The 144,179-nt window shown below is 40.0% G+C and overlaps 7 protein-coding genes, 2 long non-coding RNA genes and 1 gene segment (V, D, J or C); 2 read left to right on the plus strand and 8 right to left on the minus strand.

The window, feature by feature from the left end:
• Positions 1-2,124: 2,124 nt before the first annotated feature.
• Positions 2,125-5,742, minus strand: LOC143125803 (uncharacterized). Of its 2 annotated transcripts, none has more exons than XM_076287551.1 (5): positions 5,668-5,742; positions 5,221-5,571; positions 4,806-5,066; positions 4,154-4,270; positions 2,125-3,617 (listed from the first exon to the last, which is right to left on the minus strand). In XM_076287551.1, exons 1-5 carry the CDS (start codon positions 5,729-5,731, stop codon positions 3,460-3,462), a joined length of 951 nt encoding a protein of 316 aa, XP_076143666.1. In that variant the 5' UTR covers positions 5,732-5,742; the 3' UTR covers positions 2,125-3,459. The 2 variants fall into 2 exon arrangements, with proteins under 2 accessions (XP_076143666.1, XP_076143665.1); XM_076287550.1 differs by having other exon boundaries at positions 4,806-5,135.
• A 10,883-nt stretch (positions 5,743-16,625) lies between these two features.
• LOC143125804 (Ig kappa chain V region K-25-like) lies at positions 16,626-18,634 on the minus strand. The segment is given in 6 exon segments: positions 16,626-16,718; positions 16,858-16,910; positions 17,031-17,055; positions 17,817-17,915; positions 18,010-18,363; positions 18,509-18,634. Coding segments are annotated over 6 exon segments (594 nt in total).
• Positions 18,635-23,551: 4,917 nt separating this feature from the next.
• On the minus strand, positions 23,552-25,635 carry LOC143125808 (uncharacterized). The gene is made up of 6 exons (XR_012987321.1): positions 25,545-25,635; positions 25,004-25,357; positions 24,810-24,909; positions 24,320-24,436; positions 24,161-24,204; positions 23,552-24,052 (listed from the first exon to the last, which is right to left on the minus strand). It is a non-coding gene; the product is annotated as an uncharacterized LOC143125808 (long non-coding RNA).
• Positions 25,636-37,034: 11,399 nt separating this feature from the next.
• Positions 37,035-39,217, minus strand: LOC143125806 (uncharacterized). The gene is made up of 6 exons (XM_076287552.1): positions 39,107-39,217; positions 38,566-38,919; positions 38,372-38,470; positions 38,178-38,288; positions 37,968-38,017; positions 37,035-37,828 (listed from the first exon to the last, which is right to left on the minus strand). Exons 1-6 carry the CDS (start codon positions 39,141-39,143, stop codon positions 37,769-37,771), a joined length of 711 nt encoding a protein of 236 aa, XP_076143667.1. The 5' UTR covers positions 39,144-39,217; the 3' UTR covers positions 37,035-37,768.
• Positions 39,218-39,442: 225 nt separating this feature from the next.
• LOC143125807 (uncharacterized) lies at positions 39,443-50,701 on the plus strand. The gene is made up of 5 exons (XM_076287553.1): positions 39,443-39,514; positions 48,932-49,279; positions 49,492-49,605; positions 49,710-49,759; positions 49,947-50,701. Exons 1-5 carry the CDS (start codon positions 39,478-39,480, stop codon positions 50,073-50,075), a joined length of 678 nt encoding a protein of 225 aa, XP_076143668.1. The 5' UTR covers positions 39,443-39,477; the 3' UTR covers positions 50,076-50,701.
• Positions 50,702-55,216: 4,515 nt separating this feature from the next.
• LOC143125274 (M1-specific T cell receptor beta chain-like) lies at positions 55,217-57,598 on the plus strand. The gene is made up of 5 exons (XM_076286611.1): positions 55,217-55,365; positions 55,581-55,925; positions 56,274-56,892; positions 56,995-57,044; positions 57,399-57,598. The coding sequence occupies exons 1-3, from the start codon at positions 55,317-55,319 to the stop codon at positions 56,615-56,617; spliced, it is 738 nt and encodes a 245-aa protein (XP_076142726.1). The 5' UTR covers positions 55,217-55,316; the 3' UTR covers positions 56,618-56,892; positions 56,995-57,044; positions 57,399-57,598.
• A 26,782-nt stretch (positions 57,599-84,380) lies between these two features.
• LOC143125812 (uncharacterized) lies at positions 84,381-89,153 on the minus strand. 3 transcript variants are annotated; one of them, XM_076287559.1, is made up of 7 exons: positions 87,312-87,370; positions 86,533-87,064; positions 85,991-86,347; positions 85,517-85,852; positions 85,013-85,129; positions 84,861-84,919; positions 84,381-84,752 (listed from the first exon to the last, which is right to left on the minus strand). In XM_076287559.1, exons 2-7 carry the CDS (start codon positions 86,732-86,734, stop codon positions 84,741-84,743), a joined length of 1,083 nt encoding a protein of 360 aa, XP_076143674.1. In that variant the 5' UTR covers positions 86,735-87,064; positions 87,312-87,370; the 3' UTR covers positions 84,381-84,740. The 3 variants fall into 3 exon arrangements, 2 of the variants coding, with proteins under 2 accessions (XP_076143674.1, XP_076143673.1); XM_076287558.1 differs by having other exon boundaries at positions 84,381-84,756; XR_012987322.1 differs by lacking the exons at positions 84,381-84,752; positions 84,861-84,919; positions 85,013-85,129; positions 85,517-85,852; positions 85,991-86,347 and adding exons at positions 87,453-87,565; positions 87,907-88,230; positions 88,366-88,707; positions 88,994-89,153 and having other exon boundaries at positions 86,645-87,064; positions 87,312-87,367.
• Positions 89,154-94,218: 5,065 nt separating this feature from the next.
• Positions 94,219-99,616, minus strand: LOC143125813 (uncharacterized). Of its 2 annotated transcripts, none has more exons than XM_076287560.1 (6): positions 99,511-99,616; positions 99,068-99,415; positions 98,187-98,516; positions 96,289-96,384; positions 96,146-96,201; positions 94,219-96,015 (listed from the first exon to the last, which is right to left on the minus strand). In XM_076287560.1, exons 1-6 carry the CDS (start codon positions 99,578-99,580, stop codon positions 95,896-95,898), a joined length of 1,020 nt encoding a protein of 339 aa, XP_076143675.1. In that variant the 5' UTR covers positions 99,581-99,616; the 3' UTR covers positions 94,219-95,895. The 2 variants fall into 2 exon arrangements, with proteins under 2 accessions (XP_076143675.1, XP_076143677.1); XM_076287562.1 differs by lacking the exon at positions 99,511-99,616 and having other exon boundaries at positions 99,068-99,166; positions 99,274-99,391.
• Positions 99,617-108,314: 8,698 nt separating this feature from the next.
• Positions 108,315-110,620, minus strand: LOC143125814 (uncharacterized). The gene is made up of 3 exons (XR_012987323.1): positions 110,530-110,620; positions 110,387-110,442; positions 108,315-110,241 (listed from the first exon to the last, which is right to left on the minus strand). It is a non-coding gene; the product is annotated as an uncharacterized LOC143125814 (long non-coding RNA).
• Positions 110,621-133,620: 23,000 nt separating this feature from the next.
• Positions 133,621-138,629, minus strand: LOC143125809 (uncharacterized). 3 transcript variants are annotated; one of them, XM_076287556.1, is made up of 7 exons: positions 138,155-138,629; positions 136,868-136,931; positions 136,148-136,489; positions 136,005-136,070; positions 135,539-135,652; positions 135,393-135,445; positions 133,621-135,088 (listed from the first exon to the last, which is right to left on the minus strand). In XM_076287556.1, exons 2-7 carry the CDS (start codon positions 136,914-136,916, stop codon positions 134,903-134,905), a joined length of 810 nt encoding a protein of 269 aa, XP_076143671.1. In that variant the 5' UTR covers positions 136,917-136,931; positions 138,155-138,629; the 3' UTR covers positions 133,621-134,902. The 3 variants fall into 3 exon arrangements, with proteins under 3 accessions (XP_076143671.1, XP_076143669.1, XP_076143670.1); XM_076287554.1 differs by having other exon boundaries at positions 133,622-135,088; positions 135,539-135,655; positions 138,155-138,628; XM_076287555.1 differs by lacking the exon at positions 138,155-138,629 and having other exon boundaries at positions 133,622-135,088; positions 135,539-135,655; positions 136,868-138,139.
• Positions 138,630-144,179: the final 5,550 nt, after the last annotated feature.

Here is a 144,179-nt window from a genome sequence, read left to right on the forward strand (position 1 = left end):
CTTACGAATGGTCCAGACCAACCTTACGAAAGTGTGACTTACAGAAGACATACTTAGCGTACGAACGTGTCGGGAATCGTGCCATAACGTTAAGAGAGAGGTTAAGGAATAGGTTAAGGTTAACTACTTAGCGATAATAACGTTTTGGGGAACCGGCCCCTGGGTTCTATCTAACTTTCTCTCTCAATTTATTTTGTACATGGCATATTCTCTGAGAGGTTGGTTATTAGAAACATACTGAATTATTGTTTTTATTCCAGCTATCTAAAGTGGCAAGTAACATAGACGCCCAGCAAAGGACTCAACCTTCACAGCCACAACCAATGTACATGTATCAGTAGTCAGCCAATAAGGATAATGTATAAATGCAGATTATTTACCTGTAAAGAAGATGATGCCAAAGATGAAGCACAAACATCGCTTTAGGAAAACAAAATGTGAAGAGTTAGAAGATTTCAAATTTCAAAAACGAGTTACAGTATAGCCGAACACATGCAGCTCTTTTAAATTTGCATTGTAGGCTAATGTTATCATTGCCTGTCCATTCCACGGACACCAACCGAGTCAGATACTGACTCAAATAGCTCAATTGGGTTTTAGTCAGTGGAGGTTCAGGTACTGGTAACAATGCGGCCAATCTACTCAACCACATGTCTATATAAAATTCATCTTTGCTCATACGTGCTGGAACTACACCATGTTTCACAGCAGTGCGCTGCAGTTAAAAACAAAGGATCAGCCGCTTGGAGGTATTGCACACTTGCTATGCCAACAAGTTCTATGGCAATTTACCTTCATTATCAGAATATGTATTAAAAGACTATCTTAGATCTGTTACAGAGAGAACAAACTGAAATCAGAGTTCCAACATAAACAACAACAACAAATATAGCTGCAAGCTGCGACCATGCTAATTGTGCAATAACCTATATTTGTATGCCGTGTCAGTAGACATGGCTCGATCGAAGATGATCTTTGTCGGTTTGTAGACAAATCCACTTGTACCATATCAAGGGGGAAGGATGCAAGCCATGAGTGGTATTTACAGAAGTTGTGTAAAATACAACATTACTCCGCAACTGAAGGGGGAGCTCCTAAAAAATGCTGAACCTGCATTGGATTGCTTGAAAATGTTGCATGAATACTGATTTTGGGCCTCACTTGATTCGTCTGTCTTGTATGTCTTTTATGTCTTAGTGTCACAGGTACACTGGCGGCTACACCACTCTGTCTGGCATCATTTGTATTGTGTGTCAATGTAGCCTATGTGTGTTGCACTCTGTGCATGAAAAATGCGCTATATAAATAAATACTTACTTAATGATATTGAGATGAGCACCAAAAGTGCTAAATTGAATATAACAAGGCCACCTATACAGCCAATACCAGTAGGTTTTGGGGCCTGAGGAGTGTGGTTACATGAGTGGTATGTGATTGGTGATTAACAGGGTAAAAAGCAGTATTGCAGCAGTTTATATACACTGCCGTGTATTGACTTATTGAATTTGTTTGGCTGTTTGTGGCTATTTTGAACATTTTAGGACATGTTTTCAAATGAGGCTAAAAATATGTGTACCAAATTTCAGATTTTTATATTGAGAGGTTCTTAAGATATGGACATGTGGCACTTTTAATGGCGACCATGGATGGAACTTCACAAAACTTGGTGTCCATCAAAAGAATGTTGTGGTGATTGTATGTGCAAAAGACTTCAGAGATTAGGAAGATTTTGGAGTTTTGGAGATATCTGCGGAAATGTAAACTTGAGTTTTACAGCACCAACTTTGAGGCCAGTGTATGTCATTTCATGAGCCTGAGTAGCTGGTGAAGTTTCCAACATTCTTGCCAATTTCAGTGGTTTGTTGGCCTGAATCACTTGTAGCCATTTCTATCAATTGACAGGAACAAAAACAATATAGTCTCAGCAACTTCTCTGCTTGGACCCTTAAAAAAGGCAATGGAAATCTAAAATGAGTCAAAGTAGTGTTGATGAAGTGGGTCAGAATCAGGTGGCAGTGTTGTTCAAACAGGCTACTCATAGTTCAGTGTTATATCTCAATATGATGCTTATTAACAGGGACACATAATCAATGGTATCAATTCAAGAGATTATGCAAAAAGTCATATTTTCAAATGTGTCTTTTTATTTGCACAGAAATAAAAGACATGACAAAAAATGCCCTGGACTCCTAATGATATTAACCATGCAGATTCACTTGATTCACATTCATATGTAAGGGATAATGGACGACACGGTGGTCTGTTCACAGAAGTTAATGCACGGTTGAGGTTGTAAAACGGCCCCGACGCAAAGCGGAGGGCCGTTTAAACCTCGTAAGTGCATTAATTTCTGTGAACAGACCACCGTGGAGTCCATTATCCCGCTTATTCCACTGTTGCCACTTGCGTCATTTCCTGTTACAATTTTTACGTTTTAATCGCTAAAACTGTCTTGTTTGCAGAATTAATTTCTTCCGACACATATCAACTAATTTCTCAACTTGGAGGACAAACTGCCATTACTAGTTCTAAATGGATGGTTGCTACGGCCAAAGGCCAGTCGTTAGTTCTATCTCTCCCGTTTGTCAAGCGGGCGTATCCCAAGATTCTGATGAACTTTAGTTTTGAAACATCGCTATTTTACTTAGCCTGCTGTCATCCATCTAGCTAAAAGCCACCTCCATCATATGCTACAATGTTGCCATGTTCTGAACGTCGGCATTTTACAGCTTGGATGCAACGTGACAGTTCATTTAAACTTAACGAGTTCGGCGAATTAATATACAAGTGTGATACGGCCAAAAAAATGGATCTACTTCATAGGTGTGCAAATAACATACGGTTAATGGTCGTTCTAAATTACATAGGACAATGGGAAATTCAACCAAGCAGTGGAATAATTCAATGTAATTTGATATTGATATTTCTTCCTACCCTTTCATACATGTACAATAACACAAGTACAATAGTCATTGAAACCATATCAATCTTGATAAGATCTTTGTTGTACAACACATATAACAAAAGTGATATTAAGTTATTTCCTTTCATACATAAAACAATTTACTCAATCTAGCCTGGTTAGCATGCAGACCTCAATTAGAGTTGTGAGTGGGTGTGGAAAAGGTTAATTGACTTACGACTTCCAGCAGGGGTGTAACTAGCAGTGAAATTAAACTCTTACCAAATCATTTCAGAAGTGCAGGAATCTTGTAAACAAAGGTTTTAAATGCAGTTGTTTACTCAATTCCAAAGAAATACACGTCTATACCGGATTAGCGATTGTATTTGCATGCCTGGGTTTTAGGGAAATTATAAATGGGCTGCAACGGCCTCTTGACCAGACAGACCTTTAGAGCAAATCCCATATTTGCCTAAGGTTCGTATAGGTATTCCCAGGCTATACTCAATCATACGTGTACAAGGAAAACACACATTATCAAATGTGCTGCCCCAAGGTCATGACCTGACGGAATAATTAACTCCAGTGTACACAGTGTCCTGTTGCAGATCTCTCTTCTTCCTCCCTCTTGTCCTTGTATCAGAGAAATTCAGTGCTGCATAATTCATCATGTCCACATTTATATTCTGGTCTCCACAAGGCTCAGAAGGAGCTCCTGTTGATTAACAAAGAGGGAAATTGAACACATTTAGAAATTAATAAATTAATGAAGAAACAGTATATAATTAAACTAAGAACAATATGTTTTTTGTCTATTGTTTTTTTGTTATTTGATTGATTGGTTAATTGATTGATTTTATTAAGAGGATAAAATTAAGATCCATTGAAAAACATTCAGAAGAGCATTTGTTTCTAACATGATCCCTGATGGCAGCTAAACAGAACCAACATTTACAAAGACACAGAATCCTCTAATGGCAGGAGCAACCTTACCATAGCAAACAAGCATGTAAGTGTGTGTGTGTGTGTGTCTGTCTGTCTCTCTCTCTCTCTCTCTCTCTCTCTCTCTCTCTCTGTGTGTGTGTGTGTGTGTGTTTAATATACAAAGACAGGACACCTCTCTGTCATTTGTTAACTAGTCATCTTACCTCATAGCCCCAACCTGATACGAAGTGAATGGCTGTTCCATAATAGGTCTATTGATGCCATTTTAGTATCTATTCTTTTCTTGCCAGATGTATAGCAACTTACCTTTAGAGTGATGACATATAGTTTTCTTGCAATTGATGTAGATTAGTATACCGATTACAATTACACACAGCCCCACTGCAACACTCAGACCATACACAAGGGGATCCACTGGCTCCCCTACAACACAAGAGGAAGAACCTCTTCACTTAGATATTTAAGATATATATATATATATATATATATATATATATATATATATATATATAAAAGAATAACTGATTGACAGTTCAGTGCAGTTGAGTTCTTGATCTTCCCAGCTTAAGTACAGTAAAGTGACTCTGAAACCTTTAGTTTATAGTGAGGAATTAAATATAACATATTAGCAACTTATAATCAATATAATAATATGCATATGGTTTTGATGTGCACTCAGACTTTGCTGAGAGAATGTCAGAATGAATGTATGTCATCAATTGATAATGAAGTCTGATTTTTAAGACTCTTACGTTTCCAAACAGTATCTAGTATATAATGACAAATTAAGATCTAGGTCTAGATCACATAATATACTATTTAAACTGGTCATGTTGAGGCCATATGACTGGTCATGATGAGGCCATACAGCAGCATACTTGAAACATGCAGCTATGGTATTTGATGGTTAATGAAGGCAACATGCAGCTATGGTACTAAATGGATAATGAAGTCTTACTGATGTTCAGGACTGTTCCGTTTCCAAACAGTATCTTGCCGCATGCAGAAACAGCACAGTAGTATGTTCCAGTGTCTGTGAGGCTGAGGTTGGTCCTGGCTAGTGTGTAGCTACAGCCCCTCTCACAGTGACTGCTCCTGTTCATGTCGGTGTAAATCACTCCTGGATGGAACTCATCTTTAGCTGCTCTGAACCAGAACACTCTGAGATCCTCTGTTTTCATCTCACTGAGTATTGTGCAGTCAATTGCCACTGAGTCTCCTTGGTAAAGTATTTTCAGTACAGGGGATTGAATTATTTTTGTTGAGTTGGAACCCTGTTGAATTTGTCCTACGTAGAGTGAAATTCTATCTTAATAGGCAATTAGCCATTAAACTCAAATCAATGTTGAATACTGAGAAGAAAAACACCTTACCTTGCACTGCCAGAAATGTTCCACTTACAAAATGCAACTCAAACGCATCATTTACTCCACATAGGTACAAGGCTTCATCAGATGTTGTTGTGTTGGATATGATCAAATGAAGTCCAAAATTCTCCATTGTTACATTGAAACGGGAATCTTTAAACTCATCGTAAAATTTGGGCTTTGCATGGTTTTGCCACATTGCCACAGGAGAGGGTTTACGACCAGCTATTTGTTTATACCAGTATAAGATATCGTTTTTATGTTTCTCTGCGAAGAAGCACTTCAAGGTAATATGTTTTCCGGCAATTGCAGTGGTAACTTGAGTGATCTTATGTAAATCTGCAATTTCTCCCATACCTGAGGAATTTGAGATTAAATTTAAATGTCAAATACTCATTATACAGTATAACATGCCATACTAGATGCATAGTAAAACACAAAAGGTTTACTTACATGCTTTCTCACAAAGGTTAACAATTACAAATAAAGTGATAATCCTTATACACAGGACCGCCATGCTCAGCTGAATGTGTATTGAACAAATGAGAGCTACAATTAAAGCACAAAGTATACTAGACAGGAAAAGCTCTTCTAACGATGGGTGTGTTTTAAATTGCATGGGCCAATGCAGTGCATCAGGGCGCTCAGAAACCCAACCCTTTCTTTAGAATTTTCCACTCTCTAGCTAACAGTGAACTCTTTAAAATGTGTGTGAGAAGAAGTATATGTATAGCGGCCAACCAGAAACTTAAAGAAGACAATCCAAATACATTATCCAATTTAGGAGCACGCTAGACCTCCTGTTTATTGTTAGCGATTATGTTTAGTAAACATTGTTTACAGCAATGAACAGCACAGTAAAGGAAAGAAATCAGACCCAAGCTCTGGTGTTAGTGGTCAGAAAAGAAACTGTCAAACTTCCTCTAGAAGTTTCCACTTGACACATGTGCGTATGGGTCAATGTGTTATTGTTATGAGGCCCCTCACCATTAAACCTGTCTAATTGGGAGCAGAAAGCACATTAGATGTTTACAAAAAATACTTTGGTCATGTGAAGACATATTGGTGTACACTTGGAGTTTTCAAAATAACATCAACAAAATAGAATATAAGTATACTCTTTTGATCCCGTGAGGGAAATTTGGTCTCTGCAGTTATCCCAATTAGTGAAACACACAGCACACAGTGAACACACAGTGAGGTGCACACACTAACCCGGAGCAGTGCCTGCTACAGCGGCGCTCGGGGAGCAGTGAGGGGTTAGGTGCCTTGTTCAAGGGCACTTCAGCCGTGGATGTGGACAAAGGAGAGCAGTGCTCAACCACTTTCCCCGCCAACATTTTTCCTACTGGTCGGGGATCGAACGGGCAAGTCTTCAGTTGCAAGCCTGAAGCCCTAACCAGTAGGCCATGGCTGCCCCCTATATTATAATTAATATATAAGGCAAAATTACATCTTTGTTGCTTAAATGTTAAAAAACAAAACAATAGAATGCCATAGTTTGCTTTACGCACAGTATAATACCTTTTCCTCTCAGTTCTCTTCTCAGTTTTGTAAAGTTTCCTCTATAAGTGTGGTTAACAGTATTGTGTGTCTTCCTCATTTCCCTCAAAGGACAATTGCCTGGCAGTCTGTGAGAAGTATTAGAGGTTATGTAAAACATGGTAATGAATCAAGAATAAAAACTGAATGGCTTTCAGCCTGAATGGCTTTCAACCTGTCAAATGGAAAGCAGGGATTTGAGCTAAAATGGAGTTTGTTAGCACCCTGGATAGCTCCAGCATTTCAGCACCCTGGCCAGACCCACATCGAGTCCTCCTCTCCCTGCCTATAAACAGGCACACGTTTTCCTAACTATCAGACACTTCTACATGGCCACATGATACAGGTATGGGTTCATGTTTGGGGTTGTGCTGTGTTTTGCATAATGTTGTAATGCACTAATACGTTCATAGGGTCTTAAAATGGAACCTTTTCATGGGTTGTCATACATTGTAGGGTGAGTTTGATTTACTAGACTTATCAGGCTTGTTATGAATTGTGTACATATGACCATTTTTATTTAAAGGGCACAAACACACACACACACACACACACACACACACACATATCCATAACAAAATGTGCCACACTTCTAAGAAGTCAATCAACATCCCTTCACGTCTCCTGCATGACTCCTGCCTGTCCAGTCGACCCCTTGCACAAGCAGGAAGCACTCTCAGATCATGGGTAGAAACCTCAACAAACTCACACACTGTCTAATAGCAAATTTGGAATGAAGACTTGTGACTATTTGACTTGACTAGACTATTTTTTGGGGAAATTATTATCTATTCTGAGTCTACTAATTACGACGCTGTGTGTTTTTAAATTACACTAGTGCAGTGCCCGTTCAAACAACTGTAGCCCAATGATGATAGGATGATAGGGAAAAACATAATTCCAGGTAAGCATTCAATAATGAATACAGATAATATAATAAATGTGAAGTGAGCAGAATTTAAGCATGGCTGCATGTGACATTTTTTACAAATCAAAATGGCATAATCCTAACAGCTGTTTTGAGTCAAGGCTATATGCTTAGCCTATTGAATAACTTGATGATAGAGAAAACAAACCATTTTGTCGAATGATGCATCATCATATGAAATTTGCAACGGTGTGACTCAAAAACAGTCTATGTTGGCCTATAAGTGACATCACACTCTGCCAGTCGTTGCTTGTGGCTGGTTATGCTTTGCATGTGTGGCATTCTGAGACGACCCTGAGACGTTCTTTAATTCGGGACCATTATCGCTCGTTTCAATTTAGGACCCTACAGTTGGAATTGTCGTTTGCTTATTCAAAGTCTAAAGACAGTCCAAAGTAGGCCTAGCCTGGGCTATTCGAAGTGTCCGTTTATTGCACATCATTTTTACGTCATTTTGAAGAGCCACTGCATAGGCTACCTGTGTGTGTTGGCGTGTTGTTGCAAAATCCGCGGAGTCATTTTATGCAAGCAAACCGCATACAGGGGGTCTTTATTGTTGAGGTCAGACATGTTAACATGTTATCTTTTACCGGTGTAACCTACACTGATCCAGTTTTGCCAAAGCCCTGCTTCTATCCTCACTGGTAGCTTAGTCCTACAGTGCTGTGTGTGAGGGGGAGTGGCTAGCCAATGTGTGCTTCTTTTACCGATATAGGCTATTTAACAATATATTTTGCATTTCTTATTCAAACAACGTCAAATTTGGCACTGCACTTACTCATGCCCGTAGCAAGACACCTGTTTGAAATCAGTCTGACAAACGGTCAGCGAGATATGCGTGCCACAGACACACAAACAGACATACAGACACACACTTGCTTTATAGATAGATGATATTGTGCTTATACCCACCTTTTCTCTTCTACCATACCATTTGGCTTATGACACAAACACACCACAATTCTCCTCTGCCTGTCCTTCTGCCAGGGACTCCTATCCAGGCCCCCAGGCCTGCTCAGACATTGGCTGAATATGCTTTATGTTCTCATATGTTGATCATCCTGCAGATTTGGAGCCTGAATTTGTTCAATGCGAATCATTTATAATTATATTTTTTAAACAAAGTTCGGGAGGAGGCCAAAGGGATTAATGACAGCCATCACTAAGGGATTCTAAGGGATTTAAACTCTCCTTACTTGTCTCCTGCCATTTCAGCCATGTGTGCTGTCAATACTACAGGACCACGGCCAGCTACCAAGCCAGACATGCTTATTATGACCGCCGCGCAGCGAAGCGGCGGTCATATAGGTTTAGTCAGATTTTTTTTTTCTTTTTCGCATGTCCAAATTTCCGTCAAGGATTCCCGGGACACTGGAAGACCGGGGTACACGAAACTTGGTGGGCATGTAACCCCACATGGATAGCATGGAACCTCCTTTTTTCGTTTTGATCTGTAGCCCCCCCGCTAGACTGGACCCCCCGAAAGGAGGGTAGGGCAGACACAGTTTTCTGGGAAAATCTCGAGAACCGTAGGGTTTATTTTTTTTTGATCTCAAAGGGCCATGTCAACCCATTCCATAACCACTCATTTCATGTATAGCGCCACCTAGTTAAACACAAAAAAGCAAAAATGAGGTGTTGTAATCGCAGGTATCTGTGACCTAACATAGTCAAAACTGCACGAAATTGGAAGTGTAGGATCATTATGACACCCTCTGAATGCACGCCAAGTTTCGTGGAATTCCGTTCATGGGGGCCACACAATAAATGAATTTATGTTACTATACACCAACTGGCCTGTAGGTGGCCGGAGACAGTTTTCTGTGAATATCTCGAGAACCGTAGGGCCTAGGAGGTCCACCTTTTTTTTGTATGTTGGTCTTAAGGGGGCATGTCAACCTATCCCATTACCACTTATTTCATGTATAGCGCCACCTAGTTAAAAATTAAAAAGCAAAACAATAGGTGTTTTCATCACAATATCTCTGGCTGACATGGTCAAAACTGCACGAAATTGAAAGTGTAGGATCATTATATGACACCCTCCGAATGCATGCCAAGTTTCGTGGACTTTCGTTCATGGGGGGCCTTACAATAAAATCATTTATGTGTACATTTAGTGACCGTACACCAACAAGGATTCCCGGGACACTGAAAGACCGGGGTACACGAAACTTGGTGGGCATGTAACCCCACATGGATAGCATGGAACCATCGCTTTTCGTTTTGATCTGTTGCCCCCCCGCTGGACTGGACCCCCCGAAAGGAGGGTAGGGCAGACACAGTTTTCTGTGAATATCTTGAGAACCGTAGGGCCTAGGATGACCAATTTTTTGCGTATGTTTGCCTCCAGGGATCATGTAAACCCATTCCATATGCACACATGTGCACAAACAGATACACACACACACACACATACATTCACAGTAATCATACGTATGACACATACTCACACACAGTGTTGTGCCTGAACGCGTTCATTGAACGAAAGTTCATGAACTCGTTCATATTTTGAGCGAACGTGAACTGAACGTACTGTATTACTGCCTGATGAACGTTACTGTGAACTCGTTCATTCTGGTGTCTGTGAACGGCACGCTCTTTCAGTTTAACTTCGTTCAATAGGGTGTCAGATTTCTACACAGCCTTCCACGCGAAAACCCGGCTAAAACACACCGTAAAAAGACCTTAATATGGCAGCATGCAGGTCACCATTTCTCAAACTATGGGCCGCGGTCCGCAACGTGGACAATGCTGGTCTGCAGAGTGAAATTATTCCCGGGGCATCGTCTGATAATTTGCTGCGCAAATTTCTGCAATTAGTAGGAAATACTTGTTAATTTGGTGTCATCAAACATAGAGGCATAGAATTAAGTCGTGGTATGAGAGTTTATTCAATGCATGCGTGTGCACCTTGGTAGCAAAGCTAAGCTTCAACCTATTGGAAGGCTATTTAATTATAAAACGACATTTAATAGAACGATGTGGATTTACGCAACTTCCATAAAAAACAGAGCACAGACTATATAAAACACTGTCTAGCATTAAGTATTTGCCAAAGTCAGCCAAAAGCTATTAATTAGTCTTAGTTAAAGATAGTTAAAGATCTCCAGATCAGTGATTTACGCATGATCTGATCCGCCATTTACCATTCACAAAAGCTGGTATTGTGTTTCCTGAATCCTTACATTCAGGCATTCAAATGAAATGTAATTAAATAGCATATAAATATTCTATCAGTGTATGATGCTTGCATGAGGGAAACATCCCAAAACAACGGCAGTGGCACTCATATAATTGCTGTTGTTTTGAGAAGTATTTATCATGCAAGCATCATGCAACAATGCAAAAACAATGAAACTATTGTAGGTAATTATATTTTACATTAGTAAAGCAGTAGCCTACTCTGATGTGCATGTTTTCACAAACTTTTGTGAACAATCTTAGCACTTTAAACATTGACTGTTTTGAAGTGCATGTATAGCAATATAGTATATAAATAATAATAATTGTGATATCATTATGATAATTTGATGGGGGGTGGGAGGAGGGGGTGGGTTCATGTAGGTGGGCCCTATGACCCCAAAGTATGCCTTGACTGGGCTTCAGGTCAAAGAAGTTTGAGAAAGGCTGATGTAGACGACAAAGCAGCAAGGAGGCGTCGTACGATCATTTAAACAAGTTTTATGACAAGGTCGTGAGGATGGGAAAAATCGTACATTTCTGTGCAAACTTCGCACTTCAGTCACATCCACAGCAAACCTGAAACGGCACATTGAACTTAAGCTGGCTAGCCTTTCAAGGTATGTGCAAGCCAATACAAAATCAAAAGACTGTCAAGACAGATCCTCAACCCAAATGAGCTGCATTCTACTGTATATGGGCTGTGGCAATAATTTTGAAAAATAATAGCTCGCAGCAACATATGGAAAAAAAAAACTATGAACTAGTTCATTTTTGGAAAGTGTGAACTTAGTTCAAAATTTTGAATTATGAACTATGAACTGAACTAGTTCATTTTAAAATTTGTGAACTGAACCTTGAACTAGTTCACATAGAAAGTGAACTTTCCCAACACTGCTCACACAGTAGACATATGTACGCTTGCATGCACAGGCACATACACAGGCACACACACAAGCACGAATTGAGTGTGGATAATGCAATTTAGTGAGACAGTTAGAATCATATATAGGCCTTTCAGCGTGATTTCTTTTTGTGGAAAAAATGTGCTGGACTGGGCGGCGGTCATATTTTGTACCGCTCTGCGGTACATCTAGTCAATGTGGTTGTTGTGTGTTCATATATATTAGCCTTTTTCGCATTATTTTTGCAGTAGGCCTATCACCTGAACCACACTCACTCACCTGTTGATTATCCCAACTGTTTCTCCCCATGGTGAATGTAGCTTGGTGGGAGACTCCTATCTTCTTCACTTTGCTCATATGGAGCAGCAATAACAATGTTTGCCTTGTTAGTCTACTGACTGACATATAGGGTGTGTTCCAAACGGGTAAAGTTGCTGCCTTTTAAGATATCTAACTGGGGAGCAAGGCAGCAAGTGCGGTTCGAAACCGAAAAAACAAATTCTGCTGCCTTTTAAGATATCTTAGAATTCCCAAATAACGGTCATTTTTGAAGGCAGCATCGATGCACACTTCATGCTCCCTCCTACCCATAATCCCTTGCGGCAACGTCTGAAACAGCTGTGAAAGGTAAACAAACATGGCGGATGACATCGGTAATGGCTGCTGAATCTGTTTAAAATGTAATTTGTGTGACCTTATTTTGCTTAGATTTGTAGATAAGAGATGAAAAATAAACAACTTACTATCTGATTATGCCATTGTTGTAACCATTAATAGCGTCTGGTCTGATATATCTGCCGGCCGTAAAACTAATTTATACCGTTTGCCTGCTAGCTTACGTAAGCTAATTTAGTTTAACGTCAGGCCTTTGCTAACGTCATACCGTAGTGTTAACCAAAGATTCTAGAGTGCTACGCTCATTTTTAAAAGATGCATTTAATCCAAAGTCATGTCTAGTGAGACAGCTCTCTATGTAGGGAGGGAGGCAGTAAGCAGCTGTCTCCCGTTTCGAACACACCCATAGACAATGTAAATGAGATAGTTCTGGGCAATTTGCTTACAATACATAACGCAGCATTTTAATCCACTTCAAAACACACTCTTTTCAACCTGTCAAACGCACCAAATGGATATAAAGCACTGAAGACTTGAGAACAATGAATGTGACGCTTCCGCCACATTAGAGAACACACGGAACATGACTCTTCCACCACATTAGAGAACACACAGAACATAACGCTTCCATCACGTTAGAGAACACAAAGAACATGACGCTTCTGCCACATAAGAGAACACACAGAACATGATGCTTCTGCCACATTAGAGAAAACACAGAATATGACGCTTCCACCACATTAACAAGGGCATTATCTGATTTCAAAGACTCCTGGAGGTTTTATTTTAGATGTCATGTTCACAGTAATGAACTGCATAGTAAATTACAAAAATTCAAAAACCCACGCTAAGGCTTTAGAGTAGCAGCACCGTACCACATTTAGGTCTCAGTGCTCATGGGGACCCAATTTAGATTTCAGCCTGCGGTTGTGTCCCGTTCCTGCCCAATATCTCTCTCCCATTTGCTTCCTGTCTCTCTACACTGTCCTATGGATTTAAGGGCAAAATGCCCAAAACATATACTTTAAAATAAATAATAATAATAAAAAAACATCTATGTCCTATGAGAAGTATTAGCTATAGTATAACAAATATGGATAAAGTCTAGACTAATCTTGTCAGACAATGAGAAGCAGGGATCTTAGAGACAGCACTTGATGGTGGGATTTGATATATTTGAGTCTGTTAGCACCCTAGATAGTTCAGCACTCTAGTGAGTTACACTGGCTCCTCCCTCCCTGCAATCAACAGGCAAATGTTTCCTACACAACCTCATGGTACGATTATGGGCTCATGTTTGGGGTTGGGTGTGTTGCTGTTCTACTCATGTGCTTTATGGAGGAGACACACATATATATATATGACATTTACCTGTCATGTGTTGTCATGCATTGGGTATAGTTGGATTTACAAGACCATTTGTAGAGGTTTGTTATAGATGCTTTACATACTACCATTTTGAATAAGGTGACAATAAATATGACCTTTACATACAAATACAAAATGACCACAGAAAATATGCAGAAGTTTAAGTAAAAACCAGAAGATGTATTTGGGCGATAATAGCAGTAATAGCAGAACAATATGTGCATGATTATGTGATGAAGTATGAGGTGGGTATGTTAGGGTTGTTAAATAAGTGCATGTTTAGTGTGGGTTGGGTATGTTAGGGTTGTGAAATAAGTGCATAATAAGTGTGAGGTGGGTATGTTAGGGTTGTGAAATAAGTGCATTGTAAGTGTGGGTTGGGTTAGGGTTGTTAGAGGTGTTAGAAGAGGAGGTAGCCTAATGTTTCAGTGATATATGGCTGACCTAGCCTAGAAATCTGGCTGCACCCTAGCGGCGGCAAATTAATTTGCTCAGCCAGTACGTCTAGTACCAAACCATAGGGATTTCTATTGGCTGACGCCGTGGACGTCATCCAATCAACAGCAAGGAAGGTGGCTATGGCGAACGAAGATCGGTTGTTTGAATCGGCGTTGGCGTCAACTTTGGAGGAGTTGGACAGAGAAATAGATAGATAGAGATCCCAAACATGAAATGAAGTGTTTGCACTTTCTGTGTATATTTTGTGGTATGTATTCATGCCAACAATGTTAATAAAATGACCAAATGCATTCAGTGACATTCATCTCATAAACTCATAATTCTCTTATTTTCACCAGAAAAAATTTGGCTAATAGAAATTCTGATTGGCTAGTAACTTTAGAAAGTTACCAGCCACATTGGCTGGTGATCAAAAAAGTTAATTTAGAACCCTGCATGGCAGAAGGCATACAAACCCAAGTGAACACCTTTGACTATCAGAGGCCACATAGACAGGAAGGGGAAGTGGTCAGGCTAGTCTCAGAATTAAGACACTTTATCCCCGAAAGAGCTCTGCTGCTAACACTTCAAAGGATCGACAACTAAATAAAAGAGACCTAGAAATCCAATTTCATATGGTTAATTTGACTGCTTGTTTTGCCCCTGATATGCTGTACACTATATGAAACAAATAAAGGAAAATAAAGGAAAACATTTTTGAAAGTAAGTGGCTAAGCGGTGGGCTGTTTCTTTATAACTCACCAGTGAACTGCCTGAAAACTGATGAGCAAGAGACCAGCAGAAAGCCAAATGAATGCCAGCAGTAGGTTACAATGTTCCACTGGGCTTTTGTTATGTGGAACCTGTTGCGTGGTCTTCAGGGCATGTCAAATACAGTAAGTGTGCACGCAATCCTTTCTTGGGTGTAGGTGATTAATTTCCTCGCTAAACATTTCGTACACACACAATAGTTTTGTCATGTGAAAAATAAGCTTTCTTGTGCCCACAGGATAGTTTCTGCTATGCACAAAAATTTATTTATTCCTTGTTACCCCCTTTATATCCCCTTATAGGGTGATGGTGCTGCAGGAGTAAGCAATGTACAAGGAAACAATCTCTCACACCAGGGCTACACCAGGTCCGCATCTGAAGCGCTCTGTTTGCGGAGTGTAGAAATAGTTCTGAAGATTGATCTAATTTTTTCGAATGTATGCACCGCTATCAGGTCTGGTGTAGCCTATGGAGTCAGATAGCTGCCTTTATTATGCAAGCGTATAAATGATGAAAATGAGCGCAGATTCAGGAATCGAGAGAGTTAATGCAGAAATTGAGGGGTGAAACAATCTCGTGGTGAATAAAAGTTTTATCACAACTGTAACAATTATGATTGAGAGCACAGAAATGACATTCACATCGGGCCGCTCACTGGCTGTCTTCTGTTCGCGCTCGTTTTCAAAACTTCTACACTCTTGGGGTAATTTTTCTAACCAGAATTTTTCCAATCATCTGATCGAGCCTTAATCCATGACGTGTTTCAGGTTGGAAAAATTACACCGAGAGCGTAGAAGTTTTGAAAGCGAGAGCGAGCAGAAGACAGAGCCGGTGAGTGGCCCGATGCGAAAGTCATTTTTGTGCTCTCAATCATAATTGTTACAGTTGTGTTTTATTAACAGATTTATTCACCAGAAGATCATGTTTCACCCCTCAGTTTCTATATTTACGCTCTCGATTCCTGAATCTGTGCTCATTTTCATCCTTTATGCACTCGCATAATAAAGGCAGCTATCTGACTCCATATTAGAATGGAAGCTAATTGTTGCAGCAGAGGCTACACGAACGGAATGCTTCAATTACGTGTCCAGTGTAGCCTCCCTGTTAGAGGTTGTCATCTTCAGCTTAGGCAGAAAATTTGACTTGGTTGGTTGTAAATGATGAGCCAGATAAAACAGAAATGTCAAAGTGTAAAATGATTTAATAAAAGCTCGGATCCTGTGATATGTATTGGAATGGATATTTCCTAAAGTTTTCTTTCTAGATAAGCTACAGCAGGCACAACAGCAAACTGAAGATAATCTTATTCAGTAATACAATACAGTATGTTATTATGACAACATGCACGCCCTTAGAGATATCGGTTACACTTTACTTGACAGTATCGACATAAGAGTGACATGACACTGTCATGAATGTGTCATAAACAAGTCATAAACGTTTATGACAACATTTCTGTTATTAAGTGACATTCGGTTTTTGTCAGGGTTAGGGTTAGGATTAGGGTTAGAGTTAGGATTAGGGTTCATGTGTCATGACAGTGTCATATGTTCATGACAGTGTCATGTCGATACTGTCAAGTAAAGTGTTACCGAGATATCTACAGTGAAATCTGACCCAGAGCTTATTATGCATTCTTAATGTCTGACATCAGAGTATACACTTTCCCGTGGCGGATCCCTCTTCTGCTTTCCTTTTTTCATCTTCTTATCAGAGAAGTGCAGGGCAGCATAATTAATCAGTTTGTCAGCATCCTGTGGAAACAGCTGCTAATTGTTAGCCCTTTATGCGCATGTACTGTACAAGGTTTTCATTTTGACTTGAAAATAAAACAAAATGAACATACTCATAACATATAATGTACATGAGTTTTGTATAGATTTGGTTTTGTACCTGGCCTGATGGGTCTCTGGAGGACCTGGCTGTGTGTCCCTGCTGAAATTCCACTAGATAGACAATAAACAAACAGGTACACAGGAGTTATTGGATCCTTTCAATAAAAAAAATAAAATTAAAATATGATACAAAATAGTTCATAGGTCAATTAGATTTTTCAGATCACATACCTTTGCCATGTTTGTGTTTGCTGTACTGGTAAATTAAATAGACCAAATAAGATATGAGCACAAAACAAAGCCCCAAGACAACAACCAGACCAAAAACAACAGTCCATAAAAAATCCATAGATTTCTCTGAAAAGAAAAACACACACTGTGAGCTAAATCCGCATTTCTTTGACATATCCCAAAACAACATTTATTTGTTAGTAGGTTAGTCAACTGTTACAGGGAGGCTACACCGGCCATGCAACTGAAGCACTCTTGTTTGCATAGCGTAAAAATAGTTTTAGAAGACTGGTCTGTTTTCGAACGTACTGACAGTCACTATCACAGTTCCATTGATTATAGTGAAAGCTAATGGACCTTATGCACGAAAGGCTTTTTAAGTAGCTCATTTGTTATCAGTGGAGCCAGGTGTGTTTGAACCTGCTGCTATTGTTAATGTAATTTGTGTCTACACGGACCCGGTTGGTTGTCGCGCCTAGTAAATCATCACGTTACGATGTAAAAGGATTTATGCGAGTGTTAAAATTATTATTATAATATTTTCATTGAACCTGTAAAGAGCAGAATATAACAGGAGATAATAGCAGCCGTTATAACAGCCGTTATAACACAGCTAACGCTCCACTGGAATCAAATGAGCTACCTGAAGAGCCTTTCGTGCATAAGGTCCATTGTTGCAGCAGACGGTAGGCAAACGAAACACTTCAATTACATGCCTGGTGTAGCTTCCGATATTGTTCCTCATCTGCAATAATCATGTTTTGGAGAAAAAAGAACAAAAAAGACCTGTGTTCGAATCAGTCTGGCTTCGGCTGTTTATTTGTCCACAGTTAGCCACTGCATGGAAGAATGCTGTATCATCATTAAAACTGCAGTTATACTGTCCTGTAAAGTAAGGTTCATAAAATTAAAGTGAGTGAAATGTCTCATATATTCTGAATACTAAATTGTTGGAGTGTATAGTCATAACATGTCTTACCTGTGAGTGCCAAGAATGTTCCATTTCCAAATTTAATGTCACCATACATTGACGCACCGCAGTAATATGTTGCTACATCAGATGATGTAATGTTTCTGATGGTCAGATTAAACGTCCCTTTAGAACTCTCTATTGTAATACGTCCACTTTGAGAATCATTTAGAAATGGAGTGTTCCATGCCATGGTGTCCCTCAACACTTTAACCATTAGATGAGGCTTTTGTCCCAGTTCTTGCCTGTACCAGTTCAGTGGTTCATGTTCGAAGGCCACAGGGAAAAAGCAATCTAAAGTCACTGTGACTCCAGCAGAAGCGTTTGTTACTCCATTTAATTGAATGACTTCATGAGATTCATCTAGAAAAATATGATGGTACATGTCATAGTGAAGTACAACCTTAAGCAACCGCAAAAAATTATATAAAAAAAATATAAATTATATATAATATATAATATATATAACCGCAAAAAAAATAAATATATATATTGTTATTTCACTTACACATGTTCAGAAGAAGGACTGCAAATATGCAAAGCATTATTCCCATGGTGTACATTTCTTGCAAAGTCCAAATATGCAGCTAAAGACAACATACTCACACAGACACACACACATCAATGGTTTTGTTTCAAGTGGAGTCAGTCAAATGAAAGACTTGAAATGTTGGGCTACAAACAAATATGACTTCCTGTTGAATTTTCCATCCAATGACTTGAGGAACAGACACATGATGTCATTGGGGCCTAGGTTCAACCTCCAACTCGTAGCCAGCTCAACTCAATGTCTGCCAATCAGATGAGCAATCCTGATTTGAAGTGATTTCATGACAGCTGTGATCACAAAATTCCTGATTCTGTGTGTTGCTGTCACTATTTACAAGCAATGTGATGGAAGGTGCAACATTACAGTAATGGAAGTAGCTTTGGACACCTTGTTAGGCATCGGAAAAAACAGTAGGAGAGATTGTTTAAGGCAATTTTGTTCCTATACTGTATTTTTTTAATTTTCTTGCAGTGAATATTATGTCAACTCCTCAAAGACAACATACACACACACACAGAGACACACATGAATGGCTTTGTTTCAAGTGGAGTCAAAGTGAAATGAAAGACTTGAAATGTTGGGCTACAAACAAATATGACTTCCTGTTGAATTTTCCATCCAATGACTTGAGGAACAAACACATGATGTCATTGTGGCCTAGGTTCAATCTCCAACACATAGCCATGTGAGTGGGCATCTAGTTTCTGGTGAAGAATGTCGCTCATTAAATTAGATGAGCAATCCGGATTTGGAGTGATTTGATGACAGCTGTCATCACAGAATTCCTGAGTCTGTGTGTGCTGCTGCTGTCACTCTATGCACAAGCAATGTGATGGAAGGTGCAACACCACTAGCCTGGCGAGCCAGACCCACATTAATTAAAATGTAGGGTCTGGGCACTCACCGTTCGCAGTGCTCAGTCCGAGGGGCGGGATAATCAGTTGTCTTTCAAATTCCCTCTGCACGCAATAGGACAGCGGCAGCGATATGAGTCCCATGCGTTTCCCACCAGCGGAGCTAGTTGGCTAGTTCAAACATTTGCCAACTTAATAAAATCTTAACTCATATCACACTGTTCGCCAGCAGCAACATCCATCTTATTTGTTTTCAAGTAGCAGGGAATTCAAGCCAAACCGTTGCAACTCTGCCATCAATCATTATGTTAAGCCCACCTAACGACTCTATACACAATTTCATTGGCCTGATTAAGTTTCGATTTCTGGAGCTCACAAGCCAACGGAGAGTTGCTAGACTAGCCCTGGCAGCAAATGTAATTTGCTGCCGCTAGGGGCGCGTCTAGATTTCTAGGCTACAACACCACAGTAATGGAGGTAGCTTTGGACACCTTGTTAGGCATCGAAAAAAAACAGTAGGAGAGGAGAGGAGGAGACTGTCTAAGGCAATTTTGTTCCTATACTTTACTTGGCAACATTTCCAGGACCTTTCACTTTCACTTTACTGCTTTTAGATACAGTTCTAAAAAATAATCTTTTCAATGAGACCTATTGAACAAACTCCTATTGAGTTGTCAATGAGACCTATTGAACCAACAGTTGACCTACATGTGAAATTCAATTTGTAAAAACACAGTTCCACAGATCTTGACAAAGCCATATTCTGTGTCGGTACACTGATTTGGTGTGAAACACAAATTCTTGTCCACATTTTGAGGACCCCAATCCAGGGAAAGGGTTAAAAGAAATGGGTGTTAGATAGCGTTAGAAGATCAGAGAGGACTCCTCTGGTGTATTCCCAGTTCATCTGTCCAAACTCAGAGAACTTCAGATTGCTTTCAGCTTTACAAATTTGACTATAATGTGAGCCTTTCCGAAATCCTGGAGGTCTTCTGGATTTCTTTCATGATATGAATTTAACGGATTATTAATGATCAAGTTTCCCTTTGACACAGTTAGGGGTCATCATTCATCATTATTCATCAGTGGCAGGCTCAGACTTCTTGAAGGGGAGGGGTAAAAAAACAAAAATGGCTACTATGTATCAAGCATGGACAGATTATGAGCCACTGGGCCCCTGGGCACCGATATGAATAGGGTTCACCTCATAAAGTTTGAAAAATAACCCCTTAAATTATGACTTCTGGCGAATTTTGTGGAAAGAAATGGACAGATTGAGATAAACAATATGACACAACCATCAACAGATTTAAGGTATCTTGCTGTAATGATACCAATTATAAAGCATGATTATCACATACAGCATGACCTGTGTTATTTGACTGAGGGGCCCCATTGAGATATCAGGGGTGAATAACATAACCCATGGTATATGATTGAGGGGCCCAATTATCGCACCCATGTTATTTGATTTAGAAACTCTATTCAGATATGAGGGGTGGAGAACAAGGTAGTGACTTCAAACCGAGACTTGGGCTTCAGTTCACTCTGAGCACTTGTGCCCCTGGACCTGGGCCTGGTAAGCCCATTCAGTAATCCATCCCTGACTGTAGGGTACTACATCTCCTTTTACTGGGATTTGTTCCTAGCACTTCATATTGACGCTGTGCTATCTGAGAAGGCACTTCATTATTATGTTTTCTTAAATCAGAAAGGCACCTGTATTTATTTATCACGTTTTCCACTGCACTGGCATCCATTAGGAAACTTCCCTAAATTGATGCAAGTGTATGTGTGTGTGTGTGGGCCATTGGGACATTGAGAGCCACGAGGTCATGTAGCAGTGTAGTAGTAAATAGAGTTTGCTTCGCTCAATGGACTCACTCACAGATAAAAAAACCCCAAAAACAATGATACTTCTAAAGTAACCCAGTTGGCTGAGAACACCACAACCCTGATAACATCTCTAGCAGTGATGTAGCTTCTCTAAAAACACCAACCACTAAAAACAACGGTCACATTTGGTAAGTATACCACAATACCACAACCTTAATATAGGCTAGCATGGCTGACACCAGCTTCTAAAGTGTAAATTGAGATTGAATGGGTCTGTGAGTGTGTGTGTGTGTGTGTGTGTTTCTTCACATGCACACAGGTAGTGTCCGTGTGCAGTTGTAACAGTAACCAGTCAGTGCAGTAAGTGGATCCCCTCGTGCTGGAGACAGACACTAACACCCACAGGTTTAATCAGAGGGGCAGCCTTGGTCTACTGATTAGTGCTTCGGACTTGTGACCGGAGGGTTGCTGGTTCGAACCCCGACCAGTAGAAAGCGGCTGAAGTGCCCTTGAGCAAGACACCTAACCCCTCACTGCTCCCCGAGCGCCGCTGTTGTTGCAGGCAGCTCACTGCGCCGGGATTAGTGTGTGCTTCACCTCACTGTGTGCTAATTGTGTTTCACTAATTCACGGATTGGGATAAATGCAGAGACCAAATTTCTCTCACGGATTCAAATGAGTATATATGCTTTATACTATACTTTATACTTTGACACGCCTGCCCCACAGTCTGAGTTCCTGCAAGTTTGCTCGACTAGGCCAGTGCATGACTGAATTTTGTTATCAACTCGATGTAATGTGTGTGTGTGTGTGTGTGTGAGTGAGTGAGTATAGTACTGTATATATACTCCTTTGATCCCTGAGGGAAATTTGGTCTCTGCATTTATCCCAATCTGCGAATTAGTGAACACACACAGCACACAGTGAACACACAGTGAGGTAAAGCACACACTAATCCGGAGCAGTGAGCAGTGAGCTGCCTGCTACAGCGGCAGTGAGGGGTTAGGTGCCTTGCTCAAGGGCACTTCAGCCATGGATGTGGGCAACCACTTCCCCCACCCACATTTTTCCTACTGGTCGGGGATAGATCCGGCAGCCCTTCGGTTACAAGCCTGAAGCCCGAACCAGTAGGCCATGGGCCATGGCTGCCCCTGTGTGTGTGTGTTTGTATGTGTGTAAGTAGGGATGTAACGGTATGAAAATTTAACCTCACGGTTATAGTGGCCAAAATTATCACGGTTTTCTGTATTATCACGGTATTTCTAAAAGTGTGTTCAATATGTTCAGAAAGCACTGATAGACCTACACAAGCTGAAATAGTTTCAAAAAGTGTCCCGTTCACTTTTTTCTTCATGTTTAATTGGCTATGTGCTTATAGCTTAACTTACCCTACCATAACTTGGCGTTTGCTAATTCTGTTATTTGGATGCAATGAGTGAGACCAAAGTAAGCGTTCAAAATAAAACTTTAGGCTACTGTATTCTCCTGATAACGTGAGTGGAATGGATTTAATGTGGACGCGAACATAAAAAGAAGCAGAGTGGCTACAGTACATGATACAGTGCACATTTTGTGGTGAAAAAGTTTCGCCTTTTAAAATCAGGTGTAGCCTAATCCGAATTGTAGTTAAAACCATCAATTAAACAACAGAATCAGTAGGGTACCTGTTTTGTTTCATTGTACCAGGCCTACTGTATGTCAAATGCAGTCTCGGATGAAGCTGGGAAGGATTAAAAACACGGTTTCCACACTGCGGTAATCAACAGTGATAATCATGATATTTGAAATGAAAACGGTAATTATTATCGTCAACATTTTTATCGCGGTTTACCATTATATCGGTAATCGTTACATCCCTATGTGTAAGTGTGTGTGTGTGTGTGTGTGTGTGTGCGCGCGCGTGTGCGTGTTAATCAACCATCAGACTTTTATATGCTGTGTTGGTCATCAAGATGTTGTTGTCAGATGACTGATAGTCGTTATCAGTCAAGATTGTAAATGTGCAATTTGTCATCAGATCTATGTCTGTGTTGTCTTCGCATATCTCTCAAACTGTTTATCATCTAAGTGAATTCACACATGACGGGGCTATTGGTGAAAAGTGAGTGCAGCGTTGAGTGAGGTTTGGATGTGAAATTCAAAACAATTTGTAAAAAAAAAAAAAAAAAACTTTTAGAGGATCTTGATGTTAACCATATGGGTAATTAAATAATATGGTATAAATATAACAGGAATAAATCTGATGAAACTGCATGACTGTAACAATTTCCTCTCATGATTGTGAAGGCCAAGTATTTGACTTTGACTTTATTGAGACACTACAGTTGATGGCAAACAGATTTTCATGTGATTTACACTAGACAAAGGGAATATCAATTTAACATATGCAATATACATCGATACAAACGAATAATTTACATATGAAGTAAAATAATGTAAATGAAAAAAATAAATAAAAAATAGTCACAAAGTTTGGTTGTGTGCACATCCCACCCTTCTTTAGTGCTGGACAAAGTATATGAGTGTATAAAAGAGGGAATGTCTGCACATTGGAGTTTAGCTCCCAGATTTTTAATTAAAACTGAAACGTTGCTGGTTTTAATTAAATTTGGAGGCTAAACTCCGGTGTGTGTGTTTTGTTTAATAATTTTTGTTTAGAAAATACACCATACAAATAATATGAAATATAATTTTCTTAATGTCTGACATCAGAGTATACGCTCTCACGGGGCGGCTCTCTCTTCTGCTTTCCTCTTTTCATCTTCTTATCAGAGAAGTGCAGGGCAGCATAATTAATCAGTTCTTCAGCGTCCTGGGCAACCAATAATTAAATATTAGCTGTACACAAGTAACTGGTAATGAAGACAATTATGCATACTCTGTAACATATGACTATCATTGTGGAGGTCATGTACAGTACCTGAGTAGTTTGTGGCTCTGAATGGACTGGATGAGAACTTATGTCTTAATCAAACAAAGCAAACAAAAAACAAGCAAACATACAGATACATTAATACATACTTTAAGTATTAAAACTTGTCAAAAAAAACAAGCAACAGAATGTAGTTTATAAATGTACCTCTGTTATGTTTGTGTTTCCTGTACTGATAAATTAAATGGACCAGAAAACATATGAGCAGAAAACACAGCCCCAAAACAGCAATCAGCCCATAAACAACAGGACTCAATGATTTCTCTGAAAAACAAAGAAATCAAAGACATATATATATATTTCTTAGTCTTACAGTCTAGTCTTACAGTTCTGATGTAAAAGTGATATGTACATGACAAAATATGTATTTATGTCAGTGTGGAATAATCTTTGATAAACCATAATTGGTTTAACATTAATAATATTTAGAATACCTAATGGAATAATCATTTGTGATGAGAAAAATATGCTCTATGGTGTTTTAAGCCCCCACCGTCAACTTCAAGGCAGCGCTGCGACTGTCGACTTCAAGGCACCTAACCTTAACCCTAACCCTTTCCTAACCCCAGTGCCTTCCATGCAGTGCTGCCTGGAAGACAACGTTGGGGGCTTAAAACACCAAAAGGCGAAAAAATACCTTTATTCAAATCAGACGTGTTTCCATTGCTTATGCTCATATGACTGCATGCTGCATGCTGCATGCTGCAATGCTGCATGCTCATATGACTTTCTGGGTCCTATGAATCAGGGGAGGTCATTATTTCAAGGTGAAATGTACTCTTCACATAAGCTGAGGGGTCAGGATGTATCTCTGTAGCCCACATGCCTTACCTGTGATTGCCAAGAATGTTCCATTTCCAAATTTAATTTCCTCAAAAACTGTGTATGTGCAGTAATATGTTGCTTCATCAGATGATGTGATGTTTCTGATGGTCAGATTAAATTATCCCTCAGATTGCTGTGTTGTCATACGTCCTCTTTTAAAGTCTTCAGTAAACGGATGATTCCATGCCTCATTGCCTCTCCGATGTCTAACCATTGCATGAGGCTTTAGTCCTAGTATTTGCCGGTACCAGTGCTTTGTTTCTTCATTGTATTTCGAAGAGTAAAAACATGCCAAAGTCACTGTATCTCCAGCATCAGCTTCTATAAGTTCACTTAATTGGACAACTTCAGATGTTGCGTCTAGAGAAGTGAAAAGTATACACAGTAATGTGATGGTTAAAAGTGCACATATACATTTTCCATATACACTATTCCATTAAAACCAAAAATAAATTACAAATAATATGAACAATAATAAAAAGCCTGTCAATTTGAAATGAATACAAATACAGATAGTAAAACAAAATAGATAGTAATTTGAACTTACACATTTTTAGATGAGCGAATACAAAAATCCAAAACATGTCCCTTACGATAAATGTTGAAGATCACGAGACCAGTTATATTTAATGTTAACTTACACAGCCACTCTCAGTTTCAAATGGCCTCAGACTCAAGGAAAGACTTAAATAGTTGAGCAAAAAAGAAATATCACTTCCTGTTGAATTTTCCAACCAATCAGTGAAGGGACAAACGTGTGATGTCAGTGATAAAGCAGTAGATCCAGCCTCCCAGTCATACACATACAGTCACAAAAGATGTCTTGTACCCAGTGACATGCTGCTGTTAACAACTCCTGCTTCCTGACTTCATTTGCAAACATATTAGGTGATGGCTTCTGTAACTATAACAGAGGATTGACCTTTAATGAAGTGTAACTCTGTGTATAGCAGACACAAATCCACATCGATGCATTCACAGCCTCGGGGGTGAAAAAAAAGGATGAGTTCAAAATAAACCAAAACAACTCTTCTTGGAAATCTTCAAGGTGTCAATCAAAACCTCTAGTTTATTCTATGACTTCTGTGCTGTATCGAAGCGATTATGAGCTATTTGTCATAAATCTTATTAAATATCTTCGCAAAATGTCTGTGTCTGGTGAATGGAGTGAGTGTGGGAAAATGAAAAGAAGGAAAAAAAGTATTGTTTCTCCTTAGGAGGAGGGACTTAGGGAGTGTTGACAATACCCACTTTAATAATACTAGTGTAGCTAAAGTGAGGGACTATTCACTTTAAGTAGGTGAAGGTAATGAGGGTTACAGAAGGATTCACTTTTTACTAACCATGACAGTCTCCCAAAAATAACTGCTGGGATTCCCATGTGCTCAAATAGTGCTGCTGAATGACAATGCATTTAGTTTTAAATGTAAGTAGGATAACATGACACAAGAGTCTTATGTGAATGTGTCCATTGCCCCTTTCCATTCCTACTGTTCACTAAAATGAGTGCATTTCTTATAACTAGCACACAATTTAGTAAAACAAACACAATATACTTAATTGGGCACACAATGCAGTAAAATGGGAGCCCAATAGTAAAACAGGCTAAACGAGTGCATGTTCTCTTGGTATACAAAAAAATCACACCTCCCAGGCTCTGTAATTTTCAAGGTTTATAACATGGTGCACCAGAGAAAGCAAATACAAAAAGAAACCAAGAAAAGAGGATTTCTCGCTCTGGTGGTGGGCAATAGTAACAAATAGGGGACTGGCCTCCTACATGACAACTGTAGAGACTCCAACTTGGTGGTGTAGTACCCAGACTGTCCTCAAAGGAGGCGGGGGCGGGCAAAACAATTACCTTCACACTGTGGGGATCTACCCCTAAAACAACAATATACCCCTAAAACAACAAATCAGTGTCCAATTGATATTCTATTGCGGAGGGTAAAAAGTGATTGTGCTACGCCAGTGTATGGGTTTGCAGAGAGAAGCACACTTCAGGTTCAGGTTCACCAACTCTGCTGCTGACACATGCTACTGGCACAAACCCTTTCTGAAGCAGTAACTCATGCATACACACACACACACACACACACACACACACACATTAGAAACAGTGAGCGCACACAGACACCAATTAGTATTGGGTTGCCATTGATGCGGCGCTCGCAGGGCAGTTAGTAAGGTGCCTTGCTCAAAGGTGCAAGAGAGCTCTATTCTATCACTCCCCCCACCTTTTCCCCATCTTTTTCCTACCAGTCAGGGATGACCACATCTACCTTGCTCTACAAATCCTGAGATGTCCGAGAAGGGTTGATTCCAATCGCTGGGCAAAAAATCTTAATTTTATTCTTATTTTTTTATTTTAACTTTAATTTTCATTTAATTCTTCATTAAAAAAAAACAAGGGGAAACCTACGGAGCCCTCCAGGTGACATGGGAAAAAAAAACATGGGTTAAAAAAAAAAAAAAAAAAAGTAATGGGGAAAAAAAACATGAAGAAGAAAAAAAAAACGATGCACTTTTGCGAGATCTCGCAAATTTTTTTTTCTACTTTTGGAACTTGCTGGGCTTCCTACTTGAGCCCAATAGGCCCACAAACCACTACCGCCAGATGGCAATCGTATCATGATACTATGATTGCTCTATCACTGTTGCGTGTTGTGGGTTTTCTGGACACATTACATAGGCCTATGACACGGGAGGGAGAGGGAGACACCTGCGTGCAGACACGCACACACACCAGGCGCGTAGCAAGCGTGGGGGATGTGGGTGTTATAACGTAGGCTACACAGTTTTGCTGGAACACGATTCTATCCCCCACACTTTTTATCAGATTAAATTGAAAGTAAAATATGGAAATAAACGCTCCCGTAAAGAGTTGGAACCGTATCTATAACGCACACACAGAGACACAAATAAGTCTGTTGATTTGATTGAACGGTCATCCAGCCAATCACATCAAGTTAGGTGAAGAACCAGAGCCGCTCTGATCAAATTCAAAGTGTACGTCTTTCAAGGCTATGCTGCTGCTTGGGTCTGCATTGTAACGTCTGCAGTGAGCAGATTTCAGATAGAATTGAAATGATAATTGTTACCGCATTATGCTAATTTAGTAAACCAAAATTCACTGTCTGACTGACAGTTTTTGTCACAATGCAGGGAGTCAAAGTGAAAGCGGGGTGCGTGCACCAAGGCACCTGTTTCTGCAGGAAAACCTTTGGCTACTGTTCTCAGAGCATTATGCTTTCTCTGCCTATGATCTGCAGCTTTTCTCAAACTATGGGCCTCCTCAACAATTAACCTACTGCTCCACGTAGCCACGAAATTAAGTTATGCCCGGTGCTTCACACGTCTGCTCATTTGCAGCATACTTATTCATTTGGTGTCATCAACTATATAGACATAGTCCAGTCAGCACACATACAGTAAGTCTCCAAGACGCTTGGAAAGGAACAGCTTAATTACATCGCGTTCCATTTAGAACGTCTTATTTGATCTGATCTTACAAACGGCGGCGTCAAGACACATTTGAGTTCTACATCGGAGATAAAACGCTTATGATCGCTCATGCAATGTGTGCGTCCCTGCAGCAAGTGAAACTGGAGGTAACGTGGGCTAGAAGCAACAATAGTTTAAACAACAACGTGGCTTCCTGTAACTATCAATGGAAAAATGCATAGAAACTGCTAATCATAATCTTTAAATTGACATTAATTAAGCTGGCTATATGCAACACAATTTATATATATTCCCTTTGCATATGTTTGGGTAGACTTCAAACGTTTTTGAATTTGAGCTTACAGTTCTGTGTCCTTTACATTTATTTAATAGGTATTAGTGATACCTCGAAATTAGGCTGCTGTCTGTTAGGTAATTTATTGTAGCCTGCTGTGTGTGCGTGTCTGCATGCAGGTGTCTCCCTCTCCCTCCCGTGTCATAGGCCTATGTAATGTGTCCAGAAAACCCACAACACGCAACAGTGATAGAGCAATCATAGTATCATGATACGATTGCCATCTGGCGGTAGTGGTTTGTGGGCCTATTGGGGTCAAGTAGGAAGCCCAGCAAGTTCCAAAAGTAGAAAAAAAAGTTTTGCGAGATCTCGCAAAAACTTTGCGAGATCCCGCAATGAAATCCCGCAAAAGTGCATCGTTTTTTTTTCTTCTTCATGTTTTTTTTTCCCATGACTTTTTTTTTTTTTTTTTTAACCCATGTTTTTTTTTTCCCCATGTCACCCGGAGGGCTCCGTAGAAACCAGAGGATATTTGGTTTGAATGGAATCCTATAGGAGAAGTAGCCAGTACCCTGTGTAAACTATTTTGAGAAAATAAATCAGAAGATCTAAAATTAAAGAATGATATGACAGAAAGCTCTACCTTATTTATATAAACGAGAATCCTTAATATTGATCAAATTTTCCAAGAATGTAAGGTGACACAGGAGAACTTGTTTTCTGAATGATGTAAATTATGTGAATGACATATGAAGATATTGGTCTATGGGAAGTAACAGAGAGCTAATTAACTTTAGATTTTTCTTTACCACATACTGTCTTACTATGTCTTACTGCCATACTATGGTGGCTGACAAGGGCAAATGCGCTGCAACTTAAAGGTGCAGTCAGGGATTTTGCAGGAAGTAATCGGCAGAAATTCTGTTATCAGAACAATAATAATATTTAATTAGTTTCACTTATCGGCAAATAATATATCGGCCGACGATATATTATGCATCCCTAATGTCACCTCATGTTTAGCTCCTCATGTTTAGATGCTTCTTTGAAACTTCTGATGTGTGAAAAAGATTGGGACAATAAAGAACCTAACCTAACCATGATAATTCTGCAAACATGTAGGTACAGTGGCCTACAAACACCCATTAAACAACTCTGAATGGGTGCTGTGTGCTGCCCGCATCCTCAATTTAGTGGGGACTAACACAGTTAACTGCTGCCTTGATGCTGAGGATTTTTTTTATTTCATGCAGACACTTTTTAATTAGGGCTGTCAATCGATTAAAAAAAATAATCTAATTAATTACATACTCTGTGATTAATTAATCTAAATTAATCACATATGTAATTTTTGCTGTGAAAGTATTTTAAATAATTAAATTAAAATGAATCATTGATTAATCAGCATTAGTGACATTAAAGTTCAAAAACTCTTTTATTATTATTTTCACTTGTCAAATAATTGCCATAATAATCTATGATATGACCAAATATGCTGAGGAAATAAATTCAAAAGTGCTTCAGGTATAAGTTTTTTTTTTCTTCACATACAAGGCATTTCAGGCCTCAGATATAACCTACTGTAGGGGATACAATGAAAATAAATTAACACTCCCCTCAATGTCAACACTTATTTCTTTGCATTGATGTGCGACTATAGAGTTGATGAACTCCGGTGATATGCAAATTCCTTGCTGCAGACATTGCAGAGGACTTTATTTTCAACACTTTATTTTTTATCAACACCATCAGGCCGTTTTTTAAAAGTAAATGTTCCAATCAATGATCCAGGCAGCACGTTTTCTTCTCTCTCCTTCATTTTACAGTCTAATTTTTACTGACTAGAAGAATCGATTAATCTGCACTAATTTTTTTAATCAGTTATTTTTTCTCAAATTAATTAATCGAAATTAATCAATTATTTTGACAGCCCTATTTTTAATTTTTCTTCCAAATAACCCTCTTGGGGCAGACAATGACAGACAATTACAGCGGGTTTTGAGTCTAATGGGAATCACATATAAGAGTCTTTGAAAATCGTGTATGATCGTATCTCTCCAATACGAAATAGTCAGCACATGGGTTAGCAATGAAAGCACTGCACCAAAACTATGCAAATATTCAATATTTCACATAGATCTCTGTTTCTTAAAGTCACCTAGTACTGTCGGTATGAAAACAATTGGTACTACCTAGCTCAAGTTCAAAAGGGCCTTGTTATGTCACGCTGAGGGGAAACGCACATCGGACACTGCCAAGATACGCATTGCTCCGCTGCTCAGCACAAGCCATGCAATCCAGCTATGCTGTTACCATTGCTCCTGCTCCGTGAGAGACTCAGAGAAGGCTGAATGTTAGGATAGGTTAGGTCACATGGTAGGGAGAGCACTGACTGACAGACGGGGCTTCAGTGATGTCATTACCTGTGGCTGATTGGTAAAGGCACACCTGCGCTAGGAGGCTGGGTGACCTATAGTAAAGTTGCCATAGCGCCATTTGGAAAGCTGCAATTTTGGAGAATTCAGACAACTTTACAATCTGTTTGGGCTGGTGAGGGCAGCTCATTAAGTTCAGTAGGCAGTGGGCTTATTATGACCACCGCGCAGCGAAGCGGCGGTCATATAGGTTTAGTCAAATTTTTTTTTTTTCTTTTTCGCATGTCCAAATTTCCGTCAAGGATTCCCGGGACACTGAAAGACCGGGGTACACGAAACTTGGTGGGCATGTAACCCCACATGGATAGCATGGAACCATCATTTTTTGTTTTGATCTCTAGCCCCCCCCCCCCCCGCTGGACTGGACCCCCCGAAAGGAGGGTAGGGCAGACACAGTTTTCTGTGAATATCTCGAGAACCGTAGGGTTTAGGAGGACCATTTTTTTTTGTATGTTGATCTCAAGGGGCCATGTCAACCCATTCCATAACCACTCATTTCATGTATAGCGCCACCTAGTTAAACAAAAAAAAGTAAAAATGAGGTATTGTAATCGCAGGTATCTGTGACCTAACATAGTCAAAACTGCACGAAATTGGAAGTGTAAGATCATTATGACACCCTCTGAATGCACGCCAAGTTTCGTGGAATTCCGTTCATGGGGGGCCACACAATAAATTAATTTATGTTACTATACACCAACTGGCCTGTAGGTGGCCGGAGACAGTTTTCTGTGAATATCTCGAGAACCGTAGGGCCTAGGAGGTCCACCTTTTTTTTGTATGTTGGTCTTAAGGGGGCATGTCAACCCATCCCATTACCACTTATTTCATGTATAGCGCCACCTAGTTAAAAATTAAAAAGCAAAAAATGAGGTTTTCATCACAATATCTCTGTCTGACATGGTCAAAACTGCACGAAATTGAAAGTGTAGGATCATTATGACACCCTCCGAATGCATGCCAAGTTTTGTGAACTTCCGTTCATGGGGGGCCTTACAATAAAATAATTTATGTTTACATTTAGTGACCGTACACCAACAAGGATTCCCGGGACACTGAAAGACCGGGGTACACGAAACTTGGTGGGCATGTAACCTCACATGGATAGCATAGAACCATCGTTTTTTCCCCCCGCTGGACTGAACCCCCCGAAAGGAGGGTAGGGCAGACACAGTTTTCTGTGAATATCTTGAGAACCGTAGGGCCTAGGATGACCAATTTTTTCCGTATGTTTGCCTCCAGGGGTCATGTTAACCCATTCCATGTGCACACATGTGCATAAACAGATACACACGCACATACATACATTCACAGTAATCATACGTATAACACATACTCACACAGTAGACATATGTACGCATGCATGCACATGCACAAACACACATATGCAGGCAAACACACAAGCACGCACACACACACACACACACACACACACACATAACCATAAATGTGTACACGCACACAATTCAAGAATTTCTCAGAATTATGAACAGGCAAGATGGGGGTGGGGTTGTATAAAATGAATTTTACATGTGAAATCTATGAACTAATCATGTTTTGGTACTTGTTGTCTAGCAGATACCAGTGAGAATTGAGTGTGGATAATGCAATTTAGTGAGACAGTTAGAATCATATAGGCCTTTCAGCGTGATTTATTTTTGCGGAAAAAATGTGCTGGACTGGGCGGCGGTCATATTTTGTACCGCTCTGCGGTACATCTTTGTAGTGACTTCTGATGTGCTCAGAGGAATAGGTAGCTATTCTATTGAGTTTTGTATTTGACTGGTCTGCTTATTGTAGCTTTGTAGTTGGCCTTTTGTTTCTTCTTGAGTGATCATGGTGGGCTTCAGTGAGGTGGGGTTACTTGGGGGGTGTACCTTATCTCTTTTGCCATATACTAGAGCAGTATCCGTTAAACCTGATGACGTCCTGGATCCTGGTGGTCAGGAGGCCAGATGTGTTGAGGAAGAAGAGGTGAGTCTGACTGGCGGTTTCCTGCCTGTGTTCGCTCAAGATGTTTCCTTGAAGGAGGTTGGTTCTGTTTCTGCCGAAAAACAGACCACAGATAACTTTGGCCTCATGTGCTGAGGTAAACCTGGCTGACAGTTTTCTGGCTGTCATGTTTGATCAATTAGACCAAGAGATGGTTCTGCTCTCAGGGTTTGAGGATGACATTGGTGCTGAAGATTTTCAGGCTATCAGCTTGTTGAAAAATAATTTCTGTTTTGAGGATCCCATAGCATCTGGACCCATAGATGGTGGGGAAACACCTGGTGCTCTTTTTTTAAGTATATTTTTTGGGCTTTTATGCCTTTATTGCGGATAGGATAGTGGAGAATGACAGGAAGTGAATGGGAGAGAGAGTCAGGGTGGGATCTGGAAAGGACCACGGGGCGGGAATTGAACCCGGGTCGTCGGCGTACGGTGCAGGAGCCCCATCCAGTTGCGCCACAGCCAGGGCCACACCTGGTGCTCTTTTAAATATTTGTACCTCAGTCATGCCAGTTGCTGCCATCTATAGGGTTGAGGATCACGACACCCCAGGCTTAATGCAGTGTGTTTGTTGAGGCAGTTCTAGGGAACTTAAAATTAAGGGGGTATTGTGATGAGCAAGCAGAGGGTAGGTTGAATAAGGAACCATTTGTTACAGTGTGTCAGAGGAAATCTGTCAATTATGGTGCATGTTTGGGCCCTGACGTGTGGTTATGAGGGGTGGCCACAGAGGTGTTGCTAAATACCCTTTCTACACACTCTATAGTGACCGGTGTCAGATTCCTACAAAAACTAACCAGGTCTGGGTGTGTTTGGTCTCAGACCCTTTTGGTACTTTGGGATTTTGGGGGACTTGCTGTAACTATGGTTGTGTATACGGGTGGTATCCATCAACCTGTCGGTGTTTCCGATGGAGTTTTGTTTTGCAGCCACTTCTGTTGGATAATGGCCCACTGGGCATCTTGATTATTTGCACCTGCCTTGATTGTCTGCACATCCATTGGTTTCTCCAGTTGGGTGTTCTGCAGCCACCTTTCAGTAGTAAATGGCAGGTCCCCAATAAAGCGCACCAGACGGGAACTGTGTTTTGGAATTTTGCGGTTACTTGAAGCGTTGCATTGTGGTGTTGACTCATTACAAAGATGACTTTCCTAAAGGTTTCCCACGTTTTATTTTAGTTCTCGTTTTAGGGAACATTTTATGTGTAAAGAAAATCAGAAAAAGGAAAAAAAAACCACAAAAGATTTATGAAAAGAGAGTAAAAAACGGTATAAAATGAGAAAATGATTGGTGTTTTTTTTGAAAGGGGGAAGAATGTTAAGATATGTTAGGTCACATGGTAGCGAGAGCACTGACTGACAGGCGGGGTTTCAGTGATATCATTACCTGTGGCTGCGCTGGGAGGCTGGATGATTTGGTTTTTGGGTAGGCCTGTCTTTGTTTGCCTTAGGAGCTAAAGGCAAACTGGAGTCCCCTCACTTTGGTTAACAATTTTGGATTGTCACCAAAAAGAAAACAAAGAACCTGATGCTTGTGCTGGCCGTAGCACATGTTTGGTCATAGATCCACCGGGCTGTTAGCCTAGAAATCTAGACGCACCCTAGCGGCAGCAAATTACATTTGCTTCCAGGGCTAGTCTAGCAACTCTCCGTTGGCTTGTGAGCTCGAAAAATTAAACTTCTATCAGGCCAATCAAATCGTGTATAGAGTCGTTAGGCGGGCTTAACATAATGATTGATGGCTGCAACGGGTTGGCTTGAATTCCCTGCTGGAATGGATGTTCCTGTTGGCCAACAGTGTGACACGAGTTAAGCTTGTTTTAAGTTGGCAAAAGTTTGAACTAGCCAACTAGCTCCGCTGGTGGGAAAACGCATGGGACTCAGCGCTGTCCTATTGTGTGCAGAGGGAATTTGAAAGACAACCGATTATCCCGCTCCTCGGACTGAGCACTGCGAATGGTGAGTGCCCAGACCCTACATTTTAATTAATGTGGGTCTGGCTCGTCAGGCTACCGGGCTGTGGGAGCCACAGGTAAGTGCCTCTCACTGGGCTCTGCCAAGCTGACACGCACACACGCATCCACACGCTAGATCGAACTTCCACGCATTTCCATCACATAGGGCTAGTGGATAGGATTAGCCGTTGTGGGGTTTCAGTTACTCTCTTACGTTGTGAATTGCAGGAGGCTTTTAGTGCTTATAGTAATATACCCTAGACAATGAAGAGCTGGCCTCACCACCTCGTAACACTGATATTGCCTAGGCCTGCATATGAGACCTTGTGTTTGGACTTGTGTTTAGCCTTGTGTTTAGCAGACTTATAGGAACGCCACCTATTACCGCCCGTTCCCTATTTCTGCTCTCTTACGAGTATGTGTCACTTAATATTAATTTATATACAAACCAAGATGGCGGATTCCTAAAGAAACGCAAGCACCCACACCATACGTGTATCTAAATTAGCTACAGTATGTACCAAAAATTACATTTTTACCTTGACTCAAAGAGCTGTAAACAGTGTAATAAAGGTTGCGTGTACAATCCGGAACTCCAGTGGAATTTTGATTTGCAACGAGAATTCTCAGTCTAACCATTCATGTGTCGTGTGATAGGGCGGAAATAGGCACCCACCAGCCCAGCACTAAACTCTGAGCGGATATTTCAGGCAGTAAAAGCCCTGGTAAGAACCAAACTAGATTTGGTTCAAATCTACACACCTGGATACTGAAAAATTTAAGATTAATTTTTCAAATGTTATTTTGAAGTATTAAAAAATTTCAAATGAAAGGGGCGGTAGTTGGTGCTTTTACGATAGTTATCATTCATTCTTATATTTGCTGTTATTCTATTTTTTGTAAATAAATACCTTAAATTTATAGCCTAGAAATCTAGACGCACCCTAGCGGCGGCAAATTAATTTGCTCAGCCTGTACGTCTAGTATCAAACCATAGGAATTTCTATTGGCTGAGGCCGTGGACCTCATCCAATCACAGCGCTCTATTTTGTTAGAGAGTCTTAAGGCGGGCTTAACAGGATAACGACAGTCCTGCGACGGTGAACAACAAGGAAGGTGGCTATGGCGAACTAAGAGCGGTTGTTTGAATCGGCGTTGGCGTCAACTTTGGAGGAGTTGGACTTGTGCTTTTCTTTGAAAGTAGAGCAACACAATGCACTTAAGTAATTCCTTTCGAAGAAGGATGTATTTGCCGTTTTGCCGACCGGATACGGATATGGTCGTAGCGCTGGCCTATTGCATGCCTAGGCAGTTTGAAAGACAATTCTCTGCCCGCCCCTTGGATTAAGCGAGGTGAATGGTTCGATTCCAGACTATACATTTCAATGATATAGGATGGCCCGCCAGGCTATTAAATTTACCCTTCATGTTTCATAACCCTAGAAGACATGACTATGGTGAAAGTAAATAACTAAGTGTAAGATTTTGTTTTTTCGTTGCCTTCGAGTGCAGGCTATGCGTGTAGGCTATACTGTTTGTAACACACACACGTTTTAGCAAAGTAGGCTTTAGTGGAATCCTGCTGTTGCTTACACAATCTCACGGGCAAGCAGATTCCTTCTGCAAAGATGCATTCACTCATCGTCAAAATACCAACACACTGTTTGATTTTGTGCTCCTTGCTCTTAAAGGGAATGGCAGATGTCACTCTCATTTGTTTACTGGATGTTATGCCCAAAACACACCCTTGACTATTAAATTGAATAGTTCAAAAGGGTTGTAATTTCTTAGACACCCCTTAAACGATCATGCACAAGACACTTCAGACTTTGCATTAGACTGTTAAAATAGGCCCCTTGGTCTTTAAGTTCAATGAAACCATGAAACGTATCAGTTTTTTCCACTTTAATGGTTGAATATAGTATACACTACATAAACAAACTAAAAATCCAAAAAGGAACCAAAGAAAAAAAACTGGACAATTCATAATTGCTAAACAGTTGCAAACTCATGTAATTTGATTCTGACCCATCAGTCAAGGTATTAAATAATCTATCATTTCACAATTACAAACCCTTGAGCTCTATATTAAACAGCAGCTATAGGCATCAATGCTAAATACAGCTCTATATTAAACAGCAGATATACATCAATGCTGAATACAGCTCTATGTTAAACAGCAGCTAGGCATCAATGCTGAATACAGCTCTATATTAAACAACAGCTATAGGCATCAATGCTGAACACAGCTCTATATTAAACATAGGCATCAATGCTGAACACAGCTCTATATTAAACATAGGCATCAATGCTGAATACAGCTCTATATTAAACAGCAGCTATAGGCATCAATGCTGAATGCAGCTCTATATTAAACAGCAGCTATAGGCATCAATGCTGAATACAGTAGAGGACAGACAGAAGCAGGAGCCTGCCTGTTAGTCTAGCTAATTATTACACATGCTTTACAGGAAGCAGACTAATGCTGAAAGTCTGTGTCTTGAAATTAGAAATAAGAAATGCAAAATGAAGCATGTAAGGAGATATGTTGATCCATTTGAGGATACCGTCTATTCCGACTGGCTCATTGAATCCTGGATCACAAGGACAAGTCATGGAAGAACTGCATGGCACTACCTCCGTGTTCTTCATTACTTAAAGGTCTTGATGTTGTAAACCACCGTTGTGGTGATCCAGTCATCCATATGCATCTAAATATGTATATATGTAAAGATAGGTATAAAGTGGACAGCTTTACCATATATCAGTATTCACTATGTATATCTGCATCATATTACATGTTAAAATTAAAGAAAGGCATGTTTTAATGGACAGTTTAGGCATAACTAACTGAGTTGACAATTCTGTCATCGAAGATGTCTGTCCCAGAGAAAGCCACCCTGTTGAAACAACAATATCAAACTTATGTCCGAAACTCCCAAATCATCATTTTCCGTAGTTTACACATTGTTTTGTGTAATCTACTGGATTACATTTGGCAGAGGAAACATGAGTGTAAGACTCTGCCGTACAGGAACTACTGATGTAAAATGCTGTTACCATCACCAGTGCTGTGCTCCTTGGAATGTAAATACAACAAGTAAAATATAAGCAATACACTTAGTCCCAGTGCAACAGCCAATCCATACACAACAGGATCAACGGTTTTCTCTGTTGAAAAAAAAAACAAAACATGTATGTAAATACACATTTTTGAGATGTCATCTGTTAATCATATTTGATGAGAAAAATACCTTTATTCAAATCAGATGTGTTTCCATTGCTTATTTGTCCACACCAACTGTTGGTGACCGCACAAAAGAATGCTGCATGCTCATATGACTTTCTGGGTCCTATGAATTCAGGGGAGGTCATTATTTCAAGGTGAAATGTACTCTTCACATAAGCTGAGGGGTCAGGATGTATCTCTGTAGCCCACATGCCTTACCTGTGATTGCCAAGAATGTTCCATTTCCAAATTTAATTTCCTCAAAAACTGTGTATGTGCAGTAATATGTTGCTTCATCAGATGATGTAATGTTTCTGATGGTCAGATTAAATGATCCCTCAGATTGCTGTGTTGTCATACGTCCTCTTTTAAAGTCTTCAGTAAACGGATGATTCCATGCCTCATTGCCTCTCCGATGTCTAACCATTGCATGAGGCTTTAGTCCTAGTATTTGCCGGTACCAGTGCTTTGTTTCTTCATTGTATTTCGAAGAGTAAAAACATGCCAAAGTCACTGTATCTCCAGCATCAGCTTCTATAAGTTCACTTAATTGGACAACTTCAGATGTTGCGTCTAGAGAAGTGAAAAGTATACACAGTAATGTGATGGTTAAAAGTGCACATATACATTTTCCATATACACTATTCCATTAAAACCAAAAATAAATTACAAATAATATGAACAATAATAAAAAGCCTGTCAATTTGAAATGAATACAAATACAGATAGTAAAACAAAATAGATAGTAATTTGAACTTACACATTTTTAGATGAGCGAATACAAAAATCCAAAACATGTCCCTTTCAATAAATATTGAAGATCACAAGACCAGTTATATTTAATGTTAACATCCACAGCCAGACTCTCAGTTTCAAATGACCCCAGACTTGAGGAAAGACTTAAATAGTTGAGCAAAAAAAGAAATATTACTTCCTGTTAAATTTTCCAACCAATCAGTGAAGGGACAAACGTGTGATGTCAGTGATTAAGCAGTAGATCCAGCCTCCCAGTCATACACATACAGAGTCACAAAAGATGACTTGTACCCAGTGACATGCTGCTGTTAACAGCTCCTGCTTCCTGACTTCATTTCACACACTTCACTTCACACTTCAAATCCACATTGATGCATGCACGGCACTCGGGGGTGGACAAAAAACAGGCAGGGTAAGTTCAAAATAAACCGAAACAGCTCTTCTTGGAAATTTTCAAGGTGTCAATCACAACTTGTAGTTTATTCTATGAGTTCTGTGTTTAATCTACTGTAAGTGACTATTTGACATGAATCTTATCAAATATTTTTGGGAAATCGTTGTATCTGGTGGATGGTGTGGGTGTGGGAAAGTGAAAAGAAGGGAAAAAAGTATTGTTTCTCCTTAGGAGGAGGGACTTACTGTTGGGAGTGTCTGACAATACCCACACTACTAATACTAGTGTAGCTAAAGTGAGGGACTATTCACTTTAAGCGGGTGAAATTAATAGATAGATAGATAGGTAGATACTTTATTGATCCCCAGGGGAAATTCAAGGTCTCAGCAGCATACATACAACACAACCACATTCTTTAACATCAGAAAGAGTAATAAAGTATATAATATAAAAACACAACTAAGCAATAAGGACAGTAGAAGATAAAGAATGCTAAATATACTAAAATACAAATTATATAACTAACACTTAATGCAATATATAAAAATATACTAAAATACAAATTACAAAAATACAAATTATACTAACTAACACTTAATCTAAGTCATTCTAGAAACAGTATCCACATAGTGGTGATTAATCAATCAGAGGCGCTTGCAATGACTGAGGCAGGGACTGAGCCTGTGATTCTCTGTGCATAGTTAAGATATGGTAAGGTGCTCTAAGGTGCTCTGTGCGAATGAGTGTCATGGTGGTAGTGCAATGGTGATAGTGGTAGTGGTCATGGTCATGGTCATGGTCATGGTCAATGAGGGTTACAGAAGGATTCACTTTTTACCATGACAGTATCCCAAAAATAACTGCTGGGATTCCCATGTGCAGAAACAGTGCTGCTGAATGACAAGGCATTTAGTTTTAAATGTAAATGTCTTATTTATGTGAATGTAACCATTGTCCCACTCCTACTCTAAAATGAGTGCAGTATTTACTAGAAATGTACTATTAAAACTAGCGGACAATTTAGTAAAACAAACACAATATACTTAATTGGGCACACAATGCAGTAAAATCGGAGCCCAATATAGTAAAACAACATGGTACAATATAGTATAACAAAAAGGGGACTGGCCTCCTACATGACAACTGTAGAGACCAACCACAACTTGGTGGTGTAGTACCCAGACTGTCCTCAAAGGAGGCGGGGGCGGGCAAAACAATTACTTTTACACACACTGTGGGGATCTACTAGCCTAGAAATCTAGACGCACCCTAGCGGCGGCAAATTAATTTGCTCAGCCTGTACGTCTAGTATCAAACCATAGGGATTTCTATTGGCTGACGCCGTGGACGTCATCCAATCACAGCGCTCTATTTTGTTAGAGTCTTAAGGCGGGCTTAACAGGATAATGACAGTCCTGCGACGGTGAACAACAAGGAAGGTGGCTATGGCGAACGAAGAGCGGTTGTTTGAATCGGCGTTGGCGTCAACTTTGGAGGAGTTGGACTTGTGCTTTTCTTTGAAAGTTGAGCAACACAATGCACTTAAGTCATTCCTTTCGAAGAAGGATGTATTTGCCGTTTTGCCGACCGGATACGGATATGGTCGTAGCGCTGGCCTATTGCATGCCTAGGCAGTTTGAAAGACAATTCTCTGCCCGCCCCTTGGATTAAGCGAGGTGAATGGTTCGATTCCAGACTATACATTTCAATGATATAGGATGGCCCGCCAGGCTAGGGATCTACCCCTAAAACAACAATATACCCCTAAAACAACAAATCAGTGTCCAATTGATATTCTATTGCGGAGGGTAAAAAGTGATTGTGCTACGCCAGTGTATGGGTGTGCAGAGAGAAACACACTTCAGGTTCAGGTTCACCAACTCTGCTGCTGACACATGCTACTGACACAAACCCTTTCTGAAGCAGTAACATGCGCGCACGCGCGCGCACACACACACACACACACACACACACACACACACACACACACACACTAACTAGGAGCAGTGAGCACAGCACACACAGACACCAAACGATCTTAAATTAAAGAATGATACAATAGAAAGCTCTATCTTATTTTCATAAATAAGGCCTGCTCTGTAATTCCCCTACAGCTTTCGGGTGCATATTTCACAACTGTCTCTTTGGTCTTTTCACTGGCTCTGCCATGATGAACATCTAAAGAATGAAGCCATCGCTGCTTGTTCTTATAACTAGCCAGCATGGCTAACCTCTTCAAAGTCAAAGTCAAAGTCTGCTTTATTGTCAATTTCTTCACATGTCAAGACATACAAAGAGATCGAAATTACGTTTCCCACTATCCCACGGTGGAGACAAGACATTTTACCAATTTGGTCCACAGACAAACATAACATTCAATTAAACAATATAAAAAGTAAATAAGAAGGCACATACAATGAAGAAATAAGAGCAGCAAAAAATGGGTTGAAATTGTGCAATTGTGCATACAGTAGACAGTCAATATAATAGTGCAAAAGTCAGGCCAATAAATGGCTGAGGTAGTTCTGTTTGACCTAAGTATGCAAGTGGCATAGTGGTGCAAGTTATGTAAGAGCAGCAGAAGTGTGTTCAGAAGTGTTTTCAGGACACAGGACAAGTTGCAAAGTGTGCAAGTGTACAAGTGGAGTAGTGCAAGTGGAGTAGTGCAAGGCAGCCATTGTGGGTCCAAAAGTCCAGGATGTTATGTGGCTGAGGGTGGAGGGGGGAGAGGGTGGAGAGAGTTCAGCATCCTAACAGCCTGGTGTATGAAGCTGTTGGTGAGTCTGGTGGTGCGGGACGGCTTCTTGAGGGGGACGTGTGTATGTCCAGAATATTTCAAGCATTTTGTGTTTCTTGCTAATTCTCGCTTCTCACAACTAAGGATGGGTATCGACGACCGGGATTATATTATTACCGGTTTGCGATTGGTCGGTACGGGAATATCATTATGTTTTTGGGCAAACAGTGCTGCTATTGGTATTTATATAAAGTTTATTTATTTCATTTAATTTCATTAATTTCTAAAGCATGAGTTTGACTTCCGTATGGAATTTAGGCTACAGGAAGTGATAGATGTATGCATGTGTCAGCCTTGTCAATTCAGACACTCCTTCTCATAAATGTTCACCGATGGCCAAGACACAGAACCTCACAACAGATCTAGGGCTGTATTTTGGGCTCCAGCGCATGGCGTAAAGCTCGTTATTCACCCGCGCAAAGCTTAATTCGGTATTTTGCACGTTTATTTTTTAAACATTGCGACCAGGGGTGTGGCAATTAACAACCTAGGGAGGGGCCTGGCGCCTTGTCTAAAAATCGCTATCATACACCACCTAAACCTGGTCAGAAGTCACTGGCGAGTTGTTCATATACTATTTTAAGAGCGCATGTCAACAGTCATATTGGCAGGTGCACGCACCATCCTTCTATCATTCATGAACGCACACCAGCGCACGTTCATGCAAAGCATTACAAATTGCACGATTACAATGGGAAACATAATTAGAATAAAGATATTACGAAATACTGTACATCTCATGATGAGTAGTTATTCACCATCATTTGCAAATTGGTAATGACGGTTAAAAGTGATTAGGGGAGAGGCGAGAGACACTATGGAGCACAACTGAAGACGCACTGTCATGAGATATAAGCAACTCCTCTGCAGGATAAATGTTGTTTTATTCAGTCATTTGAGCAACATTAGGGTAAGTGTTGCTTTTTCCAGCCTATGTTTTCGGTGGTAACCCATTGTCAGTCAATAGTGAAAGTAACTGCATATAACTGTCTTGTCGTTGACTGACTCCTTGGTGAAGTTAGTTTCACTTTGCCAATGAGTTCAAATAATAAACGAGTGCAAATGCGTGAAGGCTATGCTAGGTTTTAGTAAAGCATGGTTTAAGAATGACTATTCCATACGGTCTCGCAAACAGCCTCCTTCAAATGCGCCGTTGAATGCCAAAATACCGATGCATTTATTTGACATAACGCGCGTTGCGCCGTTAAAGGGAATGACAGATGTCATTCTCATTGGTTTAAAATGATGTTACGCCCCAAACACACCCATATGACTGATTACAAAACCTAGGAACACCTTGTTGCGCCATGCGCTCCACTTTTGATAACGAAACCCCTCCCAGTGTGAACTGGACATCCTACTAAATTTGAATAGACTTTTGACAAATGACGATGCACTTTAGAATGTCATGATAGGGCCCCTAGTGTTAAAAAGTACAACAGTTCTCAAAATTCAATCCGAGGTGATCTGTTTTGTGGTAGGGAAGAACAAGTAGTCTGTAGCTCCAATTTAAACTTCCTGGTAAGGAAACAGATGGTGTGACATCATTGGCCGCGCCTCCGTGTGACAATAGGGAATTCCCTGGAATTCCCAGTGACGCAGTCGTAAGCAACCCAGAACCGGCAGCCAGTGCACCTCAGACAGCAAAAGGCAAGGGGTCAGGGTCGCGGGTAATTCAAACAATTAACACGTTTTGGGCATAGAATGTCAATGGCCAGTAGGTCCTCCTCTGGCCTCTGTCCATGCTAGGCTGGCCAGGGACCTGACCTGGAGGTATTTGCTGTTCTGCTGGTGCTCTTGAGGGAATTTCACAGGCCTCAAGTTATTGCTGTGTGCTTTTCTGGTGGGGCCTACTCTCTTCTCCAGCCTAATGATGTACACAGGTAGAGAGAGTAGAGTAGAGTATCATTTATTAATCCCGAGGGAAATTAAGGTGTCCAGTAGCATACATACATACAGAATAAACAAACACACAGACATTACACACATCATTGCACATATATTCACCATACAGCACACACTTACATACATCTAGCCAAAGTTAGATCTCTCACACACACACACACACAGCACACACACACACACAGCTGTGGTTGTGATGAGAAGAAAAAAGTGGTTCATCACATGTGCCACAGCTCAGTGGTACATAGCAAAGAGCAGCTAAAAAGAGTCTGGAAAAAGTGGAAAAAGTGTTCAAAGTGTCCAGGTGTCTCAAAGTGTCACTATGCATAGTCCAGGAAGAAATCGGGGTGAACACACACACTCCCACACACGCACACACACACACACACACACACACACACACACACACACACACACACACAGTGGGGGTGGAGTTGGTGTATCAGCAGCAGGAAAAAAAAGTGCAGATGAGCGTGCAGGTGTGGGAAGGTTGATTATGCAGTCCAGTCACCTATGATGATCTCTTTCTGGGTGTCCTTCTGTGTGGTGTTGAACAACTGGATGGCCCTGGGGACAAAGGACCTCCGTAGCCTGTCTGTCTTGCATGGGATGGCACGGAATCTGTAGCTGAATACGCTTCTCTGGTTGTCAAAGACTGGGTTCAGGGGGTGATTGTAATTGTCCATTATAGAGTCAAGTCTGCTCAGTGTCCTCTTCTCAGCAGTGGTAGTGAGAGCCTCCAGTTCTGTGCCAACAACAGACCCAGCTTTCCTCACCAGCCTGTCAAGGCGTCCAGCATCTCTCTTCCTGATGCTGCCTCCCCAGCATGCCACAGCATAGGAAAGCACACTGGCCATGACAGACTGGTAGAACATCTGCAGGAGTCTGTTGCATACATTGAAGGATCTCAGCTTCCTCAGAAAGTAAAGCCTGCTCTGACCCTTCTTGTAGAGTGCTTGTGAGTTAGCAGACCAGTCAAGTTTATTGTCCAGATGTACCCCCAGGTACTTGTAAGTGCAGACTGTTTCCACTGTCAGGGTGTACCCTTTCTACCACAGAGAAGGGTGTGGGGAGAAAACAGGAACCCAGCTTGCCTTGGGCCCACCACGGGAAGTGTTTCAGCAACACACGCTCGCCTGGAAGAAGATCTGGTGCTCAGGTCCTTCGGTCATAGAGCGCCTTGTCCCATCCTTGTTTGTGTGCCCAGCTTTCTTCCGCCTCACGTTGAACCACCTTTTCTCTGTCTAGTCAACATACAATCACCACCTGCTCGCCGAGCAACCTGGACAGAATATCAGCATTTTTGGTTAACTCTCCCAGGCTCCCATCTTATGGTATAATTGTAATCGGCCAACTGAGACACCCATCGTTGCTCTACAGCCCTGAGCCATGCTGACTGCAATTGGACCAGATAGTTATTGTCCGTATATGCATCGATAGTGGCCCACCACATCATTTTTCTCTGTAGGGTGCAAGCATTGGCTAGCAAACGCAATTACCCTTTCTTGACCTTCCTGCACCTGTGACAAGACAGTGCCTAGACCATCCAAGCTAGCATCCATGTACATTTTGCGAATGGGGAGGGATTTTGCGAATGGGGAAGGCAAAATCTGCATATGCTGGAATTGGGGCACCAGTCACCAGGACACTCTTCAACTGGCAGAAAATCTGTTCACAGTCTGCACTCCACACTACTGGGGTATCCTTCCCTACATTAGTGGTGCTAGGATCTTTGTGAAGTCTTGGACAAACCGGCAGTAATACCCAATAAAGTCAAGGAAGGAGTGTAATGGATGGTGCTGGGGGCTTTCCACTGCTCCACCACTGCAGGCTTTGCTGGGTCCATTGCTACCCCCTCCTGGCTGACCATGTTGCCATTGGAATAAATAGCATTTCTTAGGTTGTTACTTCAGCCCCATCTCCATGCAGCAGACACTGGAACACATCCTTTACGTCCCGCAGGTGGCTGTCATCTAAATAAATATGTAACAATTCATTGATCCCCAGGCAATGCTGCATTAGCCACTGGAAGGTAGAGGGGCATTACATAACCCATAGGGCATACGATCAAACTCATACAATCCCATAGGGGTCGTAAAACAGTCTTCTCTCTGTCCCTTGGGTCAACTTCAACCTGCCAGTAGCCACTGAATAAGTGTGGCTATGTGTGGAATACCGTGCAGCCTTCTGCAAAAAAGTCAGTGATCCTTCACAGCATTGAGTTTTTGGTAATCCACACAAAGCGCCAGTAACCATCTTTTTTCTTCACCAGCACAATGGGCTGGCACTCACCCTGTTTACCCCACTCTCCAACATGTTCTTCAATAGACTGCGAAGTTAAGGGTAAAGGCTGGGTGGTACCGGCTGATACTGTTCCCGGCTGGGAGATGCTGTGCCAGTTGGGATTTGGTGTTGAATGACCCCTGTCCGCCCAAAATATTCCTTGTGCCTAGCAAATACCACTCCCCACCAGGTAGCACTCCCTTAAAGGTCTTGATGTTGTAAACCACCTCTGTGGTGATCCAGTCATCCATTCCATATGCATCTCAATATGTACAAATAGTTATAAAGTTGACAGCTGCTTTACAACGATATTAGTATTCACAACAAATAGCCTATTTGAGGCACAGTTTTACTCAGTTTTACGTGATTATTTTTGTCATATAGCTGACAATTCTGCCATCGAACATTTCTCTTGCATGAAAAATGATCTATTTTGACTCACAGTTGCAATGTGAATCAAACCACACATCTAATGGAGGCAGTGTGAATACTCTAACCTGTTCTCTTTTAGTCAAATGCACTTGACATTAACCAACGGGAACCTGTCTTTGGTGATGTCATCGTCCAAAAATTAAAATGGACTGGCATATGCACATGCCCCACATACAGTGTGTGGGTTCTGATATTTCTGTTTGGCTGTGGTTACAGAGGTGTAACTTCCTTTTGTGGCCAGCACATGAATCGGGCGGCGAATCAAGGACTTCCCACTGCTCCGGGTGTGTATGTGTGCTCCTAGTGTGGGTGTGCTCGTAGTGAGCTCACTGCTCTGAGTGTGTGTGCCCCCGGATGGGTTAAATGCAGAGAAGAAATTTCTAGTAGGAAACTTCCTACATGACCATACAGTACAACTTAACTTAAAAACAAAATTAGTTTCTGCTGCAGTGATGATTTGAAAGCATTCATTATCAGAACTAAATGCCTCGCCTTACTTTAATCAAGATGAATGAAATTTCATCCACTATACAACAAAAACGGCATAAGTGAAGAATACTTTCATAATGTTTATTTATTAGAACATCCTTCATCATGCAACAGAGCATAATACATTAACACATACAATAAAAAAAAAAACATCAAGGTTAAACTTTCTAACATGCAATTCACAGAGCCTTGTGCACGCTTTTTGTAGGTAGACATTGGTCTGTGTCCACCATACATCGAACCCTGGTCTCCCACGTCAGAGAGTGCATTGCTACTTGTTGAGCTACACTACTGTTCCTAATTCTCTGATGAAAATGTTCATTTTGATTCTATATTCCGATGTTCTATATCATACTAGCTATGCTTTTTACAAATATGTTTCTGATGGAAAAGATGAAAAGATGAAAAAGAGATCAACGTGAACGTGAGTCAGTTACTGTAAGAACCGTAGCGTGGTTTCAGCTAGTAGCCTATGTGATAGCGATCAAGTGTAGCCTAGGCCTATGGTTGATATAGACCTACATATTCTATACGATTTACACATTCAAAAAGCATGGATAAGCTGAAAGAAACTAATAAATGTATAGCTAGTGAAATCATTTCACTATCCTAGTCGCTAAGATAGAAATTATTAGGACACATACTTTAGGCTATTCAGAAATTATTTACGAGATCATTGCAGCCTGATTATTAGCCTATTTAAAGCTTATACCATGGTCTAGGTTGAAAAGGGTGTCATTTAAAAAGTGATATACTACACCTATACAATTATTATGACGTTGCTTACAACACCTGAGTAAGTCCACTCAGCTGTGACTTATCAACATTCCACAGCATTGCAAAAACAGCTGAAAAAACGAACAATTTTAACTCTAAAACTCATTTAGTATTAATAATTGATTTCATATTTATTTATTTCGTAGGCCTAAGTGACCATGGTATAAACGGGATAATGCCCTTCGATGCGTCCATTATCAGAAATAAATGGACTTCGCAGAAGCAACCGTCCTCCGCTTCGCGTCGGACAGTTCACGCCTCCGCGTCGTTCATTTATTTCTGATAATGGACATCTCGTCGGGCATTATCCATCTCTGGTGTGGTTTTGTCGATCAGAAAAGTAATTTTCCTTAGCTATATTGAAATAGGCTAATGATGTCAAGTGCACTTCTGTGGGGTTAGGGTGGGCGCAGTGGACTCGGAGTGCTGTCGCTGAACATTGGAATTTGTGGCTGCCCAGGACTTTTCTAAAACGTCTCGCTATCACCCGCACACCGCAATAAAATGACGTAGGCTATTTAGCAGTCAAAATCCGAAATGTCAGGGGGGGGGGGGGGTTGGGAATCGTCGGACATCCATTATTTTTGTTATTCAGCACCCCTGGTCAAAAATAGGTTCCCGCGCGCCTGGCTTGGTGTTGATCATCTGCTGTTGAACATCCCCTACCTCTAGCACAAGAAATGTCTATTTTAATCTAAGTTGTTTAATGTGAATCAGTTTTCAACAAGGATGTAACAATTTACAAATGACTGCAGATCACAGAAATCACAGACTGGACTTTACAGCAGAGATCCAAACCTCAGTACCAGAACCAGTTCAGCCAGAAGACCGAATGACCCTGGAGTGCACTGTACTTACTGAGACCAGAACCGAAGAGCTGAGTGTGTTCTGGTTCAGACTCGCTTCAGCAGTTTCCCGTCCTGTGAGTATTTACATCCAGAAGAACTGCAGCAGTGAGTCTGAGTCTGGTTCTCACACTCAGAGATGTGTCTACAGACTTCCTGTGGGTCACACATCTGATTCTGGAACATTCTACTGCGCTGTGGCCTCATATGGTAAATTACTGTTTGGGAACAGAGTAACGCTGGATAAAAAACAAACAGGTACTGTATGTCTTTATCGTAAATTATATCAACACTTTATTATTTCACTGTATTACTTCATTTCACTGAATTACTTCATTTCAGTTATATGCATTGTATACTGCTTTACTCTAATATAAACTGCTCAATGAAATTGTCATTTATATGTATATATATACTGACTTACAAGTGTAGGCCAAAAGCCATACATGTTAACAAGCTCTCCCTCTTAGACTCAGTGGATCCTGTGATAGTTGGTTTGACGGCAGCATTGGCCCTGTCTATTGTAGTAATAATCGTCCTGGCCAGTTTAAGATGCAGAAGGACAACATGTAAAGACTGCGAAGGTAATAAGATTTATACTACATAAAAATAATTAAGTAATAAACAATTAGAGTTACAGAGTTCCTTTCACTGACCAGTTTGCATGTTTTTTTTAATATTTTACCAGTGCACCACCATTCAGGACACAACCCTCTCAGAGTGCAATCAGCGGGTCAGGTAAAGAAAAATATGTATAGTTGCTTTTGTTCATGTTGAGCATTTGTAAACATATTCTCTTTTATTCTCATTTATGTTGCTTGCGGTGCTTCTCAAACCCCAGTCACTGCGCTGATTAACTGGTGGAATATGTTTTTCAGAAAGATGACATTCTCACTCTGTTTTGTTGTCCACTTGTGTCCTTCAGGGCCATGAAGCAGAGGGCCTTAACTACGCAGCCCTACAATTCACAAAGGGGAAAAGTAACAGTGGCATAGAGAGGAAACGACCACCTCAGGAGAGCACCTACTCTGGTGTTAGGTCCTCTAGGCCCTAAATATCGTGTAAGGCTTCAGAAGAGCACTTGTGGCCCTAAATACTGTACGTCACTTTTCATAAATGATTGTGAGATGATAATTGTATGTTACCATTAATAAATCATGTGCTGTCATTATAATCTAGGACCTGTCTTGATGTAAAATATTAACACATAATCTAACCATAAACTCGCATAGCCCTGTGAATTTGTATTGGTGGGAGTGAATTCATGACTGCTATGCACTGGGAATCATATGTAGTAACATACACATATATTCACACAGTGCTTATTCAATAAATCTTACATGGCTCAACTTTGTGGCAACACAATTCTTCATTGTGTGTCAGTAAAGTAACCTTTCTAAATCTACACTCTTACCACAACATTTAACAGACAGCCTGTGTAACCAATTGGACATGGAAACTGTGGTCTAACAACTACAGTCAGTTCGACAGGCTGTGAAATGACATTAAGGTCACACAAACATGCACAGCACAATGGATGTTTCATGTGCACTGACTAGCATAGTAAATACCCACCAGGGAGTAGTTGGCTGTGGCACATCACAGGGAGTCTACTTCATCCCAAGCTGCCTAACTGAACATTGTTTCAGTTTTTAATTGTTTTGTATTTGTATGAGTATTTTGAATAAAGTGTGTTTGCTAAAAAAAAAGACTCAAACTCCTTTTATGCAGGGAGCAGCACCAGTGGGGTTGCCTGGCAGTACTGTTGTAATCTCATTTGACTATTTTTTTCTGCTTAAAGTGATTTTCTTGCCAATGCTATGGATTTAGTCTAACTGCTTAATCTTTCACTAATGAAGTTCAGCCTGACACTAACCACTTAGTGCCTTACATCACATCTTCATCTCTCACACATTTTGGTAACAATTTACTTGACAGTATCGACATAAGAGTTACATGACACTGTCATGAACATATGACACTGACATGACACATAAACCCTAATCCTAACCTCTAACCCTAACCCTTGTTAAGACAAAAACCGAATGTCACAGAAGCGTTATGTCATAAACGTTTATGACTTGTTTATGACACATTCATGACAATGTCATGTCACTCTTATGTCGATACTGTCAAGTAAAGTATAACAAACATTTTTTATGCCACAGTATACACTGTGCTTCTCGCCAGCCACTTTTGCTCTCACACTAGTGCCCGAATCCATATTACCGGTATTCACTGTATATTATCATATTAACAAAGTAGTCAGGTAGAACCCCAGGATAGGTGTGACATAAGGTACGGATGCAATGTTTTTGCATAAATTGATAGTTTAGGGGGTGAAGACTCAGAATCTGATGCACCCTTGAGCATTTTTTTTTATTACATAATCTGCCACGCCCCCTTTTTTGACCATAAAAAATAACTAGATGCACATTACTGTATAAACCCATCATGTATGGTATCAAATGAAAACTCTTCTCAAACAGAAATCAACGATGTCAATACAAAATGCTAAATATGATTTCAAGTCCCTCCAGAGAACACAATATCTGTAAAGTTCGGTAAGGTCACACTGCTGAAATGGTAGAATGAGCAACAAATTGTCTCAACAATTAATCAAATAGACAAAGTTATAGGGAACAAAGTAGTACTTTCTCACAAATTCTGAAAGCAACTATATACAGAACATGTTGCCAGGCTGGCACATGTGGCCAGGCTTGTACACATCACAAACATCAAATGTCCCCTCCAAAAAACATTCACTCAATCAGACATTTCTCCCTCGCTGTCATCAGTATCCTCCACTGAGAGTGTAGCCATCTTCAAATTTTTATTTGCACCAACTTCATCACCACTACTGCAATGGCAGTAGGTGGTGCATGGTAGTCCATCTGGCTGACAGCAGCAAGGGGCCCTGGAGCATGCTGGCACTGCCTTGCATCCACAAGCAACAAGCTGTAGACCTGTTTTGGGTGCAATGTCATTGTTGCCATAAACAGGCACAGGTCTCCTAATTTTGCAGCCATAGCATTAATGTCAATTACTTTGGGCATCCATGACCTATTGATTAGGGAATCGGACTTGTAGGAAAAATGTGGGTGGGGGGAGTGACTTAACAGCGCACTTAACTCCCACATCCATATCCACAGAGAAGGTGCCCTTGAGCCTTGCTCCCCGGGCGCCGGATCAAGGGTTGCCCACTGCTCCGGGTGTGTACTGTATGTGTACTCCTAGTATGCTCACTGTTCTAGGTTGTGTGTGTGTTTGAATGGGTGTACACTGTTTGTGTGGGTGTGTTGTACACTACCCCCAAATGGGAAAATGCAGAGCACAAATTCCTTGAATCGGTGGGGTCAGCCCTATGTTCCCACATTTCTAGGGTTAGGGTTAGGCCTGAGGTGTGGGTTAGGGTTAGGGGACATAGGGTTGTGGGAACATAGGCATGCTCCCGTACTGGTATATGTAAGTATACTTGGCCGTGGCCTACTGGTTAGGGCTTCGGGCTTGAAATCAAAGGGTTGCTGGTTCGATCCCCAACCAGTAGGAGAAATGTTGGGGGGGAGTGGTTGAAGAGCACTGCTCTCCTATGCCCACAACCACTGTTGAAGTGCCCTTGAGCAAGGCACCTGACCCCTCACTGCTCCCCGAGCGCCACTGTAGCAAGTCAAGTCACTGCTCCGGGTTAGTGTGTGCTTCACCTCATGTGTGCTCGTTGTGTGCTTCATCTCACTGTGTGTTCACTAATTCATGGATGGGATAAATGCAGACCAAATTCCTTGTATATGCAAGTATACTTGGGCTATAAACCTGATTTACATTTGTTGTTATAATTCCAAATGATACGTGTCATTCCTTGCAATACTGGAAGAAATAATTTTCTTGATTCTGTCCTCTTCTCCTGTAATCAACTTTGCAGTTTTCTCTGTAATTAAAGGGGCAAATTCAAGGACTATTATAGTTAATGTGCTGACTAACTGTAGCCTGACGTAGCCATACTCAATTCTAGTCAGAATATTATGAGTCTGATACTGCTCCATTGGGACGTAATTATGGGGCGTGTTTCAACCGATACGGGGGGGGGGGGGTTGACTCTGCACTCAATTGGATAGACCTAACCAATCAGAGCAACAAAATAGCTTACTGTGAGGTGTAGGAAGAACACACAAACCATCCTTCTTCTCCACAAATGCCTTAACATTGTTTTCTGGGAAAGGCTGTCGCAAATCCCTCGAACAGGTGGTCAATCAGAGATTTCAAACGAAACGAGGGATCAACATGTCACAATGCAACATGCTGTTTTCCCTTGATGAAAGTGAAACCATTAGTTTGAGAAACCCACATCTCAACTTTGGCCAAAGTTTTCAGAAATAATCGTTTTCAGTGATAACATATATTATTTAAATAATATGCATTTTCCATATGGGGTTTTAAAAGCCATGTCTCCTTCTAGCCTCAGCATTTTTGTTGCAAACATAATATAAGCGTGCTCAGATGACGTGATAGACAAGGCGCTGTTGCTCACCTGTCCATCATCGAAAAGCCTGATTTGATTTGATTTCATATTAATCCATGATGTGTTTCTGGTTGGAAAAATTACACGGAGAGCGTACAAAAGTTAATGAGATGCATGAACGGGAGAATGATATGACAGTTGTCCTGTAAAAATGGCAGAAATTAGCTGTGTAAAATGCTAGTTAATGTCTGCAGACTAGTGCTAGCTGACTAGTTTCGTTTACTCATGGCAACAGTTGATAAGGAGGGAAAATGCATGGTTTAAGCCTTCTCCCCTCTCAACGGTAAAGTGACACGCCCACTTTGGTATGCAGGAAAAAACAACTATTTTCTTGTTCAAGCTCCGAACCAAAGTGCCACGTTCTGAACCGTGTTTAGTTTGGTCGAAAATGCTCCAACCGGTTCAAATGTTGGTTCGCTAATGGGAACGGAGCTGTTTTTCTTTTGGTGGAAAGTACCTATATGAGAGCTGTCTTAGCTGATCCAATCACTGACAATACTGTCTGATTTGAGGTTCAGTTGATACATATCTGGCCCAATGTGAATCATATGGGTCAGATCAAGAACGTAACAAAATTTATTGAAAATGGGATGCTATATCACTATCGGAGTCCTCGGAGTGATTAGACCTTTGTTTATGTGTGTGTGTGTGTGTGTGTGTGTGTGTGTCTGTCATAGGTGGACATCCCGGTTCCAGAAAGTAAAAGCCATATATTCATGTGATATCACTAATTATCTGATCTACCTGGCTGCTAATTAGCATGAGCTGGTTTACTAAATGGTTGGATCAAATACTTGGCAGGACTTTTACTTTTTGAACCCGGGATGTCCACCTCTGGTGTCTGTGTGTGTGTTCTACAGGCATAATTTTGTCAGTGAATACTGAGAGGCACATGTCTCAGTTTGGCATGTGGAAATGCTAGAATTAACCTCCAATATGAAAAGAGTCTTATGAGATCTTTTGAAAATGGGTTTACCTTATTGGCTATGTTTGTTTAATTGTGCAGAGTTCGGTTGTCCACTCAATCAATGTTTGAGTTGTCAGTACTCTCTTTGCAGTGCTGAGCATATGACTAAAGAGACCAATACACTCCCTCTGATACCATTTCACCAGAGGGGGCACTATTACTGTACATGGATGAAAAACCTTGAGGGACAGTGATTTTGGACAAGGTCTACACATTTACAACATTAATCTGGGAGCAAATTCAGTGTGGTGTGCATTTGCCTCTTACATTCGCATTTTAATTATTTCCATGATGGCTATGGTAAAAAGTGTTTTGCAATAAGACAGGTTCACTGCACTTGATGGTATGCCATTTTTTATTTGACTTCATAAAGGCCAAATGCCACAAGACTGCAGTCTGCTACACAATTACATCACCATAATTCACCATAACATGTTGACCATAACTCTCCACTGGTACCATAACAAAGGAACATTTACCCATTTTACAGCATAAAAACATTGTGTCAATGTGACATTGTATTTTGAATAATTTCACAGCATTACATTTATATTGTTTATTCAATTTTGCACCATTCATTGTATTATATATATATATATATCATAAATATGTTTTCCTTATTATATTTAATTTATTGTATTGTTTCTTTTCTTTTTTATGATTTTAAACAACCTGTGATGTAATGGAAAAATGTTTGTCAGGTTATGGAACATTTAACAGGAAGTAAAAAAGTGATCACTTCAGTGTACACATCAGCACATTACATTCAGCATCTTGCTTCACACAGAGGAAGAGTCTCACACAACTCAGACATGTGCTTCAAGACCATACTTTGGTCTGTCATGCTGTTCAGGACAATATGTTAGTACTTGGAATCATTTCACATGCAATGTAACAGTATGGATATTCTGTATAAGTTATTTCATTGTATTGATTATTTCAGTTCACATCACAAGGAAAGGAGTCCTCCATATATGAGGCTATACATTTGGATTGTTACATTTTGAACTTGTTTCCTTATACAACATAATCTCGTTCAAAAGGAATTATAACGACTAATATTTCACATATTTTAGATGCTGCTGAAGAACTAACGATCCATCAGCCTGACTCAGTGATCACAGCTCAGCTTGGGGAGTCGGTGACTCTTCAGTGCAACTTTACCCAAGGGAGTCAGTACATGTTCTGGTACAAGCAAAAGCCAGGGGAGAGGCCACAAGTGATGGTTCGAGCACACGTTTTATCAGACAGTGAGTTTCAGGTTGGGTTTAGTGAACTTGATTACAGCATGCAGAGGGGGGATAGTGTCTTCCACCTGACTATAAAAAACACTACTGCATCGGATGAGGCATCCTATTTCTGTGCAACTAGAGATTCATATGATACCATATTCGGAAATGGAACGTTTCTGGTATTGAGAGGTAAGCCAGGTATTTTTTTTTTCAATTCAGTTTCCTCTGTGTTATCCATCCTCATTTCTTCTGTTGTAAATGTATATTAGTTGCAAATGCACTGCATTTCATTAGAGCAAAATAATCTGTCTAAAAGTCGATAGTCCATTAAATTGTTTTGTTATGTGTTTCAGAGACATGCTTAATTACACGTACAAAATCAACCAAACAATTGTGTCTATGTAGAAAGTAGACTTAAACTTCTTCTTAAACTTCTTCTTAACGTTCTTGCAATTATTTAACATTTAACAGGTACAGTAACATGGAAATATGACTCAGTCCCAATATTTGTTTGTCGTGGCTTATAAATGATTGCAGATAACAGAAACCACAGATTGGATTTAACAGCAGTGATCCAAACTCCAGTACCAGTCCCAATTCACTCCAGTGACCCTAAGACCCTGTTGTGCACAGTATTTACCGAAACCAGAACCAAAGAGCTCAGTGTGTTCTGGTTCAGACCTGCTTCAGGGAGATCCCATCCCATGAGCATTTACATAGAGAAGAACTGCAGCAATTCTCAGAGTTGTGTCTACAGACTGCCTAGGGGACAAACACCAGATTCTGGAACCTTCTATTGTGCTGTTGTCTCTTATGGTCAACTACTATTTGGGAACGGAACAAAACTGGATAAAAAACAAACTGGTATGTCTTCAACATGAATACTTTCCTTGTAGACTACTTTCTTTATTCTTTTACATTCTTTGAATTGAACAATACATTATTGAAATGTCAACTTCTCAATATTCAGTAACGTTGTCACATCATGACATACTGTATTCATGGGGGGTACTTTATCTCTTAAATCTAAACTCTCTTTCAGAGCCAATGGACCCTGTAATTGTTAGTTTGGGAGCTGCATTGGCCCTGTGTATTGCAGCACTAATCCTCCTGGCCTATGTAAGATATAAAAGGACTACATGTAAAGACTGCAAAGGTAAGAACATGCTAATTACACATAAGCGATGAAAACAATAGTGGTTTATGTGTGCGGGAGCTCAGTTTACTGACCAGTTTGTGTTTATTGATATTTTACCAGTGAACACCACACAGGGCCACAAGCCTTTGAGGGCACAGTCAACGGGTCAGGTAAAGAAAATATTATAATTTAATTAGGTTAAATTTATCATCTAATTTTTGCTCATATAGTTCATTTTCTTATTCTTTATTCTTGTTATATTCTTATTAATGTAATCATTTAGAAGTAAAACCTGTCCTGAGATGCGTATAAATTCACAAACATAGCTGAACATTCGTGAACGTTTGCAAACAGCTGTTTGTCTTGAATTTTCCGCAAGGTTTGCGATCACTCAAACAGTTTGATGACAGTTCACCGCAAACATGCTGGGAGCTGGACGAAGGGTTACCATTGAGATGGAATGTTTGCCCCAAATAGTTTAAATCTATCTGCTCAGATGACTCAGGTAACTATGTGTTTCCTAGGACTGTGATGCAGAGATGCTCAACTACGCAGCCCTGCAGTTCACTGAGGGGAGGAGCAAGACTGGCAGAAAGAAGAGACCGCCACCGCAGGAAAGCACCTACTCTGATATCAGATCAACTAGGTCCTAAATTCACTCCCCTTTTCAGATTATTTTCTCAGATTACCAACAGATTATGCTGATGTTCTAGAATGCAATAACAATAACTTAGATTGTTTTTATGTACAGTGTTTAGTCAGGTCATTGATGGGGTATCTGAGAACATTAAGCTCTCTGACTTGCAAGTTCAAATGTATTGCCATATCCATGACAATAACAGTCAGTGGGTTGCAGCAGCAACAGGGCAGTACTTCAGACCACTCCACAACTGGCCCTGAGATCTAGGTCATCATGAGTAGTCTTCATTTCTAATCATAGGCTTGAATTTGTACATACTTTGTAGCTGAACTGAAAGAGCATGATGCTAACAGCTAGAGTCCAATCAAGTCTTTTTTCCAGCTCCAAACACCCTATTTTAGAGTGCCTCTCAGTATTCACTGTTGCCAGGTTAGCAAAGCTTTCTGCAACCACTTCCATTATGCTCACACTGTTGACATTGTACTGTATTTCCTATCTCTCCTCCATTTTGGTTGGCCAGTAAGTTAGTGTTTGCAAAAGATGAACAGGTAGGGAAGAAACATGTTATTGTTTCTGTCTGCACTGAGCTACCTAAATGTACTAGAAATAGGGGTAACACTCCATAATAAGGTGCCATAATAAATAGCAAACTAGTAATTACCTAACCCTTTGTTAATATTTGTTAATTGTTAATATCTATTTGGCACAAGTTAATAGTTTTTTCATCATTAATTAAATATTAGTTGTTTGCATAAAATCTGTATGTTAATGTTTTAACAAATCTATTAACTAATATTGTATTAATATATGTTAGTTAACTAAATATATTTTTGGCACTAATTAACAGTTATTTCTTACATCATTTAAATGTTAAATGTTTATTTACAAACTATATGCTAATATAAAAGTTAATGACACATTATTATTTATCTAGCTTTTTAGCTTTGTGGATAATCTATGAAATGTATGGCTTTAATGGCTTTATGGTCTTGTGGGGTGTATAAGGCACCCTACTGCCAGTGGTTGGTTGTGTGAGAGTGTGCGCTCCTCTTCTTCCACTTCATCCTTATTGGATACCTCTGTGGTTGGCTGTCCTGTAATTGGTGACTCTCTGTCTAGTCTTTGAAAGTAGTGTACTCTTTGCCTTTGGAAGTACTATTTGGTTGCTGCTTGAATTTGGTGAAATTCAGGGGAGGGGGGTGTAACAGAGTTAGAAATGTAGTTTAGTGTTTGTATGTGATTGTCGCCGTAATTAAGCAGCTTTATTGAGATTGGTGTTTTGGAGCCCCCTTTGGAGAAACGCTATACTGCAGCTCTGCTGCGTTTTGTCCTTGTATTGTTGCCATAGCTCAGGGGTCGGCAAATAGTGGCCCGCGGGCCAATTTTGGCCCGCCATCTATTCTATCTGGCCCGCGAGATGACGTTAATTTGCTGTTGAATGAATTTTTTTTTTAACCCCATGTTTTTAAAAAGAAAAAAAGGCCTACAGCAATCCCATCAATTTCAAAACATTTATTGAGGTATAGATGATAGTCCTACTAAAGTGACAAAACAGGTGGAACATCCTTGCAGTTATCCATGACGCACAGGTCGGAACGGTATTGGCACGCGAGTGCGCGTAATCTTGTGCAAAAAAACAACAACAGTGTCCTGTCTCCCTCTTCCAGTGGGCAAGGTCAAAAATAGCCTATGTTTCGTTAAATTAATAGGCTTGGCATTAAGAAATGCAGGCAGGCTCAACACATACCTCTGCTTCCATTCTTCTTTGTAGGTCCTGCATTCTGAATCAATTTTTCTTTTCAAGGCTTTTGACAACGACATTTTGCATCGATAACTAGCATATAGCAATGTTCAGCTAATCATTTACACGTCATCCAAAAGAATAATATTTGTAGCCTACACATTAGTTACGGCAAGTTGCTAGGCAAGTCGCCTGTTTCATGAGAGACGACAGGAGATGCAGCAGGCGGCATAAAAACAGCGCACATAAGCAAATAAACGTTTTTAATGGAATTAAATTAAATGCATTTTAAAAGTTAGATGATGTTTATTTTAATATAATATAATAATTAATAATTTAAATAGTAGGCCTATAACCCCCCCCCCCCCCCCCCCCATTACAAAAGCTATGGCCCGCGATGCCATTGTCTGAAAAAAAATTGGCCCGGGTCCAAACGTAATTGCCGACCCCTGCCATAGCTGATCAGAAGCGGTATGCTTTGCATTGCATAGGTTGAATGTGTAAAGCTCTCCCCACTTTGTTTTAATTTTGTAACTGTAAAATGTTGTTTAAGTTGAACACTTTGATATACCACCGGTATTATGTTACTTTACATGTATTGTTAAGATTTGGGTGCAATTCTAGCAACTTAGAGAACGTTTATTAATGTTTTCATTGTGACCACGAGTTCATAGACACTGAGTCTAACGTGACTAGCTGTAAACTCCCCTAGCAACTTTCCATGCATTCAGTGTAGTTTAGCTTAGTGTGCATGGAAAGTGCAATTCAGTCTAGCAGGAAATGAATGTACATTTTGTTTAGCATTATGTTTATGCATTACCTATGGTCTATGTCTGTGAGTGTTTAGTGAGTCTCAGAATATTAATAAACTGTCATTCTGTGCACCTTAACATTCCATGTCGCATGTCTCCCTTAGTAGGGCTGACAGTGATGGTGTAGGAATGATGCATGTAATATAGCCCATTCAACTACTTGTTGTTTTGTTTTAACTTTTCCTAAAGGAAAAATATGATAAGCCAGTTTTGGTCTCAGTCCCTTCACTGTCTGACTAGTTATATATTACTAATATATTAATAAAGCTTAACCAACTTTATTATAAGGGTCCCCCATACTGATAGTTATATATTACTGATATATTAATTAAGCTTAACCAACTTTATTATAAGGTGCTCCACACTGATAGCTATATACTACTAATATATTAATTAAGCTTAACCAACTTTATTATAAGGGTCCCCCATACTGATAGTTATATATTACTAATATATTAATTACAGTGGGTCCCTGTTAAGTTTGGACGGGTTCCTTCAGGAATCACGATCCCCATTTTCTCGGCAGAAATGGCACAAACTGCAGTTGACACAAACAACCACAAGGTGTCACTTGGGTGCCACTACTATTTTTGATGCGACTGACTTACTGCTTCCATGACACAGCGGGGGCACGGGAACACTTGACAAAACATTCTAATATGAAAATGTAGATGCAATTGTTGTAAAATGGTGCAGCTCCTTTAAGAAAGCACCGTGTGCAGGGATGGAGAGAGAGAAAGCGAGAGGGGATATGTGTGTTAGAACTTAGCGTGTGGAAAAAGTACGTGCTGTTGAGACTGGAGCGAGTCATATTCAAAATAATGCAAACAAAAGCAATTATCCTCATTCATTGCAACCAAAGCATGCCTGCTTGCCGACGTTCAAACGAAAAATATATCAAAGCACCTTTTGCGTTTGAATATAGCACGAAAAAATGTTTAAACAGCTGGACAAATGATTTAGCTAATTGATTATATAACCTGTACACCAGCAATTGTTGAACATTTACCTGTACAAGTACATTGACAGTAGCCCAGCCTAACAGCATGTTGTAGGCCTACTGTAGAAATTTACTTAAATTGCAACCGCAACATGCCTGCTTGCCAACGTTCAAACGACAACGAAAAAGATAATAAAACAACAAGAGGGTTGAGTCTGAATGACACTGAGTTTTTGTAGTTAAGAAATATTTTCGAATAAAAAAATGGTCATTCTTCAATCTCCTTCACTGACGCCTATGGAAAAGGCTTAACGTCCCAAAACAACGATCAATGATCATCAAATTTCTCTCTCATATTGCTCCTCAACCATCTATAAAAAAGTGTTTTTTCTTTTCTTTTTGAGCACATCCGAATCCCAGGACATAACGCACTGGACCTTATAATAGGCTCGAGATATAATTCCAAAGGGGGCAGATAGGGGCCACTGCACTTAAAACTTAAAAAGATGAAGCTTTCCGAACTTTGAAATTGCGATCAGTGACTGGCATCGGGTGAACGAAGCTTTTCGGAGTTGAACAGGCTATTAAAAACTATTTGCGCACCTCCATGTCACAGGAGAGACTCTCCCTTCTATGAAAAAGACGTTAGGCTACCTGCAAACTGGTCTATGATTTCATTGCTGAGTTTGCGGCAAAGCAAGAAAATGTGTTTTTTTCCTGAGTCAGGATATGGCGAGTCAGTGTAATTTATTTGTCCAATGTTAGCCTATAGATACAGACCAGTACATCTTATCAATAGTTTGAATGTCGTGTGTGTTTCTGCTCATTGACAAATACCGTTCAGCACAATGATTCATGCCCAATTAATTCCCCCTGTTAAAGTGTTCGCCTTTGTTAAGCGTTCATCTTCCGATAGACGCTTCACTCTCCGTGCTCTAACATTTTCAAATGTACTCTGAACCCCCATTTATTTGCGAGTGTCTGCGCTGTAGCCTTGGCCTGGTCAAAGGCACGCAGGTAGTCAGAAAGGACCGGTATAGAATTTTCCAGCAATTGCATTGCGGGGGTAGCGACGGAGGTCACAGGCCCTGGTGCGACTGCACTTGCTGCACCAACTATATTTACGCCACTGCGTGGAGCGCTAAAGTGTCTACTGTAAATCATTCATGTGTGAAAGTCATTAGGCTGGAAGCGCTAATGTGTCTAAGCTCATTAGTCTACTTTCAATAGGCCTAGGCCTACTGTACAGCCTGAGAGGGGGAACATAGCCTACTGTAGAGTAAACAATCAGTTTACTTAGTTACATTTGTTTAGTTAAATCCAGTTTTCTACTCTATCTCCATGATATGTTATAGAAAGACGAAGTCGGGAAAGTGCTTCAGAGAAAACGTATTTATTGAAATAATGAACAGTCTACATTCAACATTCTACAGTCTAAATTTAAAGTTGAATCCCTGGGAAGATCTGCGTGTTGTGCGGAGGAATTCGTTGATCTTATTGATGCAGTCCTTCAGTTCACTCCTCCCCATAGCAGGGAACTTTCGTTGTAGTGTTGAGACCACAAAGTGTTTCACATTCTGCGGCAGTGCTCGCTTGCCCTTCGCTCCATCCCAGTTGGTGGTTTTGCTCCAGGCTTTATAGTGTTCCTCTGTGACGATGGACCTGAAGAGCAGACATCCGTATCTGCCCACTTGGCCGTAGCTCTGTTGGTGAATCTTAGCGTGGTCTTCGGGACCAACATCACGCAAGGTCACGTCTGCGTGTTGACTAGGAACTTGGATGCTGTCGTTGAGTGTGACGGAGAGGGCCAATGGAGACATCTGCAAGGAGGACGTTTCTGGAGCTGGTGTCGAGGTGCACCTGGGGATTGGTCTCTCAGGCGTCGAATAACTTCTCTGCTCACGTAGCGTCGCCTGAAGTTCTCCGATTCCAGCTCTCATCTCCTGTAAAATGTCTCTGTGGCTCTCCAAGTGGCTGGTCTCTCGGAGTTGTTGAAGCTCTCGTTTGAGGTTGTTGACCTCCGCTTTCAACCGATCATTCTCGGCGTCTCTCTCGGCTACTCGAGCTTTCTCCCCTCCCCCACCCCCTTCTTTCACAAGCAGTGCAGCTTTCTGAAGTGGTGCCTTTTGAAGCTAATGTAACAAATACCACCAATATTGTTGTGTGGCAATAAAAGTATCCAAGGTTTGCGCAAGTAGCCTAAATATATAAATAAATTAAGGACATACAATCCTTAACGTGAAAAAGCTTAACGTAGCGTAATGTCCCAAAACAACAAGTCGTTTTATGCGCTCATTATAAAGAAAGTTTAACGTGTCCCAAAACAGCTGTCAATTAATCACCAAACGTCAAGAGGGTTGAGTCTGAATGACACCGAGTTTTAGACACTGAGTTTTTGAAGTTAAGAAATATTTTCGTAATAAAAATGTTCATTTAACCAATAAAGGCTGAAAACATGTAGCCTACAGTACATGCAACCCAGCAGAAGACTATTATAGGCTATTGGCAAATCATTGAGCATCATTCACACATTGTATTCTGCACAGTTTCTACACGTGGAGCGCTAATGTGTCTAGGCATACTGTAAATCATTCAAAATGTGTGAAAGTCATTAGGCTGGAAGAGTGTCTACTGTCAGTGACTAATGCGAGAAGCGGGTTCTGTGTTGTAGACTATGCATTTTTCCGACACTTGGCTGCAAGCTCCCCTCCCCCACCCCCTTCTTTCACAAGCAGTGCAGCTTTCTGAAGCGGTGCCTTTTGAAGCTAATGTAACAAATACCACCAATATTGTTGTGTGGCAATAAAAGTCTATCCAGGGTTTGCGCAAGTAGCCTAGCCTAAATAGGCCTATATAAATAAATTAAGGACATACAATCTTAAAGCTTAATGTAGCCTAGATTAATGTCCCAAAACAAGTCGTTTTATGCGCTCATTATACATGGATTTCTATGAAACGTCACGAAAACATGCATGCGCAACCAAGAGGCAGAAAGCACCATAGAACAGCATAGAGCAATGCAAAAGAGCAAAAGAATAAAATGAGTTTTTGTGCTGACAACTGCACCAATTCGAAATCACGATGGTTAGAGAATGTTAAATATGTTCAATATCCCTAACGGAATGCATGTCTTCGCCAAAAATGACAAAATACGATGTTATGTTAATAATGCAAATGAACGGCACACTTTGAAATATAGTCGGAAATGAGATGTTATTATCATTGAGACAACAGGGGTATACAATAAAATCCGATTGTAGCTTACAGCAGCCGACTATTTAGGTTAAGTTTATAACGTTGTGGACGGCCACCAAGCGTCTTCTGCCCCACGGCTGCGGCACAGTCTTGAGTGACCGGATTCGTTTTCCTTTGTCATATGAATGCTGTCATTTTGTTAACATTACTGTTAAGGAGATGCTGTAGGCAAAGGCTATATTTCAACCTCGTTAGTGTCAGAACTATTCACAAGGTTTCTGGGCAGTATTTTTATGTTCTGTTAGCAAGCGAACTTCTCATGACTACCGACAAAGTAGCCTACTGCCAGCTGACGAAGCTCTCATTTTAAAACATTACTGAGAGACAGACACTGTACAATCAAGAAATCTTGCCACTGAATCCAAAACTATGTTTAACATTATGTACAAGGCTACAGTGGACTAGCATGTTGCAGGGGCTGCTAAAAACACAGAGAAACGCACTGAAAACTCGGCCAATCACAGCCCTTGCTGTCGAATGTGCCGTCTGGTTCGACCGTGAACCGATACAGCGGACTATGCTGCCCCCAAGCGGCTGCAGTTGTACTTACATTTCACCATTCACCATGATCGTGAATGAAGTGTCAATTTTTAACGGGGACCCACTGTAAGCTTACCAACTTTATTATAAGGGGCCCCACGCTTATAGCTATATACTACTAATATATTAATTAAGCTTAACCAACTTCATTGCAAGCGGTTCCGGCGCCGACAACAGTGGCAGCATGTCAAGGTAGCTGTGTTTTTTTCTTGAATTTCCCCTTGGGGATCAATAAAGTATCTATCTATCTATCTATCTATCTATCTATTGTAAGGGTCATATGGAGAGCGGTTCATATTGGGATAGGCAGAAGCACAGTTTAATAACAATTGGTTAAATAATAATAAGTCATTAACTTTTCTATTAACATATAGTTTGCAAATAAACATTTAACATTTAAATGATGCAAGAAATAACTGTTAAGTGCCAAAAAGACATTTAGTTAACTATTAACACATATTAATACAATATTAGTTAATAGATGTGCTAAAACATTAACATACAGATTTTATGCAAACAACTAATATTTAATTAATGATTCAAAAAATTATTAACTTGTGCCAAATAGATATGTTAGTAACAATTAACAAATATTAACAAAGGGTTAGGTAATTACTAGTTTGCTATTTATTATGGCACCTTATTATGGAGTGTTACCAGTTTTGGCCAAAATCCTACATACGGTTCCTTTAATGTTTTAGCAAATCTATTAACTAATATTGTATTAATATGTGTTAATAGTTAACTAAATGTCTTTTTGGCACTAATTAACAGTTATTTCTTGCATCATTTAAATGTTAAATGTTTATTTGCAAACTATATGTTAATAGAAAAGTTAATGACTTATTATTATTTAACTAATTGTTATTAAACTGTGCTTCTGCCTATCCCAATATGAACCGCTCTCCATCAGGCGCGCGGGAACCTATTTTTGACCAGGGGTGCTGAATAACAAAAATAATGGATGTCCGACGATTCCCAAGCCCCCCCCCACCCCCCGGACATGTTTCGGATTTTGACTGCTAAATAGCCTACGTCATTTTATTGCAGTGTGCGGGTGATAGCGAGAAATTCCAATGTTCCGCGACAGCACTCCGAGTCCACTGCGCCCACCCTAACCCCACAGAAGTGCACTTGACATCATTAGCCTATTTTAATATAGCTAAGGAAAATTACTTTTCTGATCGTCAAAACCACACCAGAGATGGATAATGCCCGACGAGATGTCCATTATCAGAAATAAATGAACGACGCGGAGGCGTGAACTGTCCGACGCGAAGCGGAGGACGGTTGCTTCTGCGAAGTCCATTTATTTCTGATAATGGACGCATCGAAGGGCATTATCCCGTTTATACCATGGTCACTTAGGCCTACGAAATAAATAAATATGAAATCAATTATTAATACTAAATGAGTTTTAGAGTTAAAATCGTTCGTTTTTTCAGCTGTTTTTGCAATGCTGTGGAATGTTGATAAGTCACAGCTGAGTGGACTAACTCAGGTGTTGTAAGCAACGTCATAATAATTGTATAGGTGTAGTATATCACTTTTTAAATGACACCCTTTTCAACCTAGACCATGGTATAAGCTTTAAATAGGCTAATAATCAGGCTGCAATGATCTCGCAAATAATTTCTGAATAGCCTAAAGTGTGTCGTCTTCACAGCAAGTATGTGTCCTAATAATTTCTATCTTAGCGACTAGGATAGTGAAATGATTTCACTAGCTATACATTTATTAGTTTCTTTCAGCTTATCCATGCTTTTTTTGAATGTGTAAATCGCATAGAATATGTAGGTCTATATCAACCGTAGTTCTAGGCTACACACTTGATCGCTATCACATAGCTGAAACCACGCTACGGTTCTTACAGTAACTGACTCACATTCACGTTGATCTCTGTTAATTTTTAGTAGCCTATATTTGAACCTATCCATAACCCTTTTTTGCTATTTGACTCATCATTTCACATACAAAAATATAAATAATGTCAGACAGCGAATTAGTAATTATTTATAAATAAAAATCTCTCCTGCCAGCAGGGGGTGCTGCAGCACCCTCCTTCCCACGCCCTTGCTCTCCATAGGACCCTTACTGTATTGATGAGACACACACACACACACCGAGTACTGCTCAGTCAGAACGTTTACTGAAGACTGCATCGTAGTACATAACTTCTTACCAGGTTAGGCCTTAACGTCACTACTGCCAACTAGTGGTGAAACACATTACACATCACATATCAATACACCAAAACTGGCTTATCACATTTATTCCTTTAGGAAAAGTTAAAACAAAACAACAAGTAGTTGAATGGGCTATATTACATGCATCATTCCTATACCATCACTGTCAGCCCTACTAGCAAGGGAGACATGCGACATGGAATGTTCAGGTGCACAGAACGACAGTTTATTAATATTCTGAGACTCACTAAACACTCACAGACGTAGACCATAGGTAATGCATAAACATAATGCTAAACTAAATGTACATTCATTTCCTGCTAGACTGAATTGCACTTTCCATGCACACTATGCTAAACTACACTGAATGCATGGAAAGTTGCTAGCGGAGTTTACAGCTAGTCACGTTAGACTCAGTGTGTATGAACTCGTGGTCATAATAAAACCATTAATAAACGTTCTCTAAGTTGCTAGAATTACACCCAAATCTTAACAATACATGTAAAGTAACATAATACAGGTGGTATATCAAAGTGTTCAACTTAAACAACATTTTACAGTTACAAAATTAAAACAAAGTGGGGAGAGCTTTATACAGTCAACCTACGCAATGCAAAGCATACCGCTTCTGATCAGCTATGGCAACAATACAAGGACAAAACGCAGCAGAGCTGCAGTATAGCGTTTCTCCAAAGGGGGCTCCAAAACACCAATCTCAAACAAAGCTGCTTAATTATGGCGAAAATCACATACAAACACTAAACTACATTTCTAACTCTGTTACACACCCCTCCCATGAATTTCACCAAATTCAAGCAGCAACCAAATAGTACTTCCAAAGGCAAAGAGTACACTACTTTCAAAGACTAGACAGAGAGTCACCAATTACAGGACAGCCAACCACAAAGGTATCCAATAAGGATGAAGTAGAATAGAAGAGGAGGAGCGCAAACTCTCACACAACCAACCACTGGCAGTAGGGTGCCTTATACACCCCACAAGACTATAAATCCATAAATTATCCACAAAGCTAATCAGAAAAGCTAGATAAATAATATGTCATTAACCTTTATATTGGCATATAGTTTGTAAATAAACATTTAACATTTAAATGATGTAAGAAATAACTGTTAATTAGTGCCAAAAATATATTTAGTTAACTATTAACATATATTAATACAATATTAGTTAATAGATTTGTTAAAACATTAACATACAGATTTTATGCAAACAACTAATATTTAATTAATGATGAAAAAACTATTGACTTGTGCCAAATAGATATTTTAGTAACAATTAACAAATATTAACAGAGGGTTAGGTAATTACTAGTTTGCTATTTATTATGGCACCTTATTATGGAGTGTTACCCAGACGCTTAATCTTTCTAGATTACCAGGGTCTGGATTTTCCAGGCTACATTTCATCTGGTCTGATATAGGAACCAGAATTCTAATCGAGCATACAGTATTGACAGCTATCTAGCTTTTGACAACTAGTTAAGATTGACATCTAGAAGTTTTAAAAAACTGCTATTTTGCGAACGTTAACAGCAAATCATTATTAGGCCTACTAAAGGTAGGCTAGCGATGACTTCTAATGTCAAGCAACAACCATTTAGGATATATTGTAAAATTTAAGTTGTGGGACGTTTACATAGCTTAAACTGTATGTTTATTTTGTCCCCCATGCCTGTTACATTCATCCCGACCAGGAGGGACAAATTAATCGTCAGCCGTGGCCCACTGGTTAGCACTCTGGACTTGTAACCGGAGAGTTGTCGGTTCGAGCCCCGACCAGTGGGCCGCGGCTGAACCTTGAGCAAGGCACCTAACCCCTCCTAACCCCTCACTGCTCCCCGAGCGCCGCTGTTGTAGCAGGCAGCTCACTGCGCCGGGATTAGTGTGTGCTTCACCTCATTGTGTGTTCACTGTGTGCTGTTTGTGTTTCACTAATTCACCGATTGGGTTAAATGCAGAGACCAAATTTCCCTCACGGGATCAAAAAAGTATATAAACTTAATCATTACACTTTTGCTGAAATAATTCGTGAAAGGTTTTGTTCAGAGCTGAAAATGCTGATAGAAGACAGATAGGTTGCTAGTAACAAAACATTAGCTTTCAGTGTGGTTTGATCTCTTTGAAACATGTTTGAATTAAACATAACTTACAATCATCCCAGCTCTCCCATATAGTAGGCTAGTGGTGTCTCATTTCCAAGGGGAATATTTTCTCCCTACCTATTTACGCCTATGTCTTGCCACTGTGTTTCAAGGGAGAAGGGGAAGGGGTAAGACAGAGAAATGGGATTTGGCCTAAGGCTTGTGTGAAGTTACCCTTACCCAACAACCTCTGCGACTACAAGAAATCTGAAAACATTAACTAATGCTTAACTTATGCTAAATTGGTGACCTAACAATTAAAGTATAGAGTAACTGAATAAACTCTCTTGATGAACTAAGTTAATCACATAAAGTGACAGTGACTTGATTATTAGTTCACAATGAACAACAAATTACTGATACATCTCCTGGCAGGAAGCGATTACATCAATGTTTTTTGTAGTGATGGGACATTCGACACTGAGGCACCGAAGCTTGTATCACTCCTGTGAAGCAAATTGTTTCGACACAGTGTGTTGGAGCTTGTATCAAATTGGCATAAGCACGTAACTGGTGACGTCCGAAGCTTCAAACGTCACCGAAGGGTTTTGCTGGATTCGAAAGTTTGCTGCTGCCCTGATACCCAACAGTCCGCAACACTGCTGTATTCTCTAGCTGCTCTAATTTAACAAAACCTGTGTTACGTGTCTTAGTTACTCAGCAATCATTGTTGCTAAAGAACTTTTCAAAGCTTTGAAGTCATAAGCCTAATAAAAATTCCTCGTAAAGTGACTCACGGGGATTGAACCCACGTCACCAGATTTATTGTCCTCATCGTTACCTCTACTCTATTGTAGACCTACGGCAAGAAAGGATGTTCATGAACTATTTTTTTCTAACAACGGCCTGTTTAGGTCTAAAACACACTACCCAAATAATGCCTCTTGGTTATGAGTAGGCTATGGCAGTTTATTGGATAAGGCCTACACTTTATTTATTTAAAGTAAATTGATATTGCCACATAGCAGACGGCTGCATTTCTTGCTGCAGTTTGTTAAAACCAACTGAACACACGTAAATTCAAACGGTGAACACACTAGGCTATATTCAAACATTATACCCTAGTTCTAATTAATTTATTTAATTTTCAGTCATCTCATGGCATATGCATGTGTCCATTCTGTCCCTCATGTTCATGTTGTAAGCTTCGTTCGGGTGTGTAGAATTCTTCGATGCTTCGGATCATTTTGCGATATAATCAGGAAGAAGCTTCAAAAGCTTCGTTCGCCCATCACTAGTTTTTTGGTATATCCCAGTTTTTAATATTTTTTTCCGAAGTGTTTACAACTGTCACGGTTGCACGGGGAGAGCTTGACCCAAACACAGGGCAAAGTATAGCAAGGGAATCTTTGAATTGCAAGAATCTTTAATTCTAAACACAACCCACATAGACTAATAACCGACCAAGACTGAGAGGAGACAGAGGGTTTACATACACAGGGGTAACAGGGCACAGGTGGACAATGATCAAGGTAAAACAAGACAGGTGGAAACCATAATTAAACTAACAGACTAATTAACAGAAAGACAGAGGACTGGACGAGACCAACAAGACAATAACGGGGAACAGGTGTGGAAACCGAAACGGAGGGAAAACTAACAAGACATGAAGCACAGACCAAATAAGGAGATGGGGCGGAGACAAAGACAGGTGACAGGCAGGTAAACACAAAGCACATGGGACACAGGCAAAACTAAACACATGGCAAAACAAACAAAGGAGCACATGGCAGAGGACCCTTACAACAACAACTAATAATTGTTGCAAACTGGTACTACGAACAAAATATTAGTGCATTCCTGGATCTACATCCTTATGCATGCTTCCTGCCAGGACTTTTTTACGGGCTTGGCCAAATCACGGAAGTAACTTCGACGCAGTAGCAGATAGTAGCATCCATCAGGCAAGTGTTATTTAAATAAACTCCTGGTGTACTTACAAACTTTTCAATGCCTCGTTTTATGAGTAAAGAACATAGTTGTACTACTGTAGAAGTTTCGTACCATTTAGGGCATTATTAGTGGGGTAATTTACGAGATAAAAGTAGGTTCCATTACGCCTGCAGAGAGTCATTCGTTTCTGACAGCGCTACTCGACCAGGGTTCGACCAAAGGAAAACACGTTCTGGGAGGGTGTTTGGCTCGGGGTCATGGTGCAAAGGACCCTAGGGTGAAATTACTCCGAACCATCGCTTTAAGGAATGAAGTAATGTATAAATCATGAATTAATTCATGATAATTCATGTACCCTAAAAATTAAGTGTTACCGGAATATTTGTGCAGATATTCATAAATCAGAAAGACTATTATTTCATCGGTAACATCAAACAAATCTGTTCATATACCATGAGATCTACATTTTGTATTACAAAAAGTCATATCGTATGTCAAAATTGCACATTGCACAAATACTTGTTGCAACAATTTCCTTATTTTTCATGAGGGGATGTTTCCATTTCTTAACATTTATTTAGGGTAACATTAATAGGCTAACTGAAATAACCCACTTCCAGTGAGTTATGCTAAGCTATGCTAAAGGTGTCAAACAGGGTTATTGCACGCACAAAGAAGAGAAGGGTATGTGTCCTCTTATCTAATTCTGGGATAGATTTTCCAAACAAGTTTGGGGTGCACCTTTAAGGTCTTTTCTCTACTTATGCAGACGCACCTCCATTAAGTTATAATACAATTAAAGCTATTTGCAGGGCTCTCAAGTCTCACACATTAACTTTGAGACAATTGACAGACCTCACACATCTCAAACGGGACTTCACATTGTATGCACAATCGACAGCGCTGCACTATGAAACCCATTATTGTCAATGGCTTGCACCCGCAAGAACTGGTCTTTTTGGTCCGCTCTTGCGCGTGCCCGCGGTTAACCGCGGCATGCTGTAAATCATAGGTCTTTTGCGCTGAGCCCGGAGGTACCACAACAAAAATCTTTGGGACATTACCTCAACCAAGAGCAACCTAGCGGCGAGTGCAGCGCATGCCGCGTACAATGTGAAGCCCCCTTCACACCACACATGCCTCTTCTCACGCAAACTTTTCCTCTGTGCTTCCTCCGATGTATAATTTGATTATTAAATAAGAGTTGAGCCGACAAAGGGATCCGTTCATTTTGTACATGTAGTTTGCAGGTTACGCACGCTCGTAACCTATAATATGTGTTGCGTTTCAAGATGCACACAATGTTCTGCATCACAATGAGTGCTCAAGTTCAAATGCATGCACAGCATGGAACGCCAAAGAATAACTGAATGACTAAACACATCTACTAACACATCACGTTGCTGTCTGTATTGATACCTTAATTCATGCAGTCTGTAGAAAATCATGATAGACAGAAACAAAGCACCGTATCAAGTATAACATACTGTACGGTATATCTAATCATCATGGCATCTTATCACCAATTTATGCTGATAAAACAGTTCTAGGGTCTAATGACCTATTAGCGGCTAATAATTAGCCTAATACCGAAAAGCATACATATTACCATTGGTTGTCTGTCACCCTCCCACAAAAACTCTCACTCTGAGCTGATCTCAAAACTTGAGAGCCTTGTATTTGTTACCTTCCCTGTAACATATATATGCTATAGCTTTATCTCACTGTGCTTTCCAAACTGCCCTCTTTTTTTTTTCAGAATTGGAATTCATCATCAACCATTCATCATAAACCATTATTTATTCAGGCAAAATAAACTGAGCATTAAGCTCGTTTCCGAAACCAAAAACTATGGTTCCCAGAACGTTTTGGAAACCATAAATTGTTAGCTGGGTTTCAGGGCCGTAGTCACCATAGACATTGAGGGGGACGTGTCCCCCCCAATATTCAAATATGACCAAAATGTACCCCCCAATATTCGGACATAGAAAAATAAATAAAGAATAAAGCGCTATACTAGGCCTACAGGAAACCAACACGTACTGTAGCTGAAATGTAATCAAACGTAAATAACGCACAAATTAGTGACCTATGGTTCCAGAGTAGCCTACACCCCTGAGTGGTTTGTCATGGTGATTTTCCGTTTTTCGTTAGTGGAGTGAGCTATCAAAAGCTTCCATTTAATGCACCCTACTGCGGTGAGGTAGGGCTGGTAACAATATCGCAAAAGCTACTGGTACAATTTTCACAAAACTTCTTGAAAAGGTGTAGCACAGGCGAAGGAAATCCCATACATGTTTGGAGCCGATCAGACTGAAAGGGAACATTTTCCATATTGTAGCCTATTCTCGCAATGATAGCAAAAGTGAAACGTTTTATTTTAAATGATGAATTGTGCAAGCCTGTGTGATTTCTTTCACGTCTTTCAACATAAATAATGCATTCATATGCTAGTAGTAATGTCAGAAATCATAATCCATCCATGCCATTCCTATGTCCGTCAAAAGTTAATTTTTGTGATTTTGTGGTTTTTGTGACTTGTTTGTGATTTTTAATAATATTTTTGCATGGTAGGAAATGTATTGAAATTCTGTTTGAGGGTCCCTCAGACCCCACCACAGATTTGGTCCCCCCTAATGTTTACATCATGACTACGGCCTTGGCTCTTTTACAGCAATGCCCTGAGTTCAAAGTCATACAACAATACCAATCAAATAACAAACAACAGTAACAAAAGAACCTGTGATTCAAAAGTCAAATGAAAAAAGGCTATATCAGTCAAAGCAAAAACACAGTACAAAAGCCATAATGTGTATATACATGTACCTTTATCGGAGTCTATACTGACAGAAACCGGTCTGATTTTAATACCTCTTGTCATTTGTTACATTATTGGGTGCAAACATTTGAAAGCTAATTTACCAAACTTCTCATACTGTAAGTAGGTCATTTAGAATAGTAACACTGAATTAGCTCTCCTCTCGGTATGATATGATGACTAAATAGCCCAAATGTTAAACCAAAATGTGTGAGACATACAGCAATGTGGATGGTGGATATAGACAGCAATGTTCATCATACACATCCTGTTTACATCACATTAAAGTGATATCAACATGCTATTAAAGTCACAGGAAATTAAACTGAAATTAATGAGAGGTTACACTTCCTCCGAGACCTAAAAGTTTTGATGTTGTAAATCACATCCTCCAAATACATCTGGCAACACACACAAAAAAAATAAAATAAAGATATAAAAATAAAAGTCTTTACAGTATAGGATGTCTTTATTTGACATTCATTTCTATGCATTTCCCACAAACCAATAACATGAGACTACAGTGTCCTGCCCTCTCATGAAGTATCATGTTGAGAGATGCACTTTGTGGAACAGCCTTTCAGATTTTCATGCTTGAAGCCAGGGGTCTGGTTCCTTCCTCATTTTCTTTGTAATTTGAGGATCTTGATCTTGTAAACCACCATTGTGTAAATCAAGTCATCCAGTTTCATCTAAATTATTATTAAAACCAGTAATTAAGTATATGTGCAAGTCATGTTTATATCCAATCAGATGAAATGGTGAAAGTTGATATCTTAAAATTAATAGTGAATACATATACATATACTTCATATGAACAAAGTTGTCATACCTGACTGCACAGTTCAGATGTGAGAGACTTCTGGGTCAGAGAGAGGCCTGCTCAGGTGAGAGAATTGAAGAGATTTAGTTGTATACTTCTGTATCTCACCAATACTTCAAGACTCATAAGAATTAATAAGACTGCATTTGCATAACTTCATAGAACTGAAAATGTCGGTAACACTTTACTTGACGGGTGAGTTCATAACACATTCATAGCAGCTGTCATAAACTGCACATAAAGCATTCATGACTGTTTCATGAGACATGACTCCACATTCATACCAAACCTTTCATGAATGTGGAAGACAGAACAACGACAACTTGTCAAAATAAAAGTCTAACAATCACAAAGCAGCATATGTAGTATGAATCTTCTTACCTTCACAGTCTTTACATGTGTTATGTGTACATGTGTACAATGTCCTCCTTTTACAACTTAAAATGGCCAGGAGGATTATTACTACAATGTACAGGGCCAATGCTGCCGTCAAACTAACCATCACAGGATCCACTGAGTCTAAGAGGGAGAGCTTGTTAAGAGCTTTTGGCCTACTCTTGTAGGTCATATATATATATATATATATATATATATATATATATATATATATATATATATATATATATGACAATTTCACTGAGCAGTTTACATTAGAGTAAAGCAGTATACAATGCATATAACTGAAATGAAGTAATACAAGTGTTGATTTAATTTATGTTAAAGACATACCGGTTTGTTTCTTATCCAGCGTTACTCTGTTCCCAAACAGTAATTGACCATATGAGGCCACAGCGCAATAGAATGTTCCAGAATCAGATGTGTGACCCACAGGAAGTCTGTAGACACTGTTTCATTATGTTCTGTCTCTATCTAGACTATACATAATGGACGATTAAAGCAGTCTTGCTTACTTGAACTTTATTGGTGTGCAGTCATCAACTCTCTGACTTAGTAACGTTATCCGAACTGCTCCGCGTGTGCGGTGTAACCTCTAAATCAGTCCCCCGTACAACAGTACTTAAATAAACAATCCTATTGTTACATCTTTCTTTTTCTTTTTCCAAGTTAGTCTCTTTCCCTGAATGTAGGTATTCTAGTGTAACACACTTTTACCATATGCTCTGCTCATTGACAACAGATCTAACAACATAAGCAATAATAAATCAACAGGTTCAAAACATCAGTTTTCCCACAAGTGCAACAAGTGTATAAAACAACACATTTCCATTTCTCCATCTTTTTTTTTTTTCTCATAGTCCATACTCCACTCTATCACTGAGAATAGTCTGTCAGGTAGTGGGGCCTGACAACTTGTCGACCTGACCTGGTGACCGTCTCTTGGTTCGCTGGGCCACCTGGTGGTATGGCCACCTCAGTCACTGTTGGTGTGGGTGTGTTTTGTGTTAGTGTGCGCTTGGTGAGATTGTGTCTGAGGTGGCGGCGATTTCGTCTCAAAACACCTCCTGGCTCTAACTCCACCTCATATGATCTATGGCTCACCTGTTGGACCACTTTCGCTGGTCTCCAGCCCTTGTGTGTGTCACAGGGCTGTACTCTCACACTGTCCCCTCTTTCCAGAGTGTCCATGTCTTTTGCTGTGCGGTTGTAGTACTTTTCCTGTCTCTGTCTGTTGTAATTTAGTCCCTGTTCGTTGTGTGTTACCTCTGGCTTCAGCAGAGTGTCCTTTTTGGGAAGCAGGGTCCTGGTCCTCCTGCTTAGGAGTCTCTGTGCCGGGCTTGTGTTGAGGCCCTGGCTCGGTGTGTTGCGATGATCCAGCATGGCCAAGTACGGATCCTGTCTCGCTGCTGCAGCCTTCAGCATCAGGCGCTTGGCTGTCTTCACCGCTGACTCCGCCTTCCCGTTACTCTGCGGGTATCCCGGCGACGGTGTCCTGTGTTCAAAGCCCCACTTTTGGCTGAAGTGCTGAAACTCTAGTGATGCATATTGGGGTCCGTTATCTGAGATAACAATGTCCGGAATCCCCTGTCGGGCAAAGTGGGCCTTGAGTTTTTTGATCACTGTGTTACTTTTAGTGTCAGGTAGATAATCGACCTCCCAAAAGTTTGAATAATAATCTACTGTTATCAGATAGTCTTTATTGTGAAAGGAGAAAAGGTCTGTTCCTACTTTGGCCCAGGGTCTGCTTGCCATGTCATGTGGGTGTAGTGTCTCTCTTTGTTGCCTTGGGTCCACTGACCTACATATGTCGCATTTGGAGATGAAGGTCTTGATCTCCTCATTCATTCCAAGCCAGTATACACACTCCCTCGCTCGCCTCAGACATCCTTCTACTCCTAGGTGAGAGGAGTGGATCCTGTGAGTGATGTCCACCCTGAGTGCGTCAGGTATCACGGCTCTGTCCCCTCGGAACACTATGCCATCCTGGAAACTCAGTTCATCTTGGAAGGTGTGGTAGTGCCTGATGTCACTTGGTAAGTCCTGTTTTCTCTTGGGCCACCCTGACAGTATTCTATTTGCCACACTCTGTAACTTTGTGTCATCTTTTGTTGCAGCCCTGATGGCACTCAGCCTCTCTGCTGAAATGGGTAGGTAGCTGACCATGTTTACAGTCTCTATATCTGTCTCACTCTCTCCCCTAGTGCTCTCTGGTAAGTATGCTCTACTCAGCGTGTCTGCAAGTAACATATCCCTGCCTGGAACATAGGTCACACTAATATCATACTGCTGCAGCCTGAGTAGCATTCTCTGCAGTCTCTTAGGTGCACTAAGTAAGGGCTTGCTGTGTATACTGTATTCTCTAGAGGCTTGTGGTCACTTTGTACTGTGACCTCTCTACCATAAGTATACTGATGGAACTTTTCCATCCCAAACACAATGGCTAAACATTCTTTCTCTATTTGGGCATAGCCCTTTTCAGTTGGTGTGAGTGCCCTACTGCCAAATGCTACCGGTTTACCTTTCTGTGTCAGGGCGGCCCCCAGTCCTGTGTCAGATGCATCACACTGAAGTGTCAACTCCTCTTCCTTGTTGTAGTACTGTAGGACTGGTGCTTCAGCGATTTTGTCTTACAGCCTTTGAAACGCCCCTTCTTGGATGTCTGTCCATTCCCACATGTTCTCCTTGCGCGTGAGTTGTCTCAGAATCTCACAGTCATCTGAGAGGTGGTCATAGAACTTAGAAATATAGTTGACCATCCCAACTAGTCTCTGTACCCCTTTTACGTCTGTTGGCCTTGGCATCTCTCTGATTGCCCGTACTTTCTCCGGGTCAATCCTCAGTCCATCGGCCGTGAGCAGATGACCTATGTAGGGTACCTCTTTTTGTCTGAGCTTAAATTTGTCCGCGTTCAGCTTGATGTTGCGCTCTCTGCACCTGCTTAGAAAGATTCTGACTTTCTCGTCATGGTCCTTTTCTGCCTCCTCTTGTGTTGCTCCTTCCCCCGTGATTAACACATCATCTGCTATGATGTAGACTCCTGGGAGGCCCTCCAGGGCCTGCATGAGCTTTCTTTGGAACACTTCCGGTGCTGGGCTTATTCCCATTGGAAGCGGAAGCGACCAAATGGGGTGGCGAATGTGGTGAGGTAGCTCGACTCTTCTTCTAGTTTGACGTGCCAGAAGCCTTGCTTCACTTCGCAGACTGTGAACACCTTTGCCTTTGACATCTCCGGCAGGATGTCATCTATAGTTGGGAGTGGATAGTGACTTCTTTTTAGTGCCCGATTCAGAGGTTTTGGGTCTATACAGATCCTCAGCTTCCCATTAGGTTTTCTCACTGCGACCATGCTACTGATCCAGTCAGTGCTGCGTTCCACTGGTGTGATTATCCCTCTTCTCTCTAGATCTTTGAGTTCCTCTTGTAAAGGTGTCATCATAGCTACAGGCACTCTGCGTTTTGGCAGTTTCACTGGTGGTACTCTGTCATCTATCTCTATTTTATATTCACCCTCCATGCAGCCATCTCCGGTGAACACATCCTCAAACTCTTCCTTTATTTTGTCCATGGTCACGTGTTCTCCCTTTGTCACTGGGCTCGGCTCTTTCTTCACTATGCTGTCTATAGCCAGAATGTTCTCGTACTGTACTTTTATCAACTTCATTGCCTCGCTGGCTTTTCTGCCCAGTAAAGGGATTCTGCTATTCTGGTTAACCACTTGAAACTCTAATCTGTATAGCTTGTTGTTTCTTGGGTTTCTGACCTTAACCTTACATGTACCCAGAGGAGTCAACTTGGTCTTGTTATACATCACTAGCACTTTCTCAGTGTGCTCTAACTGTGTATCTGGGTTTAGTAGGTCGATGGGGATGATATAACAGGTGGCCCCACAGTCTATCTGGAAGTTAACTAACTTTTCCCCTATCTTCATTCCTGCAAAGAGCTGCTGGCCCTGACTGTGGCTGTCTTTAACCTGGTTTACAGTTTCATCCTCTCTATTTACTTCAGTTATACAGTTGACATCCTCATATGAGTCACTGTCACTAGTCTGCTCTGTAACTGCATGCACTTTCTTAGTTTTCCTACTGATCTCTTGTCTCGATCTGCACTGAGCTGCAAAATGATTTTCTTTTCCACACTTCTTACACTTTTTTCCAAAAGCTGGGCATTTTTTCTTATTCCTCTCGTGTGTTCTACCACAAAACTTGCACAGTATCTCATTGTCTTTTTTTCTCTCTTCTGCCTGTTTTAGTGCATGTACCTCCTCCACTGTCTGTCCTTGCAGTGTTCTGCTATTCTCCCTAGACAGCTCTGTAGCTCTACAAATGTGCAGGCATGTATCAAGAGTCAGCTTCTCTTCCCTGAGCAATCTCTCCCTCAGCGCTGAGCTATTTGTACCACACACAAGTCGGTCTCTAATCAGTGAATCTCTAATGTCCCCAAAATTGCAACTGCTAGCAAGAGTTTTCAAGTCAGTGACATAGCTGTCCACATTTTCATCCACTCCTTGGTTCCTCGTGAAGAATCGGTATCTTTCCACAGTTTCGTTTACCTTGGGGTTGCAGTACTCGTCAAACTGCTTGATCATTGAACTCACTGTGGTCCTCGTTGAAGGGCTAGCACTCGGCAAAGTTGCCCAAAGTTCTCTGCCTTTTTCTCCGATGAGATAGTTGAATAGCTTGACTTTTGTGGTGTCTTCGGCGTCTGGCATGGTAAGGTCCATGTACAGTGTGAACTCCTCCTTCCAACTTTTCCATGACTTCGCCAAGTTGTTGGAGTCCAAAACCAACGTTCCCGGGGGTTTCAGCCCTTCCATCGCTAGCTAAACTTTCACTTGTCCTAGTTAATTAATTCTGACAATTTCCGACGTGCACACCACTGCCACCATGTTTCATTATGTTCTGTCTCTATCTAGACTATACATAATGGACGATTAAAGCAGTCTTGCTTACTTGAAGTTTATTGGTGTGCAGTCATCAACTCTCTGACTTAGTAACGTTATCCGAACTGCTCCGCGTGTGCGGTGTAACCTCTAAATCAGTCCCCCGTACAACAGTACTTAAATAAACAATCCTATTGTTACAGACACATCTCTGAGTGTGAGAACCAGACTCAGACTCACTGCTGCAGTTCTTCTGGATGTAAATACTCACAGGACGGGAAACTGCTGAAGTGAGTCTGAACCAGAACACACTCAGCTCTTCGGTTCTGGTCTCAGTAAGTACAGTGCACTCCAGGGTCATTCGGTCTTCTGGGTGAACTGGTTCTGGTACTGAGGTTTGGATCTCTGCTGTAAAGTCCAGTCTGTGATTTCTGTGATCTGTAGTCATTTGTAAATTGTTACATCCTTGTTGAAAACTGATTCACATTAAACAACTTAGATTAAAATAGACATTTCTTGTGCTAGAGGTAGGGGATTTTCCACAGTGGATTATCAACACCAAGCCTATTTCACTATACACAGCATGGCGCAGCATTTAACGACAATGCACACTGTGGCATTCACAAACACATTGTACCTGGGAGTGCATTCATGCTACTGTATATGTGCTACCAGTAGCCTGAATGCCTAACCATAGAATCGAAACAGAACGGGTAACTTCCTTCATCAGTGTTGCGTTGAATTAGGCCCACAACACTTCCAGAAGGCTAAACAATGGTGTCTGATGTCCCAAACCCCCCGTCCTCCATACTCAAGATGTGTTGGGACATGACAAACTGATACATCAACAAGACAGTGCCACTCCAGAAACACAGTGGCAAGATTTCACATTTTATTTTTCTAAGAAAATTCAGGTCATAGCATGATCCCAAGGAGTCTGTGAGCGCCTCAGCCAGAACCATTGGCTTGCCTTTTCAGCAGCCTCAGACAACTCCTTTACAGCTCTTTGGAGTGATTGTCCTCAAAAATCAAAATCTAATAAATGTGTTCTGCCTGACTTTGCAGCAAAGTCTCTAAAACCTATCTCTTGTGTGTGCTTGCCAGTCTTGCTCCCTTGCTTCTGTTACCAACTTCTTCTTTTCAAAGACTTCCTCCATCATATTTTCAAAGGGAATATAAGTACTTTGTTGATTTAGCAAATGTTGTAACCAAAACAGACACAATTTATGGTAAGCAATACATAATTGCTAAATTTTAGTAGTGGAACATTCAGCAAGGGAAATATGGACATAATGTGGATTTTAATGAAGAACTGCCATTACACTATGCCAAACTTACCTGTCAATGCTACAAAAGTTCCATTTCCAAACACAGCATGGAAGAATTTAGTAAGTCCATAGAAATAAAATGCTTTATCTGATAGAGTAGTCCTCTTGATAGTGAGATGAAAGATGCCTTTATCCTTCTTTACTGTGTAATCAGATGCCTTGAAGCCCCTATGAAACTCAATCTTTGATAAAGCCTGTGCCATGACCATCACTACTGGCATTTCTCCTGGCCTCTGTTTATACCAGAACATGTGCTGCTGAGCGTCATGAGTAAAGGTGCAGTTTAGAGTCACAGATGGACTGATGTTTTTCCAATAGCATCTAGAAAAGTGAAATGCTTAAATATTACAAAATACATAATACATATGTTACAGGATTATGTAGGAGACTCGTGGACTACACAACAGTCTTATAGTCCTTCCTATTTGTTGATTCAGTAGTAGGCGATGAAAGAGAACCCCTGAGTACACAAGCGTAAATAATGATTTGAAGTTCAGTAAAGGTGTTAAGGGAATCACAAATATTCTAAGCTGTACTGCACTCTCTGAGTTAGGAGGATGGGCATGCAGAGCACCAGTAGCAGTAGAAAAAACAAATCCTTACAAATATTGTATCATCTATTACACACATACATTCAGATTCAGTTGTGTTATGTTAGAATGCATATGTAATATACCCACACAATTCAATAGTCTTAAATGAACAATTGCTATTAATTTTAGGACCACAACATTAACTTTAAAATACTTTTATTGTGTATAAAACTACAAATGAAGTTACTTGTTTTTACTTACATTTTGTCCCAAACGTCATGAAAGCCCAAAACACAATCGATTGCATGTTAGATATTTGTCTCTTTTCTTCTGTGCGGAGCAAGCTTCTGACTGTGTTGTGCTGATGTGAACAGTTCAACTGATCTAATGCACTTCCTGCTAATTACTCTACTGCATGACAACATATTTTTCCATTGCGTCACAAGTAGTGTAAATGTTCACAAACTCTTTGAGTCACCTCATTGATAGGGAAATCTATGCTCCTTAATTGTGATAGAAAGAGAATAATATGCAATTATAATGAACAAGTTCCAATCTCATTTAAATGAGTCCCAGACTAGTTGTGTAATTTAAACATTTCCTGCATAACAATATAGTAAGTTGTTTAATAAGTCAAGCTGTTGCGCCCGTTCTGGGCAAATAATATCAACAACAGTTTGCTGACTTTGATAACATTAGGAACATTTACTGTACCACACAAAGTCATGGTATATGTGCTATATATACAATATACGTATATTACAATATATTTTTACAAATGTTTATGTAACCCAATGAATTGCCACTTCCCATTATGATGCGCAATAATACTCTGGTGGCCCCTAGAGGGTGCACGAGACAAATGTTAAAAAAACAACAACAGAAAACCGTCAACCGGTAGATGAGGAGAAGTGGCTGACTGACTGGGGCACTGGGGCAACCTATAAGCCTAATACGTCCCACTCTGATGAAAATGATTGAAAAGAAACCGTTTGCATGATCTTAGCTCCTCTGGCCTTGTGGCGTGGGAGAGGCCCGTCCCACCTTACCCGGAGGTGGGGGAGGGGCGCCCTCGCACCGGGCCCCTGCGGGTCCCGGGCCGGGGGCGTGCTGTACCCCCCGCACCCCCTCAAGCTCCACCCCTGCTTCAGTGCCATTTCCAGTAAGAGTACCTCCATGGGTGGTGGAGTCTCACGCATGGCAGTGGGCAGTGGTAAGCGACTGAGGGCATCAGCAGGGCGGCATCAGCCTGAAGCAGTTGTTTTGCAGCAGAATAAGCCTTTTCATGTGAGTCAGAGCACTGCCACGGTGCAGACTGATCCAGGAGGCGATGCAGTGTTTCCAGGATGGTGGCCTTGTTTGGCAAAAAGCAGCTGTAAAAATGGGTAAGGCCTAGGAATGATTGAAGCTCTGTTTTGTTCCGGGGCGAGGTCGCCTTCTGAATGGCCTCAACTTTCTCCATAGTCGGCCGTACACCATCCTTGTCCACATGAAACCCTAAAAATTTAACTTGGCTGGCAGCAAACACGCTTTTCTCCTTCTGCAGCCGCAATCCTGCTTCTGCAAATCGTTCCAGCACTGTACGAAGACCTTCACTGTGCTGGTCCACATCCCGTTACTTTTTTAGTCTCGCCTTGTGAGAGCCCCCCCGTCCCCTCCCCATTAAATATATAATATATAAAAAGATTGGATTATTAATATAAGATAAGATATTAGGTAATATAATATAAGATTAAGATAATATATTAATAGTATTTTTTAAAGAAAAATACAATTAGACTTAGATAATAAATAGAATAAAGATATAAAATAGTATATGGATATATAAAGACAATAAATAGAATATTAGAACAGAACATAGGCCTATAAAATATCATAATAGAATAGTAAACGGATACAACATAATACATCTCTTTTAATACTGATATTGAAATAACTTAATCTGAATTGAATGATTTTGAACTGTGAAATAAATTATATTTTTGTATTATAAACTTTATCCACAAGTGTGTGTGTTGTCTTTGGGGAGTACTAGAATCTGGTCTAGAAAAAAACCTACACCAATCACCACTGAACTTAGATATTAGACTATAGACTGTCCCTGCATAAGTATAAGCCATTTCCAAGAGTATGAACAGGCTGCTTGAGATCTTGGTTGGCTTTGAATCAACCAATGTTTGAGGCCGGACCAATTTCCTTTGCTCACATATACAGTATATTATCTTAAAGTCTCTGTCAAGATAGTGAATTTAGCAAAATCACTGATGAAAGATCCACTTCAAGTTTTTCCATCATATTTAATGAGAACTTTGACGATGAGTTGTGATTAATTCTCTTACCTAACACAATATATTTTCCTTGATATAAAGGCTGCTATAAGAAAAATGAAAGTAATGTCACATCATATGACGCAGAAGTGGATAGCCTAGATTGTCCTGAAAACAGATATATTGTGTATGATGGCCCTAATAATGACCAAGATAAAAGCTTAAAAGCACAGATAATAAAATTACCCAGGAAATGGCCTAAGGACCAAAGATTTACCCCAAGATGAAATATAATTTTAAAAGAATTCTTTATTAATGGCAAATGGAAAATAAACATATTACCACACCAACATTCCAAAGAAATTTCAGTGAAATATAGATAATAATAAAAATCAGATGGCTGCCTAATCAATGTTATATATTATTCAACACTAAATTGTCACAATTAGTCAGCCTGCCTATTCCAATAACTTGGAATTTTTGTCAAGATTAACATGTGAAGACCTAGTTTAGACCTAGTGGTGAATATTCTACAAGAGTGTGTTTAGCATTGCTAGCCTCGGACATCAGAATACACACTCTGCTGTGGGGGTTCTCTTCTCTGTCGGCTTCCTGCTGTTGATCTCTGAGAGAAATGCAGCGCAGCGTAACTTAAACTCTCGTCTTTCTAAGGGAGAAAAAAGTATTCATCATTCAATCTCCAAATCTGATAGTACAGTCCAGTCAGCAGAGTTATTCCACTTGAACAGCAAAGATATGATGTCATTTCACCTGATCAGAGGCTTCTCTGCCCAACAATGTGTTTGCCTGGACATGCATAGAAGATTGTCCTATTAATTAAAGCAACAATTGTTTGAAGTTAGACTGCCGATCACAGCTGGACAATCTATCCAATTATGTTAAAACAATAAGTTGAAGAATACCTTGACAGTTCAAACATGCTTTCTTTTTGCAATACAAATAAATTAAAAAAATGTCCAGCATGGCACAGAGGCATATTGTCCCCCCAAGTGCATGAATGATGTAGTCCACAGAACCTTCTGTAAAATAAATCAAAATGTGTAAAAATGTGCTTGGTGAGTAACACTCAGAGTGAAAAATGGTTCCATGAAAAATAGACTCAAGTAGATTTATATACTGCTCAAAAAAATTAAGGGAACACTTACAGTTTTTTCTACAATTGCTAAAAGACATTTTTTGAAACCTTCCACCCTTTTCTCCATTCTCAAACTACATTCACAGAATGTTTAACAGTTCTTGCAAAATAAAACACTCGCCTCAAAAGTTTTACTTGTGCTCAGAACCAAACAGTGTCAGAGTACCGATCCAGTGTATGATTGAAGTGTTCCCTTAATTTTTTTGAGCAGTATACAATTGTAATTATTAACCATGGACATCATATATTGAGAAACAGTTGAATAACTTACTGGTTTGACTTGCTGTTTCATTCCCAAACAATATTTGTCCACAATTCTGCACAGCACAGTAGCAGGTTGCAGCATTGCTGTCATTGCTTGTGGTTAGCTCATGCATACAGCTCAGCAAGGATCTAGTCTCACAAGTACTGCTGCTGTTTCTGTAGGTAGAAATAAGTCCTGTTCGGGATTCTCTTGTAGCTGGTCCGAACCAGAACAAACTGAACTCTTCTGTTCTGGTCTCTCTGACTGCTGCACACTGAAGAGGTTCAGAGTGTGCTGGATGAGTTGAGTCTGAGGTCGGGCTTTCGATCACTGCCACTGTGTTGTGGGTCAGCTGTGTGTCATCTATTGCAGTAGAACACAATTAAATATTTTTGTTTCTGGTTCAGTAGGCCTATATAGTATCAAAAGCTACACATATTCAGCATTTGCTTGAGACTCAATTCCACGTATTTGCAGCAATATCAACTCAACTGAAAATACCTTTTATTCTTACAAAAGTTCCTTCTCCAAAGTCCAAGTCCCCGTCCCCGTATGTTTTTCTCCTGGCGCAGTAATATATGGCTTCGTCTGACCAAGTGCTGTTTCTGATTTTCAGATTAAAGGTTCCATCCATTTGCTCAACTGAGAAGTGTGAGATTTCAAACTCATTGTAATACTGGGGCTCAGTATGTAACCCTGCCATACACATGATCCTCAACATCTGTCCCATTCTCTGCTGATACCAAAAGAGATACAGACTGTAGTCTTTTGGTGTGATACATTTCACCGTGACATTGTCACCTGGCTTTGAGATGATTACTCGGTCAGGCTGAGAGACCACAGACCCAGTAACTACATCTGGAAATAGCATACAATTATTATAATAATGCAATAGTAATCATCAGCATTTATACATAAAATTGAACATGAAAATTGATATTTAATAAATGCATTTCTGTAGACTGTAATTCATGTATTAAGTTGTATGTATTACATCTAAAATAGCCAGCTTCCTTTAAATCCATGATGATAGTCAGACTTACCGGTAATATGCACTAGAACAAAACAGGACACGAGCAACCCGTTCATACTGCCCCACTTGTAGTTCTCCCCTCGAGTAGCAGTGTCTTTATGTGATGATGTGTTTTTCAGACACCTTTTCAGCCACAATACTCCTCCTCTTCTTTTAAGATCAGTTTGAGGAAGTGTTTTCTCACTAAGTGTTTTCTCAGAATGTAGTTGCATTTCCCCTTGGGGATCAATAAAGTATCTATCTATCTATCTCTATATTCTTTTTTCTGTTTTTTATTTAATTAAGACATGAGCAGACATAGTTTTGTGAAATGTAAGTGCACTGCACAACACATAGAATTAGATTTTTTTTATTTCCTTTTTTTTACAAACTGACTACAGTTGCTGTTGAGTATAACATTGCATGTGAGCAGGACTGAGAGGTCAGAGATGGACAGCAGCATAAACAACGTCTGGTGGCAGTTCTCTCTTAGCTCTCCTGCCCCTGGGCTCCTTCTTAGAGAAGCTCAACGCTGCCTAGTTCAGGCCCTCAGCAGCCCCAGCCTATGGGAGCGAATAAAGGTGTTAATCACATAATAATATATTAAAGGAAGAAATAAAGAACATTAAAACAATTTGTCATCCTTTAAGTTAATGTTGAATATAGAAAAAAATGGTGACAGTCATTTCTACTCATTCCTCGATTTTAATACATTTTACATATCATATACAAATATTCATTGTGTGCTGTCTGCTATATAAAAATAAAAACATAATTCTTTGATATGGACAAAAATGTAATACTCCTTACCTCCTTTCTTTGTGTGCTATTAGAGTTGCCATCTCTAACATGCTGCAAGTCTCTCACTGTCATCCAAGCAGACACAAACTCATCAAACACAGCTAATCAGTATTACAACAATATTACAACATGAGGGAATATAATGCTTACTCTGACAGTTGTAACTCTTCTCTGGCAATTCAACCAAACCAGAAGAAGCATCAATGCGACACAGCAACCCAAAGCCACAACCAAACCAACCAGAACTAGATCTACTGGTTTCGCTGTAAATGAGCCAGAACAACTATTTCAATTGTATTTACGGTACTGAAGCAACAAACATGTTATTTAATTGGGATGGACATTTGGTTCAGATATGTTATGTTGGTATGTTAAGATGATGTGAGATACTGCGCTATTGGCTGACATGTTCTTTTTATAAAATTATTTTGTTAAATTTAACTGGGCCTTGCAGAGCTAAAAAAAGCCCTGAAATCTTCATGGCCATATAAAACCTATACTTTAAAAAGACCCAATCATCGCTATAAATGAGCAACAACTTTACACTTAAAAATATCTCTTTATGTCACCATTTATTAGTACGGTTAAATGAACAATAACCTACCAATCACAATTGATGTTCCATTTCCAAACAGTATGTGTCCACTTGTGACTATGCCACAGTAGTAGGTTCCAGCATCAGAGATGTTGACGTCCTTCTTTGGGAGACTGTAGACACAGCGACCCTCACACGGCCCAGTCCAGCTCTTGTTGGTGTAAATGACCCCTGGATGGGAACCTCCTGAAGCGGGTCTGAACCAGAACACTCTGAGATATTCAGTTCTGCTCTCAGCCAGCACCACACACACCAGTGTCTCTGAATCTCCCGGGTGAACTGGACCTAATAGTGCGGCCTGGATCACTTCTGTAATGGTGGACCTCTGCTGATCTTTTGACACACGCACACACACAAACATAAATGCATAACATATATTTTGGAAGCTTTCAATGTGATGTTAATGTCATGACAATATTTCAGTAGTAGAAACAGTAAAAGTGTACAGAAATGAAGTATTGGTGGTACCTTCCACAAACAAATATGTTCCATTGCCAAATATATTGTTGAAAGCACTGACTCCACAGAGGTAAGAAGCCTCATCAGATGAGTGAATCTTTGAAATAGACAGATGGAATGATCCTTTGCGTATGCTGTAACGGCTATTGTTGAATTCACCATAGAGTATGGGAGACAGAAATTGCTGAGTTGTTCCTAACACACGTGGCATCTGCCCAACACTTTGCTTGTACCAAACTATAGGATCATGCTGTTTTTCTTCTGATACAAAGCATTCCAACGTGACAGCAGTGCCGGTCTTAGCCTTCATCACAGGTGTAGGCTGAGAGACACACTCAGTTTCTACAGGAGCTGGAAATAATAATATATTAAGACACTGTGAAAATCTTGAATGGCTAAAATTATTTGTAAAATTCCTTTGTAATGATCATTCAGTCCGACATCACTTAGTTTGTTTTCCAAACTGCCATTGGAGCTGGAAATAATGATCACAGTAATGCACTGCTGAAATATACAACACAAATACTATATGAATCTAGAATGAAGCACTTCAACAATATCTGAATAATTTCCAGCTATTAGAAAAGTATCTATTAGTATTATTATGACTATTATTATTCCATCATACTTTACTTACCTCCCACATCCCAGACTGTCATAAAAATGCTGAATATCATGATTCTACACTCCATGATGTGTGTTCACTATATGTGAAGCATAAAGTGTGTGAAATATGGCCAGACAAAACCCCCTCTGAACAACAATGACACAAAACCATTGTGTAACTTCCTGTTGCATCTCACTGCCGCACAGATCTGAAGAATCTGAAGATCAGACTCAGAAGGCAGTTCCAAGAAGTGTTAAGTATTAACCCTTTGGGGTCTAGGCTCTTTTCAGTGTAATTGTACTACCTATACCTTTAAGCACTTATCTTGGTCATTGTAAGAGCCGTCTATACATACTATATCTTGTTATTTTCTGGACAGTCTATTCTACCCATATCTGGGAAAGTATGATGTGATACTATTGGCATATTTCTTCTATCAGCCTTTATATTAAGGAAATGTTGAAAGGATATCTCATGAATGTTTTCATGTTTTTGCATTCATGTCACCAGGAAGCATGCCAGTAGGAATGTCCCTTTGTGTAGGTGTGATTGTCTGGAATCTGGCAATATAATTTTTATTCATTTTTCGTTGTATTCACTTAAGTCTTTTCACTGAACCATTGGATGAAGAATGTGCCTTATACTCCTCAACCCTAACCCTTATACTCCTCTGTCTGCCTTTGTGACCTGAAATAACCTGTGCTTAAATATGTGCATACATCATGTATCCAAAAGCACAGTTGATCTTTGCATGCTGGGACCAACTTTTGATTGTTTCATATAGAAAAAAATTTCATTATTTTGGGATGCTACATTATAATTTTAAGTTGGAGACCATATACATTGTAGACATTTGCTGCCAATCCAAATCTGGACTACTCAGGAACGATTTATTGTACAGAGGCATGCTTCATATTCGGTAAGTTCTGCTGTAAGGGCTGCTGTATATTTTCATAGTTTGTCAATTTGAGTTAAGAGTGTGAGGTATTCAACGAGAAGAATGGGTGTGAAGATGGACACAGTGCTGTATGCAGAATGCAAATATGATTAAATTCCAGGTAGATGCAAAGTTAATGTGTGATGAGTCCTCTGTGAGCAATTCCAGAGAGAAAAATTAGTGTGAATTTAGACGCACTTCACGTCCGTTGGCCTCAAGAGATTCAATGGGACAATAGTCATTTTGCAGCAAAGCTAAGTAAATTTGTTTGTTATCAGCATAGCTATGATATGAAACCATTTGTAAAATTCCTTAGTAATGATCATTCAATCAGACACTACTTACATCCTGTGTTCCAAACTGTCACTAGAGTTGGAAATAATGATCACAGTAATACACTGATGAAATGTATATAACACAAATGCCCTTTAAATCTAAAAGGAAACACTTTAATAATCAAAATATTGTCTAGCTACTAAAATGTGTATCTATTTGTATTATTATGACTATTCCTATGACTATGACTACTGTTACCTCCCACATCCCAAACTGCCATAAACATGCTGAAGATGATGATTTTAACATGAGGTATGTTACACTCCATGATGTGTGTTCACTTATGTGAAGCATATAGTGTGTGAAATGTAAACAGGCAAAACCGCGCTTCAACAGCAATGACAAAATACCATAGTGTAGCTTCCTGTTGAGTCTTGGTGCTACACAGATCTAAGGCAGTTACTAGAAGTGTTACGCATTAAAACATCATAAACAAACCCTTCTGATTTAAATATTCAACACTATGCTGAGAGTTGAGGAAGAGATCGGTCAGGGAGAATACTCTAAGGTTGATGTAGTCTTGTGGAACGTGCTCATGTCAACGTCAAATCTGTAATTACCAGCCAAGTTATGGATAAGAATTAATTGTTGGAAAGCTCTCTCTTCACTCACTTCCTGTTAGAGCTTAGATCGGGCCCAAAAAATCAAGCCCGACCCTACCCGAGCCCGTGAACATTGTGCCCGAGCCCGACCCGGCCCGACACATTAACTGTAATTATGAGCCCGAGCCCGATTTAAACCCGACATTTTTTTAAATACGTGGGCCATTATAACTGACGTTCTCAACTACAATTCCGAGCTGTTTGAGCTACAGAAATCCGTTTAGAATTATATTTAAGCAATATAGCACGAGTGAGAGTGGGGTTGGTCATGGATATTCCCACGGGTGTTGTTCGGCCGTAGCCACGAGGCCGGAGGCCGAGTGGCGCAGGCAACAACAGCCGTGGGAATATCCATGACCAATCCCACGATCACGAGTGCTATATTGCTTTTATACAACAATTCTACCACAAACTAAATAATCTGAAAACACCCCAACATTGTTTAAAAATGTTAATTTCGACATTGTTCTTACGCATCAAAAAATAGTTCCCTTTTCAATAGACAGCGTCTTGGTTGCTAGGTAACCAACATTCCAAATCCCCCGTTATGGGTCTTTGTGGTTTACGTGTCTTCTTGAAAGAAATGTTGAAAGTTGGGCTGAAATCACATTCATATCTAGGTTTGCTGCATGCATGTTACAAGGACACTGGGCCATGTCATGTAAGGGACATGGTACTGCAAAAAAACGGAAACATAGCCTACATTGCAGAACCACTCAACTTTATTAATTTATGGTGAATAAATGTTACACTACTGTGCACAGCCTGACGTGACGATGCTAGCACGTTAGCAGCGGTTAGCTAACTATGCTAACGTTAGTTATCTACAAATCTCCTCCAAGTGACAATCATATTATACACAATGCTGGCAATGCTGAGAACAATTAGCATCCTCGTTTATCTTACTTACATTAAGTTGACTGTGTGGCTTAATCCACAGATGTGGTGAAGCACTGTTTTGTTATGGTTTGCTAAGGAGTAACCCATTGCTTAAAATAGTGGAGAGCTGGGATGAGAACATTGTGTCGCGGAGTGATTTATTATTAGCTGTGCAAAGTCTGAGTTGAAATGTCCAGGGATATTCCAACTCATGGAACATCTCTCGGCCAATCAGAAACAAATAAATAGTTCCATGGAACCCAATTGTTGTATAATAATGAATAATGCAATAATGAAGAATGCTAAACTATGTTTGTTTATTCAGAATGGAATGGATTGCAAATGAATCCGAATGAAGAAACGTAAGCCACTTACAACGTAAAAGTATGTCCAAAAGAGGATATTGAAGGCTGGCTATCATTATTTCTGCCATGGCAAGCCTGCTTCATGTTCATCTTAAAGTCTTTTTGCTGTCATAGGTGAACATCGTGCGCACTTAATGCACGCAACAAAGCATACCTGACAAATGCATAGCCTACCTCCGACTTTTTCTCCAAACTTGCTCGAAGTTATTTCTCCTGTTTTCATTTTTTTCTTTACATCTTCAAGCTTCACGTTGCACTTACAATACAGCACAGCAGGCCCGGTGTGATGCGTGCGAGTGGAGAAGCTGCGCATGATACGTGTTGCGCAGATGACATTACAAATGACATTTTGTAACTCAGAGCCTAACTTGTATAACTTTGTATACACTTGTTACTTAGGCCTACTTTGTTAAATATATAATATTTCTGAGTCTGACTATGGCATAGCTTTAGCTCCCTACCCAAGTAGGCTAATGATTTAAAAAAAAAAAAAAATGCTTGATCAAGGACCCGGCCCGGCCCGGCCCGAGGATAGTGGCTGGAAATATCGGCCCGACCCGGCCCGCGGGCTCGGGCTCGGGCAGAGAATCTAAACTCTACTTCCTGTCACTATGTAAAAGCAAAAGACCCAAAACATATACCAATATACAATTAATTGTCATCAAAGATCATGACAGCAGTATTAAAGTTACAGGCATTACATGCCATGCTGTCGCTCATTATTATGTTGTCATATTACAGAATGCCCTGTAGGGGCATTGAAGTCCTGATAAGTCGTAAAGTATAGCACAGGGATGTCAAACCCGGGCCCGGGGACCAGATCAGGCCCACCAGCAGCATGTTTCATGTGGCCCCCCACATGATTTGGGTAAATTAGAATAAAACAAGATATTCACATCCAGTTGTCTGCAACAATGTGCAATAAGTGGCCCCAGCCGTGGCGCAACTGGCTGGGGCACCTGCACCGTACGCCGGCGACCCGGGTTCGATTCCCGCCCCGTGGTCCTTTCCGGATCCCACCCCGACTCTCTCTCCCACTCACTTCCTGTCAATCTCCACTGTCCTATCCAATTAAAGGCATAAAAAGCCCCCAAAAAAAACGAAAAAAACAATGTGCAATAAGTAATATCTCTATGATATAATACATTGAATAAATTTGCACTACAAACCATCCTCACCTCAGTAAGAAAGAGGCCAAAAAAAACTGACATGTAGTAGGTTATTGCAAGAGAGAAAGAGCAGTATATGCCAGCAGTACATTATTTGTACTTATTTGCTCATAAGTATGTATAGTAAAGGAGTCAAACAACACCCCTCCCTTCAGTATTTCCAGAGAAACTCCACACATTGTTTCCTTTTTTTGTTTGGGGAACAGGCTGCCCCACTTTATTTGTTTCCAGTTTTCAGAGCCTTACTGCCTACAGAGACTGATTTATTTTACAGTGTACTCCAGGATGGGCAGCTAGCGGATCGCCAGGAGATGTTCGCTGAAGGTGACCAACATTTTTATGGGCTTGAAACTGTGTACAATTGCTGACAGTTAAGTTAAAAGTTTGTAACACATTAAATACTCACTGGATCATTTGTTGCTGATAACATACTGTAGTGGATCGTTTAAGGGCAACCAAAAGTTTGAGGGCTTGTGAAAATACGGCCCTTGCAGTCCATATCCACACACAGAATGAGCGGCTAGGACTCACTGGGCCAATCCCAAAGTCCGGAAATTCGTAGGGGCTTAGGGCTGTCCCAATGTTGAATTTCAAAGGGTGTGAGGGTTTGAGTAGTACACACTTACCGAGCCCTTTCCGTGAGTCTGAATCGATGCAGACTTCATCAAAGGGAACTACCCACAATTCAAAGCGTTGTGACGTTTACCGCGGAAACCATAGGGAAATCCGCAAATTACAAAGGTAAACAACTGCACGACACACGTGCATGGTGCACGTATCAGCAACGTCTTAAACATCGTTAAGTGCTGTCCCAATCCCATTTATACCTATCGGAGCCCATGTGGTCTGACACACTCACTCACTTAGCACCTGAGATCAATTAAGTCTGTGAATCTTTAGTCCTCAGTCCTTAGGGCTCACTTACTGTGGTGAAGTGATGATGGGGTGAAGAACACAGCAAGCAAGCAAACATGGATTTTTGTAGAGAGTGCAGATTTATTTACAGTGCGAAATAGTGCCGACAAATAACAAACAAAAAGACTTCAGACCAAATGAAACAAAAATTAACCAACCAGTTTCTTAACTCAATAGCACAATTCACAATTCAATCAATACTCCATGTACTACCTCTCAGCAAGCTGATACACTCCAGACTACTTCACAAGACTTCTCTCTCTCTTTAATATGAAATGAGCCAGCCTTAAACACAGCAGTACACAGCAGTAAAACTGAAACTGAGTGTAGGTGGGTGAATGTTTGGTCTTTGTCCATTTTTATTTCGGCTCCCATGTTAAAGTTAGAGCTTGCACACCGCCTGCATGACATGAGCCACGCCGAAAACGCCTGCATGCTAGAAATAGGACAGATGCCTATTTTTCACGCAACACGCAAGCATTTCCATTCAAAACAGTGAAAAAAAAAATAAAGAGATGTTTTAATAGGCAGAGAGGCCACCGTAGCGCAGTGTCAGACATATTTCTGGTGTGCAAAGACATAGAAAATGCCATGCAACCGCTACGCAAACTGACACGCAACAGACACGCCACGTTCAAGCCACTCACCCGGTCTGAATCAGCCCTAAGATGTGAGCGTCATGTGAGCAGTGTGAAAGTTGCAACCTATTAACATGGGTGCCGGAATGAAAACGAACAGGTAACACAGCTGCCACTCAACACGCATCTGTGTGAATCGGGCATAAGACAATGCCTGCGTTGCGTGTGCGGGACAGCTCCCCTACCCATGTACTCACTAACTGTGTTACTTGTCAGTTAACAGGTTAGACTGTGTAGGCCTACTCATGATATGTGCATCTCAGGTGCACTACAACTGCGAACAGCATGACAAAAGTGGCACCTATTTTTTACCACCTTAAGCGTGTTGGAAGTGTACAAAAATACATTGAAAAGTCTGGTTCTGATAGTCATATTGGTATGTTCAAAATGGGAAAGTGGAGGCTACATATGTCACCTAAGCCTAGCAGAAACCTGTAGGCCAGACTATAAGTGGGCCTACATTACTGTTTGTTGATAAACTGAACATTAAGTGAAGGACAATAGGCTAGATTTCAGGTGCTCTATCTCTCTGCTTCCTGGTAACAACTGGTCAACTTTTGGTCTTCAATTCAGCTCGTAATCGTAGCCATTATCAATGACCAACTCTATGTAGAAAGATAGCAGTGAACACATGCAACTGCGCTTTTAGCAGCAACAGAACGGGGATGGAACACGACACAGAAACTGTAAAAAATAAAATGTATTAATATACTTCCATAATCATTGAAAATAGAAAATCTGAAGACACTCAGTTTACAGTGAAAGATATGAACAAGATTAGATTTCTGGACATTACAAGAGCAATGATAGTGACAGTTTTGTGAAAGGTTCATAAAACATTTATTAGCTCCTCATTGAATCGCTTGTTGATCCCATAGAGGATTGTAAAAGTATAACAAGTTTGATGGATTTTCTCTGAATTAGTGAACAAAATAGAACAGAAATCCAGTACACTGTTTTGAATAAAACAACATTAAATAAACTGAACACAGAAACTCACACCTATCCTTTTTTGACCAACATTAACTGAGCGTAGTGATTACTATAAATGCTGTCTGCTAGAGTATGACACGGTGAGCAGGACTGAGAGGTCAGAGATTGACAGCAGAATAAACAGCGTCTGGTGGCAGCTCTCTCTTAGCTCTCCTGCCCCTGGGCTCCTTCTTAGAGAAGCTCAACGCTGCATAGTTCAGGCCCTCAGCAGCCTCAGCCTATGGCAGCAAACAGACATGTGTATATTAGAAAAAAACTGTACTTATTTAAAAAAAAACCCAATATATTTTAAATAATTAAAATCATACAATAGAATCACATTTGAACATGGAGAAATATGTGTCTTACTTGGTGACTTGTCCCAGTGTTGGAGTTGCCATCTCTAATATGCTGCTTGTTTCTCACTGTCAAGCAAATAACATACAAACTCAGGAAACTAAACTAATGCACATAATCCACATTCTCAATAAATAAAGAAATATGGCACTTACTCTTACATATCAGCCAGACTAGACAAGATGTCTGAGCAGCTACACAGCAACCCAAAGCTACAGCCAAACCCACCAGCATCGGATTTACTCGTTCAGCTGCAAATTGACCAACAAAACTATGTCAACTGAAATACTTTATGTTACATATTTGTTAAAGCAGTGGTTCTCAACCTTTTTTCAGTGATGTACCCCCCGTGAAATATTTTTTTCAGCCAAGTACCCCCTAACCAGTGCAAAGCATTTTTAGTTGAGAAAAAAGACTTAAAACAGAGCAATAAAACATATTCTTAAAAATACAGCCGGAATTTTGCCCACTCTGGGTTGGCCTTCTTTGCCACTTGTCCCTCCGTATTTTCACAAGAATTACCGCTACGCTTCAACCACGACTCCATCGTTTGAGTTTTGACAGTGATTGACAGGTGATGGAGGGTGGCATGTGAAAGGTTGGGTCGAACCATCCTGGTATGGGGGGGACTCTGGGTTTTTAGGATAATGAAATTGAATAGCCTACTGAAATATAAAATTCATTAGTATTATTAGTACTAATTATTAGTATTTTTGCATTCTACTTTTTATATGTATATTTTAAAATCTCACGTAACCCCACCCCCAGGGATACGCGTTCCCCCATTTGAGAACCACTGTGTTAAAGGCAGGACTAGTGAAAGGAAAACAACGGTTTAAATGTGACGAGAGATGCTGTCATTATTACTGTATATATTATATCTTTATATGTATATATTATATTGATTGTTTTAGCCATAATAATTCTCACAGTCTAGTCACCACTCTAGATACAAGGCGTCCAATATTTCTCAATTTTAATCTAAGCATCAAGGGTTAATTCAGCATGTGGGCATGTTAAATATTAAATTGCATTTTAAGTCCATCCATGAAACAATCAAGCAGGTTTCCTCCTACAAGTATTTGGGAGTATGGATAGAGCACTTGTTAATCTGGAAAGACCATGTAGACTTTGTCTCCAAGAGAAAAAACAGAGGATATACTTTCTCCGCGGCCTCTAATGAAGTCTGTTCTTCACCTCACTCATAATGAGCATTCTACAATACTGTAGTATTGTAATACCAAACTAACTAGCTTATAACAGACTCTCCTAGAACCCAAACCCAGTACAGTGAGTTTGGTGCTGATAAAAGCTACCAACCTATAAAGCTCGCAACCTGCTAGCATATATTTTGGTTATACATTTGTAACTATAGGAAATATTGGTAACGCTACCAACCTATAAAGCTCGCAACCTGCAAGCATATATTTTGGTTATACATTTGTAACTATAAGAAATATTGGTAACGCTTTAGAATAACATGAGCTACATTCCTATCTGTGGTTTTGAAGAAAATGTTCAAAATGTACAACAAATAGGTAAGAAAGGTCTTATAAGCGTATTAGTTATCCACCTCTTTGTCTTATACACCATTAACAAGAATTAACAAGCTGCTTGTTAACACTTACAACTGTTAAAATATATGCTTGTTAGTTACAGTTAGTTAATGTTATTAAAGGATAACAACAGTTAACTGTTAGTAATGAATTGTTAACTGCTTATTATGCACTGTTAATACCTAATAAGCACATGTTATAAAGCGTTACCGAAATATTTCATACTTGGTGTCTTGGTCTAAACAAACAAACCAAACAAAAACATGGATGGCTCATGGAAAAAAACAAACCCCAAACCACTGGATGATTTGCCTGAAATTAGACTGATAAAGGAAATACTGATCCAAATAAACTGTTCACATTCAGTGAAAATTGAAACCAGTCAGTCAGCAATAATACCGGTATATATAGCCTAATTATATTCAGCTAGTTTGAATTAGCAAGTATGCCATCACCACCAAAAAATATGTATGATTTAAAATCAGGTTTTTACATACCCAAAACAAGCGTTGTTCCATTGCCAAAAAGTATGTGTCCACTTGTGACTATGCCGCAGTAGTAGGTTCCAGCATCAGAGATGTTGACGTCCTTCTTTGGGAGACTGTAGACACAGCGACCCTCACACGGCCCAGTCCAGCTCTTGTTGGTGTAAATGACCCCTGGATGGGAACCTCCTGAAGCGGGTCTGTACCAGAACACTCTGAGATATTCAGTTCTGCTCTCAGCCAGCACCACACACTCCAGTGTCTCTGAATCTCCTGCATGAACTGGGTCTAAAAGTGTGGCCTGTATCACTTCTGTAATGTTGGACCTCAGCTGATCTCTTTCTGAAAAGAATTTCACACACACAGTTAGCATATGAAAGATTTAACAATATATGACAATACCCAAGTGAAAAAATGTGTACTTGTATATTAGAGTGTATCATATAGATATATTAGAATATCTGTCTCACTGAATCACCCGAAAGAACTGAGTCTGATTCTGGGGCTTTGGTCACTGCTGTAGCGTATGATACTATAATGGCAATGTGTTAAATATACCACTGGTTAAAAATAAAGGTAACACTTTACGGTAAGGGTACATGAATTATCATGAATTCATGCATGAATTAATTCATGATTTATGCATTACTTCATTCTTAATAAATCTTAAATAATAATGATGTACCCACCACACTTTATGCTTCAGTTGATGTGTTGTTCATGTATGAGGTCATGAATGACAGACTATGAACTCATGTAAATTCCTGATGATTCATGAGATATTTAGGAATGAAGTAATACATAAATCATGAATTAATTCATGAATTCATGATAATTCATGTACCCTTACGGTAAATTGTTACCCAAATAAATAACATGCAAATTGCACATACCTTTCACAATCAAATATGTTGCTTTTCCATATTTTACTTCCACATATTGCTTTGCTATACCACAGAAATAGGAACCTTCATCAGATGACATAATGTCTGCTATTGATAGGTAGAATGATCCAGAAACTTTTGTTAAGTTGAAGCGCTCATTATTAAATTCATTGAAGAGGCTGGGAGGCAGAACTGTCTGAATTGTTCCAACATACTGTGGTAGTTGTCCAATACTTTGCTTAAACCAAGTGATAGGCTCATTTGTGCCGTCTTCTGAAAGAAAACATTGCAAAGTCACACTAGTCCCAATCATGGCCTCTAGTATAGGCTGAGAAACACCAGTAGTTTGTGCTGGATCTGCAAAAAAAAATAGGTATTGCTTAAATTATGTTGGTACAATGTTTCATATAAATATAACAAAACATGGCATCACTGAGTTAGTTTCAACTTACCTATGAAAGTCCAAAAGGACACAAAAACACTGAGAATCAACATTTTCACTTCAGGCACCACACAAATCATGATATATGTTTCACAGTAAAGCTGACAGTGTGTGACAGGACAGAGGTGAACAGTACCTCTAAATAAATACAGACAGAGGTGAACAGGTTGATGACAGATACCCTCCCGCCTCCACACACACACACAAAGGAAACAAAAGAAAACTTCAAAAAAGGGAGACCACGTTGTAACTTCCTGCTCCAATGTCTTATGATGTTTATTCAGATGAACATAATAAACAGAAATGTGTTTAGCATGACTACCTATCCCACATATTAGCTTCAATATTTAATGTTTTAGAAAACTATATGTTCTGTGGGGCGATTGAAAAAGTTTAAAAATGAACTGTGAGTGCTATCCTTTATTCATAAAGTTTATAAGAACACCATTATACAAAATACCTTAACACTGTTTAGTTTTTTTTAGAAAAGACTCAATAAAAGATGGTTTGTAGAAAAGATGAGTTCCCATTTCCTGATATTTTAAGAGATTGGATTCGGCCAACATTTTTGTTTTTTTTGTTTATTTGTTTGTTTTTAACCAGGCAGCATTATCATTATGCAGATTATGTTAGAGACCTCTGGTTGTCTGAACAACACTAGTGTGCACTGGGCCCAGAACAACTTAACACATCATTACAGTGCTGATATGATGGACGTACTGCGAACAAATACTGTAGTGAAGTTCAATGTTTGGACATGTTAGATTCATTAGATTAGATTCAATGTTTGGGCATGTTGCATCTGCATCAATGTTACTGTACTGCTTACTCCATCTGCCCTAGGTTTCTTCCCATATGAGAGTTTTTCTGGCCACTGTCCCCTTAGTGCTGGCTGTAGAGGGATCGAGGGTCAAGTTCAAGCTGGGCTCTGTAAAGCAAATTGAGAAATACTATTATATCATGGTAGAACTGAGAAGAACTGATCTGAAGTGAACTGAACTGAATAATTAATGATATAGATAAAAAAAATGTTTCAGATAAAGGACATACTTTGGCACGTTCTTGCCTGGAGCTTTAACAGCAATAAACATACAAATTTCAGGAAGGTTTAGATTGATTACCATAGTGTGACTATCATTCACATCCACTATCTAACTAACTGCATTCCGTTGTCTAACTGCATTTAGTTGTATTTGTACTCTGCACAATGACAATAAAGTTGAATCTAATCTAATCTACAGTATCTATAGCACTCTGATTGTGTTAAGGCTGTCATGTTCTGGAATAGTCCATAGGGGGCACTGGTGATTCAACTCAGTTTTCTCTCTCCTCCTGTCACTTTCAGCAAGTCACAGAATGGAGAGGCTTTATTTAATCTACTTAACCCAGAGCAGCTGAGCAGTATATGAGGTTTACTGCACTACTACCAATCATGCTAACTGTGAATAAACTCTTTGCTTCGGAAATGATTACTATTTCTTTTGCGAGATCTCAAGTTTTTTTTGCGAGATATTGACTTTCTTTTGCGAGATATTGAGTTTGTTTTACGAGATCTCGAGTTTCTTTTGCGAGATCTCGAGTTTCTTTTGCGAGATATTGACTTTCTTTTGCGAGATCTCGAGTTTGTTTTGCGAGATATTGAGTTTGTTTCGCGAGATCTCGCAAATCCATCAATGCATGAGAACCACAAACGGGAGCAACCGCACCGGGCCAGGTCAGGAGGGGGGGCCCAGAAAAATAAAGAATCAAATAAAAGCTTTCTGTTGTGATTCTGCATTAAGTGCATTCATTGATGTGTCTCACTTACCAGCTTAAGGCGTTGTTGCTTGTTGTTTCTGGCAGTTTCAACATTAATCATAGGCATGTTATATTTATGACATAAAAGTGGAATTTATTGAAGGCATTTGATCACAGCTGAGAAATTACGCAGGAACATTTTCAACTGGACCAAAACAATGCATGAATGTTGCTTCGGTGCGTCACATGAAACACAATTGAGACAATAGATTGCAAGGCCGTAGTCATGATGTCAACATTGGGGGGGACCAAATGTGTGGTGGGGTCTGAGGGACCCCCAAACAGAATTTCAATACATTTCCTACCATGCAAAAAATATTATTAAAAATCGTTAGTTAAGTCTTTAAGTCAAACTTTTGACGGACATAGGCATGGCATGGAAGGATTATGAACCCCTGGGCAAAGATGCCCCCCCCCCTCCTCCAGATAGAGGGGTCCTGATGCATTCTCCCACGGAAGATTTTTTATTTTAAAAAAAATTACCCTTTAAATGATGACTTCTGGTGAGTTTTGTGAAAAGAGAAGGGTGGTGAAGAAGCAACTTCACACAGAGGCTTGGGCTTCAAGCCAATTCAGTAATCCATCCCTGGACCTGTGGTATGACTCAATTTGTCTTCAAAATGTATACTTTATAATAAATTACAAACTAGAGTATCTTTGTTAACCTCTATATTACACAGAATGTGGTTCTTTGACTTATTACTTACACCTGAAGATTTTTTTTAAACTAAGGCTTAGACTCATAGGTTTGGACCTATAACCTAATAAGATTTTGTCTTTTAATTTAGATTTTATTATGCTGGCGGCTAATCACACAATTTTAATGTAGTTTGAAAGGGACAGGATTCAGGAATAGGCTACTAAGACAGGCCCCTCTTCTGTCTGACTCGCGCTACCCCTTGCATTAGGCTATAAACTGGCTTCTGACTGAAATTACGTTTTGTGCCAACATGTAGAAACACTAGGCCTACTACAGCCTTTAATTGGTGAATGGAGGTGCAAATTCCTTTCTTTGGTTATTGTCCGCGATTCACATTAACTGTAGGCTATCACCGACAGTGCATTGTAAACGTTTTTTCCAACTTGTGTGCCGTCGCCACATTTGATTCCTACGTTTTGCCTGCATGGACACACGCATCTAAATAATATGCAAGATGCAACAACCATTTCTAAGAGGCCTATAAACGGTAATGTCTGGCATTACTACTAGCATATGAATGCATTATTTATGTTGAAAGACATGAAAAAATGAATGACACAGGCTTGCACAAATTCATCATTTAAAATAAAACGTTTCACTTTCGCTATCATTGCGAGGATAGGCTACAATATGGAAAATGTTTCAAAGTACCTTTGAGTCTGATCGGCTCCAAAAATGTATGGGATTTCCTTAGCCTGTGCTACACCTTAGTAGGGTGCAGTAAATGGAAGCTTTTGATAGCGCATGCCACTAACAAAAAACGGAAAACCACCAGGACAAACCACTCAGGGGTGTAGGCTACTCTGGAACCATCACTTGGTCACTAATTTGTGCGTTATTTACGTTTGATTACATTTCAGATGCGTGTAGGTTTCCTGTAGGCCTAGTCTAGCGCTCTTTTCTTTCTTTCTTTTTCCGTATATTGGGGGGGACATTTTGGTCATATTTGAATATTGGGGGGGACACGTCCCCCTCAATGTCTATGGTGACTACGGCCCTGATAGATTGACCATATTGGACAACGTCAAAGCCTTATCATAGGCATGTTATATTCATGACATGAGAAGTGGAACTTATTGAACAAAAATGACACATTTTAAACTTGCGCAAAACTGCATGAACCCAGCATCAGTGCGTTGCATAAATTAAAACAAAAATTGAAGCAACAGCTTGACCATCGAACAATCCTACTGCAAAGCTTTTCCATAGACATGCAGCGTTTCTGACATAAAAAGTGGAATATGAATGCTTTTCATCACGGAGCTGCCAGCTGTTCGCGATTTGACTGATTCTTGAGCTCTCAGCGCAGTGTTGACTTGCGCGTCTTTTTTAGATTGTGAACGTAAACGAAGGAAAGCCCTCTAATTGGACAGGCAAGACTGACAAGTAGACGGGCTTAGGCCCGTCCAGGCCCGGCCGTGGCTACGCGTAGGCCTATGCTTGGTAGGCTAAACTAGTGGAAAAATGTCAAAGTCAAAGTCAAAGTCAGCTTTATTGTCAATTTCTTCACATGTTCCAGACATACAAAGAGATCGAAATTACGTTTCTCACTATCCCACGGTGAAGACAAGACATATTTTACCAATTTAAGTCCACAGACAAACATAAAATTCAAGTAAACAAAAAAGTAAGTAAATAAGTAAATAAGAGGATGTTATGTTGTCTGTAAACAAATTTGGTAGCCAGACAAAAAGAACATAAATAGAGGATAGAAAATACAAAAAAGGAGGGAAAGAACGCGAAGAAGGTATAGGCCTATGGTTCTTGGCTTCACATTCGGGGAACAGACGAGTTCGAGGATAACGTTACGGTAGGACAATGATGACATTAATACAGTAGCCCGCAATTGTATGCTTGATCTATATTATTTTAACTAATTGATCTGAATTGGTTGATGTTTCTCCTGTGCTTAGCCTATGCTCACCTGTGCTGCGTGCGTATACCTAGGCCATATGGCTGTCGCGGTCGTGGGCGCGCGTGCATGTTACTACCCGGCCCAGAATAACGTAGGACCGGCCCTGTCTAAAATCAAAAGACTATATCACTGTGCGTGTGTGGTAACGTTAACTTCTGGTCTTGACTCACTGCAGAATGCAGCGGCTTGTTCACTGCACTGGAGAATTCAGCTAAACAAGTTAAAGAAAAGGAAACGAAACTTCATATTTTTCATATCTAAAATCAAATTGAATATTGAAATCGAGGCTTAGGATGGAGTAATGTGTAGGACGATGACGCATCCCCCATCAGATTTTTTCACAAATCGCACCCTGACTAGGTTGGCTTGTCAGTCAGTGTGGAACGCAACCTCAGACCAACGCAGATAGCAAAATAAGGAACTGCAACCTAATTTCAGTGGCTAAAGCTCTCCGGAACATTTCTAGTGGTTCTCATATGCATTGATGGATTTGCGAGATCTCGCAAAACAAACTCAAGATCTCGCAAAAGAAACTCGAGATTTCGCAAAAACAAACTCAAGATCTCGCAAACCTAGTCAGTGATTGTCCCCAGTACATACCTTTTCTCAGTTTTTTTTTTTACCTTTGTTTCTTTTTTCATGTCACCTCCCAGGCTCCGTAGTAGAGGAAGTACTGAAACTCAGAGAAATGTCCCTCATCCCAGAACTTTTAAAAAGCCTAAAACACCCCTATAAGCCCACATAACCTACAGCCAGTGTTGTAAAAGTTAGACACTTCATGTGTACAATTTTGTAAATAAGGTCGGGCATTAAAGTTATGAATCCAGGTTGCTCCACAACTCCGAAGGGATGCAAACCCTGAACAACAAGTAAGTATAAGTATACTCTTTTGATCCCGTTAGGGAAATTTGGTCTTTGCATTTATCCCAATCCGTGAATTAGTGAAACACACTTAGCACACAGTGAACACACAAGGGGAAAAGTGCTGTGAGAATCATGTTCTTTGATTTCTCAGTTACTTTTAACACCATCCAACCCCTCAGACTGGGAGACAAGCTCTTGCAGATGGGTGTGGGCGCTCACCTGGTAACCTGGATTACAGATTACCTGACCGAGTGACCACAGTTCGTCAGACTGAAGAACTGTATCTCTGACACTGTGATCAGCAGCACCGGAGCGCCACAGGGAACTGTGCTCTCTCCAGTCCTGTTCACCCTGTACACATCTGACTTCTGTTACAACACCGAGTCATGCCACATGCAGAAGTTTTCTGACGATACTGCAATTGTGGGGTGTATCAGGGATGAACAAGAGGAGGAGTACAGGAGCCTGGTGAAGGACTTTGTGCAATGGTGCAAACTCAATCACCTTCATCTCAACACTTCAAAGACCAAGGAGATGGTGGTGGATTTCCGCAGGGCTAAGCCCGCTCTGCTACCAGTCTCCATTGATGGGGTCATTGTGGAGGTGGTAAGCACCTACAAGTATCTGCGTCTCCACCTGGACAATAAACTGGACTGGTCAGCCAACACTGACGTACTCTACAAGAAAGGGCAGAGCAGGCTGTACTTCCTGAGGAGGCTGCGGTCCTTCAATGTGTGCAGCAAGCTCCTCAGGATGTTTTACCAGTCTGTTGTTGCCAGCGTCCTCTTCTATGCAGTGGTATGCTGGGGAGGAAGCACAAAAAAGAAGGATGCTGGGCGACTTGACAGGCTGGTAAGGAAAGCTGGCTCTGTAGTGGGAGCTTAACTGGAGTACATCACTTCAATATCTGACAAAAGGACCCTGAACAAACTGATCAACATCTTGGACAATGAATGTCTTCCACTCTACAGCACTATTAAAAAGCAAAAGAGCTTGATCAGCTGGAGACTTCGCTCACTGCCATGCACAACTGAAAGGCTGACAAAGTCATTTGTCCCCAGGGCCATTGAACTGTTCAATGCTTCACTAAAGGGAAGAGGAGAGATAGACTTCTCTGCTTAGTCTGTCTGCCTCTCCACCCTCTCCATGTTTGAGTACTGACTGCCACTACTGCTTTACTACTGTTTTACTACTGTTTTACTAATGTCCACAGCCTAATGTTTTTACTACTGTTTTACTGCTACACTGTTTTTCATGCTATATTAGCACACATGACCAATGTCTTCTGCTACAATACTGAATGGCTGTAACCCTGTTACATCAACCTGTTCTTGCACTAACATAGTTTTTTTTATCTTTAAGATAAAAAGATTAAATAAAGATTATTTAAGGTAATCTTATTACCTTGTCTACATTATACTTTACTCTCCTATTTGTCCATATTATTTATGCTGGGCCCAGTTCCCCGAAAGCATCTTAACCCTAAGAGCGTCGTAAAGTCCCTCTTACGAACGTCTTAAGATTTGCCGACAGTTTCCCAAAACCATCGTAGCTTAAGAGCGTCGTGAAAACACTCGTAGATCTATGAGTGCTCCAGAGTTCTCGTTACCGGCTAAGAGCGTCTTAACAGTACTTCTCACTGAGGTCACCAACAGGACATACAGAGGAATTACAACTTAGAATACATAATCCAATTTACAATTCCCATTCTTTATTGTGTTTACCCGATGAATCAAATTTTAGCGTGCAAAATAGTAGGCCTATAGCCTACATTTAATGGTCATAATAATGTGATGAAAAGCGGACAAAAATGCAATCCAGTTATGAAAAGATACGTTGCCAGAATAGTTTGCCATTATCTTTGCTAAGTGAAGGCTATATTTTATTAGGCCTATGAGGTAAAAGCAGAGAAAGGAACATGTGGTTTAGTCTGTACTGCATCAAATCTAAGCCTACACATTTCCTCACTTTCTTACTCGACTTCTTTCTTATCTTCAAACGTGTTCTTAAGTGACATCGCGGAAAATCGCGCATCTAATCTTAAATAATTACAATTATTTATGTCTGTGTGTGGTATATAACCTACTTGGGATGCTTACATGCAGATGTCAAAGTGTTTCTATTTTCGTATTGATGTGAATAAATGTGTAGATCCGAAGTTTAAACGGTAGGCCTATAGCTGTGACGTGCAGTCACCTGACATCACCATCAAATCAGAGGATATTTCAGAACTACTAACGTGGACAGCTCCCCTTAAGAGGATCTTAAGAGCAGTGCACGCGCGTTCACGCTACGAGCATGTTCGGGAAACAGTCGGAAAAACCAAACGAAGATGAGTTGTAGAAAACCCTCTTAAGAGCGTGTCTCCATCGTTATCGGGAAACTGGGCCCTGGTCTCTAGACCTTATTCTTGCACTGTTGCACTGTTGGACTACTGTTGGACTACTTTTTGCACCTTCATCATGACACTCACTCTCTTGAGCACCTTACCATGCACACAAAACTACAGGACTACTGTTGGACTACTTTTTGGACCTTCACCATGACACTCACTCTCTTGAGCACCTTACCATGCACACAGATCTACAGGACTACTGTTGGACTACTTTTTGCACCTTCACCATGACACTCACTCTCGAGCACCTCACCATGCACACAGAACTACAGGCCAGTCCCGGCCCTGTCACTGCAAGCGTCTCATGCTTGATCAACCTCAAGCACACTGTGGATTTTTTTATTTAATTCATATAGTATATTTAGTATTTAGTTTTGTTAGTTTTTCTTATCTTCTACTGTCTCTATTGTACAGTGGAGTTTGGTTATATGTTTATACTTATATTTACCATTTCTGTTGTAAGTGCATGTTGTATGTGATGTCTGTATGCTACTGAGACCTTTGAATTTCCCTCTGGAGATCAATAAAGTATCTATCTATCTATCTGTCTAACACACAGTCAGGTGAAGCACACACTAATCCCGGCGCAGTGAGCTGCCTGCAACAGCGGCGCTCTGGGAGCAGTGAGGGGTTAGGTGCCTTGCTCAAGGGCAAAAAGTTGATTACTGCCTAATCCGTGCACTTTTGTGAGGCTTTGGTGTCCACCAGTTTCTGCTGCTTACTTGTTGATGCATTCTCAACTGCAGGCAAGCTTCCCTTCCACCTGATTGCAGGTGCTTTCAGTTGAAGGTTAATCATGAATTATAGTATTGGAAGTGGTTTATAAAATATGTATCCTCACCCTAACTAATCATTAGTGCATGTGTATATAACAACTGTTAAATAATGGAAATATTACTTCATCAAAAACATATTATTGCATAATTTATTAAGTATTAAAAAAATCTATAAACATATTTTAAATATAGGGTTATTTACTATGAACAAACAATTTATAACTGTGAACAGATGCTTCACTGATGATAAATTATGTATGAACAAGAAATTACTAATGATGAACAAACCATTATCTAATAAGTAACAAAGGCTTAATAAATGATGAATACCGTGTAGTTATTATAAAGTGTTACCATTAAATAGAGAGCAGAGAGAGGGTCCGAGGCACGTCTGAAGTAAAGTTAAAAGTCCTTTATTTATCTGAGTGGGACATCAAGCCGACGCGTTTCGGTCGCGTGCGACCTTCTTCAGGGCTGATTACAACAGTATCACACAGGTGTGTTTTTAAAGTCCAAAAAGTCATGTGATTCAATCACGTGACTGATTTAACCCCATTTTGACACAACAAGACATAGAGACAAAATAACCACACGTTAAAGTTAAATACCAGTTCAAGTTCAGTAAACTAAGTACATATGAGATTCTCATAAAAACACAGAAAAGTCCAGTTCCTCATTCAGTCCAGGAAAGTTCACTGCCTCTAAGGTGTCAATCCAAAAGGATTCTCTCTGGGCCAATGTTCTCAGTCTATCCCATATATTTAATGTTACCATTAAATGTTTTAACAATTTATAAATGTAAGATTCATCACTGTCAACTAAACACAACTTTTTGTGTGTGTGTGTTGGGCGGGGCAGGGGGGCACCACAATGCAGCACAACAATACACTTCTTGGACATAGCATGTGATCTTCACGCTAAGTCATGTGGCTAGCCCAAAGAAGTAAATTCTTCAGCATTTTCTTGTCATAGTATGCTCCCTCACAGGATATTCCTAATATTACTGACTCAGGCAGAATAACCCTAAGTCGTGACAATTACACATAATATATGAAAATGTTAATCACCTCTATGTAATAAATGTAGACTAGTATTCACTTGTAATATAAGTAATCACTTCTATTGTATACAATTTTGTTAGTGATCCAACATTTCTACCACAAACCAAATATGGGCATTTTAAGTGCTTAAAAAATGGTGCACATGTTCCCAAGGTGATCACATGATTGCAAGACTCATGTGTTATAACACATGTGACCTATGTGTTATTTTATAAATGAATAGAAAGCATCTTTTCTACATCCTGGTTATGTTTATGTAGCCTATGGGACATGTTCAATTTCAGTGACATTGCAGTACCTCGCGAACCCCGGTTGAAGATCACTGCCATACAGTACAACATAACCATAGCGAGTCGCTAACAAGAGAACCAGCCATGCAACTTCAAGAATAGTTGACCTGAAGACATCTCGCAAGAATCATGAAACATTACCTTGTCTTGTCAGTAGATATAGCTCTTTGGAGATAGTTTTTACCTGTTGTTAATATCTTTCTCCTCCACAACAAAAACATTTTTATTGTGTACAGGGCAAAGACACAAGAAGAAAGCTATTTACAACAGCAGAGTAAAATATAAATATATCTTTACAGTCGCCAGAAAATACCTGAAACTGCATAGTATACCTTTAAGAGAGCAAAACAACAAAAGCATATTAAAATCTTACATAATGATCAAATTGCATGATTAAATGACACATTAAATTAAAATGTGCTAAAATACTTACAATATATCATTGAAAATAAAAAAAATCTGAAGACACTCAGTTTACAGTGAAAGATATGAACAAGATTAGATTTCTGGACATGGCAAGAGTAATGATAGTGCCAGTTTTGTGAAAGGTTCATAAAACATATTAGCTCATCATTGAATCACTTGTTGATCACATAACGGATTGTAAAAGTACAACCAAAGGTTTGGGAGATTTTCTCTGAATTAGTAAACAAAATAGAGCAGAGGTCCAGTACACTGTTTTGAATGAAAAATACATTAAATAAATTGAACACAGAAACCCAAACCTATTTATAATAGTTTAATATATGACCAAAGCTGAGCGTAAACTGATTACTATAAATATTGTCTGCTAGAGTATGACACGGTGAGCAGGACTGAGAGGTCAGAGATTGACAGCAGAATAAACAGCGTCTGGTGGCAGCTCTCTCTTAGCTGTCCTGCCCCTGGGATCCTTCTTAGAGAAGCTCAACGCTGCATAGTTCAGGCCCTCAGCAGCCTCAGCCTATGGGAGCAAACAGGGATGTGTATATCAGAAAAATAACAGTACTTATTCAACATACAAAATATACTGTGTACTGGTACATGTAGTATAATAAAAATCATAAAATAGAATCACATCAGAACAGAGGGAAAATGTTCTTTCTTACTTGGTCTCTTGTTCCAGTGTTAGAGTTGCTATCTCTAATATGCTGCTTGTTTCTCACTGTCAAGCAAACAACATATAAACTCAGGAAACAAAACTAATCCACATAATGCACATTCTCGATAAATAAAGAAATATGACACTTACTCTTACATATCAGCCAGACTAGTCAAGATGTCTGAGCGGCACCACAGCAACCCAAAGCTACAGCCAAACCCACCAGCATCGGATTTACTCGTTCAGCTGCAAAAATAAACCAGCAAAACTGCAAATAAAATATGTTATAGGCAGCACTTATGAAAGGAAACCCCTGTTTAAATGTGATGAGTAAGGTGATGACATTGTTACTCGACAAATACTATATATTAATATTAACTAGATGTACCGCATAGCGGTACAAAGTATGACCACCGCTCAGTCCTGCACATTCTTTCCGTAAAAATAAATTGCTTGTCAACTTTGTCTTCGTCTCCATCTTCAACTCCATCCCCTACTCTTACAACTTTTGTGTATGTAAATGAGTGTGTGGGTGTAATGGGGGGTGTGAATGTGCATTTGTGTGCGTGCATGTGCGTCGAGATATTCAGAGAAAACCGTGTCCACTCTACTCCCCTTTTGGGGGGTCTGATACGGCAGGTGAGCAATGGATCAAAACAAAAATGTTTTTCCAGAGCTATATTTATTGAATTTAAGTACACTAATTATTATTTATACACTGTTTAAATGTGAGACTTCATGGCAGAATAGTAACATATTAAGACAGTGTATTAGAATGCTATACACAATTTCTATACATTTAGATAAAGACCAACTAGTTGCTAACTAAGGATTTACCGAGAATAAATCACCTAGTCAGTAAAAATGAGAAATTGCTGAAGACCTAATAACTGTGTAGTGATGCAAAATATGTGATCACTAATACACATATAACTTATCAATGACTAACATGTGTTCCATAAACTAAAGTGTTACCAAAATTACATACCCAAAACAAGTGCTGTTCCATTGCCAAACAGTATGTGTCCACTTGTGGCTATGCCGCAGTAGTAGGTTCCAGCATCAGAGATGTTGACGTCCTTCTTCTGTAGACACAGTGACCCTCACACGTACCGGTCCAGCTCTTGTTGGTGTAAATGATCCCTGGATGGGAACCTCCTGAAGCGGGTCTGAACCAGAACACTCTGAGATCTTCAGTTGTGCTGTTAGCCAGCACCACACACTCCAGTGTCTCTGAATCACCTGGGTGAACTGGGTCTGGTAGTGCAACCTGGATCACTTCTGTGATGGAATCTTTTAACCGATTTTTACCTGAAATTATTTCACACACTTTTATATACGTAAATCATCTTTTGCTCTTAAAATACACTTTACATTCTGGTGGGATTTAATTGACATGTACATTTCTAATGTATTTAATATGGTAAAAAAGTCAGTGAATCATGAAAAATGCACTTACCTTTCACAATCAAATATGTTGCATTTCCAAATTTGATCTCAAATGAAGTTATTTTACCACAGAAATAAGAACCTTCATCAGATGGCAGAATGTTTGCTATAGCTAAAGATCGGGAACCTTTGTTTAAATTGAAACGTGAATTATTAAATCCATTGTAAAGGAAGGGTACAGGCATAAATTCCTGAATTTTTCCAACAAACTGTGGTAATTGTCCAATGTTTTGCTTAAACCAAGTGATGGGCTCACGGCCATCTTTTCCTGAGACAATACATTCCAGAGTCACACTAGCCCCAATGTTGGCCTCTAGAATAGGTTGAAAAACACTACTAGTTTGTACTGGAGCTGAAAAAAGAAAAAAATATGTTGGTACAATTTCATATAAATATAACAATACATAGCATACTGCAGTTACTGAGTTAGTTTGTCCACTTACCTATGAAAGTCCAAAAGGACACAGAAACACTGAGAATAAACACTTTTATCTTAGGCACCTCACAGGTCATGTTGTATGTTTCACAGTGAAGCTCACAGTGTGTGACAGATGCTTAAATACAGACAGAGGTGAACATAGATAGGCCTACACACGCACACACACACACACTACGTACAATGGAAACAAAAGAAGACCACGTTGTAACTTCCTGCTCCAATGTCTTGTGATGTTGACTCAGATGAACATAATAAACAAAAATGTGTTCAGCACAACTACCTATCCTCCCATATTACAGTAGCTTCAATATTTAATGTTTTCGAACATTATGTTCTGTGGGGCAAAGTTCAAACATGAACTGTGAGTGCTATCCTTTATTCATAAGAACACCATTATGTGAAATACCAACACATTTAAACGGCTGCTATTTCTTTTGATAAAAGACTCAATAAAAGATGCTTTGTTTTAAAATATTCCAATTTCCCATTCCCAGTTCCCAGATGGAATTTGACCAATATGTTTTTTTTTTAACCAGGCAGCATTATCATTGAGCAAATTCTGTTAGAGAAAGTTTTGGTGTTGTCTATGTTTGGTTATACTGGTGAATTTGGCCTCTGATATTGTCTATGTTTGGTTATACTGGTGAATGGGTTTATTTGTTTCCCCCATATTTGACATTGCCACAGGAACACTGGTGGCAAAGCTGGTCTCAGAGGGCGAACTCATTTTCAATGTAACATTTTGTCTTCATCATTTTGTCTTTCAATGTGTATATAGTGCATGGAAATGAATATGGCCAGACTTAAGAGAAAAGAAAAATAGTACTACAGTATATGATAACTTCCTGTCAAAGTGGTATGCATGCTTGCTTCAAAGGACTTGAAAAGAAAGATGTTAAATTCCTTGTGCTCTAGGTAGGTTTCTCACAGTGTAATCAACAACCGACTCAAAATCACCAAGAGAGCAACCTTTTTGGGTCAAAAACATCACTAACATATCAGCCTTCAAGAGCATTTCACTGGGGAATGCAAACAGGCACTAATGTGACCACAAAGGTAAACTGTTTTCTACTGTATGTCACTTACATAGACTAGATTTAGTGGTAAAAGGTCAATCCAAAAATAGTTCTGTTCCATTCAGGTCAATTCAATTCAATATACTTTTATTTACCATAAATATTCCGGAGTGTCTATTTACACCCCTGGCACGAATAGCCTTGGCCACACAGCTGAGCTATTCACACCCTGTGACATAACAACAAAAAGACGTTGCTCACGTGCACAAAAAACATGGCGGACTTTCGTCAGCAGAAAGTGAAGAAATCTGAAAGGTTTCGGCTCTAATATCTGTTCAGATTAAGTTTTAGATTGAAAAGTTGTGTTTTATTTTCATAGTCTTGGTTCAGTGAACACATACAACCGTCAGTTTGTTAGTTAACAGAAATTTTGTGAATATGATGTTCAGGCCTAAACTATAAGTTTACCTGCAAACACCATTTCCTTGTGGAAGAAGATAGTGCAGTGGTCACAGACAAGGGTTAGCATGTGGGAGACTGGGGTTTGATTCCTGTGTGATGCGTTTTGGCAGAGTGAGTGTGCATGTGTACCAACGTCTCTGGAGAGAAGGCGCGCAATTTAAACAAGAAATTGGTTCTCAAACGGAAGTTTTCATTGCAACAATTAGCTAGTTCATGCACCAGGGTGTAAATAGCATGCAGTACTATAAACACCAGGGTACGAAAAGCATCCACTTCTAACTGTACATTGATGCAAACAGCATACCTTATTCAGAGTGTCTATTACGCAGCTGAGCTATTCACACCCTGTTACGTAACAACAAAAACATGTTGCTTGTTTTTAAAAAAAAATATTATTACATTTTGTGATCAATATGCCAGAATAAATGCACAGGGGTGCAAATAGCATACACTGATATTTGTACCAGACGGGGTACTAATAGAACACATTGCTGTGTGCACCGGGGTACGAATAGCATACATTGATATTTGTACCAGACGGGGTACTAATAGGACATTGCTGTGTGCACCGGGGTACGAATAGAATTCACTTCTTATTGCACCAGGGTACGAATAGCATACACTGCTAATTGTACCAGGGGTGCAAATAGCCTTACCCTAAATATGCCTGAAGGTGATTCACAGAGCTAGCTTTACATAATCCCTCAATAGCTAGCACCAAAGTGACTAATACAAAGTGCTACTGTTCTGCGTAAGGTTTCTTCCTATATGAGAGTTTTTCTGGCCCATATCCCCTTAGTGCTGGCTGTAGTAGAGGAATCAAGGGTCCAGTTCAAGCTGGGTCCTGTAAAGAGAATTAAGGGTAACACTCCTTAATAAGGTGCCATAATAAATAGCAAACTAGTAATTACCTAACCCTTTGTTAATTGTTACTAACATATCTATTTGGCACAAGTTAATAGTTTTTTAATCATTAATTAAATATTAGTTGTTTGCATAAAATCTGTAGGCCTATGTTAATGTTTTAGCAAATCTATTACCTAATATTGTATTAATATGCGTTAATAGTTAACTAAATGTCTTTTTGGCACTAATTAAAGTTATTTCTTGCATCATTTAAATGTTAAATGTTTATTTGCAAACTATATGTTAATAGAAAAGTTAATTACTTATTATTATTTAACTAATTGTTATTAAACTGTGCTTCTGCCTATCCCAATATGAACCGCTCTCCATAGGACCCTTACAATAGATAGATAGATAGATACTTTATTGATCCCCAAGGGGAAATTCAAGAAAAAAAACACGGAGCTACCTTGACATGCTGCCACTGTTGTCGGCGCCAGAACCGCTTGAAATAAAGTTGGTTAAGATTAATTAATATATTAGTAGTATATAGCTATAAGCGTGGGGCCCCTTATAATAAAGTTGGTTAAGCTTAATTAATATATTAGTAATATATAACTATCAGTATGGGGGACCCTTATAATAAAGTTGGTTAAGCTTAATTAATATATTAGTAATATATAACTATCAGTATGGGGGACCCTTATAATAAAGTTGGTTAAGCTTTATTAATATATTAGTAATATATAACTAGTCAGACGGTGAAGGGACTGAGACCAAAACTGGCTTATCACATTTATTCCTTTAGGAGAAGTTAAAACAAAACAACAAGTAGTTGAATGGGCTATATTACATGCATCATTCCTATACCATCACTGTCAGCCCTACTAGCAAGGGAGACATGCGACATGGAATGTTCAGGTGCACAGAACAGTTTATTAATATTCTGAGACTCACTAAACACTCACAGACGTAGACCATACGGAGGTAATGCATAAACATAATGCTAAACTAAATGTACATTCATTTCCTGCTAGACTGAATTGCACTTTCCATGCACACTAAGCTAAACTACACTGAATGCATGGAAAGTTGCTAGCGGAGTTTACAGCTAGTCACGTTAGACCAGGGGTGGGCAAACTTTTTGGCTCAAGGGCCACATTGGGTTTTGAAAATTGGCCGGCGGGCCACACAACCCCCCCCCCTCCCCCCGACGACACACGCCTAAAAAAATACATTTTTTATAGCCTATAATTTAGTATGAAAAGTATTTGTTTTAAAATAGTGCTAATTTGTTTTAAAAATACTGCTAATTTTATGCTGTTAAACAAATGTATAAATTGTACACTATCGCTTTAAGACAGTCGCTTTAATTCACGTTTATTTCTCAATGATCTTCTGCCTGCTCCACTATGGCTAGTGCTGTACCTACGGCTGGGCCCTCTCACAGTTTTTAAATGGTCAGTAGTGGGAACTACTGTTGCCTTCATGATTTCCTTTTAAAACTTTCTTATAAGGAGGAGATATCAATTATCAACAATCACAAGCCAGCTGGAACCTGCGGCTCTCTCTCCCTCTCGTGAGTGCAGACGCTTTCCCAATTAAATGGATTGCATATGTTCACGTTAGATCTGCTGCAAAGGAGATAACTAAGAGTTAAATTAGTTTAACATGATGTTATCTCTATTTAACATGATGTTTTGACATTGACATTGTAAACGTTATCTAAGGAGAGTGAAAAGCAGTTTGCAGTAAAGCTAACCAACGTCTATCGCAGGAAAAAAATAGCGAGCAGCCTGATAACTAGCCTAAATGAAATGCTCGGCGGGCCGGATGAAAGTGCTTGGCGGGCCGGATCCGGCCCGCGGGCCGTAGTTTGCCCATCCCTGCGTTAGACTCAGTGTGTATGAACTCGTGGTCATAATGAAAACATGAATAAACGTTCTCTAAGTTGCTAGAATTGCACCCAAATCTTAACAATACATGTAAAGTAACATAATACAGGTTGTATATCAAAGTTTTCAACTTAAACAACATTTTACAGTTACAAAATTAAAACAAAGTGGGGAGAGCTTTATACAGTCAACCTACGCAATGCAAAGCATACCGCTTCTGGTCGGCTATGGCAACAATACAAGGACAAAACGCAGCAGAGCTGCAGTATAGCGTTTCTCCAAAGGGGGCTCCAAAACACCAATCTCAATAAAGCTGCTTAATTACGGCGAAAATCACATACAAACACTAAACTACATTTCTAACTCTGTTACACCCCCCTCCCCTGAATTTCACCAAATTCAAGCAGCAACCAAATAGTACTTCCAAACGCAAAGAGTACACTACTTTCAAACACTAGACAGAGTCACCAATTACAGGACAGCCAACCACAGAGGTATCCAATAAGGATGAAGTGAAGGAAGAGGAGCGCAAACTCTCAAACAACCAACCACTGGCAGTAGGGTGCCTTATACACCCCACAAGACCATAAAGCCATAAACCATAAATTATCCACAAAGCTAATCAGAAAAGCTAGATAAATAATAATATGTCATTAACTTTTATATTAGCATATAGTTTGTAAATAAACATTTAACATTTAAATGATGTAAGAAATAACTGTTAATTAGTGCCAAAAATATATTTAGTTAACTATTAACATATATTAATACAATATTAGTTAAGAGATTTGTTAAAACATTAACATACAGATTTTATGCAAACAACTAATATTTAATTAATGATGAAAAAACTATTAACTTGTGCCAAATAGATATTTTAGTAACAATTAACAAATATTAACAAAGGGTTAGGTAATTACTAGTTTGCTATTTATTTTGGCACCTTATTTTGGAGTGTTACCGAATTAAGAATTAATCTTATATCATAGTACTTTATTTAAAAAAAACAGCTGAGTTGAACTGGATAATTAATGATATAGCATAGTGTAGTAGGGAAAAAGAAAAAGTTTCAAACATGCTTTAACAGCAATGTGGTGTGCTACCGAGCAGCCCTCTGATTGTGTTAAGGTTGTCATAATCCAGAATTGTCCATAGGGGGCACAGGTGATTCAACTTCACTCAGTTTCCTCTCTCATCATGTATATAAGTATAAAGTATATACGGTACAGCGGGGAAAATAAGTATTGAACACGTCAAATTTTTTTTCAGTAAGTATACTTCCAGTGAGGCTATTTGCATGAAATTTTCACCAGACATTAGCATTAATTTAGGTAATCCACACATATAAAAAATCCAAACATTAATGTCCATAAGTAGAGTTATGAGCAAAAAAGTGGAATGGCACAAGGAAAAAGTATTGAACACGCTAAGAAAAAGCAGTGCACAAAGGCAAGGAATGGCCAGGAATGAGCTGGAATCTATACGCAGTTACAGAGTAATTATCCCTCATATCTGTGCAAATTAATATAAGATGTATCAGTACATATTATGAGCTATAAAAAGGTTTTTCATTACCAAGGTGTCACACAATAAACATTTCATAATGGGTAAAAGCAAAGAGCTCTTCCAAGACCTTTGCAACATTATTGTTGCAAAACATATCAGTGGAACTGGTTACAGATGCATTTCAAAACTTAAAGGACAATTCCGGCGCAAAATGAACCTAGGGGTTAATAACACATGTGTACCGAGTTCGACCGTTCGCTGGGATTTGTTTTCATGCTAGTCGAATGTGACCAGTTTTATTGCAAACCGCTTATTAGCGTTTAACGCTAGCCTTCGGGGCACACGTACAGTAGAAAGAAATCGCTATTTCTATACCACTAACAAGGCTCAAAATAGCACCACACTTACACAGTAGCATAATGAGGGTCTCTACATGTAAACCGAAGCATTGAGAACTTTGTAAGTGTACAGGCAGTTTATTAAAAAGAAACACATTACCGTTCACGTCTGGTTCACATATACAGGCAGGCGATGTGAACTAAAATCAAACGTAATTTGCTCAATATAGGCCTATCAGAAATAATAGCTCCGATGTAACATAACTTGTATAGTGTACTTACTTAGTGGATGTCCATCTGGTCCCTCTGGTATGGATCGCCGCCGCCTGTGTGGCATTGACTACAGGTAGCTTCTAGCTCTCTCTCTCATAGCCCTTTCACGGAGCTCCCGCAGCTCTTCGTTGGTATATTCCGACTCGAAAAGATAAGGACGTCCAATAAGGGTTCATCCTCGATGTCTTCAAATTCGTTCAAATAACCTGCCATCTCTTATGTCTCCTGTTGCGTTCAGTGCTTCTCTTTTGCACAGTCCTTCTGCAACGTTTCACCCGAGATTCAATTCACATCCCAGAGTTCTGTTTAACCAATGCGCCTGCCTGTATGTGAACCAGACGTGAACGGTAATGTGTTTCTTTTTAATAAACTGCCTGTACACTTACAAAGTTCTCAATCCTTCGGTTTACATGTAGAGACCCTCATGCTACTGTGTAAGTGTGGTGCTATTTTGAGCCTTGTTAGTGGTATAGAAATGGAAGCGTCAGCGTTAAATTCTGTCAGGAAGACTCAATGTTACGTCACTCATTCATTCATTACTCCTAACCAATCAGCGGCGTACAACTGTCTTTAAAACTTCTTCACTCACGTACCTGTTTGCTGTCTCCAGGTATCGGCTTTCGATAGTCAGTCGTATTCCGCTTCACAGCTCACGATGTCCTCCTACAACCAGCTCGACTTCCAAGTATCTGATTCCGACGATGATGACCCTGTTCCACCCGCTAATGTGCGCCGGAGCTCTCGCGTCCTTGCACGGGACTCCCCGTGGTTAAACCATTCGTCCGAGCAGATCCGGGAGTTACTTGAGAAACAAGGGATCCCCGTCAAAAGCGGGACTCCGAGAGAAGACCTGCTCTCCATGGCCCTGAGTATTCTGGGTACCCCCTCCATATCCGACCAGGAGGATATCGCTTCCCCGGAGGCCCCAGCTCATCTGAAAAAGGCAAGCAAAAAGCGCCCGGCTAAGCCTCCTCCATCTCAGCCAGGAAAAAGGGCGTACAAAGCTCCGACGCGCCCCCAGCCTTCGGCCTCCCAAATCCAAACTTCGCCGGCGTCCGACCAATCCATCGTGGAAGCTATCCTGTCTCTCACATCGTCAGTGAAAGGCCTCGAAGCAAGAATGGAAGCCTTCGAGAGACCATCAACTTCCACACCAGCAGCCTCTCTCAACATCTCAGCGTTTTCCCACGCGCCGCTCCCCTCCACTTCCTCCTCCATGCCTGCGGCGTTTCGCCCTCCCGCTCACTCCGCGGGCGCACCGCTTACAGAAGCCTCCGCCCTAGCAGGTCTACATACCTTCAACCTCGCTTCAGCGCTCCCAGCTCAAGATCCGGGTAGGAGGTTTGTTTCTCCCGCCGCAGCAGCCCTCTCTCCCATTATGAGATCTCACATCATCCAAGGTAAGGATGTTAATCTCGCCTCTCTCTTACTGCCATCGCCCGCCATCGATCGTCAGTTCATAGACTGTGGGGACGTATCTGTTTTACTCAAAACATCCGACCCTAGGCTGCTCCGCAATCTCTCCTTCGGGGAGTTCGTTATCGCGTTCAGTGTCTATAGAGACATCATGTGCCAAAGTTACCCTGAGCGGAGGGAAGAACTGGACCTCTACATGGCAATGATGGCCGACTTCAGCCAACGCTACGGCGGAACGTTGTTCTATGAATACCATTTAGCTTTTGCAGCTAAATCTGCCGCCTTTATCACACTCCACAACACCCGGTTGGACTGGGCAGTCACCGACACCGAGCTTCTGGTTCGGCATTTTGGCGGGCATCGAGTGCTCGCGTGCTCCATCTGTAGCTCTCACGGCCATGCCGCCACTTTCTGCCCTAAAAGCGTCAACAGGAATCCGTCGCCTGCTGCTATCCATGGTGCTGATCTAGTAAGCCCTAATCTCGACAGAAGAGGGCGCCCCCTGGTCGCGTTTAATGGTGTAACTGTGTGTAATAATTTCAATGAATCTGTCTGTACTTTCCCTAACTGCCGTTTTTCACATGTCTGTAGCTTTTGCAAAGATCCCCACCCAAAGTCGGTCTGCCCCCGGCGAATGAGGCCTCCTACGAGAGGGAAGCCTGCAACAACATCAAAAGAATTTTAAGCGGGCATCCCTCCACACCAATTAATGTGCCTGCCCTCTCTCACTTTCTGTCCTCTCACCCCGATCCTTCTTTTGTTAATTTTCTAATCACAGGGCTTTCTCAAGGGTTTCGGGTTGGCGTCCTCTCCCCTTTGAGGACTTCCTATGTGGCTAGGAATTTATTATCTGCTCTGTCCGAACCACTTACTGTGTCGAGCCTGCTGGCCAGAGAAGTCAATAAAGGCTACGTGGTTGGGCCGTTCTCCTCTCCTCCTTTCTCTCCTTTTAGAGTAAACTCAATAGGAGTCGCGACCCGCAAATATTCAGGGAAAAAGCGCCTCATCTTCGACATGTCATCTCCCCACTCTGAACGCGTAGCCAGTGTTAATGAGTGCATCCCCCTTTACCCTTTTTCCCTCTACTATGCTTCCGTCGACAATGCTGCCCACTTAATCAAGATAGCAGGCCAAGGTGCATGGCTTTCGAAGGCCGATATCACAGACGTGCGGTACCTGCAAGCGGATGGTCCGTACTCCTCGTCCAATGATGTACCTGGTTACATGTTTTCAAGGCCAACCACGTTGTGGGTTTAGAAATTGCATCCCCAATCAAATGTCCAGGCCTATGTTTCCTCATCCAATTACTGTACACGATCAGTCTTTCTCTCAACCGCAGGTGGCCAATCTTTCGAAATCCTCGTGCTACTTACGTCATTTGTTGACAACGTTGAATGTAGGCTACACTACATTCCATCAGTTTCATCCGCCAGCTCAGCGATCAAGAATATAAAACAGGTATGTTGTTTATATTTTGTTGATAAAATGGCTATTTTGTTGTGTTTCAATTATGGAAAGATTTATGGAAAGTTATGCAGAATTCAGATAATTATACATCACTTGCTAGCCGACTACAGATAGCGATTAGCATTAGCGATTTCTAATGCGAAAAAAACATTCAGTTAATGTAGCCTACATGTTCCGTTAATGTGTAACGTTAAATACTGAAAGTATGTAATTACTGTAGCTATATATTTGTAATGTAAATAGTATCCGACGTTGTCTGTCTGACTATGTGTAGCCTTTTAGGTCAGCATATCGTTTCTTTGGTCAAGTTAAGCATAGTTGAGGCTAGCATCAAGCCAGTGGCAGTGTTATTCTTGTCATTAACGTGAACGTTATTTATTTCAGACTGACAGGAATGCTCGCAATTAGTTAACGTTACTCAAGTTAGTTGTAGCCTAAGAGCACATCTGACGCTTTTATGGAATATAGACATGGTCTGCAAGCAGTGGGGTTCATGCTGCTACTTATTTGTTTATTATAGTTAATGGGGTCAGGTCATCATAAAGAGGCAAAATTGTTCTGAATGTAACATTATAGCCTATTAAACATCATGTTATACGCATGCAGGCAATTGTGTACCTTTCAGAGAACCCATTTTTAATTTCCCTTTATTTTTTCCCTATTACAATGTTTGCTTAGGGGAGCTCATTGGAGTCCAATACCTGTTGAGGCAGAGTCAACAGCCCCTGAAGGACATGACCCCTGGCTCAGACAGGACCTCAGAGTTGCTGGAGGACATCACCATGGAGGAACAAGAGGAAGATGACAAAGGCTTTATTGATACCTTGGGAGAGGAGGCCATTGTTGAAAATCTAGTGGCGCCAGATGATGAGCTGCCCTCTGCCCAGCCGCCCTCTGCCGTGCTGCCCACTCACCTGTCCGCTCACCTGCTGTCGCCTGCTCCGTCTGTGCCCAGTGCTGTGCCCTCCTCTGCAGCCAGTGCCCAGTCTCAGTCCGCTGCACTGCACTCACCTGCTGTCGCCTGCTCCGTCTGTGCCCAGTGCTGTGCCCTCCTCTGCAGCCAGTGCCCAGTCTCAGTCCGCTGCACTCCTGCCCCCTCACCTGCTGTCGCCTGCTCCAGCTGTGCCCAGTGCTCTGCCCTCCTCTGCAGCCAGTGCCCAGTCTCAGTCCGCTGCACTGTCCACTCACCTGCCCCCTCACCTGCTGTCGCCCCATTGGCCCACCCACCTGCATACACACAGCAAACTCCCACCCAAGCACCTGCAGACACAAAGCGCATGTACGCACTGTGACCTCAAATGCATGTTGTAAATGTGGCCAGTTTCAACGTGGCCAGTTTCGCACTGTTGAAACTGGCCACAGTCAGTATAAAGGCAAAATATTTTACCCAAACACTGAGGCAGTTACAAAAGATAGATAGATACAGTAGATAGATAGATACTTTATTATACTGAAGTAGTTAAACTTATTAGTTTACTATTAATAAATGTATAAATGTTTTTATTAAATGTTTTTATTGCCGTCTAGTGTTAATAATTGTTCTATCAATAAATCACAGTTTTTCTTGATTGCTTACATGGGCTGGGATCCTCTCGACTGTTTGTACAGTATAGGCCTATTTATATGTGGTTATTGTTGGTCTTGTACATCAATATCTTTATAATATTTTTATACATCTTTATATCTTTATAAATCTAAAATATATGTTTTATTATTCTGGTTCCTTTTCAGTCAGAAAGTAATCACTGACCTGACTGAAATAACTGACTGACCTGACCTAATTGCCCTTTTGCCTAGAATATGTGTACTGTTGAGCATGTTAATAAATATATATTTTCTTGTGGAATTGAATATGTTGTGTTGTATTCCTTTACAATACGTTCATTCTAGAAGCACTTATAATATCAAGAAGCTGCTTGCAGTTTGAATGAGATATAACAATTACAATATAGTATTGTACTATATGGTGAATTAAGTTGAATATCGTTTATGTAAACCTTTGCGTTATGCAATAAACCCCTTGGACATTTGTTTGTGGCCCCCTCTCCTGCTCTTTTGTTACTATTTGAGCCAGTAGTAACAATGATATCCCCCAAATTAACATATAGGCCACAATTGCATAAGTAAAAGTGAGTTTTTAATAATTTATTTAAAAAATGACAAAACTTTATGAAAAGATAAGGAATTGATTGTAAAACAAGCCAATTTAAAAATGTAATCTGTTCATTTGCTCTTGCTCTGGTATGGATTCGAACCTGCGACTTGCTGGAATTTCTTCCCCTTTTCTCCCCCTTTCTTCCCCCTTTTCCCCCCTTCTTCCCCTTCTTAAACGGACAAATGTTCCCCAGCTTTGGCGGAGTGGTTACAGGCAAGGGCTGGCACCTGGGAGATCTGGGTTCGATTCCCGTGTGATGCGTTTTGGCGGAGTGAGTGTGCATGTGTACCAACGTCTCTGGAGAGAAGGCGCGCAATTTGAACAAGAAATCGGTTCTCAAACGGAAGTTTTGATTGCAACAATTAGCTAGTTCATGCACCAGGGTGTAAATAGCATGCAGTACTATAAACACCTGGGTACGAATAGCATCCATTTCTAACTGTACATTGATGCAAACAGCATACCTTATTCAGAGTGTCTATTACACAGTTGAGCTATTCACACTCTGTTATGTAACAACAAAAAAACATGTTGCTTGTTTTAAAAAAAAAAATAACACTATTATTACATTGTGTGATCAATATGCCAGATTAAATGCACAGGGGTGCAAATAGCATACACTGATATTTGTACCAGACAAGGTACTAATAGAACACATTGCTGTGTGCACCGGGGTACGAATAGCATACATTGATATTTGTACCAGACGGGGTACTAATAGGACATATTGCTGTGTGCACCGGGGTACGAATAGAATTCACTTCTTATTGCACCAGGGTACGAATAGCATACACTGCTAATTGTACCAGGGGTGCAAATAGCCTTACCCATTATATGATATATTATTTCACACACGTAGATATTAAATGCGTGCGTGCAAATTCTCTCTGCACGTGCGCACTCAGAGGAAACTGCTCCCCGAGCATGGAAGAAAATGCTGCGAGCGAGGAGGAATCTGACCAGCGCTCCAAACAGCCACTTGAAAAATCTATGCATGTGAAATAATATAATACGCCCAAATGCATGTTTTATCGCGTTACCACATCCAACTTGAAAAGATATGCTCAAGAGATCCATAACTTTCAGAAAAAATGTTTCACTTGATGAATATTATGTTTTGTTTTCATTCATGTCAATAAAATGTTTTTCTCATAATCAAAGTGTAATTTGTCATGTAACAGAATAGGTAGGAGAGTACTAATAGTAAAATTTTAAATCACACTAATATTATACTTAAATTGCATGCCTTTATAATGCTTAAAGTATTTTAAGATTATACTTTTATTAACATAACTGCAAACTTTCAAGGCACTTGTTGTAGTCAGGAAGTACATTTGAAGTTAATTTAAAATATTACAGAAGCATGCCAAATGAATAGAAATAAGGATGATAAGAGTATTCAAAATACACTACTGCACTATTATTAGTTATACTGTAATGCCTTTTAAGTACATTTCCAATACACTTGGGATGTTACAAAATTGTACTGCGACTGTGTTCCGAATGCTCATAAAATCTCTTTTTGTATAATGTACTTAAGAACACTTAAAGTTTGAAAAAAGTTGTTCCATTTTAGCATACAATTTACACTTGAAGTGTAGTCAAATAGATTTTAAGTTGAACTTAATATATAATTGAATACACTTAACTACACTTGGATTTGACGAAAAATGTACGCACTGTACTTAGTACACTTTTAAAAAGTATATTTTTAATAGATTTATTTTTCACCTGGGATAGTACTGGCAGACTTCACACAGTTTCACAGAGCGATTTTTTCTAGGAGAATCTTGCCACCCACCAGGGGGTCGTTTCTAGAAAAGTTAGCAACGACGTTGCTCAACCACCATGGTACGACGCAACTTGCGACCAAACAACGACACTGTTACACCTGTTTCCAGAAAGCATCGTACCTGTGTCGCAATTCACTACCTCCGACGTTCGAACACCGTAGTTCCAACAACGTTGTTGATGATGCAGCGATACATATCATTGGTGGAAACAGTGGCAACGTATAATACCCCACCCCCTAGAAATGTTCTGTCACGGCCTATGTCGACACTTTTCTAATCTAAACCGAGTGATTAATGCTGGCATTGTCATTGCCATCAGCCAAAACCTAAACCTATTGCAAGCATATAAAACAGTTAATTTAAGCAGACCAATATGAGTCATTATTTGTGTTAAATATCTATGTTGGAATAAATATATAGCCTGGACAAATGTCTGGGTATCCCATAGCATATCAACTGTCTCGTGGCTTAACGGCAGCGCGTCAGTGCACTGAGCGCTCGGCCGGAGTTCGCGTCTTATGTCTTCTTTTCATCTCTGACTAAGAGTAGGCCTACGAGACACAACAATAGGTTTTGACCATACATATTTATGTATATAGTTACTCTACATCGAGAGACCATAGGTAGGCCTACAATACATCAGTCAAAAACAATTGAATGTCACACTAGTTCACCTGTAGGTAGCGAGAAGCAAGAGGACAATCTCACATCATAAGAAAATCGAACCTACAACGTTGGGATAATAAGTCATCTGCTTTAGCCACTACACTATTTATCACTGCTGATGTAAGGGACTGTGAAGATTATAATACTAAAAGCAAGGCAATACTTGAATTAACATAAATAGCAAGAATGAGCCAAGTAGGGGAGTCAGTGTCTTAATCAAAATTAAGCTACAGGATAGATCAATCATTGAGTCACGAGATAAACATCCACTTCGCAAATTTTGGTTAGGCGGTTGTGATTTTTGGTTAGGCGCTCCGGACACCAACAGGAACTACCAAGGAACGACACAAGTGCGACTGCCTAGGGGCAGTAGTTCAAACGACCAAACTTTGCGTCCTTGTTTGCGATTGAGAGTTCGAACTACCCTTTCTAGAAACACCAAATCCAAGAACGATGGAGCGTACTACCAAGGTTGCGACGCAAGTTAGCAAACGATGCTTTCTAGAAACGACCCCCTGGACGATGAGTATGAGACGTGGCTAGACCTTCCAGCAGGACAATGATCCAAAGCATTCAGCAAAGGAAACTCTCAATTGGTTTCAGAGAAAGGAAATCAAGGCCCTGACTTTAATCCAATTGAACAATTTTGGAAGTTACCTAAAGATCAGGATTTACAAGTGGGACCCCTGGAATCTTCAATATCAAAAGACTGTTTAAAAGAATGGGCCAAAATCACACCTGAATACTGCATCTGATTAGTTTAGTCATACAGGAAATGCGTTGAAGCTCTCATTACAAATAATGGCTTTTCCACAAAGTATTTAAGAAATTTCAGTAGGCGTGTTCAATACTTTTTACCTGTGGCATTCCACTTTTTTACTCATAACTCTACTTATGGACATTAATGTTTGGATTTTTTAACATGTGTGGATTATCTAAGTTAATACTAATGTCTGGAGAAAATTTCATGTGAATAGCCACACTGGAAGTATACTTACTGAAAAAAATGTTGACGTGTTCAATACTTATTTTCCCCGCTGTATATTCCAAATGAAACCAAGATCCACGCACAGCCTGGTTAGGTGCAGGTAGATTGCAGGAACATACTTAAATAGCAAAAAATAAGATTGCTCTACCGTTATTAATTTGTTAAGATTATTTAGTCTATTACTATTTTTGTATTAGTCTATTACTATCAGCATTTTCAGGAGGCAGTATGACCACCGTAAACTGTTCATTTTTGGAGGGTTAAAGGGGACTTGGTATATATGTGTATCTGCATTGGAGAGCATGTCTCTTTCTTGTATGATGTTACCCACCAAAAACAATAAAAAATATTTTTATATATTTAATTGTTATTATTGTATATTGTATGTTGATATGAACAAAAGTGTGTGTCAATAATAATAACTATCCTTTCTTCCTACTAGTGTACACTTCTAGAATAAAGAGCGCTATGGAATGTTATATAGTTTTTCCAGAGAACACCTGGAACATGTTCAGCACAATGGACAGAGTTTTACAGAATATGTAGTCTATACAGAAATGGTCCCTAAGACTGTTATATTCTTATTCCATGCACACACAATCAGTGCTATTCAATCATACATGGAAATACATTGCAAGAATTAAGTAAGGGATAATGTATAGAACGCCGGTCATTATCGGGAAATAGGTCCCGACAGGGCGAACCGGACTCCAACGTGCAGCGGAGGGGGTCTTGTTCCGCCCTGAAGGGACCTATTTCCCGATAATGACCAGCGTTCTATGCATTATCCCGCTTATTACACAGCTACTTGCCAAAACGAAACAATAAACTCCCCAGGATATGACTCTTTAGCCTACATAGCCTAGGTTATAGCCTCTTTGTTATCGTTTCATCGTGGCTTTTGCTGAGAAACAAATTGTTCGCAACAACACACGCTGAACCTGAATCAAACATTCTTTAGAACACAGCTGATCAACCATCTGCTTAATAAAGTTCCAGTCCCTCCGTAGTGATATGAAAGACGTGAATTAGATGCACAAAACCCATTTTCCTTGACAGCGGTCTGTTATACTTAGCAACGGTCTGTTATCGAGAAATAGCACACCACCGAATGTTGGGAAGGCCCATTCAAGTGAATGGAGCAGAGTGCGAATTACCCCATCATAATTGGGGGGTACTGCTCCTTTACTTCTTCTATGACCATCATGGTCCACTACCATATCAATCCCCAGCACCGTGATCACCAAGTGCAACATGTGTTGTGCAACACACACAAGGTCTAAACATGCGACAAACTGATAATCAGTAGGCTACAGAATATCTCATCGTTCTTATATATCCTGTCGTCTCCCTGCGGCTTGCTCACGGCTTTCATCCTGTGCCTGCTGAGCACCCCTTTCCTTAACTCATTGAATGCCAAGCTGTTTTCAGGAGCTTTGTCCTAGAGTGGCAGCAATCTAGACCATTGTTGATGATTTTTGTACAGCCACAGCATATTCTGTGTTATAGCTATGAACACATACAATAGCTCGATTAAAAGGTGAGACTTTAAGCTCTCGGTGGGTGCAAACCGTGTATTACTACACGCCTCTGTTTCTGAGAAATCCCAAGCTAAACAGTCGCTAGTTTTCATCAAAATCACTGTTTTTTTTTTTAAATGGAGATGAAGTGTTGCCTGTTACTTGTGTAAACTTTCCGGGAAGTGATCAGCGAGACCTGACGAGACTGCCACCTAGTGATAGACCCACAAAAATGGCCTGGTTTTGACCTGACGTGCATGCGTCACTGATTCGACCCAAAGCGGCAACCGTGTTATGATAAAATGTCCAGATAAAATGTCCAGATTGTTTTCGATCGTAATATATTTCATTTCCATTCATCACAGAGTTCCCAAAATCACATATAAGGTGTGTTAGAGTGTCTAGTTTCGTAATTAAAAAAAAAGCTAAAAACGTAATATTACGTTTTTGGCACTCAACGCATTGGCACTCAATGAGTTAAAGGAACCATATGTAAGAAATGTATTTCAATTAATCATAAAATGGCCCTGATATGTCACTAGACATTAAGAAATCATGTTCATTCCAAATACTTATATCACTGACAACAGTAGTCCGGCCAGGATATTGTCATTTAAAAAGTGAAGTTGCAGCCCTCAACTGATGTTGATGTTGTGTTTTGTCATGTCATGTTATGTTTTTGGCCTGATGCGCCACCCTCTACCTATCTTCTAATCACAAAGTCAGTAGTGTTTCGGCATCCGGGTTGGCAACCTCGAGTCAGGGGGAAGGGGGAGGGGATACACCGCTCTACAGTCATTTTAAAGCGATTGCAGTACAAGTTTTGGCCACAATCTTACATATGGTTCCTTTAACATATGAACAGTGTATAAAACATAACTGCACCTACACTTTTAATGTAATTGTTTGTAGATCTTTAATATTTCCTGCTTACTCTTTTAGCACCAAAAAGTGCCTGATGTCTGTGTGCCCTTTCCTTCTCCTAATAGTGTCTCTTTGAATAAAATAAAATCCTGGTTTCATTAAGATAGTATCGGGGTTCTCAGATGAAACTACATTTATCAAGCTAAAAATATGAAATAATAGAATGTAAAAACAATACCAACCAATTAAAAACAAATTCAAATACTAGCACATACTATTTAGCCTAGGCTACTTGGGTCTTTTTATGTTTCCACAGGTTTCACTGATGTACAGTAGAGGCTACATAACATCAGACCCTCTTGTGCATAGGCTACCGGTAATATAAAAACACAGGATCTGTGCCAAACTAATTTCAAAAGGGCACAATAATTTATTCAAGATAAAATGAGAATAATCATAGGCTATGGAGTTCATCTCCTTGGAAATGACAATCGATTTTACCTCACCACAATGTAAAGCTTGATTTAAATAGAGAATTAGCCTATCTTGCTAACTAACCTTGGTAACTAACCAAGGCCCACTTTACTAGCCTCAGTGGGTAAGTAGCAGGTAAGTAGCCAGTAATTCAATGTATGAAGATGTGACATGATGAAAGAACAAAACATGTTTATAAATGAAGGTTGTAAAATAACACATCTTCAACAACCTAGTCGTCAGCTAGCAACTTACATTTACCCATGCACGTCAGCAGCAAACCGAATTTAGCCTACTAGAGGAATTTACCTAGCGTTTTGTCATTCAAAGTTGACACTTGCTTGTGAAGTTGAAGGGCTATATTTTGGGGCACCAGCGCATGGCGTACAGTTTGTTTTTCAGTCGCGCGAAGTTGAATTCGGTATTTTGCCCAGTTTGCATAGTTATAAATGTTATATATACAGTAGATTGATGTGGGGGGGGGGGGGGGGGGGGGGGTTACGATATGGGTGCTGAAGGAACCGGGCCCGCGGTTACAAAGGACACAGCAAGCGACATCAGCGGGGGCCTGTTTGTGTTGTTGTTTATTCTACCACCTCAGTACCCCTGCATAGGGCCCCTACCTGTGTGTGATAGTTAGCTAGTCGGTTGATAAGTCCGACGTGAAGGGCCCAACAGCTTTTTCATCCAAAAAACGTTTACTAGCGCAGCAAGCCAGTATTCACAACCTGTAAACCTTGTCACCATCACCTCCGTCTTACTGAGAGTGTAAAGAAAAACCACTGAACTCTAACAAAGTAATGAGTGTAGCTGTGCAGCTAGAAGATATAATCAAGGGTAATGTCCAGACCTAGAAAAATAAGATTTTATTAGGTTGAAGCAACAAGTGAGTAGTAGAATGACAATTACAGAGGGACAAACATTGTTTCTTTTACTGTCTATGGAAAAAAAAATATGTGTAGTTCTGGGACCAGATGGACCTAAAAAAATAATTATCGGCACATTATTGCATAACGACGTAAGAACCGGATTGCGTCTGTATCGGATCAATGTTCTGAAGGGAAGCACCTGAGGTGCACTTGAGCACGAGCAAGATAGGAAGAATCTTTCCAGGTGCTCTGGTCACAAACCTCTTCTCTCCTCAATGTTCCCAGTGTCAGCTGGACTACTGAAAACGTTAGCGAGAAGCAAATCACGTTAGCTAGCTTCATGCACCTCTATGCACCTGGCTGTGGTCAGTAGCCTATGCATGAATTTGTAATGTTTGTTTCATATTCCTCATTTTTGATAACAAAGAGTTAAAAAATCATCTTTAATGATGTTTGTGGACCACTGTGCCTGATTGGTTTGTGTAGATTGAAGCTTGTTATTTGGGATTAAGAATTATTATTGTCTTTTAGCTTCCCTCGTTGTGTGCATTTTATTTTGAATCTTGTAACATTTGTATTATTGCATATGTTACGTTTATTATGCAATGTGCTTGTTTTTGTATATTACCACAGACAAATAAAATGTAATAAATACATTTGAATAAAGACAAGGGGCTATATTTTGGGGCACCAGCGCATGGCGTACAGTTCGTTTTTCAGTCGCGCGAAGTTGAATTCGGTATTTTGCACCTTTATTTTTTAAGCATTGCGCCCAGGGGTGTGGCAATTAACAACCTAGGGCGGGCCCTGGCGCGTTGTCTAAAAATCGCTATCATACACCACCTAAACCTGGTCAGAAGTCAATGGCGATTCATATGCTATTCATATTCTAAAGTGCATCGTCACTCGTCAAAAGTCTATTCAAAATTAGTAGGATGTCCAGTTCACATTGGGAGGGCTTTCGTCCTCAAAAGTGGAGCGCATGGCGTAACAAGGTGTTCCTAGGTCTTTTAATCAGTCATATGGGTGTGTTTGGGGCGTAACATTATTTTAAACCAATGAGAATGACATCTGTCATTCCCTTTAATGGTGCAACACGCGATATGTCAAATAAATGCATCGGTATTTTGGTATTCAACGGCGCATTTGAAGGAGGCTGCTTGCGAGACCGTATGGAATAGTCATTCTTAAACCATGCTTTACTAAAACTTAGCATAGCCTTCACGCATTTGCACTCGTGTATTATTTGAACTCATTGGCAAAGTGAAACTAACTTCACCAAGGAGTCAGTCAACGACAAGACAGTTATATGCAGTTACTTTCACTATTGACTGACAATGGGTTACCATCGAAAACATAGGCTGGAAAAAGCAACACTTACCCTAATGTTGCTCAAATGACTGAATAAAACAACATTTATCCTGCAGAGGAGTTGCTTATATCTCGTGACAGTGCGTCTTCAGCTGTGCTCCATACGTGTCTCTCGCCTCTCCCCTAATCACTTTTAACCGTCATTACCAATTTGCAAATGATGGTGAATAACTACTCATCATGAGATGCACAGTATTTCGTAATATCTTTATTCTAATTATGTTTACCATTGTAATCGTGCAATTTGTAATGCTTTGCATGGACGTGCGCTGGTGTGCGTTCATGAATGATAGAAGGATGGTGCGTGCACCTGCCAATATGACTGTTGACATGCGCTCTTAAAATAGCATATGAACAACTCGCCATTGACTTCTGACCAGGTTTAGGTGGTGTATGATAGCGATTTTTAGACAACGCGCCAGGGCCCGCCCTAGGTTGTTAATTGCCACACCCCTGGGCGCAATGCTTAAAAAATAAAGGTGCAAAATACCGAATTCAACTTCGCGCGACTGAAAAACGAACTGTACGCCATGCGCTGGTGCCCCAAAATATAGCCCCTTGTCTTTATTCAAATGTATTTATTACATGTTATTTGTCTGTGGTAATATACAAAAACAAGCACATTGCATAATAAACGTAACATATGCAATAATACAAATGTTACAAGATTCAAAATAAAATGCACACAACGAGGGAAGCTCAAAGACAATAATAATTCTTAGGGCCCTATCATGACATTCTAAAGTGCATCGTCACTCGTCAAAAGTCTATTCAAATTTAGTAGGATGTCCAGTTCACATTGGGAGGGGTTTCGTCCTCAAAAGTGGAGCGCATGGCGTAACAAGGTGTTCCTAGGTCTTTTAATCAGTCATATGGGTGTGTTTGGGGCGTAACATCATTTTAAACCAATGAGAATGACATCTGTCATTCCCTTTAACGGCGCAACGCGCGATATGTCAAATAAATGCATCGGTATTTTGGCATTCAACGGGGCATTTGAAGGAGGCTGCTTGCGAGACCATATGGAATAGTCATTCTTAAACCATGCTTTACTAAAACTTAGCATAGCCTTCACGCATTTGCACTCGTCTATTATTTGAACTCATTGGCAAAGTGAAACTAACTTCACCAAGGAGTCAGTCAACGACAAGACAGTTATATGCAGTTACTTTCACTATTGACTGCCAATGGGTTACCATCGAAAACATAGGCTGGAAAAAGCAACACTTACCCTAATGTTGCTCAAATGACTGAATAAAACAACATTTATCCTGCAGAGGAGTTGCTTATATCTCGTGACAGTGCGTCTTCAGCTGTGCTCCATACGTGTCTCTCGCCTCTCCCCTAATCACTTTTAACCGTCATTACCAATTTGCAAATGATGGTGAATAACTACTCATCATGAGATGTACAGTATTTCGTAATATCTTTATTCTAATTATGTTTACCATTGTAATCGTGCAATTTCTAATGCTTTGCATGGACGTGCGCTGGTGTGCTTTCATGAATGATAGAAGGATGGTGCGTGCACCTGCCAATATGACTGTTGACATGCGCTCTTAAAATAGCATATGAACAACTAGCCATTGACTTCTGACCAGGTTTAGGTGGTGTATGATAGCGATTTTTAGACAACGCGCCAGGGCCCGCCCTAGGTTGTTAATTGCCACACCCCTGGGCGCAATGCTTAAAAAATAAAGGTGCAAAATACCGAATTCAACTTCGCGCGACTGAAAAACGAACTGTACGCCATGCGCTGGTGCCCCAAAATATAGCCCTTAATCCCAAATAACAAGCTTCAATCTACACAAACCAATCAGGCACAGTGGTCCACAAACATCATTAAAGGTGTTTTTTTAACTCTTTGTTATCAAAAATGAGGAATATGAAACAAACATTACAAATTCATGCATAGGCTACTGACCACAGCCAGGTGCATAGAGGTGCATGAAGCTAGCTAACGTGATTTGCTTCTCGCTAACGTTTTCAGTAGTCCAGCTGACACTGGGAACATTGAGTTGAGAAGAGGTTTGTGACCAGAGCACCTGGAAAGATTCTTCCTATCTTGCTCGTGCTCAAGTGCACCTCAGGTGCTTCCCTTCAGAACATTGATCCGATACAGACGCAATCCGGTTCTTACGTCGTGATGCAATAATGTGCCGATAATTATTTTTTTAGGTCCATCTGGTCCCAGAACTAGCCTACACATATTTTTTTTCCATAGACAGTAAAAGAAACAATTTTTGTCCCTCTGTAATTGTCATTCTACTACTCACTTGCTGCTTCAACCTAATAAAATCTTATTTTTCTAGGTCTGGACATTACCCTTGATTATATCTTCTAGCTGCACAGCTACACTCATTACTTTGTTAGAGTTCAGTGGTTTTTCTTTACACTCTCAGTAAGACGGAGGTGATGGTGACAAGGTTTACAGGTTGTGAATACTGGCTTGCTGCGCTAGTAAACGTTTTTTGGATGAAAAAGCTGTTGGGCCCTTCACGTCGGACTTATCAACCGACTAGCTAACTATCACACACAGGTAGGGGCCCTATGAAGGGGTACTGAGGTGGTAGAATAAACAACAACACAAACAGGCCCCCGCTGATGTTGCTTGCTGTGTCCTTTGTAACTGCGGGCCCGGTTCCTTCAGCACCCATATCGTAACCCCCCCCCCCACATCAATCTACTGTATATATAACATTTATAACTATAACAATCAATAGTACATTTCATCATGAATGAATGTCTCAGTACATGAGTTTCCAGTCTTCAGTCTTTGCTTTCTTTCACTTTTTACATCAGAATAAACAACTTCTGATTTCAACTCCTTGTTCTTTTTTCCCTTAGGTTTTCTTTTTGAAAAATCCAAAGCAGCGTAGGTCATTCTCTCAGCATCACTCTCCTGTTAATTCCAAATACACTGTTAGAATACAGTACATTATATTTCTACATAACTACTAAATGTACTGTTATAAAATGTACATGCAAAGCCTTATTTATCATAGTTACACAATGAAAAGCAATGCTGTTCAAAAGTACACATATGATTGTATAGGGTACAATTCAGTGCTTCTGAGGCATTTTGAGACTTTTTTTGTAAGGCGATGAAATGTAGCATTATCTATCTTTTTATTGGCCTGTAAGGATTGTTAGAAACCCTGCTGTAAAATTTTCATTTTTGTTTTGCAAATAATTATTTTACTTACCTGAGTTTCCTCCACCACAGAGTTGTTACAGTGCATTTGTTTTTGAGCTCTCTCTGTTAAATAAACAAACATACACATATACATTTGCTAAGAAAATGGCCTCTTACCCTTACATATGTAATGGATGAATAGAGTAGGCTACTTACCTTTGCAGTGTTCACAAACAGGTCTTCTCAATCGGGAAGCAATAAGGAATGGCATCACAGCAACACACACACTTAATGCCACTCCCAACCCAACCACATAACCCACCAGGGTATCTACTGTAAAATGGCCAAAATACAAACATGAAGGAGACAATTTTAAAAATATGTTTTCTGCAAATACAGCTACAGTAATTCAAAATCAAAATGGCTTATCAAAGATATTTTTCTCAAAAGCCTTTTCCTCTCAATGTTTATAGGCTGTGCTATCCAAATACTTGTCTTACTTGTCTTATTCTATTAGTCCTATACTTTCAATGGTTGTTTCATTCCAAATGGCAGAATTTCTTCATGTAAATTCCATATCATGTTAAACAAGAAGACATGGAATGTTTTTTTTTCTTGTCCCTTGGGAAAAAAGGGGATCATTTTTTATAATGACAATTAAAGTGTCAGAAATAGTATTCACCTTTTTGAGTGGATATTTCATAAACTGTGGTGGTATCTGTGCTCTCTTGAAGCCTTGATTCACTTTCTGTAAAGTAACACCAGAATCAACAACAACCATAACTACAACAACAACAACAACTTTAATAATGATAATAATTTTACCTTCATAATTCAAAGATGTCCCACTGCCAAACTTCACAAGAAGTGTTGAACAATAGCCACAGTAATAAATGCCTGAATCTGAATCTTGTAAATCATAAATGTGCAAATTATATTTTCCATTTTCATTTATTGCTTTGAATTGTTGTTCACTGAAACCATCATATTGTACAAACGTTGTTGAATGTTTATAAGTTCCTAGGACGTATTGGAGCTGTTTTGATTGCTTCATCCTAATCCAGAAAATACTTTTAATGTCAAATGTTAAATTTATTTTACATCTGAGAGTCACATTCTCTCCAGTCTTAGCTATTAATCTGGTATCTGGTTGATGTGGTGTTCCATCTGGAGGAAAAACATTCACACACACACATACACACACACACACATACACACACACAAGAAAAAAGGAAGAAAAAGATTAACCATGAAAACACAATTGTAGTTCTGTTTGTGATACAAATTTAAAATAATAATAATAATAATAATAATAATAATAATAATAAAAATGTGATGAATGTATATGGTAGTTATTCATTCACGCAAAATAGATAAAGTAAACAAAAATTGAAAAGTAATAACATAAGTGACCAATGGTAACACCAAACGTTGTTTTATGCTTTGAATGTAGATTTTGTTTAGACAGATAGATACTGTAGATAGATAGATAGATAGATAGATAGATACTTTATTGATCCCCAGGGAAAATTCAAGGAATCTCACCTGTGCATACGTAACAGATCAGTAACAGGAGTATGTATGGAAAGATCATCTTTCCAATGTTAACCTATATACACAGACAAAAAGGTGAGGCATTTTATTTGATTTGCAGTACTCTCAAGGCGACCTGACAATATAAAATTAGCATCATACTGAGTGAGAACCATTTTAGCTTCCAAAGTAGGACTCTCACTAGAGCAAATACAACATACATTCTGTGTTCTATGTGTTCTTTCAACATACTGGGTACCCCTTTAGAGTAATTTGTCAATGTGCAAGGCAGCCTGATAGACTTTAGTGATACCCTGCAAGTTGAAAAACAATGCTTAAGGAAAGAGGCCCAGACTCATTGCATCGAAAAGTGGAGAAAACGGTCATGTGTCCTGCATGATGTACCTACGTTACATAGTGCAGTAGAAGGTGCTACAATGACAGTGACAGAGACACTATTGTCCCTTACTGTCCCAATATATTGCTGCTTTAATATATTTGTGCATATAAGCAATTAAATGCTACGACCTCATTAAAGTATTTCCCTGCTTTTAATTGATGCCAGTTTTTTTTTAGAAATAAATGGTTATGGTTATGGGACATGGGACACCTTTGTCCAAAGCGACACACAAATACAAAAAACAACATAATATTTAAAATATAACAGGGAACAGATTAGAATGTTGGTCAAACTATAATAAGGAGAGTAGCAATAATAAACAACAATGTCAATTCAATCAATAGCCTAATAAAATAAACAATGAAAATGAGGGACAAAGCAATAATAAACAATAATGTCCATTCAATCAATAATAAGGAGAATATCAATAATATACAATAATGTCAAATTAATCAACAGCCTAATGAACATAAAACAATATTATACAAACCATAATGCATAAGAAGCGCTTAAAGAACTACAGTAAGTGCATGTTGAACAGGAATGTCTTTAGACCCCTCTTAAATGACCCAAAACTACCACAGGAATGGAGGAACTAGGCAACTCATTCCACCAACATGGAACCACTGAGGAAAACAGTCTTGACCTAGTGTTTATGACTGGTCAACATAACAGACGCTCATCAGAAGACCGCAGTGGGCGGTTGGGGATGTACGCCTTGATTATTGAATTAAAATAACTACAGTAAGATACAGTACAACAACCATGAATTTACGGGAAGATGTAAAAAAAACAATCATTATACTGACTTCAGTACAGTCAGCAATACCATTGTTAAAATGTTGAATTCAGTCCCTGATAGATTTGTGTGAGATCCATCACAAAAGGCTTTTACTTACCTGCACTCACTGTAGTTGATCGGTACCAAAATTGCACTGTGTGATTACAGCACCCTGAAATAAATGAGTGTGTGCTGGGTGGTGCTATTTATGATAGAGTGTAATGACGTGGAAATATCACCCCTTTTTGTGTTTTGATACAAACCACAGTGGAAGCTTTAACCACCCACATCACCATATCTGTTTCAAGCTGTCTTTTATCTTATTTTGAAGACCTCTCACATGATCAAGTGTCTCATATGGCGGTATATCATTCATTCTATTTATCTGTATTGTAAAACATAATGGTATTACAGGCATAAGGTATGTTACTCCCTTGAGTGCAAGACAAACTTCCTTTGGGGCAATAAACGTTTTTTAATTTATTCAAGGCCACATGTTCAAAGAAGGTGACTGTGGTGGTCACATCATTTCCTATGAATGAGCTCTGCACTAAGGCCTTGGTAGAGCAGCACTGCATGCCTATGGCCTGCTCTTCCTGTCCCATATTCACAAACCCAAGGGGCTTGAGTTCTGAAACATGCCCACATGCATATCAGACCACATCTTTAAACCAGGTGACAGTGCCCCTGTAGAATAGGTCTGCTAGGATGGCCATAAAACCTCAGTGTAGAAGTTTAGGTTACTAGTAGGGTTGCCACACATATTGTATTTTCTGAGATTGTTCTCTTTATTTGGGTGACTGTCCTGAATAATTAATAATATTTTCCCGGAATTTTGGTGAAAATGAACTTCTGATTAAAATTTCTGCTAGTTTCAAATGAAACGGCTATTCAGTTTTCTTCTTGGCTGCGTTTGTCCTACGTAGGCTACACAGACATAAAAGGCATGCTTTTTGTTTATTGGCAGCAGAGATACAGTTTGCCTTATTACCTAGCAACTGCCAGCACCTGATCATTTCAAAGTCTGCATCTAGGCGTTACTACTGTGTTGCTACTGATAAACAAGCTTTTGACCTGCTGTGTATAACAGGAGCCATGCTAACTAGCGGCATTAGCATGTATGAAATGAACAGTTGCAGGTCCATCCTCTTCAGAGCACATGGTATCAGGATCTTAAAACATGTTGACTTTTATTCTATGCAAACTCTAAACCTGTAAATTAATATTAACAGTGTATGGACCTGTTATTCTTAACATCACACTGGTATTATTGATCAATTTGCATATGAATGCAGATATTTGAGATCCTCATAATGTTTCAACAACTATATGTTATTAAAGTAATTACACACTTACAATGAAATAAAAATGTAATTGAATTAAAAGGCAGAATGTAAGCATATTGTTTCATCAAAATCTTCAATGACAGTGAACAAAAGTCAGAAAAATGTATTATCCTTTAACTTATTCATTATGCTTTGTTCAGTTAGCTATAGTGTAACATAATTGCATACTGGATCTATCAAGTGAACTGGTTCCATGTCAGATACAGTTGTCATCAGACATATCCTAATGCGGCCACAGTGTGAAATATGGTATTAATCTTTTGGCCCTAAAAGAGTACCTTTACAGCAGAATACTGTATCTCGCAGATTGCCACTTCTTGCCAAATGCCTTGTGTTTAAATATGGGGTGATACTGCCCTCACCTGGCAATAATACAATTACATTACATTTATTGATTTAGCAGTGACTTTTATATGTCAATTATATTACAAGGGATTACATTGGGGCAACTGTGCCCCAATGTGCCTTACTAAACGGCACAACGGTGGAATCTGGGAATTTTTCAGGCTACTGTATGCTAGCACTACCGCCACCACCATGATAAAATGAAACTACATTTAATGTTACAGGGAGTACTATTGAGTCTCCTGATTGGACGAGATGCATTCCATGACAGAGGACATCACAGGACATCTTCACTCAGGCTTTTCACTGCTCAAAATCACTCCTCATCTTGCACTGAATAATATTGCTGTAGCTGTAGTTCACTAAAATGGCAAATTTTAGTTACAACAATTTTTGTTACATTTTTTTATTTATTTAAATAAGACCAGATGGGCCACAGCGTTCTGGACCATCTGAAATGGATTTACCACACAAGCTGGAAGGCCTGTGAGGCCTCTTACAAGTTAGTTTACTATCAAAATGTTACTATCAAGTTGTTATCCGGCCATGATATGTAAAGAGACATACCATATGAAGTTTCTTTTTATTGTGTTGTGGGTAATGTATAGAATGCTAGTTCTATACATTATCCCTTACGTAATAAAAATAGCATAGGATGCCTGTAAGATTAATTTTTGCCATCATCATCATAATTATTGCTGGCAGTGTGGATGGACCAGTACTCTGTTGGTTTCCCAGACTACTGTAGCTTAGTTGTTGTAAGTGCCTGTAAAATAATGCCAAAATGAGTAAACATAAATGCGTATTATTTGAAGCGCTGATGAAACTCTGGTGAAAGCACGTCCAGTCATATAAACTGATCATGAAATTCACCTGCTACAGAGAGCACGAGACAAGTAGTGATGCCAGGGTTTCTGAACACGTGAACACGTAGGCTCTGATCACTTTTACGTACCTCTGCACCCCTATAGGCTGTGCAGTGATGTGATGATGTGGTTACTGCTGTGTGATTGTCAGGGGCATTGATGTTTTTTTATCAGATAACCTGTGATGTTTCAAATTCAACAGATGAGATTGGTCCATCATGTGCCTGAGCTGTTGCTTGAACACACTACATTTACATTGAGTTTCAGTCAGGATTTGAACCAAATTAAACTCTATTCAACTGACTACTCCTTGATTTCTAGCACTGGCTCTTATTATGACCGCCGCGCAGCGAAGCGGCGGTCATATAGGTTTAGTCAGATTTTTTTTTTTTTTTTTTTTTTCTTTTTCGCATGTCCAAATTTCTGTCAATGATTCCCGGGACACTGAAAGACCGGGGTAGACGAAACTTGGTGGGCATGTAACCCCATATGGATAGCATGGAACCATCGTTTTTCGTTTTGATCTGTAGCCCCCCCGCTGGACTGCACCCCCCGAAAGGAGGGTAGGGCAGACACAGTTTTCTGTGAATATCTCGAGAACCGTAAGGTTTAGGAGGACCATTTTTTTTTTGTATGTTGATCTCAAGGGGCCATGTCAACCCATTCCATAACCACTCATTTCATGTATAGCGCCACCTAGTTAAACACAAAAAAGTAAAAATGAGGTGTTGTAATCACAGGTATCTGTGACCTAACCAGTGTTGGGGAGTAACGGAATACATGTACCGGCGTTACGTATTCAGAATACAAATTATGAGTAACTGTATTCCGATACAGTTACAAGTTAAATAGTTGGTATTTAGAATACAGTTACATTGTTGAAATCAATGGATTACATGACGATACTTCTCTGTTTCATAAGTTTATTCACTCTCTAAATAAATTAAGGCAACTCCATTTCCCAGAAGCTCCTGAAAGCAATCTATGATGAAATTGTTTACATGTTTAAATCCAAGCCCCGCCGTCTTGCACTAGCATCAAAACGCAGTCAGCACGCATTATGGACGCGTCATCGGAGACCCTGAAATGACTGTTTGCACAGCAAATTAGGAGTAGCCTAAAGTAAGTGGAGGTAACTCCTGTTCCTCACTGATCGTGGTTCCTGATGTCTGTTCAAAGGATATTTTCCCAAGTATTAACAGCTCAAGCTACTTCGGCCAATCGGTTACACAGTTTGCTAATCAATAAACAAAGCCTAGTTCACGTGTTGATTTAGACCTAGGCCTACAATAAAACCAATCTCTAAAATAGGCACTGCATTCTAAGTTTTTTATTCTAACTTAAAATAGATTTATGGATTATTTTTTTTCTAATTAGATCTACATTTACGTTTTAAAAAGAATGATATGGTGCAGCCTCTGAAGAATTTTCCTTGCGAGTAGGCCTAGCATATTAGCGTGCGGTTTTTGATTGTCATTACGCGATCACGTTCATTTTGAGAGCCCTGATATACAGTAGCCTATAGTGTTTACATTTACAGGTCATTTGCGTTCCACCTGCATATGCGCCCCTCACTTGTACTGGGTTGATGCCACCGGCACATCTTAATTATAATTTCTGGCTACCCCCTTAAAGTAGCCTATTTATTTTGTTTGTTTTAATTAGCCTAGTCGCCTGCTGTAGTTTTAGTGGTCACCTTGCTATTTTAAAGTTGTATCAGGTAGCTATGTGGGCCTAACACTTCAGCCATTTGGAACAGACGAACACACCAGAATAGGCCTTGATGGCCGCATTCCTACACAAGTAATCTAAGTATTCAGAATACGTTACTCAGATTGAGTAACGTAACGGAATACGTTACAAATTACATTTTTGGGCATGTATTCTGTATTCTGTAACGGAATACGTTTTGAAAGTAACCCTCCCAACACTGGACCTAACATAGTCAAAACTGCACGAAATTGAAAGTGTAGGATCATTATGACACCCTCCGAATGCATGCCAAGTTTTGTGTACTTTCGTTCATGGGGGGCCTTACAATAAAACAATTTATGTGTACATTTAGTGACGTACACCAACAAGGATTCCCGGGACACTGAAAGACCGGGGTACACAAAACTTGGTGGGCATGTACCCCCACATGGATAGCATGGAACTGTCATTTTTCGTTTTGATCTGTAGCCCCCCCGCTGGACTGGACCCCCCGAAAGGAGGGTAGGCCAGACACAGTTCTCTGTGAATATTTTGAGAAATGTAGGGCCTAGGATGACCATTTTTTCCGTATATTTGCCTCCAGGGGTCATGTTAACCTAGTTCATGTGCACACATGTGCACAAACAGATACAGACACACACACACATTCACAGTAATCATACGTATGACCAGGGCCGGCCCGAGGCATAAGCGAACTAAGCGGCTGCTTGGGGCCTCCTGGCCACCAGGGGGCCCCCAATCGAGTTTCTTTTTTTTTTTTTTACATAATAAATAACGTAAACAAGTGACATCAATGAATGAATAAATGAAACAATTATCATTCAAATCAAGAAAATTATGATTTCATGATCAATATGCCTGCCTACTGCTACTGTGTCTGCCAGCCTTTGAGTCACGCGCATAAAGTAGACACCTCGGGTGCATATACAATTCGTGCAGACACTGCATCAAGTTCAACAATCGGAAGAGACGGTAATGTTAAGACAAGTCACAAAAAAGGACGTATCTCTCTGGTGCCGAAAACAGAACAAAGAAAATGACAAAGGAGAAAAACGAGCAAGATACAGGTATGTTTTGCATGATTATTTACAGTATGTTTTGTGCTTGAGGTAGCTAGCTAGCTGTCATTATCTAATATAAGCCATCACCAGAGCTAAATCTCCGCCATCAACAGAGAAATGTCTCCCATTAATATATATTTATCTAGATGTATTTCAGATGTCAAGGATATTGGGATTGTTTTGGATGTTCAAGCATGTACCCTTGCTCTAGGTGGGCTTATTATGTCGTAAATTAAAGTTAGCTAGCTGACTGAAGTGGACATTAGCACTACAGTAGCTACATGAAAACGTAGCTGAAGGCAAATTTACCACAGAGGGATTGTTTCTGATTTCGTACCTGAAAGTGTTGATAGTTTATTACTGCTCTATAATATGTGACATAGTGGTAAGTCTGATAGCAACAACAGACTAAGCCCAGGCTCCCAGTCCCAACCCAACCCACTGACTAGCGCGACTCTGGGCATCGGTAACGTTCCAGCTTCATAGGCAAAGATGGAACAGCAGTGCGCTCTGCTCTAAGATCTTTGGAGAGAGATGGTAGTGTTTGAGAAAATATACCATGTTGGGTGGGGAGACTTCTGTGATGAAAATAAACTTACATTTGATTAAGATAGTGGCAAGTGATGTAGCGGTGCTACCCTAATATTTAGGCTGCAGTAGATCACCATGTTAAGGTTCACCATACTGCAATTAAGTATACTCTTTTGATTATGCCTCATTTGCCAATAGAATATGAATTGTTACATGTGGAATTGCTTGTTATTTGAGTGTAAGTAATGATAGCAAAATAAACTCATTCTGCTCGATCAACT

This window comes from Alosa pseudoharengus, unplaced genomic scaffold, assembly GCF_046254945.1.
Source record: "Alosa pseudoharengus isolate Yale_2024_CS ecotype anadromous, Long Island Sound unplaced genomic scaffold, YU_APseudo_1.1 YU_APseudo_1.1_scf_16, whole genome shotgun sequence".
NCBI lineage: Eukaryota > Metazoa > Chordata > Actinopteri > Clupeiformes > Clupeidae > Alosa > Alosa pseudoharengus.

What these genes read in the sequence shown, in the direction of transcription:
- LOC143125803 (XM_076287550.1), bottom strand. Translation starts at nt 5,731, where the DNA reads ATGGCGGTCCTGTGTATAAGGATTATCACTTTATTTGTAATTGTTAAC. An exon ending in TAACCTTTGTGAGAAAGCAT is followed by an intron (nt 5,572 to 5,667) that starts GTAAGTAAACCT and finishes CAAATTCCTCAG; the next exon opens with GTATGGGAGAAATTGCAGAT. An exon ending in AACATTTCTGGCAGTGCAAG is followed by an intron (nt 5,136 to 5,220) that starts GTAAGGTGTTTT and finishes CACTCTACGTAG; the next exon opens with GACAAATTCAACAGGGTTCC.
- LOC143125806 (XM_076287552.1), bottom strand. Translation starts at nt 39,143, where the DNA reads ATGTTTTGGATTTTTGTATTCGCTCATCTAAAAATGT. An exon ending in ATTCGCTCATCTAAAAATGT is followed by an intron (nt 38,920 to 39,106) that starts GTAAGTTCAAAT and finishes TCACTTCTCTAG; the next exon opens with ACGCAACATCTGAAGTTGTC. An exon ending in AACATTCTTGGCAATCACAG is followed by an intron (nt 38,471 to 38,565) that starts GTAAGGCATGTG and finishes CTGAATTCATAG; the next exon opens with GACCCAGAAAGTCATATGAG.
- LOC143125807 (XM_076287553.1), top strand. Translation starts at nt 39,478, where the DNA reads ATGCACGGCACTCGGGGGTGGACAAAAAACAGGCAGG. An exon ending in GTGGACAAAAAACAGGCAGG is followed by an intron (nt 39,515 to 48,931) that starts GTAAGTTCAAAA and finishes AAATGACTGCAG; the next exon opens with ATCACAGAAATCACAGACTG. An exon ending in AACATGTAAAGACTGCGAAG is followed by an intron (nt 49,606 to 49,709) that starts GTAATAAGATTT and finishes ATATTTTACCAG; the next exon opens with TGCACCACCATTCAGGACAC.
- LOC143125274 (XM_076286611.1), top strand. Translation starts at nt 55,317, where the DNA reads ATGTGCTTCAAGACCATACTTTGGTCTGTCATGCTGTTCAGGACAATA. An exon ending in CATGCTGTTCAGGACAATAT is followed by an intron (nt 55,366 to 55,580) that starts GTTAGTACTTGG and finishes CACATATTTTAG; the next exon opens with ATGCTGCTGAAGAACTAACG. An exon ending in AACGTTTCTGGTATTGAGAG is followed by an intron (nt 55,926 to 56,273) that starts GTAAGCCAGGTA and finishes AAATGATTGCAG; the next exon opens with ATAACAGAAACCACAGATTG.
- LOC143125812 (XM_076287558.1), bottom strand. Translation starts at nt 86,734, where the DNA reads ATGCAACTACATTCTGAGAAAACACTTAGTGAGAAAACACTTCCTCAA. An exon ending in TGAAACAGCAAGTCAAACCA is followed by an intron (nt 85,130 to 85,516) that starts GTAAGTTATTCA and finishes TTTATTTTACAG; the next exon opens with AAGGTTCTGTGGACTACATC. An exon ending in GCAGAGAAGCCTCTGATCAG is followed by an intron (nt 84,757 to 84,860) that starts GTGAAATGACAT and finishes TTTCTCCCTTAG; the next exon opens with AAAGACGAGAGTTTAAGTTA.
- LOC143125813 (XM_076287560.1), bottom strand. Translation starts at nt 99,580, where the DNA reads ATGATTTGTGTGGTGCCTGAAGTGAAAATGTTGATTCTCAGTGTTTTT. An exon ending in TGGAACAACGCTTGTTTTGG is followed by an intron (nt 96,385 to 98,186) that starts GTATGTAAAAAC and finishes GTCAATTTGCAG; the next exon opens with CTGAACGAGTAAATCCGATG. An exon ending in ACACTGGGACAAGTCACCAA is followed by an intron (nt 96,016 to 96,145) that starts GTAAGACACATA and finishes TTGCTGCCATAG; the next exon opens with GCTGAGGCTGCTGAGGGCCT.
- LOC143125809 (XM_076287554.1), bottom strand. Translation starts at nt 136,916, where the DNA reads ATGATCTTTCCATACATACTCCTGTTACTGATCTGTTACGTATGCACA. An exon ending in GACATCTTTGAATTATGAAG is followed by an intron (nt 136,071 to 136,147) that starts GTAAAATTATTA and finishes GTTACTTTACAG; the next exon opens with AAAGTGAATCAAGGCTTCAA. An exon ending in TGAAATATCCACTCAAAAAG is followed by an intron (nt 135,656 to 136,004) that starts GTGAATACTATT and finishes GCCATTTTACAG; the next exon opens with TAGATACCCTGGTGGGTTAT.